Source organism: Leptidea sinapis, chromosome 12, assembly GCF_905404315.1.
Source record: "Leptidea sinapis chromosome 12, ilLepSina1.1, whole genome shotgun sequence".
Lineage (NCBI taxonomy): Eukaryota > Metazoa > Arthropoda > Insecta > Lepidoptera > Pieridae > Leptidea > Leptidea sinapis.
This window is the reverse complement of record NC_066276.1, coordinates 14,827,394-14,971,572: the sequence shown is the minus strand read 5'-3', so window position 1 is coordinate 14,971,572 and position 144,179 is coordinate 14,827,394. Positions and strand designations below refer to the sequence as shown.

At 35.1% G+C, this 144,179-nt stretch overlaps 1 protein-coding gene across 1 annotated transcript; it reads left to right on the top strand.

Moving 5' to 3' along the window:
* The first annotated feature begins 28,005 nt into the window (after positions 1–28,005).
* LOC126967279 (transcription factor Sox-21-like) lies at positions 28,006–103,771 on the top strand. Its single transcript, XM_050811755.1, has 5 exons — positions 28,006–28,197; positions 43,210–43,451; positions 57,835–58,029; positions 81,699–81,841; positions 99,969–103,771. Exons 1-5 carry the CDS (start codon positions 28,193–28,195, stop codon positions 100,389–100,391), a joined length of 1,008 nt encoding a protein of 335 aa, XP_050667712.1. The 5' UTR covers positions 28,006–28,192; the 3' UTR covers positions 100,392–103,771.
* The last annotated feature ends 40,408 nt before the right edge of the window (positions 103,772–144,179 follow it).

Below are 144,179 nucleotides of genomic sequence, written 5' to 3'. Positions count from 1 at the left end.
AAAAAAACTTACAGGCTTAAGTCTTTTATGTTGTCTAGATTTAATTGTATTTGTATTAAGTAGTATTTAATCATTTGTACACGTGCCGTATTTACAATTTAAGTAATAAGTATAACATTAAGGTGTTGATGAGAAGTATTTAAAATTATAATTGGATATTGCTTATTGTAGTTTTTACTCTTAGTAGTTTTATAATTATTTGTAAATGTTCTTTCTCCAATTTTTTTTTTATGGAATAGGAGGACAAACGAGCGTACGGGTCACCTGTTGTTAAGTGATCACCGCCGCCCACAATCTCTTGCAACACCAGAGGAATCACAGGAGCGTTGCCGGCCTTTAAGGAAGGTGTACGCGCTTTTTTTGAAGGTACCCATGTCGTATCGTCCCTGAAACACCGCACAAGGAAGCTCGTTCCACAGCTTTGTAGTACGTGGAAGAAAGCTCCTTGAAAACCGCACTGTGGAGGACCGCCACACATCCAGATGGTGAGGATGATATCCTAACTTGTGGCGAGTCGTGCGAAGGTGGAATTCGGCGGCAGGAATCAGGTTAAACAGCTCTTCGGAACACTCCCCGTGATAAATGCGGTAGAAGACACACAATGAAGCGACGTCTCTACGCAACGCCAAGTGATCCAGCCGTTCACAGACCACTGGGTCCCCGACAATTCGAGCTGCTCTGCGTTGCACGCGGTCAAATGGATCGAGCTGATACTGGGGTGCGCTAGACCAGAGATGACAGCAATACTCCATGTGTGGCCGGACCTGCGCTTTGTAGAGCGCTAGTATGTGGGCCGGCTTGAAGTATTGCCGTGCTCTATTAATGACGCCCAGTTTCTTTGAAGCCAATTTGGCTTTGCCTTCCAGATGACCACGAAATTGGGAATCGCTCGAGATTTCGAGACCCAGTATTCCGATACTTGGCGAGGCTTTGAGGGAAGTGTTGTCGAACAGCGATGATACGACAAATGGGGTTTTTTTAGTGGTAAACGCGCAAACTTGAGTCTTCTGGGGGTTAAATTGGACAAGGTTCAAATTTCCCCATTCCGCGACCTTCTCAAGAGAGGACTCGATAGAAGACACAAGTTTCTCCCGGCACTGGTCGACGATTTCCCGAGAGAGACCTGCATGGCCCGTGTATATGGCATCACCAGTGCTGTCGTCTGCATAGCAATGAATGTTGGAGGTGTCCAACATATCATTGATATGCAGAAGAAACAGCGTGGGAGACAGCACACAGCCTTGGGGCACTCCAGAATTCACGGGCTTCTGGTTCGAGCAATATCCGTCGACAACGACCTGTATGCTACGCCCAGTGAGGAAGCTGGAGGTCCACCTGCACAAGCTCTCGGGAAGCCCAATATGTGCTAAATAAATATATATGCATTCATTTAGACGGTCAGGAGGTGAATAAGTTCTTTAAGACTTTATTTTTATCACTGTTATTTACGTTTAATTTTATTTATTTAAAAATTTCTATTTACATCACTAATTACAGACAATTCATACTGGAATGTACTCGTAGTATTTAAATCCTATTAGAATCATCAAAGGAGTTCTATTGCGATTTGTAATCTCAAGCGAGAAGTAATCAACAACTTTTACAGTTCTTTCTGTGTTGGGAGTCCCAGCACTTGGGAGGTTTATGATTATATCGCAACTGTAACGGAAAACTTCTGAAGAGCCTTTCAACTTCATCATAATTCAATACTTCATGATTACACTTTGCTACCCCGACTTCTACTTTATGATTATCTTTTGTTACTACAATTACTTCTTGATTTATCCCCATACACTTTGTGATCTTGTCTTCTTCGATGCGGTCTGAAAATATAGTAACTAAAAATATTTTATAAAAAAACTAGCTGACCCGACAGACGTTGTTCTGTACATAGTAAATAAAATACTGATTTTTTATGAATTTGTCAATAATATTTCACCACTTCAAGAATTATTACTTCGTAAAAAATGCTTCCAGAATTTATAATGAAATTGTTTCACAGCAGAACTGTCAAACCGTGCGTCAATAAATTCTCTTATAGAAAATATGTCCATACAAAACAAATATTGGAAATATAAATAATTAGGGGTGGAATTTCTTAAAATCCGTTTTTAGCTGACCTCTACTCGGTGAAAAGAATATTCCTACCAAATTTCAAGTCTTTAGCTCTAATGGTTCCAAAGATATCGTGATGAGTGACTATATACGTGGAAATCTCATATATATATATATATATATATATATATAAATATATATATGTAGAAAAATATACAATCAGACATAAAATATTGAAGCAAGATCTTATTAATATTAAATTGTTGTCATTACTAAATGGAGCATATGTTTAGTGTCAGGTGAGGTCATGTTGACAGGGGGACAGTTTGATTACATTTCACTCAATACATTTATAGCTGGTAAGATAATGAATGATTATTTATTAATATAATAGCAATATCGCATCAGGAAAGAGGAGATTCCCGGTAGAAATGACATCTAAAAGAATTCTAATGGAATCAATTTTAAGAATTGACATAGTATGGATTGGAATTGGAAGGATTGCGAAACTTAATTAGCATTGGAGACCGCACATTGCTCGCGGAACGGGGTCCTTCACCAATGGGGACGGAAGGTACTGGAATGGGAACCGTTGGGAACTCACAGAAAGTGAAGAAGAATTATCGGAAATTTTCTTTGGACACGCTTTATTATGTGGGTAAGATTAAGATTGAACTACCGCGCTCGGTTTGATATGACGTTCGGATAAAATCGGGTCGAGTCGAAAACGGGTTTGCAATCCATTACATGGTTCGACATGCTCGCTAAAATGGCATCCTATTGGGTGGCCACAAAGGCCAAACTAGTCCAAGGTTGTTTCCTCCTCTTAAATACTCTGACATGCGACAGGACCGATGCCTAGTCCTTCCTTCAACTTGTGAATGAGTGCTGCTTGGCTGCCTGATCTATCTGTTATTAATAAAATAGTGTTGATAACGCTTTAAACGTTAAATATGAACCGTATATTAGATGCGGCACTTTACATACCTAAATGACAGGTAGGTAGTGCGTTCATAAGTACACACACTTTTTTTTAATTTTATATGCATTGATACCGTAGGATGTTAACAGTTACAGTAAAATCATTTCAAGAAACATCTAGATATTTCTCTATAATATACGAATTGTATATAGTGAGCATAGTCAAGAAAAAAATATACAAATTGGCTTTCAGGTAAGTGGAACTCGATTGTTAAACATACTAACAGATAATAGAATTCTACTAACCTTGTTTCAATTCATACATTCCTATCAAGTTATCTTTTCTAAAACCGAATAGCTAACACAACAAAAAATAGAGTGGATACCTTAAATACGGCAACTGGTGCCTAGCAGTCTACTCACACCAGACACCTTGGCACCTACCTGATCAAAATCCCTCATCCATCCCTTTCTATCATATAGATTTTCTATAAGAGAGAAGAGTCGAGCACATTCTCATTCCTTTCTATTTGAATGAAACAGTAAAAAAGATGGCGTGCGTACAATTCTGTTTGTTCTAGCCGCCCGCGCTGACCCACGTCATTATGAAGTGTTATCTCGAATGAGGGTTATATTTCTGAAGTTTTTTACTTTTTATACGTGTGAGGAATGATATTTCTTGAAGAATATGTCGTGTATTAAACTTGTAGTATATGGTGGTGAACAGATAAATCATTATTATTTTAAAATTAATTAGATTTAGATAAACCTGTATATTAAAAATTTTAGTCTCATTTAACTGTTGTGGCTTATTAGAAATAGGTATACGGTACGCTATTTTTTTTAAGTTGTACTAAGAATTTTGAAAATCTTTATAATAAATAATAATTTGGGTTAAGTAGTTTAGCGTCGCTTTTTTCGACTCAGTTCACAAAATAAGAAACTAATTGTCAATATTTAATGCTAGCTAGGAGATATAGCCTATTGCTAGATAGCCTACACTTTTCTTCATGAATCTGAAAAAAACAAATAGACAGACATACAAACGAAAGATAATTAAACATCAACAAGCTCAACAAGCTTTTCTTCTGCCATTAGAGATCAAAAAGTTTAAATCAAAAATAACACTATCTACCTAAGTTCTCTTCTATGCTAAAAAATTCCTAGCTTTAATTTTCTTTTATATTATTAAAAAAATAGCCGCAAAAAATAATTTAATTGTAAATATATTTAATATTTGCTATGAATCCATAGGCATGTAATATCTATATATATGTACGTAAAAACTTCAATGAGGTAAATCTTACCGATCAAACAAAAATTTAACACAAATTGACGTTATCTTTTTGTAGCTGACACTGCAGATGAACAATGTAACAGTCCAACTTATACTACATTTGCGGAGTGATCGGGCTTCTATATTGAGGGGTTTATTAATGCGGAGTATCGGACACATCGGAGGTGTTTTTGTACCGCTCCCGAACACGTGGGAACACCGTGACGTAACAGCTTTGTATCCTACTCGCATACCTGTTCTAAGCCACTCCGCTTTATTTATCCTACTGTTATTTTTAGCTTTTTCATTTGAATCTTGTGGATGAATCAGCAGCGGTGATCACCTAACATCTTGTGACTCATAGGTTAAATGATGTGAATATATATTTATAACAAAATAATGCTTATAACTAAACTAATATTTACAATATTTATATGATTACATGAAATTAAAACAATCAATACGAGAAAGGGCACCTATAATACTGGCAGAATTCTGTCGCTCTAATTGTACTGGTTCCTTGACCATGCTCAGAACGATTAACTCAGAGTTGATTGCAATTCTAACACTTTAATTCCAGCACTTATACCCTAAAGGCATAGTCCCGAATTCATATAATAACGAGTCAGCAATCGTTCATCCGATCCCTGAAAAACAAATCAGAATCGGGAACTATACAGCTTAATACCGTAGCCATAAAAAACAACGTGCAACACGCAAAAACTGTCGGTGGCGGTGATGACCTGTTTTCTTAACCTATAAAAAAACGCTCTGCTCCCGAAACTCATGAAGAAAATGTGAATATGTGACCGACACCGCAGCTTTGACTTTATTAACAAATTATTATTTGTACCAAATTTTATGAAGAGGGATAAATATTGAACTGAAATTTCTGTAAATAATCCCGGTAGTGAGGAAAATCTCGTAAAAATAACATATTGTTTAGTCTTTCACTGGTTAATCTGGTAATCTGGTGATAATATGTTTTAGGTACTATAACTGATTGATTGATTGCAAATGGGAAGTCAGTCCAGTTTAATTACTGTATATAGCAAAGCTTTTCATAGGGTATGGTACAAGGCATTCCTCATGAAACTTTAATTACATGTCTTCCTAAAAGTTTTTGCATGTGCATCACATGTCTAAACACCGGGCAAAGGTTAAAAGGTTTATGGCGATGGTTTTAGCTCAAACCTGAAGCTTGTGAATGCTGGTGTTCCTCAAGGCTGTGTTCTATCTCCTATACTATTTCTTGTGTATTTTAATGATATTATGTTAGGTTACCTCCAACATGCAGTGTAGTGTGACGACGTCATGTTGATATGCCATGTGTTGCTCTTATCTCTGGTCTGGTGCACCTAAGAATAAGCTTTAACCATTTGACCTCGTACAACGCACAGTCACTCGAATCTTCTACCTCATTTATAACGAGAACTGTTCTGAAGAACTGTTTAGCCTAATCACGCCGCAATTTTAATTATTAGGCTAACCATCTGGATATCTGCTATAAATCCTCCGTGTGATTTTGTTTTAAGTGTATTAAGTTATGGGTTAGGGGTCTTCAACCTTCCAAAAAATATGAGAAAGTTGCCCTTTACAATAACGCACACAAAGATAAATGCTTTTTAGTCTAAAAGAATTCTTTAGCCAAAAATCATTATATTTGAGAGTGGTACCTACAAACTAATGTATATTTTATATTATATTATTTGATTATAGCTTGTAATGTCACTAATAGTGACGGAACGTATAAATATTATAATTTTAATATTGACAATCAACTATCTGTATGCCGATATATTGGCGAATTGTGCTGTCCATCATCACCAATTGTTGAGAACTATTTTACCAAAATTCGTACAGATAAATAAATTTCATTTCATTTAATTTCATTGCATAAATAAAGCCTATGTCCACTGTTTATAAGGTGCCATTCGATTTAATAGTATGGATATTTTCGAATATATTGTTTTATGACAATAAGGGACAAGACGTTTACGAAGTCCTAAGCTGAAAGTTCAGCTGATAGTAATTGAAACGCCCTGCCATTACAATGGGGATACTCGCTCGGGATTCTTGAAAAATCCAAAAATTCTGAGTGGGACTTTTATTGCTCTCGTCTCCTTGGGACATAAGATGTTTAGTCTCATTTGCCCACTGATAAAATATACCTATAGTGTCAAAGATTATGATTTCATCGATTTTTTTTAATAGGAGTGTAGTTAAACATACCCAAAACCCAGAAGGTCATACACCATGACTTGCAAAAACGTTTCAAGTGGACGTGTAAAACCCGCCGCCCGACGTCCAGCACCTGCTAAGCCACATTACCGCAGTTCCCATAAAAGAAGATTTAAAAACACGCACCATAAATAAACTTTATTATTTATTGTCACATTGTATGAAACGATTTAATTAGGCACGGTCTCCTCGCGAAGGGGCGAGCGCCTTGTGACCAACTAGCCTGCTTTTGACATATTTTATATTCATTCCACAATGCTGAATGTCCATATATTATTTGACTTGAATTGTAATTCTCGTGTCTTTGGATTAAATATAACGAAACTGATTTAGACTAAAGGGATACATTAGCTCATTATTTTCAACGCTATTGAGAATCAAATTAAATCTAGGTTGTTTTTTTTATTCTTTTTGTAGAATGGAATGCCTTCAAGCCTGGCTGGATGTTACAATATTGAACTGCTATATTTGATATGAAAAAGGAGGACAATCGAGCGTACCTACGGGTCACCTGGTGTTAAGTGATCACCGCCGTCCACATTCTCTTGCAATAGCAGAGGAATCACAAGAGCGTTGCCGGCCTTAAAGGAAGGTGTACGCGCTTTATTTGAAGGTACGTAAGGTGTTAAATTTGATTGATAATGAGTTAGCATTAAAAATACATACAACTTAAAATTTTCACCCGTCTATGATCAACAGTTACTTTTGTATCGGGATTTTAATATCGGCAATACAACGTTTGCTGGGTCAGCTAATTATGATATACAATCGTATTTGTGTTTTGTTAAATACAAAATAAAACATTGCACCAGTTAAAAAATGACTATATAACTAACAATATTTAAAAATAATAATAAAAATATAACTTTTACGCATAATGTAATGTAAAAACAAAGTTACAACTGCACGCGTTTTAATCCTTTAAGAAGTGTATTAAAATGGTCCTGTTAATAAAAGATACTATCAAGAATATTGTTGATACATAAATAAAATTTGAAAAACAAAATTTTATGAACGAAGCGGGGAATAGAACCCACAGCCTCCGGCGTTCCGTGCCGGTGCTCTAACCAACTGAGCTAACCGTTCGAGTACCGTCTCGTTACAAAATTCTGTTTGCTGTATTAATCCTAGAAGTGGGGGTTATCACTTTAAAACATAACATATTGTTAATATTGTTGATTTTATAGACGTCAAAAATGCTATAAAAATACGAGTTACACTCCTGGAGTGCCGGCGGAAGTAAAAACTTGAACAAAGAAATACAAATATAACTATCGCCTTAGAGAGAGTCTTTGCTAATGAAAAAGCGAAATCACATTGATTCATCCACTCACTGGTCCAAGGACCTTATGATCATTAAGTTGAAATAGCCGAACTATAATTAGTTACAAGTATAAATCTGTCATCCATAATTTTAACGACTGTCTTACGAATTTTCAATCAGGCCACGTGTCCTGACGCGACTTTAACATTTTATACCCATCCCAGAAAAGTGCTCAACGCCGCTAAAGAAGATTTCACTTCAAAAACACCAATGCAATAAGGCCGACATGCAGTCATGTAATCCATTAACTTAAGAACAGCTTATCCGGAAGTGATTTGTATAATTTTGCAATAAACATCTCAATAAACTAGAGAAGCTTTTTATATCTTTCCTTATCCTTCTTCTGTATGATAATAGACAGAGACATAAGATACAAAGGGTGAACTAATGGTTACGAGATTTGTTGCAATGTTAGGGGAAAGTGGGCGTAAGCGAACGTCAAATCTAACAAATTGTATGGAAGATATAGAGAGACAAAATATAACATCCTTTATTTTCAATTATTGCTGGCAGAATGAAGTTTATGTCTTGAGGGGTTAGAATTATGTGTGAAAAATGTTGGGTTTATACCAACGTTCACAAAAGTAGCATAGAACTCGTATGTTACACAATTACTTTTATTTCGAAAAAAAGCCCTGTTTTTTAAGGGACGAGACGAGCAGTACGTTCAGTTGATGGTATTTGATACGCCCTACCCATTACAGTGCAGTGCCGCTGAGGATTCTTGAAAAACACAAAAATTCTGAGTGGCACTACAACTGCGCTAGTCACCTTGAGACATAAGATATTAAGTCTCATTTGCCTTGCAAATAAAGATTTATTATTATTACATTACTGCTTCACGGCAGAAATAGGCGCCGTTGTGGTTGTTCAAAGATTATGAAGTTTTATTGTGGGGTCATCATTTGCATACAAAATTGAAGCTCAAACTCCTTTGCTCAGGAGCCTCCCACTGGTTGTTCAAAGATAATGAAGTATTATTGCGGGGTCATCATTTGCATACAAAATTTAAGCTCAAACCTATTTATTAGAAAAATTAAAAAATGTAACTAACTACCATTAACTACATTCAAATCTTGCAAAAAGTCTCACACATGAAAAAATATAACTTGGAAATTTATTACAAATGGCGTCTATTACTCTCGTAAAGATGTTGGCAAAGAAACTATTTCGTCAATATATTAAAAGTCAAACGTATCTTATGTTTCCAAATTAGTGTATTTAAATTTAATCGTTAAGTCAAACAGGAAAATATTCAAATTCATACGAATGTTAATAAAACTTTAAAACCAGAAGCGTACGATTAGATAAATTAATATTCAAAGTGTCAGTAAGTGGACTTATACATCGATTTATGATCATTGCTATGTATTTTCAAATGCAATATTCAGTTATATTAATCAAGAACTATTTATAATTTAATTTGAAATAAACTTATATTGAGTATATTTATCTTGGTGTTTCAATTTATCAGTGTTGGTAGGCAAGGTGAACCGACGATCTGGTCAAGATTGCCGGAATACGTTGGATGAGGGCAGCGCAGAACCGATCGTCGTGGAAATCTTTAGGGAAGGCCTTTGTCCAGCAGTGGACGTCTCCCAGCTGATGATGATGATAAAGATCTATTCACATAGTAAGAGTTAAAAGCCGACCCGACAGACGCTTTTCTGCCAATAGAAATTGATGAGGATTTATATCGTATTTGTGCAAACGGCTTTTACATTACCGCTTTATAATTGACAATTTTGAAAATATTAAAATGGATGTAGGATGTTATCTTTAAGAGATACATATGCCATGGTGGACTATTCTGTAGACCTATATAAGACACAATTCCACCATACAATATTTTGTTATATCTCATAGGGCAGACAGCGTTTTCGTTAAAGGCTCCCAGGGGGCTTATTTTTTCCGACATCTCCAATAAATATCGTTAATATTTACAAATATATATATAAATATGTATACTAACACATAACTAATTATATACTTAAGCCTTCCTCGGGTACTACGTTATCTATTGATGAGAAATGGGTTTATAATTGCTAAATATGTTATCAATACAGCTTTTGGAGGTGCCGGTTACTCTAGTAGGCTCTAATAAAATATTGGTAAAATCATATGATATAAAATACTTACATAAATATATTTTGTGAAGAAGAATATTCTAAGTAAGCAAAAAGTCATTAAAAACATTTATTGAAATGAGACTTAGCGCATGAGGGTAGTTTTTTTACGAATGAAACGCAATAGAGCGTCACGAAAATTTGAGACGATTTTGTTCAAGAAGAGGAGGAGGTATTTGTTCAAGGGAGAGAGCGATTGACACCGATTGAGGAAAAGTATTTTGGTGTGAAGAGTATTATATATATACTAGATGACCCGGCAAACGTTGTTTTGCCATATAAAGTATAATTCACGCGATAGTTTTAAAAGTAATAAAATATTGCCTATATTATAGCCTGTACATCATTTTGTTCTATTGTCAATAGTTTTTGCAGCGCACGCAAAAATAGGTTTTCGATTTTACACCTTGTGTTACAAAATAGCAATTTTATTACGGATCCCTAATTTTGAAAAAAAAACATAGCCTTCATTCAAATCGGACCAGTAGTACCAGAGATTAGCGCGGTTTATTATCAAACAAACAAACAAACAAACACTGCGGCTTTATAATATTAGTATAGATAGTTAGTGCAAGTTAAGCGCTTGGCCGCTAGTAAGTAGAACATCTTCCCTACTAGAGTTATATGGTACAAGTTCAGCGCACGGCCGCAAAAACGTAGAACATCTTTCCCTCTAGCCTTGTATCATGCAGTATTAGCGCGCGGATGCGAAAATGTTGAACATCTTCCCTCCTAGTGTTGTATCGTGCAGGTTTAGCACGCGGCCGCGAGTAAGTAGAACATCTAATAATTTCTAATATTGATATAAACGAGATTTTAAAATTAGTTTTCCAAAGAAGTTTCACTTCTGACATGTGTTTACCTTGTACGCACGCCATTTTTTTTCTCAAATATGATTCCATGAGAATTCTTTTTGACGTCATTTCTAACTACCATCGCTTCGGAACCAAATGGCACCCTGAGAGAGAAGAAGCGGTGCAAGAAACTCTACCTACCGATATACGTAAATATGTATGAACTGATATTAAAAGAACGGCGATCTAATTATTACATCATATTATGTTCTCATGTAAGTGACGTTATGTTTTTAATGAATAAATATCTATAAGCTTAAGTGAATGACTTCCTGTAAATTTTAGGCTGTCTCCAATTTTAGGTGCTATTAATAATTTTTCTTAAGGCTGGGGACCGAGCCAATGGCCTTGAGGAATCGAGCGGAGCCTACCTCTCTCGTACAAGATCGCCATAGTTTTAATTAAGAATAAGAAGCATTTGTAATTTATTACACACATAATGCAATTTTATTTACAAAACTAACAAAACTATGTCATGTTAAATAGTATTGGTGTGCAATTAATAAATTTTTGTACAATTTTTATCCAGATTGAATGATTTGCATGACTCCAACTGTAAAAGTTCAGTATAGTTTGGTGATTTCTTTTGCACGGTCCATAAAAAAAGAAATGTAAAGAAAAAATGAATTTTCGTCTCATATTGTGTAGATATACAATTATTATTTGTAAAAAATATAATCTTTATAAAAACCGTCTAGAAATAGTTTCAATTATGCGCTATTTTGGCGATTTCTGGGAAAAGCAGCCTTCTATAAAGTGGTTCCATTAAAAACATTTTTAATTTCTTAACTAATTTAATTAATTTTTAACGAAGGCAAAAATGATTCTAAAATAGAATAGAAAACACTTTATTAGCAATGCTACAGTTTTAATTGCTTGAATGACAGATTTTTTTCTGAGATTAAGAATTGTGAATTACTGAGAAAATATTGGGGACGAGATGGCGTCTTGGACGACAATTTTAATTAACTATTTTTATAAAACATTCACCAAAATAGATTCACGCTTCACAAACTATCTAAAGGATTATGACAATACAATACAAGAATTTTTTTTTGATCGCGAAATTAGCAACAGAAAGTAGCGTCAACAAAAACCGATCCGTCACCGAACGTCTCGAGACAGTCGGCAAAAAAGTGCAGAAAATACATTTCAATTGTCGTCTCTTGTCTATTGGACCCCAATGGAACCTATATTAAATTTAAAACCCTTTTAAATACAATTGTATGGTATTTATTGCGTTTTTTTTATTGATCGATTCATAGCGTGTAATTCACAAACGTATTGACAATTGTACAAAAACTATTCTACTTTAGGGTAGAACTTGAGGTCATACGGAATCACACCCCTGTACTTCCTCGTCGAAGATGTTAAGGGTTGTCACTTTCGAGTTCTAGGAATTGCTTTAATTGCCACTTTATTGATAAGATCTTCGTATCTAAGATATAGGTTCAAATATGTATGTTTCTTCTGTTTTAATTTATTATACTTACATTTGCATACATTAAACATAGATCTAATCTATCATTAATGATGTTCGATAATAGGGATTTCTCTTTTCTCTACTACAAAAGTAGGAATTCGTTTCTGTTTATACCTGAGGGTAGTTATTACTAAGACTACTTCACAGATTTTTTATTGATCTGATTAGCATTTCAACTTTCTTCGCTTAATTTTTTTTTGGATGGTATATTTTTGTTATATTCAGTTATCGTAACATAAATTACAACGAAAGAAGATTTTAATCAAAAGAAAATCAACATTAAAAAAGTATTTATTTATCATCAAACTTATTCTGTGTTTAAATCTCTGCTGATTGCTTCTGGAATTTGTAGTCTATTAGCCTTTTGGGTTTTGTGAAAGTGTCAGCCCTAGCAAATGCGCAAGTAAGCTCAGGGCCTCGGCGTGACGTGACAGGTCACGGAGCTCGTAAGTTCCGTGAGAACGTCTAGTGGACAGCTGACGTGAAACTTGATGACGATCCGAGACACAGGCGAAATGAACTTAATAATAATACGTTCATTACTTGTATCTCTCAATAAAGTGCTGTTCTAATCGAGAACTTATCTATTCAAATAATCTTTTCTATAAAAACCTTTATACAAAAATACCTAGTTCAAATACATATAGGTATTTGAAACGAGTGCATCAAAGAGTACAAAATATTAATGCAGACATTTTGCAATTTATAATATACCTAATATATTTATACAAAATAAGTATTTTGTTTGTAAAATAAGTATTAATTACTTTTTTCTATCCTGACTTTGTGCGATACAGGCTTGATAATATATTATAGTATCAAAACTAATTTATGTAAAAATCTTAAAATTACTTTGAAGAATCTATAGCTTTAAAGAGATAGTTAATTAATATTCAAAGTACTACCGACAAGCAAAAATCACCCTAATATTTATTTTTATTATGATATCCATATTTTTAAAGTCTGTTCAAAGCCATAGCCAAAAAAAGCCAAAGCAATTAATTGTCTTTGAGGGCAATGAAATCCCCACATGAAAAAATACTTTTGTAGTGCAATGACACGTGGAATATTATATCAATAGGTTATTGGTTACGGCCTAGGTTTAATTTATTTATTACTAGCTGATACCCCGCGACGTCGTTTGCGTGCATATTTTTACATCTTGGGTTACATTATTGGACTATTAGTAGGGATCCCTAATTTTTTTGCCGGGAATAATGTAGCTTCCCAACAGTGAAAAAATTATTCAAATCGGTTCAGTAGTTGCGGAGCCTATTCAATACAGACAAACAAACAATCAAATCTTTCCTCTTTAAAATATTAGTATAGATGAAGATATCGCCATACTTTATCAATTTACATAAAAATAATTTGATAGATAGTCAACAACTGTAAGTAATCCACCAACTATAGTTACCTAAAATTAAGTTTATTTTTTACCTCCTGAGAACGTTAGAAAGATATAAAAATTCTAATTAGTTATTCATTTCAAATTATTATTTTTATTTGATTTCTGAACGACGGGGGCCACATCAAAGGAAAACCAAAACCAATGTTTTTATTTAATTCCGAGCATTTTCATATTTATTCACCTTTTAAACCTTCCCTGGACTTCCACAATTAATTTAAGACCAAAATAGACCAACGAACAGCAATTCATTTTTATATATATAGATTTCCGCCTTCAAACAGATCAACTCGATGGTAACTTTTAACAAGAATACTTTAATAATTTGGAAAATATATATAGAGTCCTCTTTTACTTATATGAAAAAAATAATATATATATAATATAATATAATATAATATAATATATAATATTATATAATAGGTAAGAATTTTTGGCATTTATCGCTTTTGACGATACACTTTTTTTAACGTTCATTGGCTGCAAGGTTAGGTTCCTGATAGGATCCGGGATTAGACATTAAAAAGTAAGTACTCTCTACTACGTAGCCAGGCTTACCTTCGCTTAGTCTAAGTCAAAGTCAAGTAGACTTTATTCAACTACGCTTAAAATAAGCGCCTTTGAATAGTCACTATAAATATTTTTTTTAAATTGCTTAATATACCATATGTTTGAAAAATGCTGAGCTCGTTAGAAGAACCTACAAGAAACTCAACGGCCACTCTTTTCAATAAAATAGAGTATTTTACAATTGCTGAAATATACATAATATTATATAGTCCGAGCGCTCTTCCACTGGGCCATCCGTTCCAGTGACGTATCGTTGCATATCGTTGATAAATCTTGTATGTCTAGTCTCTACTTTACAATTGCATAGCAGCACCCTTTCACGAGTTGGCATGTGGGCTAGCCATCGTTCCCTTTGTACATATTTGAGGGAAGGAGACGACCCGGCACACGACGCTGCCGCAAGCAATGCCATTCAGTGAACATGACGAACCATGTTATAGCATACCTATATACCCAGGCAGAAGTAGTGAGATTTGGTCCATCCGAGCCAAGGTATCAACCATTTTCCTAAGTTTCCCCAAATGGAAGAGAAATATATTTTGCTCTTGAAGTTTTCTTTTAGCTTTCCACAGAAATAATACTTTTGTGATATCTATTCGGTAATGTTATGGTTAGTTATGAAATCCTTCGTTCAGTCCTTGTGTTAAGGTGTATTCATGCTGTGGGAGTCTCTTTTGCACAGGATGCCGGCTAGATTATGGGTACCACAACGGTGTCTTTTTCTGCCGTGAAGCAGTAATGTGTAAATATTATTAGCTAGTGAAATTACTGTGCAAATGAGACTTAACATCTTATGTCTCAAGGTGACGAGCGCAGAATTTTTGGGTCTTTCAAGAATCCTGAGTGGAACTGCATTGTAATGGGAATTGCGTATCATCAGCTGAATGTCCTGCTCGTCTCATCGTCTGGTCATAAAAAATGATTGAATGTTTGAATTGTTGTTTTGTTAGACTGTTATATTATGATTTTAAAGTAAGATACCTACAAAAAGATCCATAAAATTATTTACCCATTTAAAATATCTAATATGATATGATGTGAACTCTAAGTACCAGTGGTAGGCTCCTTTGCAGATGCCGGCTAGATTATTGTTACCACAACGGCGCCTATTTCTTTCGTGAAGCTGTAATGTGTAAGAATTACTGTGTTTCGGTCTGAAGGGCGCCGTAGCTAGTGAAATTACTGGGCAAATGAGACTTGACAACTTATGTCTCAAGGTGACGAGCGCAGTTGTAGTGCCGCTCAGAATTTTTGGGTCTTCCAAGAAACCTGAGCGGCACTGTATTGTAATGGACAAGGGGTATCAATCACCATCAGCTGATCGTGCTGCTCGTCTCGTCCCTTATTTTCATAAGAAAATTAAAGTTGTTGGTATTCCAATAAATAAATAAATAATAATCTTTTGTTTGGTTAATCCTTTTAAGAGATAAATAAATAGACACATAAGAATTTTAAATATAATGATATATTAGACCTTTTATAGGTGTGCCATTGGCTACTGGATTCAAAGCCATCAATTTAAAAAAGTAAAAGTTTGTATGTGAACACAATGATTTGAATCTCGAACCGATTGTTATCGCCGCCATCTCCGTTAATACGTCTGTCTAGTTTTTCAATATCCGGCTTTACGAATTACCTTTCTATATCATTGTAGTAAGGGTTGAATTTGAACAATTCGCTTTCAAGTAAACGATACAATGTTTATTGTGTCGCGTCAAAACCACTTAAACGGAACTTAAGATTGTCCGATTTTTTTTTAATGAAGTGTGTACTTGGTCGGCATTGTGGCTTCACTTCGTGGGATTTAATTGCATAAAATCTCTGTTAATTTGTGTAGGATTGATGGCAGATGTGTTCATATCCTTAAGTTGTAATTCTATAAGTCTGTGGATAACGGTAGTCTTGCTTCTGTTGACAACTACAGGTTTAATGATGCTTGTCTGTGTATCGATAGTTTTGTCCAAAAAATTGTATGTGAAAGCCTTAGATCAAGGACTTGATTCTTCTGCGCTTCAACTAGATACCGCACTACCTACGAACAATAGCTTTATTATTACGGCAACTATTAGATGCTTGTGTGCGTGGCATCTTGACACTTAATGGCATCTTTCAAATTTGCTAACATACGCTTCGTGTTATTTTTCATTGAAATTAATAAAATACAAAATACTTACAAATGATTTGTGATTCCAGTGCTTTCTTAATTTTTGTAGTATTATATTACAATGTTTTACTATGCAACCCGGCATTTTAGTTTAAATTATTAGCACAGTTAGAAAATGTGTTACCTCAACATCACACATTGTTCTAAACTGGCTGAAGTCCGTCCACTTGGGCGTTGGTATTAATTGCCGCACTTTGCGATTACGCCTGCGGTATCCAGTTGGAGCGCAGCGGAGATCAATCCTTAGGATAAGGTGAATGCATATGAATGAAGATTTTTGATATGAAACAAGTAGGCCGACTGCCAAATATTCAATGAAGCTTAAAAAAGAAGAAGTTAACAGTAATAAAGATCGTGTGTATTCATTTTCATATAATTTTATTTTAAATAGGATTTTTTTAAATCACATCACAATAAAATTGAATATCAAAAAGTACCACCCATTTAAAATTAAATGCTTTCAGACCAAAGAAGAACAACAACGAATTAGTCGAAAAATGTTAATTTCAGTTCATCAAACAATAAAATTATTTTCATAATAGAATACAATGTTTTAGCACCAGGCGATCATAGTTGGAGAAAAGAATGTCTTATGTATGACATGAGTCTACCTTTAAATATTCTGACGTCATGCGCGCGACGTATTACTCTACATAGCCACCAGGAAAACATAAAAATGGTAGTGGTGATAGTAATGCCTTTCATAGCGGTTGACATCATTTTGTGTCATTATAGCAACATACCAAGACTTTTAAATAAAAACACTTTTAAAGGACTAAAACGCGTCTAATTGTAATTTTTAATCCTTTAAGAGTGTTTTATTTAAATGTGTAACACTCGCATTAGTCAAAGAAAATACCATGTACTAGTACTTCATATGCAGTTTAGAGGTTTAATGTAAATTTTGCATCAGATTTCGTTGATCGATTTTTTGGACGCGGAATTAGAAAATGTGCAGCAGTCGCGCTGTATCAATGACAAGCTCAAAAAATCCAAAGGTATATTGAAATAATTCTTAATACCTAGATTTATTTCATACGTACTTTAGTTAGCATTAGCCTATCATTTATCGGGAAAGTGAGCTCTGAGTCTAAATAAAACTATAACTATATACGAATAAAATGTCAAATAATTATCAAACATTACATCACTATAATTAGCATTATCATTATCTTGAAGACAAAATTTTTACATCTACCACGTGTGAATTGCACACATTTTTTTATTATTTTAAGATCTATAACGGTAGCTACTACAATTTCTCGACAGATTATTTTCACACAAGTCCTAATACTTCGCTTATCTTTCCCAATCTCGGCACTTTTGTAATCTCCACAACAAAAAACAAAATCCCATCACAACAAATGAGGTTCACAATTAACCATGCGGCGATAGTATTTAATTGTGCAGTTTTCTGGTTTCCACACAGGAGCTCTTAATGGGAGATTGAATTTGTACAACAGTCCGATTATTTGATATCATTGCACCTAAGTAAATAAGCAGTTGCTGAAATAAAAATCAACTATATAAGTGTCATATAAGGTTTGGATTCGGGTGGCGTGTAGAAAAAAACTTTAAGTCTTCATTATTTTGTACTTCATAGTAGATTTTTATGTGGTCTGATTGAAATGCTTAAGCGGTTTTATTAAGTTCGCTTTTCGATCTATTCAACACAAGTGTGGCAACGGCGAGACGGCTGAACAGGGATTTTTCTGATTAGGTAGTATTGGATAATGTTATACAAGTTAGTTGATAATTTATTGTAATATTATAGGAGTTGTAATTGATATGCATATTATGTTCACATATATTGTGCTAATTGTATTATAGTGTATCTAGTTTATATATAATATTGGCTGTAGGTATGTTGGATTATAGGCTGGTGTATCGCACACATATGTAACTATCCAATTATATACACGTGGGATTCTGTAAATTGCTAGCTATGACAATTAATATTTTTTTGTAATGTTATGAAAGCTGTTGAATCTCCTAATATATAATAAATAAAAAAAAATGTTACCCGAATAGTATCAGTCTTCTAATGAAACAATGGGCTTATGTGTTTGACACGAGCTCAAAAAGAACTGGCACGTTTTTCTCTTTTATTATAAGAGCCATTGACGGCTGATTGTAATATTTAATTTTAAATAAGTTCCACTGCAGCAACTAATCACTTCTCAATTGTTTCGAGAATAATTAATTGAAATACATTTCCATAACCCGGAGATAATAATATATACTTATACAGGAGCAGTTTCTACATCTTTCTTTAATTAGCGTTATAAACTTATTCACCACTATGGATTTATCAGTAAAATACATACATACATACATAAAATAACGCCTCTTTCCCGTAGGGCAGAGACCACTTCTTTCCACTTGCTACTAAGGCCTGTGTGAATGAAAGGGTTGGAAGGGGTAGACTTAGGTGGACGTTTCAAGATCAAATCAGGGACTTCTTGAAAAAAGGCCAGGTCAAGAGTAGCCTAAACCGGAGAGCATGTATGAAAGGAATAATGAAAGTGGACGAAGCGAAACAAGTATGTAGGATTGCAGCAAGTGGAAATCAGTAAAATATAACAGTAATAAGCCATTTATATGTTATAAGTGCTGTGTACTGCGCCGTAATTAATACACGTAGGTACCAGAAGAATACAAAAATCTGTAAACCTTCCAATTTGAAAGTGACAGTGCCAAATAAGTAAATAAAGCCAATTACGAGCTACATATTATGTAAATCATAACACTACACAAAAAATATTTTTTATAAATGTATAAAAATAATCACAAAATTTAATTTAAGATTCAGTTGAAAATGAAAACACATGTAAAAAAAAGGCATGCTCTTCAAGCTTGGAATGAAAGAATCCAAAATCGCTATCAGGCTATGGCCTGTACCAAGTTGCCAAACCAGTGAAATGATCACAAGTGAGATTAAGAGACGGTTGTTCCGCTCCATCGACAATCAAAAGCCATTTAACGAGGGCTATTAGCTGACAAACATATGAATATTTGTCAATTGTGGCATTTACCTTGCTATTTTTGCAGTTCTATAGCTCAATGGCGCAATCTGGTTATATGTATAGTGATGTGACCGGTGTCACGCCATTTGTCGATAGGCGTGTGTTATTGAATATAATCTGAAGTTTGTTACTTCATACACCTAATGATTTAGTAATATATTTTTTGGAGCGATGATTTTTTAATTAAGACCGTGCCACTCGTCTTCAAAATGCTTTTTGGAGAGAGGCACCTTGCATGAGCACCGTGAGGCGATGTTTTGCTGAATATGAGAGAGGTCGGGCTTCTTAACATGACGAATTTCGTGAAGGGCGGCCTTCATCTACCGTCAACGAAAATAATGTGGCTACTGTTAAGCGGCTAATTGAAGAAAACCCGCGGATTACCTATGAGCCAATTCGAGAACTATTGGGGATTGGTATGAGCCAAATTCAGAAAATTATACTCGAAGAATTAAAAGTTCGCAAACTTTGTTGTGGTTGGATCCCTCATGAACTGACAGCGGAGCAGAAGCGGGCTCGCGTGGACCACGGACATTCTAATGTTCTGTTTATGACATTGTCACAGGACACAAAACGTGGATTTATTGTTTTGAACCCGAAAAAAAACAGCAATCTTGTGAATGAGTGTTTGAAAATGAGAACAGCCCAACAAAAGTGACGCAGGCGAGAAACGTTGGTAAAAAAAATTGTCGTATTTTTTTTCTCAGAATTCCACTTGAAGATCAAGAGTGTTAATGCGGAGTGGTATGCTACCATTTGTTTACCCAGGGTGTTATAAAAAGTTCGCAAAAGACGACAACAAACCCGCGTTCTCCTACATCATGACAAGGCTTCTTCGCACACGGCCAACAAAACAAAGTCATTTTAGCTTCCTAAAAAGTACAACTCGCACCCATCCTGCACATAGCCCCGATCTAGCACTCTGTGATTTCTGTATTTTCCCCTGTGGTTTCCCCACTCATCAAATCTTTGATTCCGAAAAGGCAGTGATAGCGTTCAATCAACACGTCGAAAACATGCCTTCAGATCTGTGCTCCTCCTGTTTTAAAAAAATGGTTCGATCGCATGTAAAAATGTTTAAAATTTAAAGTATTTTGAACAAAAAATAAACATTATATTTTGGTTATAACATGTTGTTAACCAAGCACTCATTTTTCGATACTTATACGAAAAAGAAAACAATAAAAAATATTTTGTGAGTTTATTACAATGTACCTTAATAAATAATAGGTAGGTGTGTTGAGAAATCACTAGTGTTTCTTATTTGATTAAGTCAATCGCAGATCCACTTCATGTCATCGACATAACTGAGCATCGATCGTTGACATCGATAGATATCGTCGCTTCACTCGCACAACATTCAACTTACAATACCTACCTACAAAATGCTACGTTCCAAAGATTTTTTTTTATTTATTTGTAGGTACTGACTCTAACTTAGACTCGCTAAAATTTAATTCAACGAAAGTAATCTTGATTTTAGAGATAATTTAATTAAAAAAAAAAATTAACGATTCGACTGTTATGTCGATAGTGACACTCGCAATCACTCATATCAATTAGTGTTGTTACCTATACCTAATTACCAAAATCGGCTCACGTGTTTGTTCCATAGAGCGCTACACAGGAACAAAATACCTATAAGTATCTTTTGCAGACAAGCAGATTGCATGCATGCAACTATGCATCTCAAGGTCAGGTTAAAAAGACAGTGGGTCACTTGAAGGAACATTTTTCCTGGTGAATTGAAGGCCAAATATTTTAATAAAGCCATAAGTGCACTGGACCCTGAACTTGATTTTAAAAAGAGGAAATGTTGTAATATGGTAGGTAATTGAAAATAATACTTTTTTAATGACATAAGAGACGAGACAAGCAGGACGTTCAGCTGATAATTGCGCTCGTCTCCGACAAAAGATGTTAAGTCTCGTTTGCCCAGTTATTTGACTAGCTACGGCGCCCTTCAAACCGAAACACAATATTGCTAACACATTACTGCTTCACGGCAGATAGGGCGCCATTGTGGTACCCATAATCTAGCCGGCATCCTGTGCAAAGGAGCCTCTCACTGGGAAATTACAGTTCTTAATCCTGACTGCCAATTGGTAAAAGATACAAATAAAGTAATACAGAGAAAACTCCCGTGACATAATATACACGTATAGTATGTAGGAGACTATTTTAATTTCCTGACTTACAGGATCCCTGTGAGGCTCAGCTGGTTCTGGGATGCAACAGATGACTTATGTGGTGCAGAGAATACAGTATAGTTGAGCCCGTAGCTTAGCGGCCATTTCCGGCAAGCCTTTGAATAAAAATATTATTATAAAGACTTCGCGGAATTAACACTTAAGATATTTATTCACAATATTTAAAAAATTGTGGATTTACGCAAAATAGTTTTTATAATTAACATCAGTGTTGAGGCTTCTGCAGCGATTGGCAAAGATACCAAACGCCAAAAATATGTTGGTCTCAGTTACAACTTTGTCCCGTTTGGTTTAGAGACCGTTGGTCCGTAGGGCCCAGAGGCGCGGTAAATGTAAAGTAACCTAAGTATTGGCTAATACTGCTACTGAAATCCCAAGCGCTGGCTTCCAGCTATTTCGGAGAACGTATAACCTTAGCTATTGAAGGTGGAAACTGGAAATACTGCCAGTTTTCTCGACACAGTTCCACCAAGTGATACTTTTTAATTACACTGTAGATATAGGTATATTATAGGCATTGTAAAAACAAATTTGTAGTAGGTAGCTACTTTATATCAAAATTTGAATACTTAGATGTGAATATAATAATATCTTGGGAAAGTTATTTATTTATTATTTATAAAATATGTTCTAGGTTAGTTTTAGATATAATTTTTCTTTGTTATTCTTATTTTTGTAGCAATGTAATGTTTCATGTGTGGGTCAAATAAAAGATATTATTTTTATAATTATAATATCCAACCTCTTACAGAAAAGCATATACTTACGTAATAGTACATGGCTATAATAACAAGTAAGTGCCTTAGGTATAACGATCATCCATTACATTACATTAAATATTCATAGCAAAAACAACGACTTAAGTTCAATACATACAAACAAAATTTTCGTAATCGGTCATATCGTGTATCGATTTATTTTCGTATACAGAATTTCGTTAAAACGTAACAAACTTCATTAAGATTCAAATAATTTCATTTCTATTCAAATTCTCGTCTGCACATTTGTAGGTCACGCCTTTTGCAGGAATGTGTTTATGCAATAAATAGTCAAGCAGAATATTGATTTGTAATTTATAATTTATAAAGGTGCATTCAAAGGGGTCGGCGGGGGGATGTAATACACGACATAATGCGATACAAATTGTATAATCGATTTGGCTGTTACATTTACATATTGCACACCAGTTGTTATATCGACGTAATCATAATAAAATGTATAGTAAATGGTTCATTCCGATATAATATATTAAAAGTAATAGGTACTTTTTAAAACATTCTGTAAAATATTGGTGATAAGCATTTCTTTTATGTGAGCTTATTAATTTATTACATTAGTGTTGTCATTATGTAGTTTAATGTAAAACGGAATAATGCTTGATAGGTTGATATCTCATGTGGTCTATCGTATCTTTATCTATTTCTTTGAATACAAAAAAAACGCCCAGTTAGTAGTTCTTAGAACTTCCCGCTAAAAATATTGAAAATTTGGGATGTTATTGGTTTTAAGGTCCTAGGAAGCTTCCTTAACTATTCCCGGGATGGTGTCCGTACGTCTGTATGTATTTTTTCTTTTCATATCTGTTTTTTTTTGGAATAACTTTTAAAGTGCTTTACCGATCGATTCCAACAAAACAAATCAGCTCTGAACATCAAAAAACCACGTCGGTCGCCACCAAGCAGGTCAAAATCAGTTGATTACTAACGAATCAACGTGTTATCGTTGACGAAAGAAAACCGAAAAAACTGTTTTTTCGGAATCACTTTGAAATTCCGAGTTTGATCAATTGAAACTCAAAGATTCTTTATGAGGCTCAAAAATATTGCGTCGAATGCTGTCAACCACATGTAATGCCGTTTGAATATTCAAAAAATAATATTTTATTAAACTTTTACGAGGCTTCTGAGCTCTAAAACATAGAACAACTAACTTATCAGCTCGATGAGCTCGATGAGCTCAAATCGTTATACCTAAGTACAATTTGAAGCGTTTAGGTATGGAATTTGGCGGGAAGTTGCAGGGATTGTCTTTAGAGTCAACCGTTTTTCAATTTTTTTTTACATGAATTGCAGACAACCGAATGCCGTGCACGGACGTCAACGAAGCTCTTTTACTTTGGCTAATATAGTACCAATAATTAAAAGACAAATAAAATAAAATGGAACAACAGCTTTTTGTAATTTTATGACAAGGTCATTCCCACTTATCAGTAAAGCTGTCAGGAAGTCTGATCAGTAGTTACAAATTTAATATTTTAATGCGATGAAACATAAATAATCACAAGATATTATTTCAATTACATGAGTGATCCATATAGATTATAAAATACATAATTATTTGTTCTGTGTGTTTCTGTCGAAATTAAGAATACATTCAATTCAGTTTAAACCAAAATTCAAGTTATAATAACGAATGAACTCGTATTAACATAAAATCAAAAGATACGGTTCATTTACGATAGAAGAGCAATAATTTATTTATTACATTCCTATATTGCAAGCACTTAAAATTTTCATGCTAATTTATTTATTGATACATATCATATCATATTATCAATAAACGTATCTGTAACGGTCTACAGATTTCCGTTGTTAAATTAACAACTGAATTTACATTACACCGAAGCTTAACTACCTGCATTGACATATGTTGCCAAATTTACATGTGTATACTTTTATTGGGATGTCATATGCAAAAATCATTTAGCGTTATTTAAATTTCTTTTATATCTAACACGAACTTTGTGTGACAAATCGATGAATAGATTTTTTATTATTGGCAGTAAAAATTGTATGGCGTGCAGTTAATTTGCGTATGCTGCATTGTAGACCGCATTGTAATATTGTTGGCAACACCTCTGGGCGCAGGGGCGCGACCCACTGCCCCTGTGTCGCCAGTTCACATAACCTTACAATTCAATTATCGACTTCGCGATTGTGTCATTCATAAACATTTTTTAAACGTTTTACGGTAGCAATGTTATTCTGATTTAAATTTGAATAAGGAATTCGATTTATTACAATTCGAGATCGTTTACAAATTTGCATGGAATACTATAGTGAGGTTATTGGATCATATCAGGATGATAGACATATGATAATTTTTCTTAAGATTTTTATTGTATCGATAACCGTTACCAATTGAGATGTATTGAATTCCATACTTATGGAAATATCGATCATACGATTGTTATTCTTTCATCTGGCTACCGCTACCGTTATGATGTTATTGGCATTCATGTGAACATATCTCCGACGTTCCTCCATAAAAGGACATCTTCTGACTATTGATTGCGAATCATTTTGTGAATTATTTTCAATTTAAATTTAACAATGATATCGTTGATTCTCATGCAAAATATACAAAATGTATCTTGTGAAGGTTTTAATGTCAAGTGTTAACCGTTAGATCAAGAGACCATTTTTTGGTGTTATTTAGTGTTATTACTACTAACATACTTACATAATGCAAAATAAACAAAGCAAGCAGAATAACATAATAGTAAAATAAGTTTTGGTTATCTCGTAAGGCACCTTGGTAGGGTTTGAAATGTCTAGTTTATTTTTTATGTTAGTTACCTCAGAACTTCTTCGTTTATTAATAGTAATATTTGGTTTGGTGTCATTAAATATATCATAAATTAAAAAAAATAGAAATAATAATGAAACAAATGAGGAATTGAGAGAACTAAAAGATGACATAGTTTAATAGCAAAATCAAGCATTTGCATATAATAGGGCATAAAAGGCATTTATTTTCTCAAAATTGATTCCTTTAGAATTCTTTTTGATGTCATTTCTAATAACTACTAGATACTACTACTATAAAATAAATAAAACTGATGTACGAGATCACACATGGGTTCTGCAAGTACAGAAAAGTAATTATTTCACAGGTAGACACGACAAGGTAGTTAAGCATGTTTGAACAACAATAATTTGGTAGAGAGACATAGAATTATTGAAGAGGTAAGTAAGATGTTTATCTAATGGTTTGGTTTCACTGTTAAGTCTACCCATTTTCTTATTGAATTTCGTATCAACAACGATCAATCTAATATATAAAATTCTCATGTCGCGGTGTTTGTATTTAAACTCCATCGAAACGGCTTGACCGATTCTCATGAAATTTTGAGTGCATATTGGGTAGGTCTGAGAATCGGGCAACATCTATTTTTCATCCTCCTAAATGTTAAGGGTGGTCCACGGCAATTTTTTTTTTTAATTTTTTAGACATTTTTTTAAAAATTTGTTTGATTATAAGTCAGCATTATAAAATACATACAACTTCAAGTTTCACCCGTCTATGATCAACAGTTACTTTTGTATCGCGATTTTAATATCGGCAATACAACGTTTGCTGGGTCAGCTAGTAATAAATATTTATTTATTTGTTGGTTTATTGGCCAATACAGAACAAATACCTACATATCAATTTTATGAAATAAGTACCACGAAATTCTCACGGGTTTATCTGAGTACAGAGATCCATTCATTTTATTTTCAAATTTCCATTTCTTTTTCAAAACCTATTCTTTTTTCAGGAAGTATCTTTTAAAGCGATTTTTGATTTTCTTTGTATTTATGTAGGTACATTTCTTGCATGCATCTTTATAAAACACAGTATTTCAACGTATTGAATGTCGGAGAACTTTGGGTGAGGCTTTGTCCAGCAGTGGATGCCTTCGGGCTGAAATGATGAAGAGGATGATGATGAATGTCGTATTATAAAATTTCAACTTAGCACCACATAGTTACCCTGTACTAAAGTTTCTGTATGAGGTCGGTATGTTATCGGTGTATCGGTGCAAAACGAGAAGGTAAGGTAGGACTAATCCTATATTATAACTAATTATAAGTAGGTACTTATGTTATAATATCAATGACTATGTAGTAGATACATATCAAATATACCTCCATCTCTGAATTTGTAGGTTGTTATTATAAATATTGAAATCAGCCTAATACGAGTAGATATCTAATTTTGCATTTAGAATGTTAACGTTTAATCATTTTATACTGTTTAACTGTTATGTTTTATTTCATCTGGTAGTCTATATGTAATATCCATAAAATTTAAATATAATTTATCAATTATGATATGAATTATGTGTCTAGGTACTGTCTATTGTTAATATACTTATAAGTATCTAAGTATTGTTTTATTGTAAATGAATATATTATTATTTTAATATTTTATGACAAATAATAAAATTTGACGACAAAATTTATAGACGATGCAGGACTGTAACCCGCGCGACCTCTGTTTTCAAATTTAATTTGTGTAATTAATTCTAGAAGTGAGGGTTATCACTTTAAAAATAATAAATTATTTGTTTATGGTATGTACGTAGGTAGGTCTATCTTTTATCTATGTATCTATTAATAATGTAAAATGGTTTTATAAAAATGTAATGAAAAAAAATAGGAACATTTTTTTTATTTTGATGGTATGGAATTAGACTTGACTTAGTTGTGAGGAAAATATGCCTATTATTGCAACTGAATTGGTTCGAAATTAAAAATACCTATTAAGTTAAATTTTAAGTAGGTAACTGAACAGTTACATAGCTTCTATGAACAAGAAGATAATACCTAGGTATATAGAGTCTACTTTTGTGTGAAAAATTGATAAAATGCCAATTTTAACCATGATCTACTACTTACTGCTACCTCTCTAGGTACATTTAGATATTATATAAGGAGGTAATGTGGGTATAGAAAAGATAACTGAAACTTATTGCCTTTTGCGAATTTTAGGTAGGACCTCTGTTATTATTGCCTCTAAATTGTTAAATCAAGTTTTTAGATAAATTACCATCGTGAATACTATAGGTAGGTACATCTAAGAAAGGTCTATATTTTTTTTATTTACTAGGTATTTATTACAGTTCCAAAGACAAATGCGTTGTTTTGTACTAATTAACCAGCTTAAGTACCTAATCCTAATCGAGTGTTATTCATTTGAACACACAAAATATATTTTAATTTATGTGTCATGAACCAGGCTCTTTATAAATCATTACCAAAATTATTTTTAGAAACAATCCCACAAATAAAACAAAAAGGAAAGCATGCATACCACACAACGTGCAACCAATTTGCATTGTGACTCGGCACTCGGCTGGTAAACGCTTACATTCTTATTTCGAATTCGAACAGTCGCTCTCCTTCTGCATAATAATATCCGTAAGGTAATGGCAGTTGCTTGGCCAATGAGAACGCGCGATTCGTTTTCGTGGGCGTCGTAGCCGTTCGCGATTGGTCGGCGTCGCGCTCGTTTTATCACAAGATTTGTCGGCGGCACTCGGAACCGCAGTCGCGCCGCATGATTGTCAATTGACGCCATTGTGACTAGGTACGGACGCGCGCCGGTCGTTGTCGGACAGAATCGTATGACTTGAATGACAATAATCGATCGAATTTGAATATTTAGTTTGCTGTGATTGATTTGTGACGTGTGGGATAGTTTGAGAGGAGTGCGAAAGGCGCCAAAGTGGATCTGGAGTTACACCACCGTGCCAGCGGTCACCTGATGAGGTAAAACTATTGTAAACAATAATAATTATTCTATCTTAACTCTAAACAGGCTAATAAGAATGTGCTACCGTATATTTTGCAAACATAAACCTAATATATTATTAATGTTGTAAAATTACTCAAAATATGTACTCAGTAAGTACCTATTACGGAAAAATTTGTAGTAAAAGATATATATTTAATAATTAGAATTGCAATAGTAATTTGTCTTTTGTTTGCAAGTTAAGCACCTACGAAGGTAAGTGTAGTAAACTGAAGTTAATGAAACTTAAGTTGGTAATTAGGTAGGTACCTACTTTGATGCCAAATATTATGTAAATACTACTAGAAATTTGTGTTTTATATGCTGTGCTACCCGCCTTTATACTTGTAGTAACTTCCAGCTGACTGCCTTGGCAGCTGGAAACTTCCTTGAGAATGTTTTTTTTTATTTATCTCTATTGTAGGTATATTTTATTGGTTCATTCATGCATAATGCTATTCTATTAAATTATTATATTGCTATACTTATGGCACTTTCCTCTCAAACATCATGAATTCATCACAATTGAGCCAAATTTCTTCTGCAGAATAATTCCAGGTCAAGCAACGTAAGAACTTTCAAATCTGGGTTTCTTTGATGGTAGGTGTGCATCGTTGCCCATCGCATCAATACTACTCCAATCCGTGGCCCCGCCGGAATATTATAACCAAGCATTCCATCCACCTGGAACCTCTAGTGACGGTGATACTATTTGGTGACAGCATCCTCGCAGGATCTTCGTCTTAAAATACTACTTCTACTCCTCGGAGACCAGCGATATTTTGTAACTCCTACGCTGTGATATTATAAAGTCAAAATCAAATTCAATTAGGTTTTTAAATCGTCACTATAAATATTTCTTTTAAATTACTGAATTTACCTACCATATGTACGGAAAAAGTTGAGCTCGTGAGACGAACATACAAGAAATTCAACGGCCACTCTTTTCAATCAAATAGAGTATTTTACAATGGCTGTATAATATACAGAACAATTAGTTTGTAAGGTGCTGTATCCAATATATGAGTCATGTTTAAATAATATAAACTATTTCATAAAAAGTAGTAAATAATTAACTGTATAAATATTCATTATCGTATATTGGATGCGTCAACCTTCGTCGTTCATCGTATCGAGGATACTTTGTGAACATGATGGTCGTGATTACTGTCACAATTTATAATCGCATCCAACAAATACAATGATTTATTAACTGTAACAGTTCGACCTGGCACGCGTGGACCAGAAATCGTTATTTACATATTTGAATGAAGGAGACGACCCGGCACACGACGCCGCCGCAAGCAATTCCATTTCATTTATTAACACAGCGGTTCACTTATTTAGTTTGTTTTGAGGTCGTTAGGCATTATGTGAAATATGTGATATAATGAAAATTACCAGTGGGAGGCTCCTTTGCACAGGATGCCGGTTAGATTATGGAACCACAACGGCGGCTCTTTCTACCATGAACCAGTAATGTGTAAGCATTACTGTATTTCGGTCTGAAGGGCGCCGTAGCTAGTGAAATTGGGCAAATGAGACTTAATATCTTCAAGGTGACGTGTGCCGCTGATAATTTTCGGGTTTTTAAATGAACCTCAGCGGCACTGCATTGTAATGAGCAGGGCGTATCAATTACTGAACGTCCTGCTCGTCTCGTCCCTTATTGTTATATTAAAAATACCAGCCCATTACTTTTCATTCACCACTTCCAACAAATTTAATACTTATACGCTATTGCTTGACGGCAGAAAATGGCATCCACCTACCTGTACCCACCTCTCCGGCATTCTGTGGAAAGAAAAGGAAACAATTCAATACATACTGATTAGTTAATTAACTGCTCTAACAAATTAATGTCTACAAATTTTGTAGGGAGCAATTCCAAACTAACCAATCATCCCCACCATCTGGATGTGTGGCGGTCCTCCACAGTGCGGTTTTCAAGGAGCTTTCTTCCACGTACTGTAGTAGTTGAAAAAGTACAAGGCTGTGGAATGAACTTCTTTGTGCGGTGTTTCCGGGACGATACGACATGGGTACCTTCAAAAAAGCGCGTACACCTTCCTTAAAGGCCGGCAACGCTTCTGTGATTCCTCTGGTGTTGCAAGAGATTGTGGGCGGCGGTGATCACTTAACAACAGGTGACCCGAACGCTCGTTTGTCCTCCTATTCCATAAAAAAAAAACCAAAACTGATAGAAGGAAAAACAACACCGATCATAGGTTCTTAAATTCTTGGGTTCTGTATCAAAATGATGTGGTAAAAAATATTGTAGTTGATAGAGCTTTAGTCAGAGATTATAATTATACCACTCTTATTACAAGGTAGTGCACCGTTTTCAAGAAAATAACGAAAAAAAAAATCTGACCTAAAACGGGATTGTTTGTTTTGAATTCTTAGACACAATATTAATATAAAATGGGTAGGTATTAATATATTATTGCAGAGCGAATATATTCTTTCCCCCTTATTCATAATGGTCCGCTAACTTAAAATAGCCGCTAAGGAGTGTTTTTTCTCATTCTGACTTAGGTCAATAGAAGAAGACAGAGTTAGAATTAGCAATGCTTTAAGTTAGCAGACTATTATGTATAGGGGGTTTATGTTTATAATGTATAAACCTTTAAAGATTTTGATAAATTGAATAAAATGCGATTTTAAAAAAAAATTGTCGTTTTAAGAAGTTCTTTTATTTTCAAAAATGTTTGACTTATTACAATAATGGAATCGCGTAAGTTATGAAAATAATACCTTTATTGATGATAAGTACTTATAAGATAGAAAAAATTAAAGATAGGATCAATGTGTCATATATATGTTAAGCATATATTAAAATATAGGTATATTATAAATTCAACACGGGTAAAGTTAATTAAAAATTATAATTAAGGTAAAACGCAATCAAATAATTACACTCAATTAATTGCTTAATGTAAGTAATATTTTTCACGTCTAAGAAGCAATTAAAGGTAAGCATAGTACTTTAGATAAAGGATTGGTCTCCGCTGCGCTCACACTAGTTACCGCACTACCTATGAATAATAGCTTTTTTATTACGGCAACTATTAGATGCTTGTGTGCGTGGCATATTGACATTCAATGGTATCTTTCAAATTTTGTAACAAACGCTTCGTTTTATTTTACATTGAAATTAATAAAATACCTACTGATGATATGTGATCCCAGTGTCTTTCTTATTTTTTGAAGTTTTGTAGTAGGTAAGTTTTACTACGGAATCCGGTACTTTAGTTTCAATTATTAACAAAGAATAACAGAACATATGGCACGTCAACGTCACACATTGTTCGAGACTGGCTCGAATACGCCCACTTGGACGTAGTATTAGTTGCCGCACCTTGCGACTACGCCTGCGGTTTCTAGTTGGACCAATCCTTAATCTAAGCATTGCACCTATTATTGGAACATAGGTATATAAGATATCTATATTGGTCAATGTCCCTTTCTAAATTACTGAAGCCTCTAAACGGTTAGTCATTCATATTTAAAAGGCATTAAAGTGCTTGCATACATGTATACTTACTTATTGCAAAATAAAAAACGGAACGACCGCTAAGTAAGTTACAAGGTTACTTATATCTTCAAGTCGTAGATACGGAACCCTGTTAGCGAAGTATTTCTTGTAATCATGAAAGGCAGCACGACGCGTTACTACATACAGCCTCTGATAATACAGATTTAAAAAAAATAGGGACAATAAGTCGTATGGAAAAGGAGGACATAGAGGACGAGCGAGATGTCACCTGGTGTTAAGTGATCACCGCGGCCCATTTCTCATGGAACACCAGGGGAATCACAGGGGCGTTGCCGGCCTTTAAGGAGGGTATGCGCTTATTTTGAAGGTACCCATGGCGTATCGTCCCGGAAACACTGCACAAGGAAGTGCATTCCACAGATTTGTAGTACGTGAAAGACAGCTCCTTGAAAACCGCACAAATGGTGGAGGATCGCCACACATCTAGATGGTGAGGATGATATCATAATTTGTGGCTAAACAATAAATTCCCATCTGATAGGCAAACATTGAACACAGTTTTAAAAGGCAGGAAAAGTTTCGATAGGTAGGCCGTTACATTTTTCATTTACTTCGTTATCTGATCGTTACATCGTATTTGCCTTATTTTTCTACGTTTGCACGTAATACATATCAATTCTCATTTTAATATGAGGTTGTCTAAATCGTTTCAGCTATTTTGAGGATAGGCAACAACATACAGAAAGGCAAATTTTTTTTTGAAATTGTTACTCTAATTGGAAATAATACCAAATTTTGATTTTACAAAGACGAGACATTTATTGATGTTCTTCTAATCCTTTTCTGTCTTTTATATAACCCCGTTCAGGAATATAAGTACATACATTGTTCACGGACTAGTAAAAAAATAAGGACTCCGTGTCACCATGTCATAACAGTGTAGCACTAAACAAGTCGATTAACGTGTAAATACATAGCCGCACGCACACACTTACACTACTACAGGCCGATAGGCGGCCATTATGAGAATTGTCATCGTCTGTGACAGATCAGTTTGCGTCTCAATAAGATATTTTAAAAATTCCGTCGTGCGTTGTGAAAACGATACTATATAAGTATCTGTGGCCATATATGATTATTTAAAATTGTGTAACTAGTATCCCCCGTAACCGCACACACACTAGTATAACGGTGCTTCACTTGCTAATATCATGGCGCGGCGTCCTTCTTTTTTTACTCGTCCGTGACACTGTTAAGTCTTTCGAAAAGTCTATACTCTATGGTCTTAAGAAGCATTGTTTACAGTACTATAATGCCGCCAAAAAGCACAGTTGTGTTGGTACCACAGACAACTAAATCTATGTTGGTATTGTAGGTTTATAGAAATATTGGATATATAGGTAACAACAACCTGTATAGCCAAGTGGTTACCGATCCTACCTACTAAGCTAGAGGTCCCTGGTTCGAATTCCGGTAGGTGCAAGCATTTATATGATGAATATAGATGTTTGTTTCCGAGTCATGGATGTTTAAATGTATTTATGTATGTTAATATGAATATATGTATGTTTAAGTAAGTATACTGTATTAAATATATCATTGTCTTGTAACCCATAACACAGGCTATATATGCTTAACTTGGGGCAAGATAGTTTGTGTAAAAAGTGTGTCAATATTAGTATTATTATTATTATATAGGTATATTTACGTAGTATATACTATATAACATACATAATATTTTCATGTTAAATCATTAGGCTAAACTTATTAATGACAACTTAAAAAAACAATTTGTCAATGTAATTTGCCAAGATGCTGTCTGGTATATTTTGTGATTTTATATTTTCGCGCGTTGGCTGTATGGGTGTACCTTTGCCATTGGAAGGAAAAATGAAACCACTCACCAGGGATAAGTACCTATGTATACAACACATTTCCCGCCCATTTAAGCGGCAATTTCTTGTGGTATTTGTTTGTTTATTAGTAAATTAAATTACCTAGTATAAAAAATATTGCATGCGATACGTTGTATACCTAACTAGGTCATAAAACGCTCGTGGCGTCCTTCATTACGATGCAACGCCACTCGCGTTTTTTGATCTTCTTTATACGACTAGACCAGTGGGAGGCTCCTTTGCACAGGATGCCGGCTAGATTATGGGTACCACAACGGCGCCTATTTCTGCCGTCAAGCAGTAATGTGTAAGCATTACTGTGTTTCGGTCTAAAGGGCGCCGTAGCTAGTAAAATTACTGGGCAAATGAGACTTAACATCTTATGTCTCAAGGTCACAAGCGCAGTTGTAGTGCCGTCAAAATTTTTCCAAAAAAATAATCCTGAATGGGACTGCATTGTAATGGGCAGGGCGTATCAATTACCATCAGCTGAGCGTCCTGCTCGTCTCGTCCCTTGTTTTCATTAAAAAAAACAACTGTTGCATAAAATAATATAGTGTGTCTCAGTATCAACTGAGCCATAAAATACAATTCTTTTTTCCATTCCATTCGTTTCATTACAACTGGATTGAGATGCTTTTAAAATTGGTTTGGGTCAAAAGTGCTCGTCGCAGGAGAACCGTATCTTGTGCGCTAGGCCTCTGTAGAGTGACAGAGAGAAAAACAAACGCGCATCAAATCGATCTGTCACCAGTTCAACGACTGCTTTGTCTGTTTGTCTCCTCAAGGACGTGTTGTTCTCAGCTTTACTATTTATGTGTTTTTTATAGTGGAGACTTATCGACGTCTTATAAAGCTCTGTCGTTTTATTAAAATTCTTGGTTGTTTATTCTAAAAATACGAGATTATTAATTATTGTTGATCAAAAGAAATGTTGTATTTTATTTGATTTACGCGAGTGTTACAAATTTAAATAAAACACTTTTAAAGGATTAAAACTAGGGCTTCCAATCACGCGCCATATTCTAATCCCGCGAGATGCGGGATTCCAGCCGCGGGATCCGCGGGAATTGCGGGACTGAAAAAAAGCGTGCATGCGATGCAAAATAGGATAATAGTTATTAACTAAGTTTAATGATACATCCTTTTAAGGGTTTGTAACACAAGTGTGGAAGCAGAAAGGGTATTTTCTGCTGCAGGCTATATCGCATCTAAAATACGCAGTAGTTTGGCAGACGACGTTTGTACATGTGTTTCCTTCGCAAACATTTTCAGTTAAGATTAAAAGCTGACAAACTTAATAATTTATCAGTTTAAAATGTGTTTTTTTTGGTTGATTTTTTAATTTTGCTTTGTGTATTTTTTGAAAACGATTTGTTTTGTTTTGATTTGCTTTTTATTCCGAATTTGTTATTGTTTTTTTTGTGAAAAAAATAGTATAATTTGATTGATCTCATTTTAATAGTAATATGTACGTAAATAAATGTGGAGTTGATAAATTCATTGTTTTAAAATGTGCATATTTTCAATATGCGGGATCCCACAAATACCGAGATCCCGCGGGATTGAAAATTCGTAGTCCCGCAAATGCCGAGATTGAATACAGGCCGCGGGATTGGAAGCCCTTATTAAAACGCGTGTAATTAATTGTAACTGTGTTTTAAGAAGACGAAAGTCCCCCTGAAAACGACGAAGATTATAACGACAGATTAACTAAAATAATAATAAAAATGTAAGTTTTACGCAAAACATATCTAAAAACACAGTTACAATCGTTTAATCGCGTTTTAATCCTTTAAAAGTGTATGTAGAAAAGAAGTGTATTTTGTTTAAATGAGCAATTTAACTTGGGACTTTTGAAAGCGTATAGTTTATAGATTGTTTAAATTGTCAATGTATAATTACTATTCCGTACAGAAGCGCAACGAATGTACTTGCTTTTAATACTGTTAAATCGTTTCTGTTGCTGGCCTAAAATGAATTAGCTATACCAACATCATACAGTCGTGGAAACATTGAAGATGGAAGTTGGTTCTACACTCTGGTCGTACAGGAAAGAAAGACAACAAGTTTTTTTATATCAAAGGGGGTAAGAGGTTCACGGGATGGAGAGTCGTGAGGCAACCGCCCATGGATATCCGCAACAACAGGTGTCAAGAGATTTTAAGGTGAAGTGAACTTCTTTTCTTGAAGTTCTCTAAGTCGTAATCAACCGGTAATTGATTCAACAAAGTAACTGTGCGAGGCAAAAAAATTCTGTAATCTTCTACTTAACTTCTTCTTTTTTTTTAATGTTAATATCTTACCACTCGCAATAAAGACTATTTATATCATGAACCCTATTTGAATCTAAGTGGGTCAACAACAAATATTCATCTAATTATTTTAGCTTCTTCTTCCTTAAGTGCCGGCAACGCTCCTGTGACTCCTCTGGTATTGCAAATTATATATATATATATATAAGTAATGTGTGTTTTGGAGGTATCCAGGAAATTGTGAAAAGCTGCCTTTTCGCAAGAATGTCTTTCGCCCTTTTATATTAGTCGTTGCTTCCAATAAGATTTTGGCGCCAATTGGATCCACTACATCTTAGGTATAAGCCGGTTACAAAGGATAGGTATGACTTAATGACGGAAGTGATCACCTCTCGTATATTAATTCACAACTATATATTTATATACCTTAGATGTAGTTGATTCATATTTTGAAAGTTAGGATATCATCCCCACCATCTGGATGTGTGGCAGTCTTCCACAGTGCGGTTTTCAAGGAGCTTTCTTCCACGTACCTACTACAAAGCTGTGGAATGAACTTCCTTGTGCGGTGTTTCCGGGACGATACGACATGGATACCTTCAAAAAAAGCGCGTACAACTTCCTTTAAGGCCGGTAACGCTCCTGTGATTCCTCTGGTGTGGTAAGAGAATGTGGGATGCGGTGATCACTTCACACCAGGTGACCCATACGGTCGTTTGTCCTCCTTTTCCATAAAAAAAAGAAATAATCCAAACTTATTACGTATTACTTTACGAATAAGCAAATAAAATTTGAAAAACAAAATTTTATTAACGATGCGGGATTCGAACCCACGACATCCGGCGTTCCGTGCCGGTGCTCTATCCAACTGAGCTAACCGTTCGAGTACCGCCTCGTTATAAAATTCTGTTTGCTTTGTTCACCTCTCAGGTTGTGGCATCATTCATCAGTGGCACGGAACGCCGGAGGTCGTTGGTTCGAATCCCGCATCGTTCATAAAATTTTGATTTTCAAATTTTATTTGTGTATTAATCCTAGAAGTGAGGGTTATCACTTTAAAATCATAACATATTGTTTATGAATAAGAGTTGTTGAAGCACTGAATCTCGAACAGCGAAATATAATTGTAAACCCTGGCCTCGACGAGATCTACTTGCTATCATATATATTTTTAGTACTTTATTCTTCATTTCTCAAAGAAATCCATGTCTCAATTGGCAAAGACTCAATTAGGCACATTGAAGCCTCAATCAAGCCTCAATCTGTAACTTTACAGCACCCACAATAAACTTTTTATTATTTCTACGCGTTTACAATGGCGGCGGGCCTTTGATCGCACCCATGTTTTATATTATTATTAATTACTCGAACCCTTCATCAGAAACTGGTAATTTTATCCGTCACTTTGATTTCACACTTACACCTAATCCAACATGCGAAATTTTTAACACTTCCTCTTAATAAGCACATAAAAAATGAACCAGTAGGTATTCACGTTTATTTATTCGCACAATTTCTGATTGAAAGAAGCACAACTGAAAAGTCATAAAACGATAAAAAGCGTAAAGTACGACCCCTATCACACCACTCTGCGCCTGTCATCTTGAGGCACCGGCTCCCACGCTTCAATCCAGAGCACAGCAGCATATGTGTAATAAACATTTACCAGTGGGTGGCTCCTTTGCACAGGAAGCCGGCTAGATTATGGGTACCACAACGGCGCCTATTTCTGCCGTCAAGCAGCAATGTGTAAACATTACTGTGTTTCGGTCCGAAGGGCGCCGTTGCTAGTGAAATTACTGGGCAAATGAGACTTAACATTTTATGTCTCAAGGTGACGAGCGCAATTGTAGTGCCGCTCAGAATTTTGGGTTTTTCAAGAATTCTGAACGGCACTGCATTGTAATAGGTAGGGCGTATAAATTAGCATGAGGTGAATACCCTGCTCGTCTCGTCCCTCATTTTCATTAAAAAATCTGATGAAAATAAGACGAAAATCTGCTCGTTATGGGAGACTTAAATGCTAAGATTGGACAAGTTCTTACCACTACAAAAATTTATTTTTTATTATTCCCGTAAGGACTCTTGCGCGTATCTTATGTTAAGTCTCATTTGCCCAGTAATTTCACTAGCTACGGCATCCTTCTGACCGAAGCAGTAGCAGTAATGCTTACACATTACTGCTTCACGGCAGAAATAGGCGCCATTGCGGTACCCATAATCTAGCCGGCTTCCTGTGCAAAGGAGCCTCCCACTGGTAGAAAGTATAAAATTGATTAAGATTACGCAATCCGAATGAATTTCTTGAGCAATATTTATAGTTGGGGTTACCATGTGATAATAAATGAATTAGCAAATCTCTAACACAAATGACGTGATCACCAACCTCGTAACATTAGAAACGTACAAACCAACAGACAAAATAAACAATGATATTTGGTGTAAGTATCATCTTCAGAGACTGCCGCACATTTACTCAGTTGCTTAACACTTATGGTTTAACTTAGAGATACCTACTCACCTTGTACTTGTATTGATACATCACTCAACAGTTAGCGAACACCTTTCAGTGTAGGTACTTAAACTTGTAGTAAATTATTCTATGTACAATAAGTATTCTAAGATATATTTATTGAAACAAAACAAATTTATAATTTTAAGGCATTACCGCTCGGGATTTTTAATTTTGTTATTCATGATTTCAAGTATGGGCTGGGTGTTTCTTATCAATTCTTCTCTCCATGTCAAAGCCCCTTTTCGAACTGATGTAACTTCTAAATAAATATACAGGTAGTTAAAGATATTAAGCAAGAGCTTATAAGGCAATTACCTGATTCCTGCCGCCGAATTCCACCTTCGCACGCCACGCCACAAGTTAGGATATCATCCTCACCATCTGGATGTGTGGCGGTTTTCAAGGAGCTTTCTTCCACGTACTACAAAGCTGTGGAATGAACTTCCTTGCGCGGTGTTTCCGGTACGATACGACATGGGTGCCTTCAAAAAAAGCGCGTACACCTTCCTTAAAGGCCGGCAACGCTCCTGTGATTCCTCTGGTGTTGCAAGAGATGTGGGCGGCGGTGATCACATAACAACAGGTGACCCGTACGCTCGTTTGTCCTCCTATTCCATATAAACAAAAAAAACAGTAGCGGTTTCCGTATAACGAGTTTTTACGACCTAGTGATTCGTATTAATAATAATAATTAACGTGATTAATTCGTAACAAGTAATTCCAATTGTTTGCCTAGTTTTACTATTTTATTATGGTTTTGAAAACACTAATAGAATATTACAATTTTGTAATAGCACAATTGGCACACGTGCAGAGGTAGGTACGCGAAGGTAATTATGAACTGTATAAATCATTATAAGTTTAACAGTATAGAAATATGTATGTGGGAAATCTTCGCGTAATACGGGGTAGAAGATGTTTAATTTAATATAAAAACGCGTTATAAGGAGCCGGCGTTATAGAGACTATTGGTATATTTATATTCTATTCTAATATTTGGCTTTAGCGTATGTGGTATAACCAATTCTCTTGGCACTGAATGCGCCTTTATTCCTGATTTATATAGGCTATGTATTAACTATGCAACTGTAGTACGCTTAACTTAAAACTTAATTAACTTTCACACCACCATTAGTGTCCTACCATAAAAATGACCTAAAACACAATTGTTATAATCCCCAATTGAGGACTTAATTTTCAAAATTGCCATAACTCAACAAATTCCTGAATAAATATGAAAAGATCTGTCTTGGAATATTTACCTCGCTTTGATTTATTTAACCAGTTTTTTCTGGTTACAGTATGATCTTTGCCCGCAACATTCCATCAGAAACCTTTGTCCCTCGGCCCGCCCGACGTGGTAATACCCAAAGCAAATATCTACTAATAATTTTGACGAATACGTCCGACTGTGCAAGGCTTCGACGCTAATAGCTTAGACAAAACACCGGCTCGTCTGTGTACCGCCTTAAGTAGGTTTACAGTAGTTGTGATAATCTTTGTTTGCTGGTCGTTTGTGCAAGTCTTACAGGCTTACTCGAGGACACAATGTGTTGTCATATGTCACTAGCTGCTGCCCGCGATGTCGTCTGCTTGGACGCTGTAAAGTAGCAAAAATACTTTGCCTGCACCGTTTTCTTTGGTTAATGGTTTATCCGCAATCAGCCTCATAAGTGAATAGGGGTTTCGTGGACTTAGTTTCGCACCAACGTCTCTATTCTCCAAGAACTTGGCATAAAACCAGTGGGAGGCTCCTTTGCACAGGATGCCGGCTAGATTATGGGTACCACAACGCCGCATGTGTCTGCCGTGAAGCAGTAACGTGTAAGCGTTACTGTGTTTCGGTCTGAAGGGCGCCGTAGGTAGTGAAATTACTGGGCAAATGAGACTTAACATCTTATGTCTCAAGGTGACGAGCGCATTTGTAGTGCCGATGCCGCTCAGAATTTTTGGGGTTTTTCAAGAATCCTGAGCGGCACTGCATTGTAATTGGACAGCTAAACGTTCAGCTCGTCTCGGTTCTCCCTTATTTTCATAAAAAAAAACAACGCCTTTCGATGTTAGTGTAGAGTCGCATTCTTAAGTTCTTCGGACACGTCTCCCAACGAGAGAGTGAGTCCATTGAGCGCCTTGTCGTGCAGGGCAAAGTGGATGGCCCCAGAGGTCGAGGAAGGTCGCACGTTGCGATGGACGACCAAATTAAGTCTACTGTAGGCGGTCCATTGAACGAGTGTACCAAACTGTCGGCCAGCAGGGAAAAGTGGCGAATGCTCGTGGGTCGAACCAAATCTGCTCCAAAAGATGTCTCTTCGTGATGACCACGACCGCTCTGCCTCTTGGCACGAAAAGGAAGAAAAAGAATATTGTTATCAAACGAACTCTCCCACGTAAAAGAAGAAAAAGAATATCTTTATCAAACACACCCTCCCACGAAAAGAAAGAAAAGTATATAGTTATCAAACAAATGCTCCCACGAAAAGGAAGAAAAAGAATATCTTTATCAAACAAACTCTCCCAGGAAAAGGAAGAAAAAGAATATCTTTATCAATCAAACTCTCCCACGAAACGGAAGAAAAAGATTATCGTTACCAACGAACTCTCATTATTTTATATTGTTTTTTGAACTATAATAATTATTTATATTTGCGCCGTACTGAGATAGATGCACCCTTATACGTGAGTCAACTGTCTTCTTTTATCACGTGATAGTGTGTATTTAGCTATCACGTTCACTCCAAGTCTTCTTTCACTGCTATAATGTACTCTTAAATTAAGGATTGGTCTCCGCTGCGCTCCAGCTAGATACCGCAGGCGTAGTCGCAAAGTGCGGCAACTAATACTATGCCCAACTTGAATAACGTGTGACGTTGATGTGCCACATGTTCTGTTAAACTTTGCTAATAATTGAAACCACAACCGGGTTGCGTAGTAAAACTTGGTAAATGTAATACTACAAGAAATAAGAAAGACATTGGGATCACATATCATCAGAAAGTATTTTGTATTTTAATAATTTCAATGTAAAATAACACGAAGCTTATGTTACAAAATTTTAATGATGACATTGAGTGTCAAGATGCCACGCACACAAGCATCTAATAGTTGCCTTAATCAAAAAGTTATTGTTTTAAGGTATGGTATCTAGTTGGAGCACAGCTTAAATCTAAGATTGTACTTTATAATCTTGCAATAAAATATTATTTATACGAAGAGTTGAGTCACGAATTTTCCAAGATCAAAATAAATATAGGAAAGGATTTGCAGAAGGGACAGCTTACTGTCAGTGCAGTTGAGTTGTAGAAAGTATTTGCTGAGTCAGAGAATACCTTCTTAATATATTGTATAATGTAGGATGTTGTTCAACTGAAGTGATCTCTATGTTGAGACCTAGTCCACACACAGTCCGTCAAAGTAGGTACACTTCATATAAGTTTTAAGTGGCTTTACTCTCATTTTTTTAAATAACGGACGAGAGGAGCAGGACGTACGCTGATGGTAATTGATACGTCCTACCCATTGCAATGCAGTGCCGCTCAGGATTATTGAAAAACCCAAAAAATCTGAGCGACACTACAATAATTGTACTCGTCACCTTGAGACATAACATTTTAAGTCTCATTTGACCAGTAATTTCACTATCTACGGCGCCCTTCAGACCGAAACACGGTAATTTTTACACATTACTGCTTCACGGCAGAAACGGTTGTGGTACCCATAATCTAGCCGGCATTCTGTGCAAAGGAGCCTCCGACTGAAAATAGTGACTATATCAATACACACTGTCAAAATTGCGTAACTATTCTGATTTATGACATACAAACAGCTCGCTGTCAGACAACGGGACGGACAGTGGAGTCTTTGTAACAGGATTTCAAACACCACGTGTCACTCAAATCTTAAAATCTGAAAAACACTTTAATTACGTCATTAAAAGGGGAGATCGAGCCAATCAGAAACATGCTGCGTGTTATAAGCAGCCAATTTGCGTGGCTCGTCTTCCACTCATATCTTCCGCTCCTGTGCGCCCAGTAATTGTCGCGATATTAAAAGTTGCTTTTGTAAACACGTGATACACCTGTGTGGGGGGTGGGGGGGTGGTGGCAGCGGAGGACAAAACAGGATTCGTTTTCGAAGGGGTTGCTTTAAAGGTCCTCGGATATTTTATGATTGTCTCGTCAACTAATGGATTGCAAGAACCATTCATAGTTAATAGATTTTATTTATGATTTTTTTATGTAAATAAGGGACGAGACGAGTAGGACATTCAGCTGATGGTAATTAATACCTTACCCATTACAATAAAGTGCCGCTCAAGATTCTAGAAGAACCCAAAAATTCTGAGCGGCACTACAATTTCGCTCGTCACCTTGAGACATAAGATGTTAAGTCTCATTTGCCCAGTAATTTCACTAGCTACGGCGCCCTTCACACCGAAACACAGTAATGTTTACACAATACTGCTTCACGGTAGAAATAGGTGCCGTTTTGGTACCAATAATTTAGCCGGCTCCTGGTACTGGTAAAACAGATGTCATTGACCACATAATTTCTATACTTATGTGGTCAATAAGTATTGAAATCTGCCGAAAGTCGACCTATCCCATCAGCCCCACCTATATTCGCTTGAATGATGTTTAAGTATCTATTTTTATCTCAAGTCTTTGATAATTTATACGTCAATATAGTCTCTTGTGTGCGTGTATTCCTCAAAATACAGGTTTGTTCTAAACATAATTATTAGGGATTTCTGCCAAATAACGTCTAATTCAATAAATTTTCTGAACTATTTTCAGGCTTGTATTAAAACTGTGATTGTGTATTTCCAGTGCCGCTGGTGCGATGTGCGATCGCGGCAGCTACGGCAGCACCATGGGGCACTTCTCAATGGGCCCCATGAGCATGAGTCTCGGCATGGACGCCATCAGCGCCATGAACCAGCAGAAGAAGAGCCCCGAGGAACATATCAAGCGGCCAATGAACGCGTTCATGGTCTGGTCCAGACTACAGAGGCGGAAAATCGCGCAGGATAATCCCAAAATGCATAATTCAGAGATATCTAAAAGATTAGGTGAGTAATATATTAACATACTAGCTTGAAGGGCAAATGTATATTGTACCAGTGGGAGGCTCCTTTGCACATGATGCCGGCTAGATTATGAGTACCACAACGGCGCCTATTTCTGCCGTAAAGCAATAATGTAAAAATTATTGTGTTTCGGTCTGAAGGAGCGCCGTAGCTAGTGAAATTACCTACTGGGCAAATGAGACTTAACCTCTTATGTCTCAAGGTGACGAGCGCTATTGTATATATTGTTATACCTACCTACATCTCTTTGTAAACCTTTAAAATATTTTCCTTTGTAACTTGATTAGATTTAAGATGAATAGCCGACTGTAAATGGATTCTATAATCAAACGGAGCTTCATTCAAACATTATTTCTTACAAAACCTAATTTATCTCGGCATACTTTTTATAGATTAACACTAAGCCGATACTGAGTCATTACAACACAAATATTTAAATGTTAACAGAACGAAAATGCGCTAACAAAAAGGTAAAACGACACAAAAACGCATAAAATCGCGAAGTTAAAAATGAGACCGCAATCAACTGGCAGGAGCTTCACAGCGGGTGGCTGGTGTTGCCCGCCACCGAATTAATCACGATATCGCGCCCGCCAAGCTGGTGTCGGCACCGATCTCAAACACAAAATATGTATGTTCTTTACTCAAACAGTATTTTGTAACGACGCTCCAGCTAGTCTAGTTTGTTAGCATACGGACACCACGGTTGCGCAACCAATCGCCGCTACCTACAAAATTTATAGAGGTCTATAGAGAGATACTCATCTGGTGTCCGTTTGGTTGCGCAAGTAATTTGGTGACGTGACCATCTCGGACGCCTCATGACTCTGGTGTCTGTATGGTGTCTTGTTTTGTATGTTACGGACACCACGGTTGCGCAACCAGTCGCCGCTACCAACAACAAATATATATAGCCCTATAGAGAGTTACTTATCTGGTGTCCGTTTGGTTGCGCAACAGATTGATGGCGCTACCAAATCGGACGCGTCATGACTCTGGTGTATGTATGGTGTCTAGTTTGGTAGCTTACGGATACCTTGGTGTCCCGGTGAAATATAGCACTTACTCTTCCAATCATTGCACTCATTTCTAAAACATTTTCTTTCTTGTTTAAAATGAGCAAAATATTAGACTTTCGATCTGCATAAACAGTTTCTTTTAAATAAAACACATTTAAAGGATTAAAACGCGTGTAATTGTAACTGTGTTTTCATATTTGATTTTTGCGTGAAAGTTATATTTTTTTTAGAGTTTTTTTTACGGTTTTACTGTAGAGATTATTGGATCCCAGGTTTTAGAGAATTTTAAACCTCTTCTCTATTGAAATTTTAAAGATATGATATGATAAAGACGTTTAATAAACCAAACATAATGCAATATGTTGTCAGCTTTTCTCTTTCTCTTTCTATTATATTCTATTTTTTTTTTAACTAAATCTGCTGTGATATTTTTATCTGATGCACAGGGATTTTCAGTGATAAATAAAAATAAAGTAAAATAAATTTAATCAGCGTTTTGGATTTATTTATTCTTAGCAAAAACTACATAGGGATGAAGTATAATATTGAATATAAGAAAGTGCTCCAAAAACCCTAGTGCTCTGTGAACGGCTGGATCACTTGCCGTTGCGTAGAGACGTCCGCGTCGCTTCATTGTGTGTCTTCTACCGCATTTATCACGGAAATTGTTCCATAGAGCTGTTTTACCTGATTACTGCCGCTGAATTCCACCTTCTCAGGACACGCCAAAAATTAGGATATCATCCCCACCATTTGGATGTGTGGCGGTCCTACACAGTGCGGCTTTCTTCCACGTACTAGACAGCTGTGGAATGAGCTTCCTTATGCGATGATTCCGGGACGATACGACATGGGTAACTTGTAAATAAAAGCGCGCACACCTTTAAAGGTCGGCAACGCTCCTGTGAATGTGGGCGGCGGTGATCACTTAACACCCGTACGTTCGTTTGTCCTCTTTTTCTATTAAAAAAATAGTGACTATCACTCCATTCTTGTTAATTCCGCTCTACAGTAAGCAAGCCCACAGTATTGTACAGCACACGCGTAGGCGAGCAACTCCAGGCGGCATTGTAGTATTGTCCCCAACAAACATTGCATGTATTATTCATACTGTGTCTACTGAATACGTTTTGTATCCTGAAATTACGCAGCGACCCTTTTGGACGAGCTTTAAGTGAATGAAATGTTTTTTTAAATTGTTGGATTTTCAAGTGCTCTCGGGCCGGGCGCAAATGAGATGAGAGCGCGTTTCAAACTTTTAAAATTTAAGTGATTAAGGTGCCAGAATTATAATGATTATTCATTTTACGATGTTTTAATTTTAACTGAACTAAATGAATATCCTTGTGTGTTTTTTTGCAGTATTAAAACTCTCAATATTATGTTCTTTAGGAAATCGATCAATATTCCGATATAAGTTAAAAGATACCTAAATTTATTTATTCAAACAAACCAAATCTTATAACTTTATTTTCTAATACTATGATTATATTAAAATAAAACTATCATTGCGGGAAGCGTACCAAGAATACTGGCAGCATTTCCGCATTGGAGAACTAGCCTGATCCGTTGACCGAAATAGCTGCCAGCGCTTGAGTTTCCAGTAGCCCTAATGAGGCCCGAAGATTGTCTCGACAACAAACGGCACAAAGATGTAAGACTCACTGAGACCGACACATTTGCGACGTTTGCTGTCTTCGGCAGTCGAAGCAGCCCCAGCATCAACTGACGTAACTTGGACATAAGAAGGAGCCAGAGTGTCGACGCAAGTCGCGTCCCACACAAGCGCCCTTCGCCGTGCCCAAGCAATCAGGGTCATAAAAAATATGTCTAAAATTTAAAAATCGCGCCAGTGAACCACTAGTGGTCTCCCCGTCTATCGCACTAGTGTTGTACCGCTCGAGATGAGTTAGTTTAATTGTTACATTGAGAACTTGGGAAGATGAATATTTGTAATACAGAATCATTGAGAGCAAAATTTAAAGAAATAAACATCTTGACTGTTGCCTCTCAATATATTCTTGATAATGTTGTATATTCACTTATGTGCCTACGAGTATGTTTGTAAATACTCGTGTACACATAAGTGAATTTGCTATAAACTGTCATAACCATAATGTAAAGTCTAGGAACAGACATAAACTTATAATGCCTACTGCTGGGTTAGCCCAGACTTAGGTCGAAATAGTAAGTCTTTTGTGGGGCGATGTTTTTACTACAATATCCCAGAAAATGCGAACGTCCTCAGTCTATTAAATAATAAGTTTAATTGTACGATATTACTTTGTTACCATATTTTTATGAAAAAAAAAGAAGCCCGCTGAGTTTGTTGCGCCCGTTCTTCTCAGGGCTGAGGCTTATTTTTTGGAATAGGTGGTAGTTTTTTTACTTTCAATAAGTGATTTCAGATCCTATTTTTAATAAAAAAATATTTGAATTTAAATTTATCTTTGCAGCTTTTATATTTTGTGAACGGTCCCCTCCCCAGTCAGAATGTTTCAAAAACATTACTCAATCTACACATAACAGTAACTACAATAAGATGTAATGTTACTTAAGTGATGACTCCAACTTGTGTTACTCCTCACTCCCTCGGGAGTACATGCTGCATTCCCGTTTGATCCATTGTACGCTCGTCGTTTTTCCAAAACACTGACATTTGCCGCTTTGTCGATGAAACAAAGCAAGGAACCTGCATTGTGCTGTACCTGTCGATAATCAACCGTGCCCTTTGTGTGCTGCCATTAATAAATCGACGTACAAAATGCGTTTTGTTTACTCGAGCCGTGCTAATGTCGCCCGACAAATGCGTATGCTTTTTACCGCGGAACACACTGCCGGCTAAAATTACGAGCGAGCGTCAAATTGGTTATTTTTGAAAACACGTTACAGAGAAATTCGACGTGAATCATGTATAATATTAAATATTTATTAAATTTTATAGAAAAAACTACGGATTAAACTCTCCCATTCAACTCATATGTGTAAACTATAATAAAATAATTATATTAGATAAAATTGATATCTTTTCAAATATTAACTTTTATAAAAAACAGGTGTCACTTGATTAGTAACTATGTAATTAGTAGTAAATTCATTATTGTTATTTTTCTAATTAGTTTTTAGCATTAGTTTTTTAGTTTAGTAACGATGTGCATACGTTTAATTTAGATATGTAAATAGTAACACTTATTAATGTTTATCTTATTCGTATATATAAAATTATGTATCTAGTTGGTAAGCATTAATAAATAAATAAGTAAAGTAAAACATAAAGTAGTATTTATAAACATGGCTAAAAAATAGACCATAAACAAAAATTAACTATTTTCGAGAAATGTGACTTTTAATAAAATAATGCCACTAGTACGAATTGTACAAAATTTAATTTCTTCAGTTAGTTCGCTTGTTGCTTTTTTATACAGTTTTGTATATTGGATAAGCTATAAATATATATACATAGTAGAATATAACTAGCATCAGTAGAAAACAGGGTCGCAATTAAAGGCTAAACTCACGACAGAAATTAAACGTCATCAAGGCGAGGTAATTAATACAAATAACAAGTTTCCTCACCTAGCCAACTTGAGTGAAATCAAGCAGCACATTCTCATTCAATAATGCCTACAAAATAATAAATGCTCAGTGTGCTAGAGGATTTCACTTCAAAAATAATTGAAAAAATAGTTAAATAATAATTGTTTTGTGGCATTGAAATTGTATTAACTTTGTGCCTTTTCAACTATCTTTCTATCTTTAAATGCTCCCTCCCGGTCTACCAGAACTTATCGATATTTTCAAAATGACACTTGCTCCAAGGTTTGACATGTTTAATTATTGTAGGTTATATAATAACGGCACAAAACAATGAGGATGACCAAAAAAAATCCTAAACAGTGAGACTAGTATAAAAGAGCACGCAAAGGCTCGTCGTTGAGCTCGCCACGCGCCACGGCCGTGTGTTCGTGTTTATTTTCATCGCTGTCTGATGCATTTACAAGGCAGTAGTCGGTATTCAGTAGTCAGTAGTCACCCCGCGACCTGCTCCATCCACCAACTGTTGGGGGCGTCGCCGGCGCACTAGTTAATATTAATTAAGACGGGGCGTGCTATTGTGCTCGCTGTAATTGCTTTCCATTTATCGACACCGACGTTATAACTATGCGTAAGACGTTTGCTTAGTTTACTTAGTTTGGCTTAACTTCTCCAACTAATTATTAATTTATATGTAAGATACGTGTAGATTTGAGCCTTGTTTAAACTTATTGATTCGGTCGAGTTTTGTTTAAACAGAAGATGGTATAGTGTAATTGTATGTGATATTTAGTTCTAAGTCTGTTTTCTCTTGTCTCTTGTCTCTTTTTATCATTATCATTGTCTTTGCATCAAGTATTCGACTCGGATCATGATGTGACATTAAGTTATGGGACTAATATTTCACTTAACACCAGGTTGACTGTTAGCTTGCTTCGACAGTTATCCTGACAATATCTCTAATCTAAATGGTGAAGTCTATTGCATTTTTAGGGTGCCATAGCCAAATGGCAAAAATCGTAACCCTTATGGATTCGTCATGTCTGACTGTCTGTCCGTATGACAGACAGCCACTTTTTTCCGAAACTACAAGTAAAATACTCTACTGTTGAAATTTGGTAGGTAGATGTATTCTGTAAACCACATTAAGATTTTCACACAAAAAATACTTTAGTTTTAGTTTTTTTATTAAAAATACACTATTATTAAAACATCGATCAAAGTTACAACGAACTTCAAGAACTTTTATATTATGTTACTTGCTGCTACGGAACCCTTCATGGGCGAGTCCGACTCACTTTTGGCCGCCTTTTAATATTAAAACTAAATACTAAATACATACCTTTTTGTTCAGTAACAGCCTATATATATGCACCATTAAAGTGTACATACTTACGTAGATATAAATAACCACCCCGTCATCGTGTAACTCAAGCATTTCGATTCCCGCATGACAAAAACTTAACCCCACTTAATTAAACGAAAATCGATCCACATAACATATGCTCCGACATTAATTTACACCGATTTTCCTCGCCTTTCTTGTGAACTTTTTATTTCGTTTTTTCTTTATGTTTTTGTATTGAATGCAGTAATTAAGATCGAAGCGACAATACCATTGGCCCAATCCGTGTCCGCTCTCATTGGACAATAGGATCTTATAAGTTTTTTGTCAGGAATATCAGGAATATCTAACCATTGTGGAATAGGTAACCATTAATCTATGTTTTTGATAGATTGGGTTCAGGACCCTCCATGCTACTTGTATATTTATTAGATTTTTTACGTCTCAAATTAGTTGGGGACTTCTGTTTTTTTTTGTTTCTTATTTAAAGCCCTTTGGCTTGGCTTGGCTAAAGAGATGGTTTGAAACAAAACCAGAGTATTATGGTTTTAGGGTGAAGAGAAGGTTTCCCGGCTTAGCAAAGAGGAGGTTGGTTGGTTTATCAACTAACAGCCTTTTTCAATTTTCAGTCTTTCTCTTACTTGAGATAAAAAGCGTAACTATCGTTGACTTTTCTGCCTCAATAAACTTATCGATGGTAACTAACTTCATCCGCACACGCTGTCTGTCAATGGGACGTCGTATAGCTTACCAGCGATAGAAGTTTGTATGGAAATTGCAATTCACGCGTCCTAATAATAGGCGATAAGAATGACTTATCGGGTATATTGGGACAGCTTCAGATTATTGCCAGCTAATTACTGACAGTAGAAGGTTGTAATTTACCTCTATCTGTAGATAGTATATTGGGAACGGCCGTAAGGAATGCCTTACCTTAGCAGAATCTTTTGTTTGTTTGTTAACAAATAACGGTATAAATTGAATAAGAGCTGCTAAATTAATTCTGTAAGTTTGTTGGAGATCAAGGGCGTAATGATAATAATAATATTATAACTTGTGAGGAGTGGGTTTACTGTTGAGTTTACCAGCGGGAGGCTCCGTTGCACCGTATGACGGCTAGATTATGGGTACCACAACGGCGCCTATTTCTGCCGTGAAGCAGTAATGTGTAAGCATTGCTGTGTTTCGGTCTGAAAGTCGCTATAGCTAGTGAAATTACTGGGCAAATGAGACTTAACATCTTATGTCTCAAGGTGACGAGCCGCAAAGTGCCGCTCAGAATTTTTGGATTTTGTATAATCCTAAGCGGCACGGCATTGTAATTGTAATTGGTAAGGGCGTATCAATTACCATCTGAACGTCCTGCTCGTCTCGTCCTTTATTTTCATAAAAAAAAAATTACAGTGATTATATAATATATAAGTCGACTTTCTGAAAAGGATACCTTCACCATAATCTACCAACATTGAAATCTAATAAAAAAGTCCAACAATCCTGACAAAATGATCTTGTGAAACCTGTAGGTATGAAATTACAATTATTTTGGTATAAGTTATTTAAAACTTGTAGTAATATCAGACCTTTCTACGGATTTGAAACCTTATGGATCTAATTTAAACCACAACCTATTATATTCTTATACCATAAATAAATAATGTTTCTTGGCACGTCTCGTCCCTTATTTTCATGAAAAAAAATGCTATTCCTGATGTAAGTGATACGTCCTGTCGACTACAATACAGTATTACAGACCGCTGAAAGACAAAAATTGGTGGTGGTAGGTGCATCATATCCCAGTAAATAAGTCTACGAAGAATTGCATTGATTGTCATTAGTGATAAACAGCGTTATGGAATATTCCAGCACAATGCTATGTGACGCAATATATGTAGCAATAGCACATATAGGGTTCGCTTATCGTCGCCACCAAGTGTCAGTCAGAGGCACGCCACACGCCACACGACAGCAACAACAACAACAAAACACTGTTGTTTTGTTGTTTTTGTTGTTCCCATTCTGCAGCTCCGTTGTCGGCCCTCGGCGAAGGGACTTGTTTAATTACTAAACCCTCTTGTGTCTCCGCCCACTCCAGTTACATTGTAAAAGTTTTTTCATATTTTCCGGTTCAACGGCGTTTTGTTTCGTCAAGATTAGATAATTTTAATTAAAATGTCGCGATAGACTGTATGTACTTCATTTACGTACTGGCTTTTGTTTCGTTCTATTAATTGAGTGAACTTTTACGACTATTGTTTATTTACAAGTAACATTAAAGTATTCACTAGTGGGAGGCTCCTTTGCACAGGATGCTGGCTAGAATAATCTAGCCATAAGGGTACCACAACGGCGCCATATCTGCCGTGAAGCAGTAATATGTTTCGGTCTAAAGGGCGCCATAGTAAGTGAAATTACTGGGCAAATGAGTGCAATATAAATGGGCAAATTATATCTCAAAGTGACGAGCGCAGATTTTGTGTATTTTTCAAGAATCCTGAGCGGCACGGAATTGTAATTGGCAGGATGTATCAATTACCATCTGAACGTCCTGCTCGTCTCGTCCTTTATTTTCATAAAAAAAATAAGTGATTAGATATAGTATAAAGTCGATTTTCTGAAAAGGAAACTAACCTTCTTTGTAATTTCCATCATATTCTTATAAATCTTTACCATCATCTACCAATATTAAAATCTCATTAAAAAGACCAACAATACTGAATAAATCATCTTGTGAAACCTGTAGACGTGAAGTTAGAATTCTTTTAGTATAAGGTTTTTAAAATTTGTAGCAATTGCAGATCTTTCAACGGGTTTGAAACCTTAAGTATTCTTATATGATTTAGAAATAATGTTTCTTCAAATAGTATCGTTGGGCTATTCACCAGTGGGAAAGCTCCTTTGCACAGGATGCCGGCTAGTTTATAGGTACCACACCTGCGCCTATTTCTGCCGTTAAGCGCTGTGTTTCGGTCTGAAGGGCGCCGTAGCGAGTGAAATTACTGGGCAAATGAGACTTAACATCTTATGTCTCATGGTGACGAACGCAAATGTAATGCCACTCAGAATTATTGGGTTTTTCAATAATCGGCACTGCATTGTAATGTGCAGGGCGTTTTACTCTCAGCAGAACGCCTTGCTCGTCTCGTCCCTTATTAAAAAAATGGTTGGTATACTCATTGCTACCATAGATCAACTACGAATAGTTCGAATAAGTTTGTAAGATTTAAAAGCAAAACTTTACCAATCAATAATACCCTGCAAACCGAAAAAACCTATTAAGATTTAATAAAATCATGACCCAAATAACGTCTTACCATTTCAATTTTCCGGCCGAAAGGGTGTTCCCCCTTGCACCTTCCTGCCACCCTGGCCCACCATTGTCACTAGGCTTTCAGCGTAATGAAGAGCATTTTCGTCCGATTTCCAGCACAATGCTCGTTTTAATACAAGGCAGAGGAAGCTTCTTTGTCGTGCGATCTATTGTCAGCAGCTCGTGTTACATGTGTGCTCTTGTGCGTTTTGTTTCGTGTTTTTGTCTTGCAGATTGTGCCACAAAGCTATGTAGAGCGACATATTGTTCCTCCACTATTTCCTTAATTGTGCTGGATTCTATGTAGTACACTGTGACTGCAGCCTCCTTGTGTATCTACAATGTTTATAACATATAGAAAGCTCTTTGAAATATTTAGTTCTTTTTGGAATAGTAATTCTGCCTCTATCTATTTCAAGGCTGAAATTTTGTTTAACCTGTTTGAAGGCTGGTTTTTTTATGGAAAAGGAGGACAAATGAGCGTTAGGGTCACCTGGTGTTAAGTGATCACCGCCGCCCACACGCTCTTGCAATACCAGAGAAATCACAGGAGTGCTGCCGACCTTTAAGGTAGGTGTGTGCACTTTTTTTGATGGTACCCATGTCGTATCGTCCCGGAAACATCGCACTAGGAAGCTCATTCCACAGCTTTGTAGTACGTGGAAGAAAGCTCCTTGAAAACCGCTCTATGGATGACCCGCACAGTGGAGGATCGTCACACATGCAAATGGTGGGGATGATATCCTAATTTGTGGCGTGTCGTTCGAAAGTGGAATTACCTTCTTCTGAAGCTTTATAGAATAATTTAAGCAAAGCGATGCGGGATAAAGTCTCTTTCTAAGGGATCCCGATGGTAAGGTATCCGAGACTCCATGCTCCGTCAGTCCATCAGACTTTCAACGGGTTCTGTCTCATAAACCACCTTGGAAGCTATTCAGCAGTCTTCTTCTTCAGCAGCTAAATTTTCATACGCTCGCTTGATTTTCTGCATGATTTTGCAACCGTTTCTTCTTATGAGTTCGTGAGTCGTCTAGAGAGGATTTTATTCACCGTGATTTGCTAGTTTGGGCATTTAGTGCCATTTCAGTATTAGCATTCAGATTTTCTGCATCTGATGAGATTTTTGTATATAGGCTTACTGTCTTTATAGTTATACCTCAATCGCATTGTTCGCCTGTATTCATTGCGCGTTCAGAATGCGCCAAAAAGAGCACTTGGCTGAATGGTCACTGGTAGGGGCATGTAGTTTGTTAACAGGTAATTATGATAATATTGATTTTGTACTCCAATTATATGCACTTGAAAGATCCCCCCTCCATCCCCTCCATCCCCCCTCTAGAGACGCGATTCTTACATCATCTTGTAGTTATTCGGCGAGGTTAGTGTGCGTGATGTTTATCTATTGTGGTTTACTATCTGTGGTCTCAGCAGGATGCTCCTTTTGATACCTGCCATTTGCATACATACTTAAAATATTAGATATCTCTTGCTTTGCCAGGGTGATATCAATAATTGAGAATAATTATTTGAGGAGCAGAAGCTCGACGTGGATTCTGACCCTATGTTTATAATATCAAAGTCAGTAGAAAATAGGTATTCAATTAACTGCCTAGGTACTCTCACCTTTCGTTAGGTGACTGCTTGCCCCAGAGTGAATGATGCTGCACGTTGCAGTCTGTAGCCACTACCAACTCGCTCTTTGCTGTTTGGTAGTGGCTCACCAGCCTTACGAGCTTGGTCGCCTCTCGAGTGTATGCCAGACAGGGAATACATAATATTTCTACTATTTTTGTCTTACATTTTTAACTCGGTAGCATAACGACAAAATAATGTCATACTACAAAAAATAGATTTTTAAATAATCATATACAGATACTAATTAATTTGTTTTGTAGTTTGTAAATATACATCAGCTATTATATAAATCTGCAAAGCAAAATAAAAGCATATTTAATAGTTAATTAAAAAGGTACACGTGTTACGTTCAGTATTGCCACTCAGCAGTAATTATTTCCTACTCATTGTTGAATAATGCTCGAAGCGGGCAACATCGGATCATCATTGTTTCCCACTGCGAATAATAGTAATTATAACACGACGCCGCGCGGCGGAACTACTCGTGTTTGATGGTAAGTGTTTGTAATTGAAGATTCGCTTACAGGCTTGATAATAGTTATATTTTAGGAAAATTAATTGAATTCATTTTACATAAACCTTATACGAAAAAAATACAGACTGCAAATCTTATATATAAAATTCTCGTGTCACAATGTTAGTTACGTTACTCCTCCGAAACGGCTTTACTGATTTTTACAAAATTTTATTGTCTGAGAATCGTCTACTATCTATTTGTTATCCCCCTAAATGTTAAGGGTAGTCCACTACAATTTTTTTTATTTTTATTTTATTATGATATATAATTGTATTTTTCAATGCTGAAGCATTTATACATACAAATATAAATTTTCGCCGTTGTACTTTATAATAATGTGGTAACAGTGAGCTGTATGGCAAATAATAACCAATATAGTGAATATTAAAATTTACAAAATTTATGGCGCGGACTATATTTTATAGTTGTGGCGCCATCTATTATTAATAAAGGTTCTCAAGAATTTGCCACGAAACCGTTTTCTTTTTCACCTTCATCGTAAGTATTTCTTTGTGATCCTCGTCGAAGAGTAATCTATTTGATTTTAGGACAATAAAGTATTTTCGAATTAACTTCAGTTACGATACTTCGCTCACGTGTCGAATATTAAGAGTCATTCAGAAATAAATTCGCAAGAAATAATATACAAATCATTATAACTCCTAATAATTCAATAACAACAACTTGGCTCATAAATATAATGCAATGACCTCTTTATAAAAAAAAACAATAGCTTGTAGAAATGTGAAGTTATCTGCTAATGCAGCAGCCATAATAATATTGTAGCGATGACTAAGAAACTCCTCCGAGTCTTTTGTCCCGCGAACAAAGCTTTTAATTGAAATGCAAATAATAGTACTGTCATTAATGCCCGTATTAGCATTCGATTTGAAAATGAATTGTATGTTTTCTAATTGCATGGAATATTCTATATCCATGACACCTGTAAATTTGTCACGGTTCTTGTTTCTCTGCTGTGTCAAAAGATGATGGCTGTGAGCCATAGCGTGTTTATCTTTTCCCATGTTAAGTGTTTTTCTTTTGTTTCTTTCATTTGTTTGTTTTCTGTCATTGAAGGTTAGCGGTAAAATTATTACAACTGTTATATCTTATGGGTGCACATACAAAGTTTTATCGTTATTTTTATCCGATCGTTTTGCCTCGTATGAACAATTAATTTTAAAAAATTTGGATGAACCGATACTTTCGAAAGCTTTCAATTATGTTACCGCAGCATTAGTAGTAGTATCTAGTATAGTAGAAATAAGAATTCTAAAGGAATCAGTTTTGAGAAAATAAATGCATTTTATGCCTTCATTTTCAGCTTAGAACATTTATACGTCTAGATAGACTATGACAGCTGTGTAAAACGTCGAAAAAAATTGTCTTTAGAACGAACCTCTGTTTAGAGCAATTCACGCACACTAACACATAGTGTCATACAAATCGCAAGTTGTAAGACGTAGCTTCTCACGCACACTACACTTATATTCCTGGCCTGTTTTTATCAGTTGTCTAACAGCAAGAGACTCTATCTAGCCGTATTAATTATCTAAGATTTGCAGATTGCAAACAGAAAAGTGTTTTTTACTAAAAAAAATCTTCATAATCTTCAGAGGCAACTTATATATAATATCTCTTCAGCAATTTTTATATTATTTTGATTTTAATGTACGAGAAGGTATAAAAACATATTGTGACGTGTGATATAAAGGAAATAACTACCTGATGAAATTATCAATACATTTCTTATTCTACAAAGACGCCTACACAAAACGATTCTTAACATATTTATAGTAAAAAAGATAAAATTCCCTCCTCGCAGTATCGACAATAATGAGAAACCGGGAAAACTTCTGTAGCGGAATGAAAAGCGCAAATTCGTCATTAGGCGTCGCTTTCCGCCATTGTTGGCGCCGTCTCTTTCGCTACAATGCGTGGGTTGTGCAACCAGAACGAGATGGGAGATGGTCCTTCGAGCGGATTGTTCCTTTCTATGTTGGCGACATTGTTTTCGCTTTTATACCCGCCTGAATCGGGATTGTCTTGTCTGTTTGAATGGCCGGCAGCGCCCCTCCACGGTATCGATGAATACAGCTTTCTATAAATGGGGGGAGACAAAGGGTTGGTCTCTTGAATCGAGCTGGGAGACAGGTCGTTCGTGCTTTCTATTATATTGTATCGATTCAGGCTATTGTTTGCGCAATGGGGACTGGTTACAGCAAATTACTTTTCTCATTTATCTCTTGTATTAGTTTCCAATAAAGACATAACGCCTGAAAGAGATTCCCGTTTTAATTTAGATAGATGTATTACTAAAAGCCTTAAAAATAATAATATTAGTTACTTACTTAAATTAAAGATTAATTGCACAACAAAATCACAAACTAATTTAAAATTATTTCTTAAAACATTTGATTTCTAAAATTAATCTCTTAAAAATTTAAACTTAAATTTAAATTTAACATAAATTCCCTTTTTCATTAATTAATTCAGAAATTATCCTATTTGTATCAACAATTTAAATAGATTATTTATGATTTAATTATTTATTGATGTCCGCGGTCTTTGTTGAACGAATAAATATGATCCTACATGCATTATATGTTTGCATGCCTTATGGGTTAGGGTAAGAGCACCTGTTAATTATAAACCAACAACATCCAATTATTACCTTATCTTAATAAAGATGATTTGATTTGATTTGATTTGATTAATTTTGAAGGGTCAAGCGAAGCGCACCGGTCACCACCTAGTTAAGATAACTTATGCCTAAACAATATTTATTTCAATATACAAATAAATCATAATTTTAGTAATAAATCATAATTAAATAAGATGTTAAGTCTCATTTGCTCAGTATTTTTATTATGTACGGCGCCCTTCAGACCGAAACCCAATAATGCAACAAAATAATACAATATCTCAACACACAAGTTTGATATTTCACACTAGCCAGGTGTCTCGTGGTAACTCAATGTTTGATCTTTCTTGTATTCATCCCCCAGGTGCAGAGTGGAAGTTACTCACAGAGGATGAGAAGAGGCCCTTCATCGACGAGGCCAAGCGGCTCCGCGCGATGCACATGAAGGAGCATCCCGACTACAAGTACAGGCCGCGGCGGAAACCCAAGACTCTCAGGAAGGAGGGCTACCCTTACTCCATACCCTACCCCAGCGTACCCATGGATGCCCTCCGAGCTGGTAAGTTTTTAACATTATTTAAAGTATTATTGGTATTAGCAAGATCTAGGATAATACCGCCCGTGGCTTTGAAGACAGGCAGACTGTCTGGATCCATGAAGTGGCTAACATCGTGGGTTAGGCATGTTCTTAGCTCATTATCACATGGGACGGTGAAAACATAATTCTTCCCCACCATTCCGATATCTGGCATACTTCTACAGTTCGGTTACCTACTACCAGCCTGTGAATTGTTCTTCCTTGTGCTGTGTTCCCAAGACGATATATGGATACCTTCAAAATAAGCGCGTATACCAAATCAAATCAGAATCACGTAAGTCACGGAAATGACACTTATGAATGTACAAAAAACCGCCACTTCATAAAGAATTGAGATGATGAGAAGAAGTTGCAAGAAACTTATTGCTACCCTTTTAAATCAACATTTACATTTTTATCGTAGTATTAACAATTATGCTAATTGATACAACAAAACACTCAAACGTCAGATAGTCAATGACTTACACGAGTAAGTCAGAGTAACTTTCTAAGTGGCCGGCAACGCTCCTGTTATTCCTCTGGTGTTGCAAATGAATTTGGGTGACGGTGATCACTTAACATCATCCGTACTCCCGTTTCCCCTCCTTTTCCATAAAAAAAGCTCAGCAACGAAATGGAGCCGTTATGTTAATGAGCGTAGTCCAACCCTGGTATGTCATGTCATACTCACCAGACAAGGTCTACATCTGATGGTAAATATGAAACTAGAGTTCAGAATTATTACGGAGATAGAACATGAAAAAAAGAGCATCCCTTATATATTAAATATTTTACCAGCTATAAAGCACGAACCTCATAAAATAAAGTTTAAAAACATTAAAAAAAAGATATTATATTGACAATCTAGAGTCTAGACACAATATAAATTAACATGTCAATATTAATAGTCCTTAGTAATGTTAAATAATATTATGTAATAATTTTCACCGCCACGTTTATAAAAACCTTTTTTCACATTATAAACGTTAAACTAAAAAATTTTGGAATAATATTCCATTAAGGGTATAATAATCGCTTTGTCAATCTTAATTTTATACTTGGACTTTTACTCATTCCAAATGAGTAATAGTCTATACACTACACAGTCAGCTGCTGCGAACTATAGGCGCCGCCCGACAGTCACGCGACATGCAACACATAGACGAAAAAGTTTAAGACGATGTAATAAAAGTTACCCTTTAAAAAGCTCCATAACTTTAACTACATCTATTTACATTAACATATTAAGTTACTAAATGTTATTATTAAAATTGCCCTGATCACACAAAGCATCAAGATGGTTTTGTGGGACCATTTTTTTTTAGTTATTGTAATGTTAAAGCTGTAATAAATAATAATAATAAAAAAAAATCATACAAACTTGTCCCGAAATGACATTAATAACGGCGGCCATCTTTGTTTATCTACGTCACACACGCCGCGGCCCAACGGCCAATCGTCCGGAAAGCTGTCATTATGTGTTGTAAAACAAACTGTAACCGAGCGCCCTGATATTAGTCGCAAATTATACAGCATTACATACATCGGCTCTACAATGTTTTACCTTTTAATGTTGGCAAGGTTTGTATTTAAATGTCTCCATTAATATTATAACTGTTTGATTACGGCGTCTAATTTTGTGTTGTTACCGAGCTTTTTAGTTTATTTTACCATAAATTTGCTATAAGAGACAAAATTAATTCCTTTCGAATTATTTATTATTATTTTATGTGATTGTATGTTGATTATGTGTAGGTAGTGTTATCAGAAAAAACAACAACTAGGTAATTGTTTTGATTCTTAAGAAATAGCATGTTAATTTATTAATATCTATAACAAACCTTATTAACATTAACTACTCGAAGAGCTTTTAATTTCCAATGGGAACCGGAACCGAGCTCGTTCGCTGATTATTAATTTAATTCTGATTGGAATATAATTTTAATGTATTACTTACTAGAAAAGGTATGTTAAATTGTTCAAGATGATTTTTAGACCACTTCTCTCTCTTCTTTTCTTTTTAAATAAGGGACGAGACGAGCAGGACGTTCAGCTGATGGTAATTGATACGCCCTACCCATTACAAAGCATTGCCGCTCAGGATTCTTGAAAAACTCAAAAATTTTGAGCGGCACTACAATTGCGCTCGTCACCTTGAGACATAAGATGTTAAGTCTCATTTGCCCAGTAATTTTACTAGCTACGGCGCCATTCAGACCGAAACACAGTTATGTTTACACATTACTGCTTCACGGCAGAAATAAGCGACGTTGTGGTACCCATAATCTAGCCGGCATCCTGTGCAAAGAAAGCTCCCACTGGTAAAAAGTGATTGATGAGTGGTCCCTCAGTGACGTCAAAAATAATATCATAAATATAATGAGAATAAACTTGCGGTCGCTAATACGCGATGGTGAGTTAGATTTAATATATAAATAATAGTAATGCCACTTTACCATCCGACATAACATAATACCCAATGACCCCAGATCTCCAAAAATGTAATCACGTACCGCGATAAAAACAATATGAAAGTTATTCACACAATCGAATCTGGCAATTGTAAAAGAGCATTCAGACGAGCGCTATTCAATGTCATCGATTTTTGTCCAGCCATAGTACGAGTGTTATATAATGCGCGCACGCGGTGCTCTCCTTGCATTGTTAAGTGAAACGTGCCAGTAGTCACTTCAGTGCAATCCAAATATTATGTAATACTAGCTGACCCAGTAAACGTTGTATTGCCGATATTAAAATCGCGATACAAAAGTAACTGTTGATCGTAGATGGGTGAAAAATTGAAGTAGTATGTATTTTTTAATGCTGCCTCATAATTAAACTAATTTAAAAAAAATGTCAAAAAATTTAAAAAAAAAATCGTGTGGACCACCCTTAACATTTAGGGGGATGATAAATCGATGTTGTCCGATTCTCAGACCTACCCAATATGCACTCAAAATGCACACTCAATGTGTGTTTGTATATATGTGTGAATGTATGTAAGTGTGTGACTATTTGTGTGTAGTGTTATTGTAGGTGTGTGATGTGAGTGTGAGTGGTGTTAAACGATTACAGGACGAGGACTATCTCGTCGGGCTTCTAACAAGTAGAACACGATACTTACTTGTAAGTTATCACCGCTGCCTCCTCTTTGATCCTTTCCAGTAACATCGTAATAGCGTTGTAAGCATTTAAAGTTGGAGAGCTTTCTGATAGATACGCACATTTAAATAAATTACAATAAACATAAATTAACTTTGAAAATAAAATTTATGAACGACGCGTGACTCGAACACGTGACCTCTCGCGTACCGTGCGAGCGCTCTTCCATTGAGCCTAATGTTCGAGTGACGTAAGGTAGACCCTGTAGATGAAGCCACAACCTGAGATTTGAACAATACATATCAATATTTATGAATCCGCGAGTCGAGTCCCGCATCGTTCATAAATTTTGATTTCAAATTTAATTTGTGTAATTAATCCCAGAAATCACTTTTACAATAATACATTAAAATATAAAACGTACATTTAACATTAAAATCTGCTATGTTAATTCTGTCAGATGTAGTATATTAAGATTAAGTAATTTATATAAATAAAAACGTAATAATTCGTCCCGAAACGACTAGTTTTTTTTTAAATTTTTAAAATTAGTTCTGTGGTGATATAAAATCTAATTAATTTTGTTATCTTGTAGTAAATTTATCTAAAAGCAAATCGGATGTCTCACGTTGACCGATTTAATTGTGGTGGAGAAAATGTCGAAAAAATAGTAATATAGATTGATATACATAACGTAAATATTAACCGCTAAATATCATGTATTGCTCATTTTTACACAGTATTTGCAATATAGTGTACAGCTTTCATGAGAAATTGATGTTTTACTTCGGGTCAATTATGTTGGGTTAAAAATAATTAATACATAACAAATATAAGTGTTGCAGGGAAATGATAATAACAGAGATTTGGTCAATTCCATAAGTGATTTGATCAAATCACGGAGTATTCTTAAAGAACAACACGATTTTATCATTTCTCTAAACAATTCTAGTTATTTCGTCAAAATTTGGTCAAATCACTAGATTTGTTTCGAGAAATGATAAAACCGTGTTGTTATTTTAACATCCTCCGAGATTTGACCAAATCACTGTTTTTATCATATCCCTGCGACATATGCATAAATTTGTCTATAGTAATAAAATACAAGATTAATTTTTACGTTTTTATGATAACAATCAATTTCTACTATCTACATTTATAAAACTAGTTTCAAGTAACTGGCACAGACGAACGAGGCTCGGACCGGTCACTCGCCTCGCCACACTCGCCGATAGTCACGATTTTTTTTCGTGATCATTAAATTTTTGTGAGTTTATATAAATGGTATTATTTGAAGAGAATCATCATTTACTGTATTGCTTTGTGATGTTTATTCGTTGATACAAGATCGTAATCTATATTTGTGTTTTTGTAAAGATATATCTCGGACGTGGCCTGGCGTGGACAAATTTTGATAGCTTTTGTTTAGTGCGATAGAGAACTTATTGAACTGAGATGTATATAGAGACATTGGATGCAGCACCTTACAATCTAATTTGTTATGTATATTACAACCATTGTAAAATACTCTATTTGATTCAAAACAGTGACCGTAGATTTTTTGTATGTTCTTCTTACAAGTTCAACTTTTTACGAACTTAAGGTAAATAAATAAGTAGTTGTAATAAAGCAGTAATTGAAAAGAAATATTTATAGTGACGATACAGAAGCGCTTAGTTTAAGCCTTTTTGAATAAAGTTTATTTGACTTTGACTTTGACTAAAGTTACATAATACACGAACCACAGTGACGTAAAAGTAAAATCTGTAGAAGGTTTTTAGAGGATGGATAAAAGTTGTTGGACTTCACAAATTTATTGATAAAATTTGAATGAGTGTGTTGTAGTAATTAATATAATTCGAAAGGTGGAAGAACTGAAGAGGGGTCAATAGTACAAAGATAGGAGATCTTGTACGAAAGTCTGATGTGAATGAAAGAAGTTATTGAAATGTCAGGTTAAAGATTGTATGACTAATCCAGCGAATAGCCTTTTTTTATGATAATAAGGGACGAGACGAGCAGGACGTTCAGCTGATGGTAAATTGATACGCCCTGCCCATTACAATGCAGTCCCGCCTCTTATTACGTAGTATTTACATCCTCTTTGGTGAATGGCTCGATCACTTGGCGTTGCCTAGAGAAATTAGAATTTTTGAGTTTTTCAAGAATCCTGAGCGGCACTGCATTGTAATGGGCAGGGCGTATCAATTACCATCAGCTGAACGTCCTGCTCGTCTCGTCCCTTATTATCATAAAAAAAATTAGGAAATGGTTATTTGTTGTAATCAAATCTGTCACTTAAAAGAAAGATTAGAAAGACTGAATTTATTGTTAGGCTACCGGTGGGAGGCTCCTTTGCACAGGATGCCGGCTAGATTATGGGTGCCACAACGGCGCCTATTTCTGCCGTGGAGCAGTAATGTGTAAGCATTACTGTGTTTCGGTCTGAAGGGCGCCGTAGCTAGTGAAATTACTGGGCAAATGAGACTTAACATCTTGTCTCAAGGTGACGAGCGAAGTTGTAGTGCCGCTCAGAATTTTTGGGGGTTTCAAGAATCATGACCGGCACTGCATTGTAATGGGCAGGGCGTATCAATTACCATCAGCTGAACGTCCTGCTCGTCTTGTCCCTTATTTTCATTAAAAAAAACTTATGGTGCCACGGAAATATTAAAAACTATTATATTTGCGACGTAATATAATGTTCTCCAAAGCCACAGAGCCGCGTATTAACATAATAAGAAAGCCCTCTCAACAGCAAAAATTCAATAACAGTTCCATTTAAAAGGGACCTCCAATATCCACAAGCGCATGTCAACTTGACGCACCCCTATTCTAAGCCTATTGTCACCTACGTTTTGACACTAAAAACTGTCAACTGTCAAACGCAAAGGAGGTTAAACTATGCGCTCCTCAAATTTACATTCGCGAGCTATTGTTAGAGCTACTAGTCTTGGGGAGATCTGTAAGTAGGCTTAAGATGTTATATTATTTATTTACGATACATTTGTATTGATAGTAAATCTTGTGTGTATCTGTTGTTATTATTTGATTAAAGGTAACTTCGAGTATTACCTTATTCTACTAGTATTATTAGACAGAGGTAATTCTAAAATTTAGATTCAAAATGGATGGAGAGACACAATCATAATGTTATCACGAGGAACAAACATAAACTTGTTATGCCTACTACTCGGCTAAGTCGAGTTAGTAAGTCTTTTGTGGGGCGATGTATGTTTCTAAAACAAGACCCCAGGAAATGACAAAACAAAAGTGTTACGATATTCAAAAGAATTGTTAAAAACTGTTTGTGTGGTAAAGGTAACTATAACATAAATGCCTTTCTTCATGATTCCACAGTTTGGAAATGGAGCGACCGCCCTCAGGCTATAAATAATAAGTTTAATTGTACAATATTACTTTATAAACATATTTTTTGATGGAAGAAAAGCCCGCCGAGTTTGTTGCGCTCATTCTTTTTGACTTTCAATAAGTGATGTCACATCCTGTTACGAATGAAATTATTTGAATTTGAATTTGAGAGAGACATTCAGGTGGACAATCGATTTTATCCCCTCTGCCGTAAAAAAGGGATTCCTCTGGTGTTATAAGTTACGCATTCTTGTAACACCAAGCACAAGCATTTCTGATATTATATAGGATCGAATAAAGGTACATATGAATTCCGAAACACATGGTTACGTGACGGGCGAAGATCGACCCGAGAGCTCCGTGGTGTAAGTTAACGGCCTTACTTTTGCGCTACTGACGCATTTTTAACTAACTTTGTTTTTGTGAAAATAAGGTAGAGGACGAGCTGGACGTTCAGCTGATGGTAATTGACGCCCTGCCCATTACAATGCAATGCTGCTCCGGATTCTTGAAAAACCCAAAATTTTTTAGCGGCACTACAATTGCGCTCGTCACCTTGAGACATAAGATGTTAAGTCTCATTTGCCCAGTAATTCCACTAGCTACGGCGCCCTTCAGACCGGAACACGATAATGTTTACACATTAATGCTTCACGGTAGAAATATGCGCCGTTGTGGTACCCACAATCTAGCCGGCATCCTGTGCAAAGGAGCCTCCCACTGGTGAATGTTTACAATTATCCGCTCAGTGCTAATCTGACTGAAACTCTTAAAATTGACCCTCGATGAGTTGGTGTCGGAGATTTATTTTTATTTTTTATTTTTAGTAGGATGATACGATTGACATATTTAACTAACTTTTAGGTTAAGAACTAAGATATTCTAATTAAAAACACATTCGGAGATTTTCATATAAAGGTTAAGCTGAGGTTTATCTGTTAGGCAGTATGGTGAGCCATTTTAGTATTTATTAGTATTATTTTAGTTACGAGAGTATGAAACATTTTAATAAATTTCCATGCATGCTGCGACGTACTGCATATGATGAATAAATACAAAACTGCATCTTATATCATTCAAATTCAAATATTTTTATTCAAAATAGGATGTGACATTATTGAAAGTCGAATAATCATTCCAAAATGAATGCCTCAGACCTGAAAAGAACGGGCGCAACAAACTCAGTGGGCTTTTTTTTTCATCGAAAAAATATGTTTACAAAGTAATATTGTACAATTAAACTTATTATTTAATAGCCTGAGGGCGGTCACTCCATTCCCAATCTGTGGTATATTAAGAAAGTCATTTATGTTATAGTAACCTTTACCATACAAACGTTTTTTAACAATTCTTTTAAATAACGTAATACTTTTGTTTTGTACATTTTATGGGATCTTGTTGTAAAAGCATATACATCGCCCCACAAAAGACTTACTAACTCGACTTAGCCGAGTAGTAGGCATTATAAGATTATGTCTATTCCTGGTGTTAACATTAAGTTAACATTAGTTTCATAAACTGGTAAAAGTCATTAATTTGTTTTATATCAATTCCTTGAGAATTATTTTACACCTCAATGAACAGTACAAACTCACTGAAGTTTTGAACAATCAAAAATCGGTCGATCATTATTGAACTCGTAAACCATTTTGTTCAAGGCAGACAATCCCACCAAAAGGCTTGTCATAACCGACTTTAAAATTAATAAGTTTTGATTTACGCCTGCGATTAGTTTTACCACAACGATGTAAGCGTAGGCGTGGCTGCCACGTGTGTGTCGCCCTTAACGAAGGGTCGTGACACACAAGTAGCTTTTAAGTTAATTGCCGCGTGATGCAACTGGGGTGTAAATAAAATTCAGATTATGTAAAACATTCCGTTGTGTATGTATCAATATATCTAATACAACCTGCCCATTACAATGCAGTGCCGCTCAGGATTATTGAAAAACCCGAAAATTCTGAGCAGTACTACAACTGCGTTCGTCACCTTGATACATAAGATGTTAATTCTCATTTGCCCAGTAATTACACTAGCTACGGCGCCCTTCTGACCAAAACACAGTAATGCTTACATATTACTGCTTCACGGCAGAAAGCCAAACTGTCTTCGAAGAAACTGGGCGTCATAAATAGAGCACGGCAAAACATCAAACCGGCCCACATTCTAGCGCTCTACAAAGCGCAGGTCCGGCCTCACATGAAGTATTGCTGTCATCTCTGGTCTGGCGCACCCCAGTATCAGCTCGTTCCATTTGACCGCGTGCAACGCAGAGCAGGATTATTGAAAAACCCGAAAATTCTGAGCAGTACTACAACTGCGTTCGTCACCTTGATACATAAGATGTTAATTCTCATTTGCCCAGTAATTACACTAGCTACGGCGCCCTTCTGACCAAAACACAGTAATGCTTACATATTACTGCTTCACGGCAGAAAGCCAAACTGTCTTCGAAGAAACTGGGCGTCATAAATAGAGCACGGCAAAACATCAAACCGGCCCACATTCTAGCGCTCTACAAAGCGCAGGTCCGGCCTCACATGAAGTATTGCTGTCATCTCTGGTCTGGCGCACCCCAGTATCAGCTCGATCCATTTGACCGCGTGCAACGCAGAGCAGCTCGAATTGTCGGGGACCTAGCGCTCTGTGAACGGCTGGATCACTTGGCGTTGCGTAGAGACGTCGCATCATTGTGTGTCTTCTACCGCATTTATCACGGGGAGTGTTCAGAAGAGCTGTTCAACCTGATTCCTGCCGCCGAATTTCACCTTCGCACGACACGCCACAAGTTACGATATCATCCCCACCTAGCCGGCAACCTGTGCAAAGGAGCCTACTGCGATAAAGACTCCCATCGCAATGTGATCGATAATAACAAAACAAAGAAGACATTTGCCGAGGTCTTATTACAAATCTTCGCCATATCTGAAGTTATAATTAAATTTGGTAGTTGGTAATCATCATGTCCTGCGGTGGCCTCATCCAACCTTTTCCAGCGATCTTTACCAGATCGTCGGTCCATCTTTTGGGGGGCCTACCAACACTGCGTCTTCCGGTACGTGGTCACCCTTCGAGGACTTTACTGCCGCAACGGCCATCTGTTCGTCGAACTATGTGCCCTATTTCGTCTCACTAATATAATTTCATAATACCTTCATTCTTATATTTTAAAAACCGTTCGCAACGTGACCTGGTCTATATGAGAAGATTTTGATCAAGCTCTTTAGGACCATAATTAAAGTTTTATAACACGTAGTCCTAATTTATCGTATTCTAAGATGTATAAACTTCCATCATGAAGGGGAATCCGTTTTGTTGTTTAATCTCAGACGAAGACATTTTGATCAGTTGCAATCAATAATGATAAATAATTGTTAAATTTAATTCGCCTTAGAGTCCCACTCCGCACGTCTAGGAAACCGCCTCTGCTTCATATCCCTTACCACCAAAAGCAGAATATTATAATAATAGTGACAATATTGAAATTGATTTATTTGCTACTAACATTAAAAGTACAAGATGTGCACTTAGTAAGTAATAAGTATTATATATTGGCGCTATATTAAATTCTATTTATAAACTTTATTGTAAAACTCTTTAAAATTTCGTTAGATATAATTTTATATAGTTTGAAATATATTTTTATTTCCATATGTGCTAGCTCTTAATTCGCCTTATGTTTATTCACATGTTTTAACTGTATTGTGTTAGTGGCTGTAAGCATCCCTAGTGAAATAAAATAAAATTCAACAGTCAAGTGATGTTACATAAATAATAATATTGATATAGACACACTCTTACACAAATTATCTTGCCCCACGCTAGGCATAGCCTGTACTATGGGTACAACAATATATTTAATACTATATACTTATACAAATGATTTAAGTTTTCTTTAGTGTTAATTCTGCCAATATTTGTTTTTAAAACAATTCGACACGTGTTTTGCCTCTACACGAGGCATCCTCAGGACGTGTTTTCTCGCCAAAATTTGGCACGAGACTCGAGACAGACGAGAGATTATGGATTTCTGCAAAGTAACGCCTAATTCAATAAATTTTACTATATACTTACTTAAACATATATAAATACATATTAACATCCATTAGGAACTCGGAAACAAACACCCATATTCATCATATAAATGTACAGAATAGGTAATTAATTTGTTAATATCCTCGAACTAATATGATATATATATATTTATATGTTACTGACTAATAATAGCACTGAAGTATAATTTCTCCCAGAAACTATATTTAATAATATATTGACACAATATAATATAATAATATATTGACACACTTTTTACACAAATTATCTTGCCTCAAGTTAAACATATAATATAGCCTGTGTTATGGGTTACAAGACAATGATATATTTAATACAATACGAGTATACTTACTTAAACATACATAAATACATTTAAACATCCATGACTCGGAATCAAACATCCATATTCATCATATAAATGCTTGCACCTACCGGGATTCGAACCCGGGACCTCTAGCTTAGTAGGTAGGATCGCTTACCACTCGGCTATACAGGTATATTTAAGTCTGTGTAATTCTCAGTTGTAGAAAACCTGATGAGTTTTGCGTAGGTCAGGTAATGCGTCATTTACAGAGCGTACTTCTGTGTTTGTCGGCATACTAATAATCAATAAAGTATGAAATAGGCATGTAAATAACTTAAAAGCTTTATTAAGGGCCACGACACACGCGGCGTGCACGTGCGGGACCGCCAAGGGTTGCGACACACTTGGCAGGACCGCCTTCAACCTCTTAAGGGTGATTTGACCGAAATTAATATGTTTTCGACATTAATTTGTTTAATGACGTATTTTGCTTGGGTGAATTTAACATAAAGTTATTCCATGTGATATTTTAGAGCTTGGCTTTATCAATGTGTTTTATTGGATTACTATTCAATAACTATATATTGTGTTTTATATACTTATTAATATCTATTGAAGCATTCCGCGTAGTTACGAAAAAGTAAAATATTTTTTTAAATTTGTATAAAAAAATATATTGAATATTGAGCGCCTCAAAGACGCAAGCAACATTATCTTTTCAGTAGCAAAAAATAACATTATCTTTGTAAGGTTAAAAATTATCATCGGCTCCATACCCTCTTTTATTTAGTATATTATTCTTATATTTAGTAGTAAAGAAAGGCTAGCTCTGAAAATTAAACTCTTTATTTCATTCCTTCTCATCTGCATGCGTTATAACTCTATGCGTTATTGCATCAAATAACTGAACGAAATTTTGAGGTTATTTCTTTATGATAATAAGGGACGAGACGAACAGGATGTTCAGCTGATGGTGACCGATACGCCCTGTCCATAACAATGCAGTGCCGCCCAGTATTCTTGAAAAACCCAAAAATTCTGAGCGGCACTACAAGTGCGCTCGTCACCTTGACACAAGATGTTAAGTCTCATTTGTCCAGTAATTTCACTAGCTACGGCGCCCTTCTGACCAAAAGACAATATTACTGATTCGTACCCATATGTTAGCCGGCATCCTGTGCAAGGAGACTGAAACAGGTGCTAACTGCATTAATTAAATCAATTTCTTCTTCACCAAATAATAACGCAAATGCTAGGCCGCGACCTTAGACATAAAATCACTAGATGGTGTAAGGCTAATTGTTTTGTGTGACTTTTGTCACGGTCGTGACAAGATATCGATGACCTTAGGCCAATAAAAAAACTCTATTATTTCTCACTATAATTTTGAAACACCTACAATATCAAGTCGATACTATCGTAGCCTGGAATTATTTTAGGAAAACATTTGTAATGACAAAATCTTAGATTAAGGATTGGTCGCCGTTGCGCTCTAGTTAGATACCGCACTACCCTAAGAACAGTAGCTATTTTATTAGGGCAACTATGAAAAATTAATAAAATATGAAGTACAGTGTCTTTCTCATTTCTTGTAGCATTCTTTATTCTAAAGTCTTACTACGCAACACGGCATTTTAGTTTCAATTATTAGCAAAGTTCAACAGAACATTTGGCACGTTAACGTCACACATTGTTCGAGACTAGCTCGAGAACACCTACTCGGTCGTAGTATTAGTTGCCGCACTTTGAGACTGCGGCTGCGGTATCTAGTTGAAGCGCAACGAAGACCAATCCTTAATGTTTAACAACAACAACACCAACAAGTAGTTGACAAAAGCGAGCATGACGACTTCTGTAACGAGAACTCAATCAAATAAAGAAACAAATGATCATCTACATATTATGCAATACTCAAGAATTACCACTACCAAAGAATGTATAATAGTACACGTACGGAAAATGAATTGAAGAAATAGGGACTCTTTCGGTCATACAATTAGGTGTAATTCAGATCGCACAGCGTTACTAACCTATATTTTAATTCACATAGAAGTTGTCTCTCTCATAATACAATACTGTGTCATGACCTGAACGACTCTTCGCCAAGAAAGAGAGTTGTTATCGGTCGCCGATAGACATTTTTTTAAATCAAATTAACGAGACGAGCAGGTCTTTCAGCTGATGGTATTTGATGGTATTTAATGGAGAGTCCCATTACAATGCAGTGCCGCTCCGGATTCTTGAAAAACCGAATAATCCTGATCGGTACTACAATTGCGCTCGTCACCTTGAGACATAAGATATTAAGTCTCATTTGCCCAGTAATTTCACAAGCTACGGCGCCCTTCAGACCGTAACACAATAATTCTTACACATTACTGCTTCACGGCAGAAATAATCTAGCCGGCAACCTGTGCAAAGGAGCCAACCACTGGTAAGACAATTCGAATTCACCATATTTGTAGTCACTATCTCATCACATTAGGTATATCTGAAACTGACGTCGATGACGTCACATCGTCGCTTTGTTACGATGTGCATACATGAAACAACAAAAACTACAGAACTATTTACAACAAAATACGTCAAAACGTAACACTGAAAACTTCAAAATCTACGCAATGATAGCACGAAAATATCACGACATGTACCTAACGAGCGTATGTAAAGGACGAGCGACGGGGTAAAAAGGGAACGAGAGGGGGGCTTCACTTTTAGCAAGGTCCAGAGATATTATGGCCGAGTAGTAGTTATAACATAGAAACTAAATATCAAATAAAACATAAGTGGGTATTATAATCCAAGTGACGTATTGTCTCGCAGTGTGTTTAATTACCATTACAAATATTTGTTATTCGAATTCTACAATGCTTTGTAATCCATTGTTTTGTAATGTACAATAGAAGCATATTTACTCTTTCATTATTCGATGTAACATCACGACTAAAATTCTTATTTAATACATTTGCAGCGGAAGAGTTTATACAGATGTAAATATTACACAATGAAATAATTACTCACACTATTACATGACACCTGAGTTCGCCTAAGTATAAGCGCGTGGGCGTTCGAAGGAAAATATTTTTTTTATGAAAATCAGGGACGAGACGAACAGGACGTTCAGCTGATGCTAATTGATATGCCCTTCTCATTACAATGCAGTGCCGCTCAGGATTATTGAATAACCCAAAAATTCTGAGAGGCACTACAACTGCGATCGTCACCTTGAGACATAAGATATAAAGTCTCACTTGCCCAGTAATTTCACTAGCTACGGCACCCTTCAGACCGAAAAACGGTAATGCTTACACATTACTGCTTCACGGCAGAAATAGGCGCCGTTGTGGTACCCATAATCTAGCCGGCATCCGCTGTAAAAGTAGCCTCCCACTGGTATATGATATTAAAAAAAAAAGTTATGGCGAAACAATAGACAGACATACCTGAGGTTCCGAGGAAGAGATGGTCTGCTGGGGGCCCCCACTAATCCTCTAGGAACTCTCTTGAAGTGCTAAAGTATGTGTCCGCTCGGCGTTTGGTGAATGAATGCCTTACGGCCGTTCCCTACTATAAATATACTATCTACAGATAGAGATAAATTACTACCTTCTACTGTCAGTAATTAGCTGTCAATAATATAAAGCTGTCCCAATATACCCGATAAGTCATTCTTATCGCCTTATATTGGTACGCGTGAATTGCAATTTCGATACAAACTTCTATCGCTGGTAAGCTATACGTCGTCCCATTGACAGGCAGCGCGAAAAAAAAAATCGTTACTTCTTTTTTATTATTATTTACGGTTGAACTACCCATGAATGAACCAGAAATTTTTAATGGTTACGTAATAATAAATTAGTCACTACAAATGGCGCGTTGAAGTGTTTTACTTATAGGAACTACAATGATAATGTACGAAAAATGGAATATTCAGTATAATAAATGGCTATATCACGATTACCATAATAGTTGCCTTAGTTTGTTAGTAAACGGAAGTGACCAATCTCGTGCTCCACCGGAAGCTCCACCCCGCGCCGGCAAACTGCTGCCGGTCACGTGACGTCATTTACATGACAGTTGTCAGATCATAACTAGACGCCGCCGAATGTGGACGTACGGAACGTTGTGTCACTAACTGTTTTAGGAAATGAATTAGCATTTTCAGCATAATTCTGTAAAAAAAATGTAACGACATTCTTCCCTCTCGATTTACTTCTCTTTGTTGAACTGTTCAGGAAATGAATATGCCAATTTATAGGAAAATTAATAGTTTTGCAGTATAAAGCTTAGATTAAGTATTTGTCTCCGCTGCGCTTCACCTAGATACCGCAATACCTAAGAACAATAGCTTTTTTACTACGGCAACTATTAGATGCTTGTGTGCGTGGCATCTTGACACACAATGGCATCTGTCAAATTTTGTAATAAGCTTCGTGCTATTTTACATTTAAATTAATAAAATATAAAATTCTTTCTGATGATATGTGATCCCAGTGTCTTTCTTATATCTTGTAGTATTATAAGCAAAATTTAACAAAACATGGGACACGTCAACACCACACATTGTTCGAGACTGGCCCGAGTACTCCCATTCGGGTATAGTATCCTTCGGTATCGTATCCTTAATCTAAGGTATAAAGCATAATCTTTAAGAGAGTAAAAAAAAGTATTTTAACATTTAAATCGAGATACTAAACATCCTATAAGTTTTAATTAAATTCACGATATTCGGGAACTATTACAACGAAAAAGCACAGTTTCTCCGAAATGTGTTTTTGTTAAATTATAATGAAAATACAAGACAGGCTAAAACAAGCATCCATAAAGCATGATTCGCAGAACCATAACTAATCTATCAATTTAAGCACGGTTTGTTAGATACGACAGTCGATCAGGGTGCAGCCTGTATGAAATAGCGAAAATTTCACCTCGTCATCCGTTGAGATGTTCTTAAGCGTGGATAATCGCACAGGTTGGGGCCCGCGATCGCTCCAATCGCAGATTACGTTATTTGAGTGCTCTTGTCATCATTTAATGAATTTATATTAATGTGTGTTTGATAAATGAGCGAATTTCGTTAATATTTTTAATTTTTTCTACCAGTGGGAGACTCCTTTGCACCGGATGCCGGCTAGATTATGGATACCACAACGGTGCCTATTTCTACCGTGAAGCAGTAATGTTAGCATTACTGTGTTTCGGTCTGAAGGGCGCCGTAGCTAGTGAAATTACTGGGCATATGAAACCTAACATCTTATGTCTCAAGGCGACGAGCGCCGTTGTAGTGCTGCTCAGTATTTTTGGGTTTTTCAACAATCCTGAGCGGCACTGCATTGTAATGGGCGGGGCGTATCAAATTCCATCTGCTGAACGTCCTGCTCGCCTCGTCCCCTCGTCTTATTTTGTTAAAAAAAATTAAAAAATCATTTTGGCACAACGGTTTTTCTTTGATTTATTTGTTAACATGAATTAAGTTAATATTATTACTTTTGTTAATATTGAATAATTTAACAAAACTTTCGCTAACGCTGTTTTACTAGCCGTAAGCTATTTTACTTACACTGTATGATTTTTGTTTCATCAGTGGGAGGCTCCTTTACACCGGATGCCGGCTAGATGATGGGTACCGCAACGGCGCCTATTTCTGCCGTGAAGCAGTAATGTATAAGCATTACTGTGTTTCGGTCTAAAGGGTGCCGTAGCTAGTGAAATTACTGGGCAAACGAGACGTAACATCTTATGTCTCAAGGTGACGAGCGCAATTGTAGTACCACTCGGAATATTTGGATTATTCATGAATCCTGAACGGCACAGCATTGTAATGGGCAAGGTGTATGAATTACCATCAGCTGAACGTCCTGTTCATCTTGTCCCTTATTTTCATATAAAATTAATTAAAATTATAGATATTTTCATTAAACATATTAGTTTAAATATCAAATATTCATGTGACGTAGTTATTGATCCCACGAACACATATCCACATCACCTATAACAGTTGAAGCATTAAAAGTTATTGCAGTCTATGTTTGAAACTTACATCAATCAGGCTTATAATGCTTAGCTTGATAGAGCATTTTGAATTGAAAGGTCTTTATTTATAAGCAAACGTCCATTATTGTAGAATTAGTACAGTTGAAGCCGTATTTGCTGTTACCCGATCTTTTGTCAAATGAAATCAAAGAGTTAGAAGTGAGAATTTGAGAGCGATGCCGTACAAATATATTGGACTTTTTGAGTTGGAATTATTTGCAAACAGTGAAAGGGTTTTAAGATCTGCAGGGGTTAAACCGGAAGCAATAGTAAATTTTACCATTAGATAAATCTGTAGATGGTGTTTACATCGACGCCATAAAGTTTGTAACATATTTTGCGTAACAATTTATTAATTTCTCGATATACTTTTATGTCAAATACAATATTGAATGCATATTCAAGCTCATAATAATAATGTTTTTGAAGTCCAGTTATTATATGAATTACGAGCGGATCCGACAGAAGCTGGCAATAGAAAAAAAATATGTAGGTATTCGGGAATAGGTAATATAATCTAAAGCCTTTTCTGTAGACCTATATAAGATACACAATTCCACGATATACATTATTTTGTAACGTCTCTGAGCGTTTTCGTTAAAAGTTCCCAGGCACCTTATTTTTTTCCGACATGTTCAAAAAATATCCTTAATGTATACAAATATGTAAATAAAAGCTTAACAAATTATATACAAAAACATTCCTCGAGAACCACGCTATCGGTGGGTGGAATCAGCATGAAAATCGGTGCAGTAATGTGTAAGCATTACTGTGTTTTGGTCTGAAGGGCGCCGTAGCTAGTGAAATTACTGGGCAAATGAGACTAACTTAACATCTTAGATCTCAAGGTAACGAGCGCATTTGTAGTGCCATTCAGAATTTTTGGGGTTTTTCAAGAATCCTGAGCGGCACTGCATTGTAATAGGCAGGGCGTATCAATTGCCATCAGCTGAACGTCCTGCTCGTCCTGTCCCGTATTTTCATAAAAAAAAATATTTCAGTCAGCAAAAACATTCGATTCAAATCCACTTATATTTCTATTAAGATTAATGCAACCGACTGAGAGCACAAAGGCTCATATCAGAATCCACAAATCACCTTACAGCATAAATAACACCCGCCAACACAGAAAATGACCATTTTTCCGTAAAATTGAACACGTAACAAAACGGACGAGGGAGGAAGGAGGAATGGAAATCCTTTTCGACCTTTTTCAAATCGATCTCGCATGCACAATACCTGGACTATATTTAGATATTAACATAGGAGGAAGCCAGTCATTATGCTACCTGAATGGTGGCCGGCGAAAATGGACGCATTGTGACCGAACCTAGGGGACCCAAATTACAGTTTATATTTCGTACCGCTCCTTTTTTAGGGGCTGCTTGTGCCCCGGGAATGGTAATATTGTATAGGTAAGGTTTTCCGGAAGTAAATTAGATATTTTCTTGCTTTTGTTATTGAATCCCTACTAATAATATTATAAATTTGAATGTAAGTTTATTTGTAACGCTTTTACGCTGGAGCTACTGAATTGATTTTGATGAAATTTGGTACAGCGATAGACTAGAGCTTGGGAAACGACATAGGCTACATTTTATCCCGGAAAAATTCACGGTTCCCGCGGGATTTGTGAAAAACTGAAATTGACGTCGATGAGCTATAACTCTACCATAGTAGGTGTAGTTTGCCATAGCAATCTTCCTCGAAATAAGATTCATATAATATGTTGGGTACGTGAGCGAAAGCAGGAACCGAAACTGGAATAGGACATGAGATAATCTTCAATTCCAAACTTGCTTATTATTTAAAAAAAAACCCTTTATCTAGGCGGATGTAGTCGCTGGCATCAGCTAGTAGAAAATAAATGATTGAAATTTAAATAAAAAGCTGAGTTTTAATTGTTTTACAATGTAAACTGTGCGTGATATTCATTCAAGTTCTGATAGTATAAATATTATAAATAACCTGTTTTTCTAATAGTTATAAATAAATATATAGAGATTTCATATTCGACAAGATTTACATATAAATTGAATAAGATGGAGCCTTTTAAAACTGATCTTAAATATTATCTTGTCATAAAATGCTTAATTCGCATTTTCGATCAGAAAATTTCTATAATATTTTTCAATTAATAAAACTCTTGACAAAGTTTGATTTGAAAAATCCATCGTTATTCACGCCAATACCAGACCGAGGAGCCATCAGAATACAGAGATGACATCGAATTTAATTATAAAATATAATAAAAATCTTCATCGTCCCTTTTCTAGTGCGCGACAAAATGAATCCATTCGCTTTTGCTCCGTGAATACAGCTTTTATCGCATTAAAATAGAACTCATGTCTGTGCCAATAACCGCAAAATAAATTTGTACGGTTTATAATAATATATTGTAGATTTGACGTCACCACAAAGAGGGTGTCGCATATTATATTTTATGATCTCAATTTCGATTTTGAAGACGTGGAGTGTACGATTATGTCCGTTCGCGTGGAGTGCCCGTATTGATGTGTCAAAGATAATGTCCCGGCTTCACATTTGGGGGGTACAAGTGATTTCTATTTTTTATGAGATAAAGTGACGAAGAGACATTCACTTTTGTTTGTAAGCATTACGCCCTGCCTATTACAATGCAGTGCCGCTCAGGATTCTTGATTGTACGAAAAATTATTTGCGGCATCACAATTCCTCCTATCACTTTGAGACATAAGAATTAAATTCAAAGTCAAATAAACTTTACTCAATTAGGCTTAAGCTAAGCGCTTTTGAATCGTCACTATAAATATATTTTTTTAATTAATCCACCATATGTTCAGAAATTGTAGAGCTCGTGAGAAGAACATATAAGAAACTCAACGACCACTCTTTTCAATCAAATAGAGTATTTTACTATGGCTGTAATATACATAACATACATATTTGTCTGTAAGGAGTTGCATCCGATATATGAATCGTGTTAAAATAATATCAAATATTTCATAAAAAGTAATAACATTAACATTTATTTTGAATTTCGTAACACTTTTGTTTTATAAATTTTCTGAGATCATATTGTAAAAGCATTATATAAATACATCGCCCGATAAATCGACTTATGGCCGTATTCAATAACCTATCTCTCCTTAGTTTAACTTACTAGAGGTAGACAAATCTATCCTTTAACGCTTACTTACATTTCAATAACCTATCGACATAAAGCATTGGACTATAACTATATTGAACATAACTATGGATAAATAAGATCTTGTCATTAAACGGTGACAGCAATGTATCTGTAACTAGAGATACGTTACTGAAAACGGCCGTTGACCGAGTAGTCTCCTTAACAAGTTTATGTTTATTCCTCGTGTTAACATTATGGTTGACGCAGTTCCTAGCAAATTAGTTAATTTGCTTATAAAGAAAATTATCAAGAATATATTGAGTTATAACTGTTAAAATATTTATTTCTTTAAAATCTAATAAAATAAGGAACTCTAAAAATCAATTGAATATTTGATTCTAGATCGAGATCCAAATATTAAACGTTCGCCACTCGTCATTCAAAAATGCGTGAAATAATTACATGTTAATAACATATAACATAAAAACTCCTTCACTTGGTCGTTAAAGAAACGGTCACTCGTTTAATAATAGATATATTAAGAATATCTAGGTTGAAACAAATACTCTGCACTCAATAACTTTTAATATATACACTGTACTCAATAACTTTTGTATTAATTTACATTTACATTTTTGACTTACTCGTGTAAGACATTGACAATTTAACGTTTGAGTGTGTTTGTTGCATCATTTTGCATAATATTATATTGTAATTGAAATGATCTGTAAATCTTGATATAAAAGAGTGGCAATCAGTTTCTTGCTACTTCTTCTCATTAGCTCAACCCTTTACGAAGTAGCGGTAGATTCAATAAGAAAAATATTTTATTTATTTTTTGACATTCATAAGTGTTATTTCCGTGACCAACGTGAATAAACTGATTTTGATTTGATTTGATTGAATAATATACCGTTATCCACTATAGGAATGTTCGAGAAGTTTTAAAATACCTTCATAAGATACATAATAGCTTTAAGGGTAAATGTATACACTTCTACAATAAAGTCCCAGCCGCTGTTCAGGCATTATCTATAAATAAATTTAAATGTTTTATAAAAAAATGGCTCTGTCGTAAATCCTATTACTCCACTGCTGAATATCTAAATGATCAGACAGCCTGGGACTAGATTGTGATTATTTTATAGCGATAGAAATGACTGTACAATATTGTATATTTTTATTGAAAAGAGCGCAAAAAAAAAGAATGCTGGGAGAGTTTCTTGCGCCGCTTCTTCTCTCTCAGAGCGCCATTTGTTTCCGAAGCGGTAGTAGTATCTAGTAGTATAAGAAATTACATCAAAAAGAATTCTAATGGAATCAATTTTGAGAAAATAAATGCCTTTTATGCCTTTTTATACAATCTGCGTTAATTGCAGATTAGTCATTCAGAAAACTGATTGAGAATTGTTAAACAAGGATTTGATCCGTAATTCGTATATGAAACCTACAAAACTTAAATGTTACTTTCAATTCTATAATCTTGTACAGTGTTATATGTGAGGTTAATAGTCGGGTCGAAATCCTTAAACTATAGAGAGGTTTATGAAGTCCGAGGCACACAATAGGCGAGAGCTCAACTCTGAGGACCAATTAATTATTTCATTGTGCTGCAGTGTTCAGGCCCTCTAGAGTACTATTAACTGACCGTCTGCGTGTCGGCATCTATTAGTTCCTTCTAGGTGTTTATTAAATGCTATTCACTTCGGAGTGTATTTGAATTGGGTTCATTCTATGATAATTATTGTTTTCTTTTTACATTGCGTTTGTTATCTCAATATAAACTCATTTAAAAAGAGTTGCAATCAGTGTCTTGCTACTTCTTCTCATTAGCTCAACCGTTTACGAAGTAGCGGTAGATTCAATAAGAAAAAATATTTTTTATAAGTGTCATTTCCGTGACCTACATGAAATAAAGTGATTTTGATTTTTTGATTTCAATGCTTAATTATGGTTATTACGTATGGGCTGATTCAACTGCAGTTTGTTTTTCTCCTCTACAGAGTAGGCCACTCACTCACTAGCGAGCAGTGACGCAAGCGCGAGTTTAAGCTATCTGAACACGCTGAAACAAGCTAATTTAAAATGATTATTATTGTAATGAAATTACCATTCGAAATAAATAGCTACCTATTTATTTCCGATATACTTAGTAGGTTTGTCTATTCTCGTGGTCTTCCAACGCATACATTACTATCTGCAATTAATGTAGGTTTGACAATTAGGAAAGAAAATTGATTTAAAATTACGATTACATATCTATTTATAGTATAAAAAAACTGAGGTATTTTTATAAGATGTCTTTATACTATTTAGGTACAGTTTAAGGTAAAGAAGTCAACCCTAATGTCATTAGAAGAGGTAAGAGTCATGTGATATAGAAAGAGAGGCAATTTCTAGGTGAACAAAAATGTAGGTTAATAGCGCTGTGCGATCTGAATTACACCTTATTTATTATATGACCGTAAAAGTCCGTATTTCTTTAATTGATAATGCGGAGTGAGACTTCCGTACTTGTACTATTATAATATATTCTTTGGTTGAAGGCAGAAAAATTAAACCCTCTTCCACAATAAATCCCAACTTTACATGTTTAAAAATTACATGCATAATTATAGCGTTGTAACATCATTTTGAAAACCAACATCACTAATCGGATGAGGTACAATTGCCAGTTAATAATTTCACCAGTGAGAGGCTCCTTTGCAACGGGCTCCTTTCTTAGATTATGGGTATCACAACGGTGTCTATTTCTGCCTTGAAGCAGTAATGTGTAAGCATTATTGTGTTTCGGTCTGAAGGGCGCTGTAGCTAGTGAAATTATTGGGCAAATGAGACTTAATATCTTATGTCTTAAGGTGCCGAGCGCAGTTCTAGTGCCGCTCAGAATTTTTGATCTTTGAAGAATGCTGAGTGGTATTGTATTGTAATAGGCAGGGTGTATCAATTACCAACAGCTGAACGTCCTGCTCGTCTAGTCCCTTATTTTCATTAAAGAAAATAGTCGATTTGTTGTGTACACGCTATGTACAACAATAAAGTGGGTATTTTTATTTTAATATTGGCCCTATTGCGAGGAATAATTGAGTTACAATTCAATTCAATTCAAATATTTTTATTCAAAATAGGATGTGACATCACTTATTGAAAGTCAAAAAATTCATTCCAAAATGAATGCCTCAGACCTGAGAAGAATGGGCGCAACAAACTCAGCGGGCTTTTTTTTTCATCGAATAAATATGTTTACAAAATAATATTGTGCAATTTAACTTATTATTTAATAGCCTGAGGGCGGTCACTCCATTCCCAATCTGTGGTATCATTAAGAAAGTCATTTATGTTATAGTAACCTTTACCACACAAACGTTTTTTAACAATTCTTTTGAATAAAAACTTTTGTTTTGATCATTTTCTGGGATCTTGTTGTAAAAGCATATACATCGCCCCACAAACGACTTACTACCTTGACTTAGCCGAGTAGTAGGCGTCATAAGTTTATGTCTGTTCCTGGTGTTAACATTATGGTTATGACAGTTTCTGGCAAATTCACTTAAAAGTTTACTTACCTACAGCAGTGATAGGTGGCAGCGTAGCATATCCGATCTTCACAGATGTAATTAACTGGCACTTTATTAAACAATATACAATGCAAAGACCTAACAGAGAGTGTTGTTCCAGGTATGGCGGGTGGCGGGATGGGACAGGCCATGTCAGGTTACTACGGCGCGGCGTATGGCTCGCTGGGAGCCAGCATGGCTGCTGCGGCCGCTGCTGCAGCTCAGCAGAACGCCATATCAGCGGCGCTCACGCCCAACGCACAGGTATGAATCATAAGCTCCTTGTTGTCAGTTATCCACCTATACACAATCTCGCACATTACTGGTCACGCCAGACCATAAGCTGCGTAAATCGGAGAGATCAGTATACATAATGGGTCCATCTGTGTATAACAGGCTGCCGAACTCTATAAAGAAAGATGCAACTTCCACATCGGTGTTTAAGACACAACTTCGAAAATGGCATCTCGAACATACAACTATTTGACTAGGTAAAACTTATTTTACAATACGTAAAAAAATATTTATTTTCTTTATATACATAACAATATATAATTACATAATACTTTATTATTGTGAGGTAGGACTTCCCTATCTATTTAAAATGATAATTTGAATTTTAAATTGACCTATTTTTGTTTATTGACTTGTAACATGGTGTTATTAAAAAATGATTTGATTTGATTGTATCTATAGTGATAGGATGCCTTTAACAGGCAAGATTATTGTGTAAAAATTGTGTTGCAATATAAAGTAATACATAAGTTTTCCTGACCATAAATACCTGTGGAATCAACTTCCTTGCGCGGATTCCTTCCGACGTTAATCAGTCAAGAGTATCTTCAAAATAATAAGGCTGGGGTCACAAAGATCAGCAAAACTCGTAATTTCAATGGTGTTGTAACTTCTAAAGATTCCATCGTAAGTGGTATAAAAAACATCCGACTTCAATAAAAAAACTACCTACTCCAAAACAATAGATATAATTGTTATTAATTAATAAATAAAATAAAGAATATTGCGTATTTATATACAATCTAAATAAACTATTGTTATTTTTAAATGGGACCACATGGGAAGCACCAGCTTTCAAATAAAAAAAGTTTCACCCAGTCCACAGTTCTAAGGTAATAAACATAAAAAAATACCGACGAGTTAAGAACCTCCTACTTTTTTGAAATCGGTTAAAAATTGTGCTACAATTAGTTTTTTAAACTCAACAACACCATTTGGCCAAATTGCTACAAAAACTTGCAAAATTGCCTAACACTTAATAGCTTTGCACCTTCTAATTAAGTTTCGTTAATAAACCGTATAAAAGCCGTCAGACTGAAGACATATCGCATCGATGACGCAACAAATATTGAATAATTAACCAAAATGTGATCTAATGTGATCCCGTAATGATGGTAACACGCGTGTAATTAACCGGGAATGAGTTTACTCTTTACATTAGCGAGGCACTTCGCGTTAAATTATTATTGGATCGGTTCCTTCGCGCCCGCCCTAATGGATACATTTCGATTTTTTGCTTGGTAGAAAGTGACGCTATAAGTTTGACTAATTTAACGATCAATTTAGCATTTGGGAATTGGGGCCCATATTTTATGATCGCCAATAAATAACACGTATCTATAACAGCTGTTGCAAATTATTTATTCCTTGCGAACTTGCAGTCTTCGCAATTAATGCACAATATTTTTTTTTTATGAAAATAAGGAACGAAACGAGCAGGACGTTCAGCTGATGGCAATTGATATGTCCTGCCCATTACAATGCAGAGCCGCTCAGGATTCTTGAAAATCTAAAAATTCTGAGCGGCACTACGACTGCGCTCGTCTCCTTGAGACATAAGATGTTAAGTCTCATTTGTTCAGTAATTTTACTAGCTACGGCGCCCTTCAGACCGAAACACAGTAATGCTTACTCATTTCTGCTTCAAGGCAGAAATACGCGCCTTCGTGGTACCCATAATCTAGCCGACATCCTGTGCAAACGACCAAAGGACCTCCCACTGGTAAAATAATATGTAAATATGTACCTACTTAAAAAAAGACTGTTCAATTAATGATAACGCGTTGCCATTTTCCTTTGTTTTAAACTGCTCTCGAAACAAATTAGCTGGGAAGCGGTTCTAAATGGTTAAAACCGGTACTAACTAGGTACAAACCTATTACTGCGCTCGGAGTGTAAACGTAAAAGGAGAGTTTATTAACACTGATTAACTGGTTAATTCCGCGGGAGTCGAAATGACAGGCATTCTTACCACATGGTAGATCTTAGGATCGCATGGTTACCTCAAGATGCGTGAAGATAGATGGAAAGAATCGCTCTTAACTGGTTTATTAAATGAAATCTTTATAAAGTACTCAAATAAAAAAAAACATAAAGATAGTTAAGTTATAAGTTACTCTTACACTTATTAAACTGTTACACTTATAAAAATTCTTTCTGTACTTAAACGCTAACCGGTTCGATTTTTGTTTCGGTTTCCAAGCCTTGATTACAAGTTTGAAAGAGTCAGTCGAGTCTCCTAGAACTGAACTATTGATAGTCATAAATAAATTTTCACATTGATAATTTCGTAATATTATTGTAGTTTATAGAAAGCGTCTCCTTCATTTTCCATTCAGTGAGGTCAGGAAAAGAGTATTTTTTGTAAACATTTATGTATTTAAAGTTACATTTGCAATGAGCTAAATGGTCGACAATCGATTTAATTTCAAATTTAATTTGTGTAATTAGTCCTAGAAGTGAGGGTTATCACTTTAAAAAAAGTAACAATAAGTACCTATTCATTTTTTATGGATTACTTAAACACTTACGGCCTAACAAATAAACTTAGTATAAAGTTAGAACTAAACAAAGAATATGCAAAATGTTTACAATATCGTTGACAACACTGTCAATACAATGATAATTCTGAAGTTTTCCGAATGACAAGCTGCCTTGCAAATAAACGCGGGAAACGTTATACGTCCGACAAACCATTCATAAGCAAAATGTCTCTTTGTAAACATTTTATATATATTCTTGGTTTATGATTAGTTATAACTTTATGCCAATTTTATTTGTAAGGCGTAAACTTATTATGATAGCAATCTACTTTATAAGATTTATCAATTTTACAAAGATGAATCCTCCAGATTGAATCCTCGTGGACCTACCATCAAATTCTGGTGCTGGAGCTTCATAGAGATTTAAATATTTTCTAACATTTAATCCTATCAAATTCAAAAAATCAAATATTTTTGATTCAAGTTCGTGCAAGAATTTTCAAATGTTGTTTTTTGTTCTGTCATAATATTAGTTTCTTCTATAATTGACAAAAATGTATTACAATTTAACCTATTACAACTTTAATTACAATTTCATTAACAATAATAAACCCATCAGTGTAATAAGAACATCAATCAATTTCAACATTTAATATGCATAACTATTAAAATTTAATATTTTAGATTTTCAAACTACTTAAGTAAATATTTAAATTTTAATTAAAAACTATATATTTAAATGAAGTTCGTATTTTAATTAAGACTCAATCTGAAGTTAAATAATGTAAACTTTGCCCTTTTATTTAGATTATGGTATTTTTATCGTACTTAAGTTGTGAAAGAATCCCCTTGCTTCTGCATCTTTGCGAATGGAAAATTTTAGTTGGAAGTACATTTTAAGTAAAATATATGAGGATAATTAGTGCAGTGCGGTGTGTCCGGAGTCCACATTACACACATTATCACACGCCACAAGTTAAGATATCATCCCCACCATCTGGATTTGTGGCGGTCCTCCACAGTGCGGTGTTAAAGGAGCTTTCCTCCACACAAAGCTGTGGAATGAGCTTCCTTGTACGGTGTTCCCAGGACGATACGACTGGGGTAGGTACCATCAAAAAAGCGCGTACACCTTCCTTAATTTCTATGATTCCTCTGGTGATTTAAGAGAACCTTTTTCATGACCTCCTTTTCCATAAAAAATCCGGTATACAACAGAAATTCTTACTTACTCTTAGTTACAAACCCATAAAAGCTCAGATTGTCAATTTATATTATTTTAAAAGCAGTTCGCGTTTTAAAATCTCATAGCTGCATTTAAATAAAATATAGACGTTCATAATAAATACATAAATTATTAATTGCAATTTTTACTCATTTTATCCTCAGATCATTTATACGTCTAGATAGACTATGACAGCGGTGAAAACGTCGAAAAAAAATTGTGATTAGAACTCACCTCTATTTTGAGCAATTCACGCACATTAACACAAAGTGTCATGCAAATCGCAGTGTAAGCAGCAGCTTGTCACGCACATAAACTAATATTCCTGGCCTAACACCAAGAGACTCTATCTAGACGTATAAATTACCTAAGATTTTATCTTTGACTTTAACAATACGTACTTATTGTTTATTGTGTATTTTGATTTCAATCGTGTAGGTAAAGCTTATTTATAAAATAAAATCAAAGATGAAATGTAAAATAAATCACCATCCCTTTGTTTACATGTAAGTATTAACTATGAACAGATATGCAAAATTACATCGTCAAACAATCTGTATGGCCAACCCTTTATCGTTTTATATTCATAGGGTAACCACGCAGTATCCTTAAATAGTGTAAATAAAGGTCGCTTTCCGTTTTGTCTCTTTATAACCACTTACACCTAACACTACATATTTTCATGCGGTCTTCACCATCAGAGATAAATTAAATAAATTAAATTTAAAAAAAATAAATAAATTCCGTGTAATATCAACTCCGAGCTCAACCCTAAAATGATAAATATATTCCCTCGGTTTACTGTAAAGCTAATTGGAGGCTACAGCGAAAATAATCTATTTATTGTGTTGGTGTATGTACTTTTGATTGTTGTGACTTGCCACCTACTCTCCATCTGACATAAAACGTTTAAATTGACACTTGAAAGATATAGCTTTGGAAATAGAAAATAATAATCTGTGAGTGCTAGTAATCATGTACAAATGCGATACATCCAAAAATATGTTTATTTATTTTGAAATGAAAAAAAATTTATTCAAATGATAAAAAATATCAGCGAAGGATATTTTTACAATAAAACAAAAAAATCATCGAATCCATACTAAAATAAACATAAAAGATGAGATTTTTAGATGTTAGTAATAATGATATTCAAATGTTGTTTCTTTCGTGAAAACGCAGGTGTTCAAAATTTTTTAACCATCAATAACGCTAGATTGGAAGGCCTTAATCTAAAAAACTTTCAATTATAAAGTTTAAAAAAAAAAGATTAAAAGCCCACTTACGGGCAAGTCTTTTGTTGACAGTCTTAAATTCGATTAATTAGTAGTACTTATTCAGGCCAAATCTAACAATCGTCAATTAGTGCAGTACCTAATTTCAAATGAATCCGAAAGTTTTCACTTCACTAGTGATCAGATAGTTAAAGATATAAATAATATCCGGCATAATACAAACGCATGGTTACCATAGGCTAAGGCAATCTTCTATCCCTCTTTAGTATTGTTTACCGGCCGCCCGGTGCGGCACGGCAGACGAAATAATTAGCGCAGGATCCACCCTCGCTCCTGAATCCATCTGCCGTGGAAATCTTGTCTAACACGATTATTTGACAACTATGTTTACGCATCAATTACTTTTAACACAATTGATATTGATCGGAGACTGAGTAGAGTCGTTACTGAATCAGAGGGTTAAGTCTTCGTTTACCAGGTGGTTAGTACATTTATGAAACTTTAATATGCGTTCACGAAAATCGTCACCTTTTTGCTTTTAATAGTGATTTTCATTATTAGAACACTAGAAATAAGGGATTGCTTATAACTAATTCTAGTAGACTTCATAGGATACATAATAGCGTTAAAGTTCCAGCCACTGTTCAGGCATTATCTATAAATAAATTTAAATGTTTTATTAAAAACGGCTCTGTCGTAAATTCTACTACTCGATTATTTTAAAGCAATAACAATGACAGTAAAATATTGTGTATTTTATAAAAAAGAGCGCAAAAAAAGTATGCTGGGAGAGTTTCTTGCGCCGCTTCTTCTCTCTCAGAGCGCCATTTACTTCCGAAACGGTAGTAGTATTAGAAATTATTACAATACAGTGCCGCTTGAAAAACCGAAATATTCTGAGCGGCACCACAATTGCGATCGTCACCTTGAGAGATAAGATGTTAAGTCTCATTTACCCAGTAATTTCTCTAGCTACGGCGCCCTTTAGACCGAAACACAATAATACTTACACATTACTGCTTCACGGCAGAGATAAGCGGCGTTGTGGTACCAATAATGTAGCCGGCATCCTGTGCAAAGGAGCCTCCCACTGGTAAACGTAACCTACTACAGTTCTATATTCTGAGTTGCGATTAAAATATATTTTGTTGTGTTCATCGCTATTATGCTATCCAATACTACTCACATATAAAATTATTTATTATTCTGGAAACTTCTGTATTAAGGTCACTCATGATTAATTATTAGTGGTTAGTAAAGTCTTATACAGCCAAGCCACCCCGAAAGACCTACGTTATCAACATTGCCGCATATGTAAATCCCAATTTATGAGCCAACTCCGAAACAGGTTTGCGAAATTTTACACGCGAGGTATTAAATTTGACAGCGTGTGTTTATTTTAACACCTCGCGTAATTGGGCTCGATACAAATACGATCTTTACGTGTTTTCTTATGTTGTATGTTTTATTATATCAAGGTTAACTTAATAAGCGGTCTAGTATGTTTGTCATTGTTGTTGTTAGTTAAAAAACTCGTTTATAATTTAAATATACATTTTTTTTTCATTTAATTCGTAAGGATTTTCAAAAAAAGTAAAAAAAATCTATTAAGTCTTTATACAATATAATGGCAGTATACTGTATAAGTCTTAAAAGGAAGGAATAATGATATGCCTGTTGAAACGGTATCATCTATCCATCATCATCATCGCTATATGTGGAACCAGTGGGAGGCTCCTTTGCACAGGATGCCGGCTAGATTTTGGGTACCACAATGGCGCCTATTTCTGCCGTGAAGCAGCAATGTGTAAACATTGTTGTGTTTTGGTATAAAGATCGCCGTAGCTAGTGAAATTACTTCTGTGATTCCACTGGTGCTTCAAGATAATGTGGGCGGCAGTGATCACTTTACACCAGTTGTGTAAAGTCATGAGTGTTATTGAATTGAGTTTAATATAACACTCTTTTTAGGGTGCCGTACTCAAAGTATAAAAACGAAACCCAATTTCTAAGACTCCGCTGTCTGTCCGCGTGTCTGTCCTCCTTTTGCATAAAAAAAGAGCCTGAACGAGTGACTTGTTTTAACAATAAATCAAATATAAACACAAATATAATTAAAGATGCATTCAAATTCATTACAAGTGTAAATTCACCCCTCGTGGCAGCGGCGCACTCGGGGCTCACCCCCGGGCCGAGATTAAATGTCAATTTGAGGGAGCAATCGTTTTTATATCCGCGCCCTTGTGTTGCCTCGGATAAGTGAAGATTAACTTATAAGATCTGTCTGTTTCACTTACATTATAATAATAATCTAAGTTCTATTACCGCGACATAATATTATGGCAAATAATATAACTTAAATATTGCTTCATGCACTATGCCTTATATTACGTCTTATAAGGATTTTATTTAAAGTGAAACTTTTATTACATCGTCTCAAACTCTTCGTCTGTGTGTTGCATGTAGAGTGACGGTCGGGCGGCGCCTATAGTTCGCAGCAGCTGAGCGTGTAGTATATGGACTATTACTCATTTGTGTCAGTGCTCCACGCTATTTTGTTTGTTTTTGTCAGTGTTCAATGTAAATATTATTCCAAAAAATTTTAGTTAAATGTCTATAATATGAAAAAAAGTTTCACTTTAAATGTGATTTCAACCACACAATCCTTTTTTTCTAATAATAACGATTAAAAATAATTAGATATCTGTAGCTTAAAATAATGATGTTTTAATATGACCAAATGATATATCAGAAAATGCAAAAGGTGTAACCTTTTCATGCGTGCAACCATTTTTCAATAATCTTGAGTGGCACTGCATTTTAATGGGAAGGGCGTATGAATTACCATCAGCTGAACGTCCTGCTCGTCTCGTCCTTAAAGAAAAAAACATTGTCCATTGCAGTCATATCCGTACGTAAACAGAATGATTTCTGTTTTGATCTGAAATTTTACAAATTATATTGAACTTATACAGAAGAAAAACCGAACTTTATCGAAGGAATCCTTGTGTTCACGCTCAACTGATCGCCAATGTTTTATACGTTAAATGCTAGTTCCAATTTTTGGCTTCACGCTTACAATTAATCTAATCAGCATAAGTATGCTTTTACATTGACATTTTTAAGTTTACCTCCTCTGACATGGTGGATAATTTTTAAGAAATTTCTTAAGAGAGCTGGAAGACAAAACGTCTTTGCGCCTTGAGACGGGGATATGGAAAACTAAATGTCTTGCATGCCGGGGATGTCTAAAGCGGGAAAGATTTGGATGAATAAAAATAAATATTAATTTGATCTCCTAATGTTTAATTCTTTATTGTTTATTTTACATTCGGCCAACCTACTGCTCTATAGTATTGATTAATCAAAGAGTAGGGAAGTACTGTTTGTTTCGACGGCATATGGAATTACACCAGGGTTGTCAACGACTCGTTTGTTAAATAAATACTTTTGGATGGAAATTTAATTTATATCAACTTTCATATAGGACTAAGAGCTGGTACTGACTTCAGTGATTTAAAAACTAAAAACAAAGTTCTAAAGATCGTAATACGATCTTGCTTTAATTTTTTAGATCTTTAAAAGAGGGACGATATCTGAAGTTTAATGATTCTTCCATGTATTAAACTTGGGCAATTCTACTCGTATTTATAGTAAGACTAGCTGACCCAGCAAACGTTATATTGCACCATATAAAGTAATAAACATCATTCAATAATTAATATTTTGGGGTATAAATAAAAGATGACGATTGACGACCGACTCTCAGACCTACCAAATATATCGGACATAAAATTTATCGTAATACAATAGTTATTTTATTCTATTGCCATCTTGCAACTCTACTGCATATCTGTGGATGGAATAGAATAATATTAAAATTGCGTTACAAAAATTGGTGTTGACGTGTGAAAATTTAAAGATATAAGTATTTTTTAATACTGAATTATAACAAAATAAAAATAAAAAAATTTACAAAAAATTAAAAAAATATATTTAGGGGTGACCCTTATCATTAAGGGGTATGAAAAATAGATGTTCGCCGATTCTCAGACCTACCCGATATACATACAAATTTTCAAACAAATTGGTTTAGCTGTTTCGGAAGAGTTTGATAACAAACACCGGGACACGAGAATTTTATATATATATAAGATAAAATTATTATTTTATTGCCGATGTTAACAGTATGGGAGATAAATTACCAGGGAGCAAGTCGTCGTGATCATAGTACCTAATACCTTACATAAAATACTCCTTCTATTAAAAAAAAATAGATAATAAAAGTCTGAAAATATTATTTAATCTTTTCTCTAAATATAAGAATAATAGTAGGTATGCTGTAAAGTAGTAAGGAAATTTTTTCCTGATTATTATAGAGCACATAAAATATTAATCATAAAAAATAAAAATGCAGTTCTAGCTTTGTGACAGCCCTAATATCAATCTCCCCTCCATTGTGCCTCCTTAATAGACTCAACTATCGAATGAATCGAATATTTTTCGATTAACGTATCGAATCGCACCCCAAACTTCCAAAACAATATAATCAGCTACCATTCACGGTTAACTGATATTAAAAATAGTGATCGTGCATTTTGCGGACAGGTACGTGTACCCGAATTTAACGAACCATTGTGATTTTCACTATTCGATTATGTTGATCGATGGATCGGTATCGATGTTTACTACTCTTTCACGCCTGATTAGCGGCTCGATAAAAGATAGGACTCGCAGCACTAGTTGTGATGGTTCCGTAACATCTATTAGTACTTCGAACCGTTGACTTTCCCAAAGCCCCCCCTTTGGTCCTCAGCGTCACGTAAAATGTTCCTTGTTTGAGCTATTTTCTTATTTGGTAAGTCAAAAATAATTTGTGTTTATTTTGTACTTAAGCTGTTAATGTATGGAAGTGAGAGTTGGGTATGGCAGAAGAAGCATAAAAGCAGAATTAACGTAGTTGAGATGCGATCACTGCGTAGTATGTGTGGGGTAAGACTGACTGATAGAATTCCGAATGCGGTAATACGAGCGCGCTTTGGTTTGTAAGAGGATGTTGTGACAAGGACTGAAAAAGGAATGCTGAAATGGTTTGGACACGTGGAGCGAATGAGTGAAGAAAGAATGACGCATCAAATATATAAGGCAAGTGTGTGTGGGCAAGTCGGTCGCGGGAGACCTCGTAGAACTTTCGTCGACCAAATTGGGGACGTTTTGAGAAAAGGAGAGGTCCGAAGCACCCGCAACCGGCGAGCATGTATGAAAAGAGTAATGAATGTAGAGGAAGCGCGTGAGGTTTGTAAGGATAGAAGCAAATGGCATTCTACTGTCTCTGCCTACCCCGACGGGAACAAGGCGTGAGTGTGTATGTATCATGTATGTATGTTGTACTTAAGTACTATGTGTTACTATAACGCGTAAGTGTAAGGGACTACGCGCACTTATTCAGCTTTTTTCAGCTTTTGTCCATAGAAAACAACAATTTTGTATGGAGACGTGTACGCGTCGATTAAGCTTTCCGCGTCCATTCTGCTTTCGCGGCAAACCAGCATAAAATGAGGATAAATGTGTTTTTATTATGCGAATGCTATAGAGAGCTTTCGGCGCTGTTCCGCCGCGTACAGCGCTGTTCGCCGTCGAATGCAGCGGAACAGGTCTTTACAGGGATGGTTCGCGACTCCTTGTCGACAAGTTGCGGCCTGTATTGTTCCTGCATTGATTTGACGTAATCATTATGCACGCAAAGATTAAAGAGTGCAGACGTGATTTAAAGCTATTATTCTCATTCTTACGACGCCGTACGCGGCTGATAGAAGCAGAGCTGTATAAGTGTGACCAAAATCGTTCAGCGAAACGCGAATGGAGCTAAATAAGTGCGCGTAGTTCGTAATAGTACACTAACAATGATTAGCGGCTCGATAAGAGATACGACTCGCAGCATTAGTCGTAGGATGCTTGTGATGGTTCCGTATCTTATTTCATCTTTTAGGCTAAAAACCGTTGACTTTCACTAAGCCCCTCCCTTTGGTCCTCACCGCCACGTAAAATGTTCTTCAGTAAATAGTACAAAACTATTAGGTTAAACAAAAATAAATTCTGTTTATTTTGTACGTAATAATAAGTAGTGTGTACATAAGATACATAATAGCTTTAAGGGTAAATTTATACACTTTTATAATATCAAATATAAGTCCCAGTCACTGTTCAGGCATTATCTATAAATAAGTTCAATGTTCTATCAAAAAAATGGCTCTGTCGTAAATCCTACTACTCTACAGCTGAATATCTAAGTGATCGGACAGCCTGGGACTAGATTATGATTATTTTATAGCAATAACAATGACAGTATAATATTGTTTATTTCACTCTCGTTTAGAATCCTTTGGTGAAAATATTCACTAGTAAAGTTTAATAAATTAGAATTTATCTTGCGGAATATCATAATTTATTATTATTTCGTTATTTATATTATATTACTAGCTGACCCAGCAAACGTTGTATTGCCGATATTGAAATCGCGATACAAAAGTAACTGTTGATCGTAGATGGTTGAAAATTTGAAGAAAAATACATACTATTTGTTAATGCTGACTCATAATCAAACAAATTTATAAAAAAAAAATTGTCGTGGACCACGTGTAGGGGGATAAAAAATAGATGTTGTCCGATTCTCAGACCTACCCAATATGCACTCAAAATTTCATGAGAATCGGTCAAGCCGTTTCGAAGGAAATTAACTACAAACACCGAGACATGAGAATATTATATATTAGATAGATTATTAATTCGTTTTAAGAATCGCTTAACTTTGGTGAAAATATGTACTTACTAGTAAAATTTATTAAATCTCGCAGAAATCCATAATTATTTTTTTCCGTAACTAGCTGCTGCCTTCGACGAGCGTGACAATATATATAATATAACATGATATTAACAAGACGTAACAATTGTTAATATTCGTGCAAAATTATAATTAAATCTATTTACTAGTTTTTGCGTTTTGCCCGGACATACATACGCAACTATATAGTTTTTTTATTTATATTCGGTATTGTTTGTAAAACACACACCATTCGTTGTTTTACAGTGTCGCCTACACAGAAAACATGTACGTATTACAAGAAAATTTCCATATGTTGAACTGTTCCGTTGTATCGGATTCCACGACAAATACTGGCAAACGTACGAACCCCAGTTTTTTGAACTATCGATGTCATTAACCTGGAAACATCAATATAAGTCGTGGATGTTTATATATATGTTTAAGTAAGTATATTGTATTAAATATATCGTTGTCCTAGTACAGGCTATGCCTAGTTTGGGGCAAGATAATTTGTGTAAGAGAGTGTATCAATAGTATTATATTATTACAAGTTCAATCCATACTTGGAAAATTGCCATCCTTTCAGGTCTTTGACTTACATGAGGCTGTATGGCTACATGATGCCAAGTAGACCTTTTCTGTGTCTTGGAATAAACACTGCTTAAGGAAGAAACATCAAATAAAACCAAGCAAGCCTATAAAAAGGCATAAAAGGCATTTATTTTCTCAAAATTGATTCCTTTAGAATTATATTTGATGTCATTTCTAATACTACTACCGCTATCTATACACTCGGAAACAAATGGCGCTCTGAGAGAGAAGCAGCATAAGAAACTTTCCCAGGATCCTTTTTTTGTGCTCTTTTTAATAAAATTTACAGTATTGTAGTGACATTTGTTATTGCTATAAAATTATCATCGGACAGCCGGGGACTAGCCTGGCTGTCCGATCACTTAAATATTCAGCTGATTCATTCAGATAGCGGCAGGATATACTATTAGTGGACTAAATCATTAAATAGATCATACAGTCGAAAGTCTAACGTCATTTAAAGGATTTCGTAATTTAAGACATTCGTAACGGCTAATGTAAAGTTTAAGTTTAATGTAAAATATTTTGTTCAAAATTAATTCATATGATTTGATTTCAATATAAGGCCACGCCAAGGCAGCGCTCGTAATTGTGCAAAAATTTGTTCCTTCATTCCCTTTCTCTGTAATTATTACCAAAGCCCCAGTTATACATAAATAACGCTTCATAAATCTATGTACTAGCGATCATTTTCTTTGTATGACAAAGTCACCTCACCTTACTCATAAGGTAAGTAATTAAATATATTGATTACTAGCTGATCCGACAGACGTTGTTCTGTATATAATAAATAAAATAATGTTTTTATATGAATTTGTAAAATATGCTCCCTGCTGTCGGAATGAAATTGTTTCACAGTAGAACTGTCAAACCGTGCGTCAATAAATTCTCTCATAGAAATTATGTATGGACACATAAAGGAAAAACAAATTTGTTGTTATTATTTAATTTAGCAGCATTTTCCTATTTATTCACCTTTTAAACCCTCTCTGGATTTCCACAAATAATTCAAGACCAAAATTAGCCAAATCGGTCCAGCCTTTCTCGAGTTTTAGCGAGACTAACGAACAGCAATTCATTTATATATATATAGACTAGTGGACCCAACAGACGTTGTCCTGTCGGAAATTTCGGACACACGTCTTAAATTTGAAAAATCGGTCCATCCGTTGGGAGGAGTCCGCTTAAATACACATGAGCAGGATGATTATATTATATCGACGGAATTGAGAATCTAAACCAATCTCAAATTCACTGCAACACACAAAAAAATCATCAAAATCGGTCCAGCCGTTTAGGAGGTAGTTTAATTGTGAATCAAAACCATTATCAAATCCACTTGAAGACACACACCAATCTCAAATTCACTGCAACACACAAAAAATCATCAAAATCGGTCCAGCCGTTTAGGAGGTAGTTCAATTGTGAATCTAAACAATTCTCGAATCCTTTTGAATACACACAGAAAGTTTCATTAGAATCGGTCCTGCCGTCTAGGAGGAGTTCAGTGACATACACACGCACACAAGAAATATATATATATAAAGATTGATTACAAATCTTGTATGCACTATGCGTTATAGATACGGGCTAGATATCACTGCCGTTACAATCTCATCAATAGTGGCAACAAGCGAGACAGGACATTTGCTGTCTCTATTAAATAAATATAACGACAATATCGCTCGTGTACAAGTGTACAATACGTCGTAGCAACCGAGGCGAGGCAAAGGCGGCAGTAAAACCCATGGTTGATGTCGCGGTGTCCGAGTTAAGCCTGATTTACCACCGCCTTGCCACCGCCGATCGTTTGTTATGCGCTAACTCGGGAGACACACTGCCACGCACGACCGACAGCCGAACAGAATCTTCGTGTCATCGCTATATCGCTTGGGCTTTATGGCCTTTTGTAATAAATGTAAAAAGAGTAACATTTTGAGTATAAATACGACTTTGTATAATAAGACAATACAAATGATTTAAGTTTTCTTTAGTGTTAATTCCGCCAATATTTGCTTTTAAAACAATTCGACACGTGTTTCGCCTCTACACGAGGCATCCTCAGGACGTGTTGTCTCGCCAAAATCTGGCACGAGACTGAAGACTGACTGAGGATGCCTCGTGTAGAGGCGAAACACGTGTCGGATTGTTTTAAAAGCAAATATTGGCGGAATTAACACTAAAGAAAACTTAAATCATTTGAATAATTATGGATTTCCGCAAAGTAACGCCCAATTCAATATTTTTTTTTAATAAGACAATGTTTATGAAAAATATCTTCGTAATAGTACTATCGCTTTAATTTATTTTGAATATGATTAAGATTTTTTATAATTGTATAAATTGGGGTGGTTTTAATACCACAGTACATGAATATCTGCAACAACAGAGGTATAGGAGATCAACCAATTTGATTTCTGTTCTATAATCTAAAACTATAAACTAGCATTGCAAATAAGTTTACCATTGCTATTAACAACGCAACTAGCGTTTTACATAAGGAATGCGAAAAAAAAATGTCGAAATCTATGCTGGGTCACATAGAAGTGAAACTTCAACGGACAATGTTTAAAAACAAATATTTCAAAGTTAACCGTCAATATTTTTAAATAAATATTCATAGAAAATATTTTTTTTAAATTAGAAAAATTTATGTTAAGTGTACTTCAAAAAATTTCATAATTTTAATGTTAATGAAATAATTATTAAAATACGCGAAAGAATGAATATAATACATTATCAATATTGTCAGCGTAACTCGTGAGCCGTGTGTCCCGTAACAGCCATTTTCCTCACAATATTGTGTGCGGCTCACTTCATTAAAAAATTTAAAACTCGAAGCATTATTCGAAGGCTTTGTTAAGTTTGATTTGTGTGTTAGGTCCGCACAATACGACCACACGACACTATATATCATGGGATTTTCATTCCAATCTCAATTGAATAGGGTTTCATTTACAATATTTGATAATCAATTTTTCAGTTGTGTCGTGGATAGATTACAAATTATAATCGGATTATAAAATTAATAGAGGTGCTGATTTGTCAATATTTTGACTAGAAATATACTTTAGTTGTGTGGAGAGATGAGATTATATTAATGTATATTAGAGTACGTAATATATACAAGTACAGTACTTGTATGTTAATCTATATTGAGTTTATTATACAAATTAATCAAGATTATATTATACTTAATGACTTAAGACTTTCTTCGAGTTATCGAAACATTTCAAATTGATTCACAGCTCGAATAATCAATACCGACTTTTTGGTTAATCCTTTTTTAAAAATTGTACGAATTCATGTTGCTTTCAAATAAAACCAAGAGCATTTAGAAAAAGAAACTTGAAATATATTTGTATAATATTTCATTCCATACATCTACGATGATTAACATAAACAAACTGGAATGAAATTTCACTCGCAGTAGCAGAAAAATTTGAAAACATTTACAACACGCGTGGATATCGTTAAAGGCTCTAAAATTTTCCGAGACCTCTTTGGTATTACAAGATTGGTTTTCTATTCCATAAGTAATGTGGAGTAAAAAGACAGAGAGGGAGATGGAGCGACGATTTAAAAGATGCCGCTGGTGTGACGTGGAGCAGATCATGTCATGACCGAGAACACTGGAACACTGAAACACCGTCATTGTTAGGTTACTGACGATGTTATAGTTAGGTCACTGTTTAATAAAACACGTGTCTAAGCCATGTTTAATTTTTTTTTGTAATAATCTATAATTTCATATCTTGTCCAGATAAATTTGAAATATTTATAAGGCATTTATATCTCGCATCATCCAATATAAAATACCTATTGTTGTTCGTCTAGTTCAATAAAAAAAAAGTTTATATTAATCCATAAAATGAATTTATAGAATGATTTAATTCAACTGTAATAAACTTTTTTTTATGTATGATCCGAAGGCTAGGACGGGCATGTATGACATTAAATAGGTCTACTTCTAAATCGTGTAGGCCTAATCCACATTTTATTCGATATTTTATTAAAACGTGTCGATATAACGACTACTTTATTTAGTTTTGGAACGTCAGAACGTAACCCATTCTTACTCTGTGGTTTTGTGTCTGATATCTTCTTTGCGAGCGTGGCTGAACGTAACAATATTATGTTAATCAAATGACAGTATTGTGACACTACTAACTATATTCATATTATAATAAGTATACGAAATAATCTAATACCCTTACATTAATAGTAATTTTAATAGCTCTTAATAGTGATTTTCATTATTATAACACTAGAAATAAGGGATTGCTTGTAACTAATTCTAGTAGGCTTCATAAGATACATAATAGCTTTAAGGGTAAATGTATACACTTCTATAATAAAGTCCCAGCCACTGTTTAGGCATCATCTATAAATAAATTTAAATGTTTTATAAAAAATGGCTCTGTCGTAAATCCTTTTACTCCACTGCTGAATGTCTAAATGATCGGACAGCCTGGGACTAGATTGTGATTATTTTATAGCGATAGAAATGACTGTACAATATTGTATATTTTTATTGAAAAGAGCGCAAAAAAGAATGCTGGGAGAGTTTCTTGCGCCGCTTCTTCTCTCTCAGAGCGCCATTTGTTTCCGAAGCGGTAATAGTATCTAGTAGTTATTAGAAATGACATCAAAAAGAATTCTAATGGAATCAATTTTGAGAAAATAAATGCCTTTTATGCGTTTTATTAAGCATTGGTCTCCGCTGCGCTCCAACTAAATAACGTACTACCTAAGAACAATCGATTTTTTATAACGGCAACTATTCGATGCTTGTGTGCGTGGCATCTTGACACTCAATTGCATCTTTCAAATTACGTAACATACGCTTCGCGTTATTTTACATTGAAATTAATAGAATACAAAATACTTACTTATGATATGTGATCCCAGTGTCTTTCCCAATGTGTCCAGCGGGAATCGAACCTGTAATCTATTGCGTGATGTAAATGAAAACTGGGAAAGACACAATACTCTGGAGGCTTTGAAACGGTTTTTGTTGTGGTGTTAAGTTCTTTCGTGACGCGTTTTAGGCGCCACTTTACTTTTCCACGAATTCTAGTTAAGTTACCACCTTGACGGCAGGTGCGTCGTGTCTTTAGTGTCAACTTAATTGTTGATCAACTTAAGTATTTGATTAACATAACTAAAAATATGAACTGCCGTCCAAAGTACTTGTCCCGAAGTGGTCTTTTATATTTTTAAACTTTATAATTGAAAGTTTTTGCGATTTAGGCCTTCCAAACTAGCTTTATTTGATGAGTAAAATAATTTTAAATACCTGCGTTTACACAAAACAATTTTTTGAAAATCACTATCACTATGGGTACTGCAACGGCGCCTATTTAAGCCGTGAAGCAGCAATGTGTAGACATTATTTTGTTTCAGTCTGAAGCTAGTGATTTACGGGGCAAATGAGACCTTAACATCTTATGTCTCAAGGTGACGAGCGCAATTGTAGTGGCGCTCAGAATTAATGAGTTTTTTAAGAACCCTGAGCGGCACTGCCTTAACTGAAAGTCCTGCTTTTCTCATCCCTTATTTTCATAAAAAAAACCTTACAAGAATTTCATTCATAGGTTTCCAGGGCGATGCAACAGTTACCTTCAAAAAAGCGCGTATACCTTTCTTAAAGGCCCGCAACGATCTGTGATTCCTCGGATATTGTAGGAGAGTGGCGTTTGCTTCAAAAAAAAACCAATATTTGTTCTTGTTGTTCCAGGTGGGAAGTTCAATGGACATGGCGAAGTATTCCATTGAGGAGAAATACAGGAGTTACGGTATGTACCCGGACCCTACCAGGAGCTACCTGGACTCAGCAACCCTCTCCAAAGCTTACATGTACATGGATCAGCAACAGCAGCGGTACCCCATGGACATCAGCAAGATGTACTCGGAAGCATCAGCCGCCGCAATAGCTGGTCTGAGCTCCAGTGTCAACCCTTCTATATCCCCGAGGTCCACAGATTCGCCGGACACTAAGAACGATCGACCCGAAGGCAGCTCCTCCACGGGGTCGAACCCTTCACCCTCCCTACCTTACTACCAGAACTCAAGTCTGCTGATGCCCCAGTATCCTGGCCAGTACCCACAAACTACACAAAATGGCGCGGAGTACAGACGCCCTTTGACTGTTATATTTTGACCAGATAATTAAACTGGTAATGCAGACTTTATGATTATTGTAAAATATAATGTGGTGAAGACCTTATTTCTCCATCGTTATACTTCGATACCTAATTTTTTGCTGATCCAATTACGCACACTGATTTTGACATGGATTAATTATGAATGGTTTCTAATAGATCCTATTTGGTTCAGCTTAGATCAGGCTATTGTGAGATCTTCTGAATAAGCACTGGAGCTATCGCTGATTTAGATACTGATAATCGATTCATTTTAAAATTCAGGAGTCGATTCGTAATTTCAACTAGTCTAACTGGATTTGGAAATTTTATACTGTTATCAGTAGAACTTAATTTTCCTTTATCTAATGTTAAACAGACTGACCTAAATGTAGTATGTGTTAGTTATGGCTATTTTGATTATATTCAAAGTCAAAATTTAGCAACTATTCTCATAATAAATAGATCATTTCAACCTCCTATTTGGAAAAAATAACCTTAAGGCCGCTATCCCAAGAAATCGCCAAAATAGCACATACTTGAAACATTTCGTAACGGTTTATATAAAGCTTTTATTTTTACAAAAAATAATTATATTTCTACAGAATATAAGAAGTAAATTCATATTTTCTTCACATCTCTATCTATAGTAGACATTGTGAAAAAAAACACCAAAGAACCCCTTACTTTTACAGTTTGAGGCATGCTAATTATTCAATCTAGATAAAAATAGTTCAAAAATTTATTACTTGTACACCAAAACTATTCAACATGCCATAGTTTTGTAAACAAAATTGTATTATGTTTGTAATAAATTAAAAATGCTACTAATTCTAAATTAAAACTATGGCGATCTTGTGCGAGGGAGGTAACCTAGCTCCGCTCGATTCCTCAATCCTCCTCAAGGCCATCGGCTCAATCCCCCGCCTTAAATCTTAATATATATAAATTACGTGACACTTTGTTTATCCGCTATGGACTCCTAAACTAATGAACGGATTTAAATGGGGATTACTTCATGGAGTGCAGTTTAGTCAAACTTGAGAGATAGAATAGTTTTGATTTTGATTTGGGACCCATAATTATTATTATTTTCAATATTTGTTTTGTATTATGGACATATTTTCTATGAGAGAATTTAGTGACCCACGGTTTGACAGTTCCACTGTGAAACAATTTCATTATAACAACAGGGAGCGATTTTTGCAAATAATTCTTGATGTTTTAAAATATTATTGGCAAATTACTATTAAACAGTATTTTTTTTTATTATCTACAGAACAACGTCTGTCGGGTCAGCTTGTAAACATATAAATATCATTTAAGCGTTCTACCACTACATATATTTTACAATTTTCATAATATGTCGCGTCTCTATACAAATAGCATATTATATAATTTTATTATCTAAAACATTTTTCCAAGTTCCTTATTTGCATTCCAATGAGCCATTGTAAATAGTCTCGACACATGTATATAGCTTACGAATTTTAAAACCTCTAGTTCTTACTCTGTAAATGTATATAATTAGTTTATTGTTAGTGTTTATACAAATCTTATTGCGATTTGTAACTGATGTAATGTTTGTAAATGTTCTAAGTTTTTTTAGGAAGCAAGTTCAATATGACGTCAACCTTATATTAAGCATTGGTATCCACTGCGCTCCAACTAGATACCGCACCACCTTAGAACAATAGCTTATTTATTAGGGCAACTATTAGATGCTTGTGTGCGAGGCATATTGACACTCAATGGCATCTTTCAAATATTGTAAGATACGCTTTGTGTTATTTTACGCAACTATTAAAATACAAAATACTTACTGATGATATGTAAAGTAACTTATTTCTTGTAGTGTTATTTTTACAAAGTTAAAACTACGAAACGTTTGAATTATTACCAAAGTTTAACAAAACATGTGGTACGTCGAGGTCACACATTGTTTGAGACTGGCTCGAGTACGCCTACTAGGGCGTAGTATTATTTGCCGCACTTTGCGACTACGCATGCGATATCTAGTTGGAGCGCAGCAGAGACCAATCCTTAATCTAAGTCGTCAACTAACAATGATTTCAACAACCGTGCTACGAGCGCTAGCTTTAATTTTAAATTATTATAAAACAGAATATCATCAAACGAATTATTTTCATCTTATTTATTACGTGATTTGGAAAAGTTTAATTATTGACTTAAATTACCTAAATTTAACCTACCGACATATACAAAATTCATCATTAAAATTCTTATAACCATTCCACTAGCTCATGGTAGCGACAAATTATTTTGTGCTGTAAATAATTTAAAAGATATCAATATTTTTTATTTTTAAACTCTTATAAATTTGCCTCGAATGTCATTTGAAAATGCACCAATTTATCTATTATAAATTGAGTGAATTTTGTCGAACAACGAAACTTATAATAGTCCTAGATATTTCGTTAATTTGTGAACACTAAAATACGTATTTTATTACAATTCTTATCACATACTTCTTGCTTGGGCAAATACATTATTTTTGTATCCAAAAATTTTTGTGAACAATATTATTATAATTACTTTAGAATTACTCTCAAAGCATTGAGCTGTCGTATCAACATATATAACTAGCTAAAATCATTTGTTTTGGTGTTAAAGTTAAAGTAAAATGACAGTTAAAATGTTTCTGCTGAGATGTAATACAATTGTATATTTCTTGAATATTGCATTTATTTCTTTACATATACCAATGCAGATTAGTCTTAAATTTTAGTAAAAATTAACGAGTATCGCCACCGTTTTAAATTCGTTCAAAATTAGAATGAATAGTCACACTATTATTTCTATTTAAAACAGAATTAATAGTTTAAATACTTAAAAAACAAAATTAAAGAAATAAAGATAGTAAAAAACCCAACATAGAATTTAAAGATGTTTTAAATTATAGCAAATATTGATAACGTACGGTCTATGCAATATGTTATTTTTTTAAGTGATAATTCTCACTTCTGGGATTAATAACACAACTTCAATATAAAAACAAAATTTATTAACGATACGTCACTCGAACGGTTGGCTCAGTGGAAGAGCGCTCGCACGGAACGCGAGAGGTCGCGGGTTCTAGTCCCGCATCGTTCATAAATTTATTTTTTAAATTTAATTTGTGTAACGTAGATACCTATCGGTACCTATCTATCTAATAGATGTGACTATGATCCCACGTACAAGAAAGTCAATGTGATTTCATAAAGCACATAATATTAGAAATTGTGTTATGTACTTTGAATTATTTATTTCGAGTAATTACATCTATCAATATTTACAGTTTTGAATATTTTGTGTTATAAATATTAAATATTGTATTTAATAATCATATTGTTGGACATATAGATAAATAATTAATTGACTTATAAATAGTAAAATACGGTAGAACACTTGTATAGTTACAAGGTATAGCATTATTCAAAAAAATATTAAATTAAATTGTTTAATTCCAATAGTGTTTTTATTTCAACCAAGTGTACCAAATCATGTTTTTTTTATGACAATAAGTGACGAGACGAGCAGGACGTTCAGCTGATGGTAAATGAAAGACCCTGTCCATTACAATGCAGTGCCACTTGGGGATTCTTGAAAGACCCAAAAATTCTGAGCGGCACTACAACTGCGTTCGTCACCTTGAAACTTAAGTAATGTCAGTACCTGCGGCAACCTTCGAACCGAAACACAGTAATGCTTACACATTCTTGCTTCACGGCAGAAACAGGCGCTGTTGTGGAACCCATAATCTGGTGATCCTGTGCAAGCGAGCCTCCCACTGGATCACAGTAGTACCGGGGTTAAGACTCAAAAAATAAGTCACTGTTATAGACAGATATGCCCCATTACATAAAATAGGTGTAAAACCCCCGTTTGAAGTACTACTGGGTCCCAAATTAACCAAGAGATTGAAAAATAATGATGAAATTATAGATCGAGACAATACATCAAAGCGCATTTCCAGCCAAATATAAGATTATTGCTCTCACCTCTGGTTTGGTGCAACAGACAAAATGCAACAGGTCGACCAACAATACAGTAGATGCATCAATCCACACATACCGTATATAAAATAAAAGCATTATGCGAGCATTTTATTAGCTATAATATATAATAACTTTTATTTAAAAAAAAACATGAAGCAGGCTTCCCAGGGACAAGATCATCCAGCAACTACAAGTAGCGCCCGTTCACGAGCACGACTCATGTACCAGCCTCGACCATTTATTCTCAAACATGCATGGAAATATTGTCATTATTATCGAAAAAAAAATACGCGAAGTATTGAATTTTCAGACAGAGAAAATCAAATCCATTGCAGGAGCTTTTTTTGAATTCGGAACATTACAACGCTCCTGCAATGTTGTATGAAACGGCGTGCTGGGGTTTCATAAATACTCTATGATCGGATCTCTTTTGTCATTCTTGGCATACCATAATCTCTTTGCGTTTGCTAGCTTAGATGATAAGAAAAAATTGGCGGCAATGCTGAAAATTCGTCTTGATTTGTTATTTACATAACTACTTAATAAATATAAATTTAAAAATAATTAAAATGAGTTCCAACGGTTCAGATAGTGAAATGGAGATCGATTGTACTGCCTGCTTCCAGCGAAGTCAAAAAAAAATACATAAAAGTATATGAAAATTTTATGAATTTGAAAAACAAGAAAAAAGTGAACATTTTCTCCGTATCAGTATTTTTGGCGTATTTTAATGAGATTGCTAAAACTAAAAAGTCATCTACAATATGGGCAATTTATTCCATGTTGAAATGTACAGTTCATGTTAAAAACGGCATTAACTTGAAAAATTATGGGAATTTAACTACTTTTCACAACAATCGACCGGATTTTTACTGGCGAAAACATGATATATATGTAGCGACAAAGGTAAATTTAATTTAATGTATAATATAAAAAGTGTGTTTTATTTCCTGTCTCGTATTTAGTGAAGTCCTCGCCTACGGCTCGGCTTTCAAACTCATACTCGACCTGCAATTGCATATTTCCCGACCTTTGCAATAATGTACTATTAAGGTGACGCATACACTAGATTTTCATATAGGAATTGGATGGTTAAGCACTGAGCTTAATGAGTACAAGACATTTCAATTATCTAAGTTCAGGACTACGTCGTTCAATTAGGAGTGCTGAAATATACTAGGATGCCGCAGTTGCTCGTCGTACTGCTTCGCTGCGGCGTATATTTGAGCGAAGCGAGGTAAACTAAGTATGTGTACAAAAACAAAACAAAATTAGCAGTGTTATAATTAAACCTTATTGTGATTTGATCAATTCAAATTTTAATTTAGAATTTTTTTTATGGAATAGGAGGACAAACGAGTTTACGGGTCACCTGTTGTTAAGTGATCACCGCCGCCCACAATCTCTTGCAACACCAGATGAATCACAGGAGCGTTGCCGGCCTTTAAGGAAGGTGTACGCGCTTTTTTTGAAGATACCCATTTTAATGTAGAAAAATTTGTAAAACATGTTTGTTTTTAATTGTAATAAATGAATCAATTCGAAATTCTCGACCATACCCTAGAAAATTTCGAAAACTTTCTATGAGTTCAATTTTTTTTTAAATCGGTCAATAAATGGCCGAGAAACAATTTAACACAGAAATTAATTGGTGTCACCCGGTGGGAGCTCCGCTCAGCTTCGCTCAACTAGAGGGATTTTCCGCCTTTCATGCCAACGTACCTGTCTAAGCACAGAAACTAGATATATTCTATCCCAGGGTGACGGTCGCACAGCGATTAAAATTATTCTTTACGCTACGTGTTACATTGTGTTACAGCTTGTCGCCGTTGCAGAAAGATAATAACACACATAAACTTCTGCACCGACTTTTATTCTGATTTCACCAATAGATAGCGTGGTTCTTGAGGAAGGTTTTGTTAAGATTTTGTATACATTTGCTAAAATGTAAATATATTTCTTGGAGGTGTCGGAAAAAATAAGCCGTTTAGGAGCTTTCAACGAAACCGTTGTCTAAACCCTTACGGCCGTTCCCAATATACTATCTACAGATAGAGATAAATTACTACCTTCTACTGCCAGTAATAAGTTGTCAATAATGTGAAGCTGTCCCAATATAGCCGATAAGTGTTGATGTAACAAAAAGCGCTGGTGCTGACGGTATACATCCTCTATTTATATCTAAACTTTCGAAAGAATTATCTACTTACACCTATATTTATAATTTTTAAAAAATCATTATCAGAAGGATGTTTTCCTTGAATTTGGAAAAAGGCTCTTATTACTCCCATCAATAAAGGAGGTGATAAGCACGATATACGAAAGTATAGGCCAATCTCCAAGTTATGTATATCAGGTAAAATATTGGAAAAAAATGTAACGAACGAGTTGTCGGCGTTGATCTCCCAACAAATATCACAAGAACAACATGGCTTCTACCGGGGAAGAAGTGGTGATACCAATCTTGTATTATATACAGATTATATGCTTAATGCTATGGATTCAGGATATCAAGTTGATGCGGTGTATACGGATTTCTCCAAAGCTTTCGATAAATTAAACCATACCACGCTAATTAATAAAATGTCGAAATTCGGTATACACGGTGACTTACTTCGTTGGTTGATTTCTTATATTTCCAATCGTAACCAAGCTGTTGCACTAAAGGGTTATACATCTAGGTACCTTTAAATCTCTTCGGGTATACTACAGGGCTCACATTTAGGGCCTTTTATGTTTATACTGTACGTTAATTTTATAGAGAAGTATTTAGAAACTCTCATCATTTGCTCTATGCAGATGATACAAAGATATATAAAAAAATCAAATCTCGAGAAGATTGCGTTCAGTTACAATCAGACTTACAAAGATTTGAATTATTTTGTGAAAATGACCAACTGTTTATAAATCCTGACAAATGTTATTCAATAACATTTGCCCGGAGACGTAATTTAATTGTTTTTGATTACTTTCTTTCTAGTAAGAAACTACAACGTTTCAATAGTATTAAGGACCTAGGTGTAACCCTTGATTCTCAATTAAACTTTAATCTTCATATCGACAACATTTCCTCTAAGGCTTATAAGCAATTAGGAATGGTATTACGTCTGTCAAAACCAGTTAGGCAACCTACACTCAAAATTCTTTACTACGCTTTCATCCGCAGTATCCTCGAGTTTGCTTGCGTTATTTGGAACCCTCAGTACGAGGTTCATATCGCTCGTATTGAAGGTATACAAAATAAGTTCTTAAAATCATTGGAATACCGGACTGGGCATATTTTTATCGTTTATGCCACTGCGTTACAAAGGCACAGAATGTCCCCACTAATTAACAGAAGAAATTATGTCGATAAAATTTTTCTATTTAAAATTATTAACAGTAAGCTTGACTCAGCTTCCTTGTTAAATCTAATTAAATTTATAACACCGCGAATCTCCTCTCGTTCTAAGATTACATTTTATGTATCACCTTATAAAAGCAATTATGCAGGAAATACATTTGTGAGGCGCTCTTGTAGTTTGTACAATAAACATCTTACTGAAATTGATATATTTTCATTAAATATACAAAAATATAAGAAAATAGTAGGTGATATTGTACTCAATTTAAAAAATTAATAACTCTAAATAATAAAATCATTGTTGTTATGTCCTGTTCTTAACTATACTCTTATATCTGTTTAAATTTTCGTTTTGTACATTGTAATTTTGTAGTTTTTACTTATGGTTCAAAATATCTATGTTGTTTGTTGCTTTTTGTTTTGCATTATTGTACATTGTAAACATAATTAGTATTTAATTTATGGAACTGTTTTGTCTTCTAGCTTATGTATATTTGTAACTCACTATTGTAAAAGACTGTTTTGTTCCTGAATAAATAAATATAAATATAATATAATATAAGGCATTCTTATCGCCTTATATTGATACGCGTGAATTGCAATTTCCATACAAACTTACCAGCGATATAAATCGCTGGTAAGCTATACGTCGTCCCATTGACAGACAGCGTGCACGGATAAGGTGAGTTACCGTCGATAAGTTTATTTGGACAGAAAAGTCAACGATAGTTACGATTTTTATCTCAAGTAAGAGATAGACTGAATATTGGGAACGGCCGTTAGAGATATAACAAAATAATATAAGTTTGGTGAAATTGTGTATCTTATATAGGTGTACAGAAAAGTCCGTAACGGCGTGTGTCTATATCATAAGGATAACATACTATATCCATTTTAATACTTAAAAAAATTGGCAGTTATAAAGCGGTAATGTAAAAGCTGTTAAATACGATATTAATCCTTATCTAAACACATATAATAAAATCATTCAGATACGGGTTTGTTTCATTTTTAACGCATTAAATTTGATTACACATTTCCAAGCGTTTTAGCCTAAATTATTCCCGAATACATACATAACTTTTTTTCTAATTAAGCATGCATTTGCGTTCGCAAAGTACCACTTTCCCACACGTTGACAAGAGCGTGCGGGAATGTGGTGAGCGTGCGGAAATGTTTGAAAATAATTATAGTGGTCAAACTTAACGCAATTTAATAGGAAAAATAGTATACGATACTCGTGCGCACGTAGGTCATCCTGCACGACCTAATTTGCGCACTTGTATCGTATTGACAGAACATCGTCTGTCGGGTCAGCCAGTATCGTAATACTTTAATATGAAAATACTTTGAACAATCCCATAATCTGAAGTGGGTTAAATTTCACAAACAAACTAAAAATCAACATTAACCCCTTTAAAATAACAATCAATTAAAAACGACTGCAAGGTTTTATTGGCGAGAGATAATTCACCCGTATTCGTGTGCAGTATAGAATAGACTACACAGAGTGGGTAGTTACCAACTGTTGATGGATATCAGTGGCAACTGGCAGCCCACTGATTTTGTAAGAAAACAACGTGGGGCACTACGCTGGAATAACATAAACAATTGCGCGAGCCCTCTTGTAGTTACTATATGAGACTATACAGGGTGACTTGACAATGTCACCTCGATTATTTTTATAATAATTACTAGCTGACCCCGACAGACGTTGTTCTGTACATAAAACGCCCCCGCAACCCCTCTTAGGGGTGGAATTTCGTAAAATCCGTTTTTAGCTGACCTCTACTCGGTGAAAAGAATATTCCTACCAAATTTCAAGTCTTTAGCTCGAATGGTTCCAGAAATGTCTTATATATATATATATATAGATATTAAATAACCGGTCATTATTTTATGAAAGTCTTAATGAAACGTTCGCAAAAACAATTAATAATATATTCTTAAATGGTTTTATATTTCCTTTTTTTATTATTATTTTAAAACGTAAGTCTAGATTCGGTGGACTTGAATAGGGAAATAAGTCAGTAAGTAAGAAGGACACTTTTATAGCCCTTGTACGTCTCTTAAATTAAGATAATAATTTAATTAATTAGTTTAAAATAACATCATTATGTATATTTATTACACTACTTGATCACTAGCTTTGATCTCATGGCTTTTTGTCATCCAAAGCAATGGAGCAGAATTGTGCAAGAATTATTGTGTTTCAGTTAGAAGGGCGCCGTAGCTAGTGAATTTACGGAGCTAATTAGACTAACATCTTAAGGAAGTTTCTCTTAAACAAGTAAATAAAATGCGTACACATAGTATAAGTAAATCAACAAATATATTTCCAAAAAAATTATTCAATAAAATTTTGTAAAAAAAACCATTCATGAAAAAAAAATATTGCACGTATATATTTAAAGAAATTTGATTCAAAAAATATTTTTAATGTTCATGTATTGATTTAATTAATTCAAGGAAATTTGTTTAAAAATATTCCAAAAAATATATTTTTCATAATACCTAATTACTAGATATTAATAATAATCTCACCACGCGATATTATACCTTCTACCATCACGTAAAGCTTTTTCGTCACAGAAAAATTCTTGGTATCCCACGTGTATAGCTTTACTTCAAAAATACGTCTTAAAATTTATGAGCGTAGTTACAAGATTTTTACAAGATTTCTGAACGGCACTGAATTGTAATAGTCAGGCTGTATTTATCTACTATCAGAAGGTCTTGTTCGCCATATCAATTTTTCTCACAGAATGAAAAAAAATCGCACATTCGGTACCAAATCAAAAATATCATCCTGTATAACAGCACAATCTAAGCGCTCACTCCCCATTAATACGCATTATTATGACAAAACGAAGCAAAATAAATAAAATGAACCGCGTCGGATACAGAATTGTTTACTGAGCAAATACAATCAACACCCTGTGTATAATCAAGCTCTAAAAAGTACAGAAATAATAACAAGGACGTGCGAACAAAGCATTGGAGATAATTTTGGATTATTTTTTTGAGAGTAAGAAACTCTTATACAACAGGAAAAATTGCAAATACATAATATTATAATATTTATACCTACTTATTTGCGTAAATGAGGCTTAAATGCTTTCAAACTGCTTAAATACTTTCTGTCACTTTAAACCTTGTGGGAAGCAAACCAGTTACCAAAAAGGCTGTAAATACTCGTAGTACGTAATAAGAGGCGGGACTGTGTAAGTAAAAATTTAAATTTAGTTTAGTATGAAAATTGCAGTGATTTGAAATAATTGGTACAATATTATGGTGACGGAGTGTAATCCGGCTAAGTTCAAAAGCGACCAGTTGCTTAAAATGTAGTGGATTTAGGCTGTCTCCATTTTATGGAAGGATTATAGCCGTCATCTGTCAATCTATCAATGACTGCACGTTTCATACAATCGCTTTTTGTACGCTTTATATTAGCTTCACTTGTATGTTTGTAACTGACTCCTTTAGACGCGATTTTGACCCACTACAAACGGCCGGATTCATTCAAACTTTGTAGATTTATCGAGGACCGATGATAATACCTCCAAAAAAAGCGCATACTCCTACCTTAAAGGCCGGCAACGCTCCTGTGATTCCTCTGGTGTTGCAAGAGAATGTAGGCGGCGGTGATCACTTAACACCAGGTGACCGGTACGCTCGTTTGTCCTCCTATTCCATAAACAAACATACTCTCTGGAGGTGACTCGATACTTGAGTCTCGTATCCCAAAAAAATATTCAATTTTCAGTTGGCCTAGATTTTCAATTGATATTTTTTTTTATGGAATAGGAGGACAAACGAGCGTACGGGTCACCTGTTGTTAAGTGATCACCGCCGCCCATACTCTCTTGCAACACCAGAGGAATCACAGGAGCGTTGCCGGCCTTTGAGGAAGGTGTACGCGCTTTTTTTGAAGGTACCCATGTCGTATCGTCCCGGAAACACCGTACAAGGAAGTTCATTCCACAGCTACGTGTACGCATAGTACGTGGAAGAAAGCTCCTTGTAAACCGCACTGTGGAGGACCGCCACACATCCAGATGGTGAGGATGATATCCTAACTTGTGGCGTGTCGTGCGAAGATGGAATTCGGCGGCAGGAATTAGGTAAAACAGCTCTTCGGAACACTCCCCGTGATAAATGCGGTAGAAGACACACAATGAAGCGACGTCTCTACGCAACGCTAAGTGATCCAGCCGTTCACAGAGTACTGGGTCCCCGACAATTCGCGCTGCTCTACGTTGCACGCGGTCAAATGGATCGAGCTGATACTGGGGTGCGCCAGACCAGAGATGACAGCAATACTCCATGTGTGGCCGGACCTGTGCTTTGTACAGCGCTAGAATGTGGGCCGGCTTGAAGTATTGCCGTGCTCTATTAATGACGCCCAGTTTCTTTGAAGCCAATTTGGCTTTGCCCTCCAGATGGCCACGGAATTAGCAATCGCTCGAGATTTCGAGACCCAGTATTCCGATACTAGGCGAGGCTTTTAGGGAAGTGTTGTCGAAGAGCGGTGATGCGACAAATGGGGTTTTTTAGTGGTAAACGCGCAAACTTGAGTCTTCTGGGGGTTAAATTGGACAAGGTTCAATTTACCCCATTCCGCGACCTTCTCAAGAGAGGATTCGATAGAAGACACAAGTTTCTCCCGGCACTGGTCGACGATTTCCCGAGAGAGACGTGCATGGCCCGTGTATACGGCATCACCAGTGCTGTCATCTGCATAGCAATGAATGTTGGAGGTGTCCAACATATCATTGATATGCAGAAGAAACAGCGTAGGAGATAGCACACAGCTTTGGGGCACTCCAGCATTCACGGGCTTCGGGTTCGAGCAATGTCCGTCGACAACGACCTGTATGCTGTGCCCAGTGAGGAAGCTGGAGGTCCACTTGCACAAGCTCTCGGGAAGCCCAAATGATGGAAGTTTAGAGAGGAGCGCCTTATGCCATACACGATCAAAGGCCTTCGCTATATCCAGGCTAACTGCCAGGCCTTCCCCCTTGCTTTCAATAGCCGCAGCTCATCTATGTGTTAGGTATACCAGAAGATCACCTGCCGACCGGCCATGGCGAAACCCGTATTGTCGGTCGTTGATCAACTGGTGACCCTCTAGGTATACTAAGAGCTGACGGCTAATTATGCTCTCCATGATTTTGGAGAGCAGGGAGGTAATAGCAATAGGCCTGTAGTTTGCCGGATCCGAACTGTCTCCTTTTTTTTGGATCGTATGGACAAGGGCTGACTTCCATGAGTCAGGGACTACGCCTTTGGAATAAGAGTGCCGGAATAAACGCGTTAGCACCGGCGTCAACTCAGGGGCACACGTTCTAAGCACGATTGGAGAAATGCCATCCGGCCCGCTCGACTTCCTGACGTCCAACAAAAACAGAGCTCGCCTAACAGTTTTCTGTCTGAACTGTACTTCAGGTATAGAGCTCTGACACCGCGGGATGGTCGGCGGTGTTTTTCCGTTGTCGTCAAGAGTCGAGTTGGAGGCGAAAAGAGCGCACAGGAGATCAGCTTTCTCTTTTGCCGTATGGGCCAGGGTGTCATTCCTCATGTGCAACGGCGGCATGGACGGCTGGCTGAAGTTACCAAGAGCAGCTTTCGACAACGACCAGAACTTGCGTGTTCCGGTCGGGTAACTGGAAAGCTGCTCGCCGATTTTGACGACGTGTTTTGACTTTGCACGGGCGATTTGCCGCTTAAAAAATCTGGAAGCACGGTTGTATTTCCTCTTTAGAACTATGCAGTTCGGATCCTTTGTGCCCAGCGCCGCAACCCAAGTTCGATACGCCTGTTTTTTGCAGTCAGATGCTGCTTTAACTGACGCATCGAACCAGGGCTGTGATCTGCCACCGATCGGTACTACAGAGCTTGGTATAAAAATATCCATGCCCTGTAGTATCACATCGGCTACTGCAACGGCGCAGGCACTAGGATCATCCGAAGGGAAACAAACCCTGCTCCAAGGGTAGGATGCAAAAAAGGAACGCATCCTATCCCAATCTGCTGACTTATAGTGCCAAACGCGGCGGGTCGCTGGTGGTCTGCGACGTGGGCGTCGTATAGGCACTACACTCCTGACCAGGCAATTGTCGGACGTTCCGAGAGGGGCGTCGACAATGACCTGGTAACCATCGGGATGTGTAGTCAGCAGAAGATCTAATAAGGACGGCATGTGGCTATCCACATCCGGGAGCCGCGTTGGCGACTCAACCAATTGGGACAGATCGTACGCCAATGCAAAATTATGCACAGATCGCCCTGCGTAGTCTGTGGTACGTGATCCAAGCCATTCAGCATTGTGCCCGTTGAAATCACCCAAGACTACGATTTCAGCTGAGGGGATCTGTGCAAGCACGTCTTCAATTGCCGCTTGAACGCAGCCCATGAGATGATCGGTTTCTGCGTTACCACTATGGGACCTGTAGACACACGCATAGATGCGGACGCGGTCCTCTAAATCTACGCGGAGCCAGAGAGTGGACAGGTCCCTACCCTCAAAATTGCCGAGACGGCGACAGCAGATATCCTCCCTAACGTACACACATATACACACAACGAGACAAGAAAAACTTATAGCACCTTAAGTATAAGCGTTTCTGAAATAATAATAATAATATAATACGTACCTATATAATTAAAGCAACCATTATGTCAATAAGAATCTTTAATGTGAAGCAAAAGTTAATTTATAGAACAAAGCGTTGACCACCGTCGTCGCCTTCTATTGATGTCAAATCTGACAGGTGACACGTTAGCTGTCAAGTGTCAAACGGTCACGTGCCGCCACGTGGTTTAAACATTATCGCGGTGTTTGGCAGACTCGTCAAAATCGTTGATTGTGGGAGATTACGGGCCTGCAACAATGTTTTTCGGTGAATTTATAATTGAAAGAGACATTTCCCAGAATAGAAGAACCATAGTACACGTATATTATCTTTTGTTAATACTATTTGTTCCTGATATGTAACTGATCATTTTCTCCAACCTTTTATAATGGAGATCGATCTTATCTTTGGAGATTGCTAGGACTCCCTTCTTTTCCAAAGGTGGATGTGACTTTGCACCAATATAAAATAATTTCGATTTACCTACTAACATGAGTTTTGTAAAACGTTAGGTACTAACAGAGATATGGATCTGATCCGAAATAAATTTTTTATTTTTATTAGTATGTACCCTGCAATAAAATAAGTCTATACCGTCAGTTAATTCGGCCAAGTTCAAGCAAGCATAATGCTGACAACATCGTCAAACATGAGGGACCGTCCCAGAGAGAGAGAGACACCAAATACCACAACCTAAGCTAGCGCCAAGTAACTTTGGACAGTTAAACTATCCACTAAAGTGTACCTTAGTCGCTCTTGATTACAAAGTAAACATCTGAAACTTTCTAATAAAGAAATAAGAAAATTAAGTCATAGACACAAAAATCGAAACAATTCTAATGTCATACATTATACAAATCAAAACGTGGAAGACATGACATCAACATTAAACTGCAAAATCCATATATCCCGTTCTTATAATATATAGATGCTTTTCAATGAAATATGAAATCCAAATAAAAAATAATAAACAACAGGAAAATTGAATAGCGACTGACAGCGGCAACAAAAGAAAAATGTCAATAATCAAACAATAAGTAATCAATATTGCGATTGAAGAGGGTATAATCTTGAAGACATAGGGAGGGCTTTAAAGTCCTCAGGGGCTGTTAACAAAAGGTGTTTTTCATACGACAACCCCACCTCGGCGCTGCCTTCAACATTGACAGGGTAAAATATGTGTTTTCACTAAACTCGGACCGACTTCGGTAACAAATTTTTGAAGTTTCCGACATTTAATAATTTATTAACGTTCAGCTTGTTGTTTTGGTAACTTTGATTTAGTTCTTTGTGGAGGGAATGCTTGATAGAATACAGGGTATTTACGTAAAACTTGGTACATTTATTTGCTACACACGAAAAATAGGGTATCTTGTATGTATTTGGTCTGTAACTAATATATTAATTGTTAATACTGGACTGCACGTAGGCGTTTTACGGCCGATCCCAATATTCAGTCTATCTCCGGTTGTGGCCTACTTGAGATAAAAATCGTAACTATCGTTGACTTTTCTGTCCCAATAAACTTATCGACGGTAAGTCACCTTATCGGTACACGCTGTCTGTCAATGGGACGACGTATAGCTTACCAGAGATAGAATTTTGTATGGAAATTGCAATTCACGCATCCCAATATAAGGCGATAAGAATGTCTTATCGGGTATATTGGGACAGCTTCAGATTATTGACAGCTAATTACTGACAGAAGAAGGTAGTAATTTATCTCAATCTGTAGATACTATATTGGGAACGGCCGTTAAAGTCGGTTTATGGACGATAATTCTATGTAAAAAAGTCATAACAAAACATCTAACACTCAGGAAACATCTTTTTATCATTATTCATTTTATATGATCATTTATATGAGTCAAAATAATATTATTACTGCACTCACCAACCAATGCTACCTTTTTAATGAAGTACGCTGAATTATTGTGTTTTTTATTTCGAAGTTTTACCCAATATTTTGTAAGTAGCTATTTTTTTCAAAAGTATATTTCCAAGACATTACAATAATTATACTAGTATAGTATATACTTTTTGTTCATATAAATTTGATTTCAAATAGCGTCCATTCAAATTTAATAAGAACTTTGAAGCGTCGTTTCCTCTGTCAGTTTTTGTTGAAATATTGAATGTTGAAATATTTTTACTTTACTTGAAAAACTATCGCAAAATATATGTCAGTAGTTATCTTGTCCAAATATAGCATAGTTACATTTTAAAACATACACAAGCAATCTACCACTTCAAGGTCGATCAAGATCAAGGGATTTTTCTTAGTCTTTCGCTACGAATATCTCAAATTATTACTATAAAGCATGTATATTTTAGTTTTTTACTATAAATAACATATAAAAATGATTATAAACCATAAACACTAAAAAATAAAACCTATTTTTTTAATTGAAAATACGTCTTATTTATTCTAAAATATAACGGTTTTTTAACTTTATTTTGTGTATGTATAATAAAATAAAACATGCATAGTCTTATAGCTTGTTTCGATAGGTTTCATATACATTCATTGATATTATCCTAATTATAAGCATTCTATTGCTATACGTTACATAATACGCATACGATACACGCGTAAAGTTCTCGCGCGAAAATCGCTCGGCAATCAACTTTAACTTGTCAGGTAACTGGAAAGCTGCTCGCCGATAATTTATTAATATTATATAGTTTTGGCGGAATTTTAACAATTCTACACATTTTAGGTATAATATAACGTTACTTAATGAAGCTAATGTATCTGCCTCGAATACCTTTAGTAAAATCCTGAAAAATAAATGTTTAATTTAATATAGTTCTTAGTAAAGTATATGTTAGTGATCATTATCAAAATCTATGTCAAAATATAATATTATTAAAGTAAAGTCAGTAAAAATATAAACGACCCTTACATACCTACGTATGTAAGGGTCGTTTATATCATAACATAACAACGTATAGAATTTAGTATTTTGTCATATTCAAACATTCAGGAATAGAATACCCATTCTCGTAAGTATCCACATTTGATATACATACAAACACATTACATATAAATACTGGAAGTGACAAGCAATATTGAAATAATAATCCGAAATAGTGTAAAAATATTCCGTTTTAAATAACAAACACAATAAGTTCAAAGTAGATATATTATTATTATATATCAATTATTTAAATAAGAAAAGTATAATACATTGATAGGTAACAAATACATACATAATACCTACATTATGATAATTACATTTACGTTTTACCAGTGGGAGGTCCTTGGCACGGGATGTTGCCTAGATTATGGGTATTACAATGGCGCCTATTTCTGCCGGGAAGCAGTAATGTGTAAACTTTACTGTGTTTCGGTCTGAAGGGCGCCGTAGCTAGTGAAATTACTGGGCAAATGAGACTTAACATCTTATGTCTCAAGGTGACGAGCGCAATTGTTGGGTTTTTAAGAATCCTTAGCGGCACTGAATTGTAATGGGCAGGGCGTATCAATGACCATCAGCTGAACGTCCTGCTCGTCTCGTCCCGTGTTTCCATTAAAAAAAATACCTGCTGGTAAGTGATCACCGCGACCCATACTTTTTTGCATCACAAGAGTATTACCGGTCTTATAAGTGGTGGTATACACTTTAATTTAATAAAAAGACCGATGTATCATCACAGACAGAACTATTGTAAAGGCATAAAAGGCATTTATTTTCTCAAAATTTGATTCCTTTAGAATTCTTTTTGATGTCATTTCTAATTTACTAGATACTGCTAACGCTTCGGAAACAAATGGCACTCTGAGAGAGAAGAAGTGGCGCAAGAAACTCTTCCAGCATTCTTTTTATGCGCTCTTTTTAATGAAATATACAATATTGTACTTTCTTTGCTATAAAATACTCTTCATCTAGTCCCAGGCTGTCCGATCACTTAGATATTCAGCTGTGCAGTAGTAGGATTTACGACAGAGTAATTTTTTAATAAGGCATTTTCATTTATTTGTAGATAATGCCTAGACAGTGGCTGGGACTTTATAATAAAGTGTATATATTTACCCTTAAAGCTATTATATATCCTATGAAGCGCACTAGAATTAATTGCAAGCTATCCCTTAGTGTTATAATAATGAAAATCAATATTAAGAACAAAAAGGTGACGATTTTTGTGAACGTATATTAAAATTTCATTTATTTTCCTTACAGCCAGTCATAATATTTATACATATCTGTAATTTTTTCTTTGAGAGACTGTATAACCAAGCTGATACGTAGCACGAATAGCTCTTTTGCAGATCAAGCACTATATCAATGTAGGCAGCATGGCCCGAATGGTTGCCAATAAGCCTGATATTGTGCTGGTGCGGAAATGTTGGATGAAGAGTCAATAATACTCATCCTGATAGTCTACTCCATAATTCCTCTAACACCAAACAGTTTCAACTAATAACTTAAGAATCTCTCGCTAAACATCGAGGGTCAGATTCCAGAGGTTTCTAGAGTTATTTTTGTAAAAGAAAGTTTCTCAGTATGTCACCAAATTTTATGTAATATATATTTTTCGAATTGATATGTAAAGTACAAAATTCAGATGAAATAATGAGTAACTATAATAATAATTTATGTTCTCATAATCAATTAAGTTTAGGATTTCATATAAATTTTTGCTCAATTTGCTGAATTCCAGTTTTCCATATTCCAAAAGCGCGAACTTCATGAATAGATGGCGTTTGTGTGTAACAATTTTAATTATATGTGTCCAGGTTACTTTAAAACGATAGTACCATAACCTACAAACTTCGTCATCAAACATACCTAAATTTGTAACCGTAAAATCGAAGTCCAGCATGAGAGAATGACCTGCCTTCATTTTTACAGTTTCGTTCTTCATTTGTTCATTTTCCAATAGCTGAAATAAGAATTGTAACAGTCCAACATAGATCAACGTATAATTCACTTAATGAATTAATGGTGAATTTATCAAGTGTCAAAATAAATAAAATATTGTATCACATCTAGTAAAGCTACATCTGCAACGTAATAGAGGCATGATGAAAAGCGTATGTGACAGCCACAAAACGGATCTGTAATGGAAGTATTGTATATTATATTCAATTGTCTGTCTGTTTGTTGAGCTACAATAACGCGCTCACTCTCATTCTATTAAGATTGTATAATTGTGTTTGTTGAATGAAGTAATTCTACTTTAGTTTGTGGGTGCGTCGCATTGCTGGCTTCAGATAAGTAGCAGGTTTAGTTCTCACAATAATGGATGCTTTTCTTCAGTATATTCAATTAAAACTATTACATCGCCCCAATTTTCATCCTATCCCAATCTGTTAACTTGTAATGCCAAACGCGGCGGGTCACTGGTAGTCTGCGACATAGGCGTTGGATAGGCACTACACTCCTGACTGCGTTGACAGAGACCTGGTAACTATCGGGATGTGTAGTCAGCAGAAGATGTAATAAGGACGGCATGTGGCTAGCCACATCCGGGAGCTGCGTAGGCGAGTCAACTAATTGGGACAGACCATACGCCAATGGAAAATTATGCATAGATCGCCCTGCGTAGTCTGTGGTGCGTGACCCGAGCCATTCGGGGCGTTGTGCCCGTTGAAATCACCCAAGACTACGGTTTCGGCAGATCTGTGCAAACACGTCGTCAATTTCCGTTTGACCACAGCCCATGAGATGATCCGTTTCTACCACTATGGGACCTGAAGACACAAGCATAGATGCGGACGCGGTCCTCAAAATCTACACAGAGCCAAAGAGTAGACAGATCCCTCAAAATTGCCGAGACAGCGACAGTCCTCAATAACGTACGAAAAAATTATGCTCAATTTTGTACCCGGGTTACGTTAAATATAACGTATCTGTAGGTCGAGATATCTGCGTCTCCGTAAGGAAACACAAGGCACACAAGTTTTAAGGTGGTGGTGGACGGTATTCAAATTGGAGTACATTCCCCTGATGTTGCAAAAGTTCACATTTAGAGTGGAGCGGGGTGCCGTGGTGTTGCTGCCTTGTTTGTACTTGGACATGCGCCGTTCCCTCCCCTCCCCAGAAGATGACGGGCGGCCCGAGCGAGAATGCTTGGGGAGGGATTCTCCGACTCTGGTAGAGCCGGAGAATACCAGGAGGGTACCGGCTCTACCAGATCTCCTTAAGGACTGCTATCATATTCTGCTGAAATGGGCTCCGGTCCTCAACACTAACCTATGCGAAACATACTTCTACTACATAGGCCGCTACTTCAACACCGCGCTAGGTTGAGGTTCCTACACTTCCATCCTCTTAAGATATTTATTTTAAGTGACACTCTTCGCACACATAGGCTTACCCCGAATGGGTCCCAGACCGATATATTTAACACAATAAACAAACTTAAACATACTTAAATACATAATATGTGTGTATATAAACATCTATGACTCGGAAAAAACCATTAATATTTAGCATATAAACGTTTGCGCCGGCCGGGATTCGGACCTGAGACCCCTAGGTCAATTGTCAGGGTCACCCACCACTAGTCTATATGAGTCTTCTAAGTTGTCTTGTGGTACAAACACTCTTACATGGAAAACAATTAACTATTCTCACATGTCCACGCTCAGGATATAATTCGTTTAAAAGAGTTTTTTTTTCTTTCTCTGAATTACTATGTCATACATAAACATAACGACTCGGATTTGCCTCACAAAGCGCCGTCTAACGCGTCGTCTCCGGGGGGTAGTGTGGGTGGCGTCGACCCCACTAGGGTCACCATACCTTCATGAAGGGTGGCTCACTAGGACTTATGTATCACTGACACAAATGTGGAACAGCTTATAAGACTAACATTTAAAAGCTTAAACATTGTGTAGAATGGGTTGGTAATTTAAACGCACATTAAACTGTTATATATTTATTTTAAAGTTTCCATATGGCATAGTGTCCCCTTACAATTCACAATAAGTAATGCATACTCGAATTTAGCGCTCTGGCTTATATAGGGCACGACCGTCTACCGTGATGATGCTACCAACTGTTAGTTGGCACTACTGTTGTGCTAACTAACTTACACGAATCAAGTTATCTAAAGATCTGAATATTATAAGCTATTATAGTTATTCCTAATCAATGATAATTATATAAAATAACATTACTAACACAGAAATGAGTTAGTTAAATAAATGTAATTATTAATAGGGATATTTGGGGATATCTTATGGCATTTCATGACTTTGGTAGCGCTTGTTAACACATCAAGCTGACAATTGTGGGCAGTAAAGTTAAGACTGATTGTATGTTTCTAGCAACGGCAGACAACTTCAAATGTTAGTCTTGACTAATATTCTTGAATCATTCATGAACATTTCTCACGAGTGAGATATAAAAATTAACTAACTTTATTTAACACTGATGTGTATCTCGCTCATTTTGAGACCAGAATAGCAGAAAACTGTTCATATTCTTAAGAACCTAAGGAAAGATACAAGGTCAAATTATGTATGGAATTTATAATAAAAACGAATACTTACGTGTACACATACGAAGTCAAGAAAAATTGATTAAAATTTTGACACAAGTCACCATCCTTTTAGATAATTCATCGGAAATCATACAGAAAAAAAAGCGGCATCCAGTTAACCTTTATTTTCAGCAAACGCATGGACGTCAAAACAAAAAGACTGACTATTGTAATTGAAATGATTTGTAATACAATTAAAATGTAAATCTTGACTTAAAAGAGTGGCAATCAGTTTCTTGCTACTTCTTCTCATTAGCTCAACCCTTTACGTATCGCGAGTGTCATCATATTAAATTATTAAACCTGACCTGATGTTATGCGTTGCCTTACAGCAAGAAGCTCTATTTAGACGTATTACATTATGTTAGTCACTATCTATTCTTTTGACGCCTTAATATTTTTGTCTTATGTTCACATTTTAACAGTAAATTAACAAACCAGGTGTGCACGATAAATTACATTTAAATTAATCGTTGTGAATTGTTATTACACTGTTTCAGAAAAAAAGTGTTAGCTTATACTGTACATAATATTTGCATTAGAAAAGTATTAATTTCCTAAGACGGGTATATTTTCCTTAACAGGAAACTCTATCCCCGGAAAGCTTTGATTTTGTATATTTTCTGAATATCTGAATTATTATTGAAGTGAAACTTTTTTAGAATCGTTGTGATTTGAAACTCGATGTAACGAAAAAGCGAGACGATAGCATGAGATAGAAATTATTTTAATTTCTTCCTTGTGCGGTGTTTCCGGGACGATACGACATGGGTTCCTTCAAAAAAAGCGCGTACACCTTCCTTAAAGGCCGGCAATGCTCCTGTGATTCCTCTGGTGTTGCAAGAGATTGTGGGCGGCGGTGATCACTTAACAACAGGTGACCCGTACGCTCGTTTGTCCTCCTATTCCATAAAAAAAATCCTCAGCAGTCAGGGAAACGACTGAAAATAAATGTTATACAACTTTTGTTACAAGGTAGTATACGGACATAGTAAACGGACTCCCAAAAAACTGCCGTAAACTGAAGTTGCTATAAAAGTAAGTGTTGTATTTTATGAGCGGTGGCGGTAGAATCAAGAGCTGAGCGTATTACGATGCTAATCTATATACGTTTAATTGTTACTTGCACGTTTTAATTTCATTTTATTGCGTTAATAACTCGTAAAGGGTCATATTTTAATGCTAAGCCTCCGTTGATTGATATATGATAACAAATTATGGGTTTATTATGCAGTTTAATTGAGAAATTTGAAATTAACTTAGATTCCCCTATAGTACCAACTTAGTTGATAATTTTTTATAATTTGAACATTTAATTCTGAATTCTTTAACATAACCTTAATTGAATAACGAATGTGTTAAAATTTTACTCGTCAAATTGTTAAAAATAAAATTGAAATGAAAATTTTGTTTGTACGCATATGAAATTGAATTTCATTTTGATGCCATCGGTACAAGAGACTACCAGGAGGCCTTGTTCTGAAAACAACCGGCAAGAAATTAGGCAAGTTTTTTCCCTTTATAGTTTTCACAGTATCTTTTCAGTTTCTTCTCAGATCTGGGGCATACTTTTTCGAATGGGTTTTTGACTTTGATAAGTAATATCATATCCTATTTTGAATAAAAATATTTCAATTTCAATAGTACCATTTCACCTTCTTTCTCTCAGACTTTGTTTATACCCTGGTTATGTAAGGTTTAGATCTACAGAGCTAACTTAGACTTTGCTCAGACTTAAGTAAAACATAGCTGAGTGTTAGTTTAGCATAATCTTTGATTTTGTTGTTAAAGTAATTTGACGGCCAAAATGATACTGAGCTCAGACAGCCTAATACATAATTAAAGTTCGCATTTTATAATACTCAGCTAAGTTATACGTAAGTAAAGTCTGAGCAAAGTATAAGTACTCATTCGATCTCAGTCTAAGTATACACGTCCTAACATTCCTACTAATATTATAAATGTGAATGTAAGTTTGTTTGTTACGCTTTCACGCGTAAGCCACTGAACATATTTTCATGAAATTTAATACAGAGATAGACAAAAGCTTGGGAAAGGACGTAGGCTACCTTTTATCGCGAATTAGACCATTCGAGCCATTTAGGCTTGGCGGGGTTGAAAAAGGGTGTAGAAATTTGTACGAAAGTTCGTTATTATCGAACATTTCTATTTAGGCACTTGATAAGAAATAAACAAATATTTATTCTAGCGTTTTTAAAATTTAGAGCTATGTGTGGTGAAAAGGGAGGATGAAAGTTCTATAGTTGGTAGCTTAGGTAGAGACGAGACGAGCAGGACGTACGTCTGATGGTAATTGATACACCCTGCCCATTACAATGCAATGCCACTCAGGATTCTTGAAAAGCCCAAAAATTCTGAGCGACACTACAATTGCGCTCGTCACCTTAAGACATAAGATGTTAAGTCGCATTTGCCCAGTAATTTCACTAGCTACGGCGCCCTTCAGACCGAAACACAATAATGAAATATTAATACTTCACGGCAGAAATAGGCGCCGTTGTGGTACCCATAATCTAGCCGGCATCCAGTACAAAGGAGCCTCCCACTGGTAAATATGATAATAATACGTCGTTATCATGGTGTCCCTACCGATAGGGTAGGGAGAAGCCGGGTGATACAATAGCACGGCGTAATATTTGCCAGGACGCCACTTGCTATTAATTAAATTTAAAATTTCCATCGCTGGCTGTGCAGCGGTTTGTGTTGTTCACTACCTTCTGTATAAACGATCATTATCTTACGGTCCTATGCCGTTTGTTAAATTGTTTCATTGTGGCGACTTATATTCATTCATTGCTTTAAAGCCATTTATTTCAAAAGAAATTATACCCGCAAGCAGACGGAGCCATCTTTATATACTATGTAGGTACCTACAGAAACTTGTACAAAAAATCAAATAGTATTTTCTTTGATTAACACGAGTGTTTTATATTTTAAAAAAGACAACTCTGAGGCAATAAATGGCGCTAATCTTCATAATGACAACTATGACAAATACCCATAATCGTCGGGTTTACTAAAATAACTAGGATGCCGCAGTCGCTCGTATCGGCGGCGTATATTTGAGCGAAGCGAGGTAAACTAAGTCTGTGTACAAAAACAAAACAAAATAAATCCAAACAAAGACAATAAAAAGATTACGATAATTTAGAATAATTTGTAAATAATGTTTGTTTTTAATTATAATAATTGAATCGAGTCGAAATTCAAAGTTCTGTCTCGACAATAACCTAGATAATTTCGAAAGCTTTCTATAAGTTCAATTTTTTTTTAAATCGGCCCAGAAATCAATTGGAGTCACCCATGGGAGCTCCGCTCAGCTTCGCTTCACTTCGCTTAATGTAACTTTTACGCAAAAATCTAGTGTAAAAACACAGTCACAATGATTGAATACATGCGTTTTAATCCTTTAAAACATGTTTAGAGAGATTTATTTAAATTAAATATAATTATATCATGCAAGAGGTCATGGAATATGTTATTTCGAAACTTTCTTGACTCCTGGACTCTTCAGAGTTCGTATGGAAGTCATAATTTCATTCATGGAATACAATGAAACATCTTATCCTGTTGAACTTTGAGGATACTGTATTGTTACGTGCAGTTGTCTTTTAGGACTTAAAATTCACTTTTTGTACGTCTAAATCTACCACCTGACGGAAACCATATGCCTCAAACCTGAGAAGAACAGGCTCAAGAAACACAGATACCTTACTTAGGTTATTCATACGTCTAGATAGACTATGACAGCTGTGAAAACGTCGAAAATAATTGAGTTTACGCACACTAAACTAATACTCCTGGCCAGTTTTTATCGCTTGACATAACCTACATTGTTCCTGAGGAATCACAGAGCGTTCCAGCCTTTTAGGAAGCTGTATGCGCTTTTTTGACGGTAGGTATGAAAACATATAAATTAAGTATAAATGTAGTGTTAGGATTTTTAATTAAAATAATTCATTTTGATGCTCACAACTTTATCAATGATACGTTTATAATAACGATGGAGTAGATGATGTGTAAAGGCCTCGCATTTTAATTCCAAATTCTAACATCAATATCAACGAAACCATTGAAAAAATTTAACGATGCCAGTTCTAAACTAGACTAAAAAGGTTAACGAAAAAAGTTTTTATAACTTCCTCTCCATTCATACTTTTTTGAGCGGTGTTGCAATAGTCATAAATGGACAGGTGCTACAATTGTGTTATCCAATGATTAGGCAAACGGGTTGTTTTGTCAATGGATGGACCGCCATATTTTTCTCGAGATACAATGATTTTTTTATGAGTTATGGGCGATGTGTATAGATATCATTAGAATGGATTTGCTAAGTCATATTACTATCGCAACAGCGTCCAAAGTGCATGTACCTCATGAGAATTTTAGTTTTTTGTCTACTGTACAATTATTGTATAAACATGTGGAATAAAGAAAATTTATTGAAGTAGGCGTTACTTTGTGGAAATCCATAACTATCCAAATAATTTGAGTTTTTGTTTAGTGTTAATTCTGCCAATATTTGTCTTTAAACAATTCGACACGTGTTTCGCCTCTTCACGAGGCATCCTCGGGACGTGTTGACTCGCCAAAATCTGGCACGATACCGCCAGCTATGAGTCTCGTGCCAGATTTTGGCGATAGATCTTAGGAAATATATTTCACGTTTTTTTTTTATAATCAACAAAAGCAGATTACGATACGAAAATATTCACGACTAGCAGCGACCAGCCATCGTTTCACTCGCCATAATTTAGATATGCCTGTGGACATATTAGAATTGTTAATATAATCGAGTTGCGGTGTGCACTCTTGCATAAACATACCTACCACCTTAAGATTAAGGATTTATCTCCGCTGCGCTACCACTAGATACCGCATCACCTAAGAACAATAGCTTTTATTATTACGGTATCTATAAGATGCTTGTGTTCATGGCGTCTCGACACTCAATGGCATCTTTCAATTTACAAACATACGCTTCGTGTTATTTTACATTGAAATTAATAAAATACAAAATACTGATGATATTATGTACAAAAAAAAATGCATAATCATTTATTTCGCACTTTTCAAGTACAAATTAACATTTTATACTGACCCCCACACTAGACTAGAATTAACAGAAAATAAAGATATACAAGCGGCTAGTGACAACAAGCTGATTACTAAAATTTATATGATTAATAAAGAAATAAAGTAAAAGTAATAACTATACAAGTATTAATAATTGTGTGTATATGTATGTGATAGTGTATGTGTTGTGTGTTATTTTTTAGGATTGTGCCTTAAGAAGATTTTCAGTTTCCATATAGGATAGTGTGATGTGATCCCAGTGTCTTTAGTAGTAGGGATTCGCCGGTTCTGGCTCACAGTAGTAGGGATTCGCCGGTTCTGGCTCCTTGATTCTGGCTCACTTGCTCGTGATGCCTACTAAAAAAAAAAAAAAAGAAGTTTGGTGTCAAACTGGTGGTTTTGATGTATTTCCGAGCGATTGCGCTGATCCGTTTTTCGATATCTCTTATAGTTTCAAAGTTAGCATTTTAAATTAAACAGATCCATAATCATTAATAATCACTGGTCATTTAGCTAATGATTGGTGAGCGACTCAATGTCTAAATTTCCATGAACATGATACAGGTAATTTACTAATTACCTCTATCACATTTGTTACTACGATTAAAAAGACTGTATTTATTATTTATTTTTAAAACATGATTTAAATAAAGTATATAATAAAACATCATTGCAGATTGTATCATTTTCAAAATATTTGATGAAATCATTCAAACTCTTCTTATTAAACTTAAAGTATAGATACATTATGCAGTACTCGCCACACACTGCGGTATATTCATTCTGTACTCTTGCAGTATTGTTGTTATACATTCTGCAATTCCTTTGTAAAAACATCAGCTGGAATCCCTGAGGTGGACGACCATATGAATCGAAGTATTGTCCAATACCCTGCTCATCAATGTGTATTGCAACCCAGTGAGTGCCTGGCTTATTATCACTATCTAAATTGCTGACAATATAACAGGGCGTTACAACATATATCGGCAATCGGTTTGCCGCGTAAACATTATTTTTAATACTGGGATCGATTTTGTTCAAATAATTCTGTATCTCGATTGTATTCATATTAGTTGAGAACAGGGTCTTGTCAGTTGCGAGGATTGAATAGTTATGTGGATCATAATAACATAAGCACTCAATAAATAAGGCTTTAATGTATCTTATTCATGTATTTAAAACTTATATGGTTACAATAAAACAAAATATCATTACAAGCGATTCAAATATAAATCTATGAACATTTGATGAAATTATATTTTCATCAATTTTATTATAATATAAAAGCTGATTGAAAACGAACTTTGTACCTACATACTTACGTAGTCATTAGTACAATCTGGAAATGTTGACTCCATTAAACTATCAATAATTGAACTTATCATTTAAGTGCCATTATGTTTCACCACAATATTTAAAAACCAGTACTAATCATAAACAAATTTACTTTTACGATATTTTAGTATAAAATGCTAGAACTGTTCAGAAAAATAATCATTGAAGTGGCGTATTCAGTCAAATTATTATATATTTTGTGTGTTCTGTAATTGTTGAGTGATTTGCTGCAATGGAGGTAAGTTTTATCTATTATTCACTTTGAAATTAAAAAGTAATATCATTTGTTATATTAAGATATGTATGTATAATACTATTCTAAAGCAGTCTTATTGTTGTTGTAGAATGCATTCAACCCAACAATGGAAGAAACTACATATAAAACATTTTACTATCCATTATCTGAAGATAGTCAGGATTCATTAAAAGTTCCTCAACTTAAATCCTTGAAGAGGGCCAGCTCAAATGAAAATATAGATGCATTATTCGAAGTGAAAAAAACAAAACAAAAGAAAATATCATCATCAATATCCAGAGCACATGAGAATGGAAGTATTTACATTACAACTAATGCAGATGACGGAAGAAATGCATCACATTTGGTTAAAATAGAAATCTATGATCTCAATAAAATAAAAAACACGCCTGCACAAGAACAATGGAAATACGCTGATTATAGATTAAAATATTATACAATCGACAATAATGAAAGTTATAAGGACATTAAAAAGATTTTATACAATGTTACGAAGAAAATTTTAGAAACAGAAAATTATAAGAAATATAATTTTAACAATAAGTAGGTAGCTATGAAGAAATACATAAATATTAGTTCAGTTTAGTTATTAGTTTATTTATTCTCTTATACAAATAATATTATTATATTTTCATCATTTGGAAAATTAAACATAACGATATGGAACTCTGCTTTGTATGTAATGAGGTTGAAAAAATGATCAAGTGAGTTATTTTCTTTGTAAATTATTTAGTATTATATTATTGATGAAATGTGGCTAATATCATTCACTTATGTTGTAGTCAACCTGTTCTACAAAGTGGAGGAGGTTTTAAGAGAAGAAGTGTAGTATTACAAGGCAGTGAAGACAATGATACAAGTACAAAGAGAGGAAGACAAGGGGAACCATCCACATCATCGGGGCTCACCAGTGTGAACGATGAAATGGTGAACTGTTCTTTATGTCAAATCTTAATACGGAAAAGATATTATGCAAATCATCTTAGAAGTAACCTCCATAAGAATAACGTAATGCAATTACATAGTACTTTAAAAAATGTCACAGTACACGAATCGGCTTTTGGTAATAGAATTATCTCATATAAAATAAAGAGTAAATCCAACCAATTACAAACATTCGAAACACCAGAAATGTTTTTGAATTCTATTAAAAATGAAATTATTTCACTATTTGAGGAATCTGTTCGATTGCTTACAATTTTTAAAGTTAATTTTATTCTGCACGCTAATTTTGTTCAAGAAACAAAAAATATTTCTAATGAATTTGAATTTCAAACATGTAGTTATACTATAATGCAGGGTGAGGATTTAAATTTTTTCTTTTCGTCCTTATGTGATATGTTGATGACTAAAATTAGCACATTTGAGAAAAAAGATAGTGGTTGGAGTCTTAAGAAAATAAATGCATTAGACATGAATATAAACAAATTCAATCCATTACGTGGAAAATCATATATTGAATTACCTAAAGAAATCAAATTAAAAAAAAGTGTTATAAATGTACAAAACTCGGATGATTTATGCTTTAAATGGGCTTTGCTTTCTGCATTATATCCAGTTACTAAGAACTCTCAGAGAGTTTCATCTTACAGTAAATATTCAAATAAATTAAATTTTGACGGAGTTACGTTTCCTGTTAAAATGACAGATATACAGAAAGTAGAAAGGTTAAATAATTTAAGTGTAAATGTTTTTGGTCTTGAATACAATTGTAAAAAGAAAGTACATGAATTAGTTGGTCCATTGTATTTAACAAAATCACGGAAAATTGTTCATATCAATTTATTATTTATTTCGCACGGAACAATTAATCATTTTTGCTACATTAAAAACCTATCGCGTTTAGTAAGTGGTCAAATTTCAAACCATGAACATGCAATCTACATCTGTGACGGTTGTCTTTTACACTTCTCAACAAATGATAAGTTATCAGCTCATCAATTGAATGATTGTTGTCATATTAAAGTGGAATTGCCTAATACAGAAAAAACTTTAAAAGATTGGTTTGAACAACCAATTTCAAACAATGTCTTAAAATTTGATAAATTTAATAAGATGTTACAAATACCCTTTGTTATATACGCGGATTTTGAAGCTTTCCTTAATCCAATTCAGACATGCTTTAACGATCCATCAAAACCTTATACAACTAATGTTCACAAACACGAAGTTTATAGTTTTGGGTACTATATTAAATGTTCATATGATGATAGTTTATCAAAATATGAAACATATAGTGGTCCTCATTGTACTCATGTCTTTATGAATCAGTTGTATAAAGATTTAGAAGTGATTTGCACAAAAAATTATTTTGTCATAAGTCCAAAACCTTTGACTTCCAATGATAATGAAATTATTTCACAATGTAAAGACTGCTTTATATGTCAATCTAATTTAAATGGTGAATGTGCATTATACTTTGACTCGCATACAGGAAATTTTAGAGGAGTTGCACACGAAGTATGTAAGACAAAGTTTAGAATCCCCTATCACATTCCAGTTTTTTTACACAATCTTAGTCAATATGACTCTCATTTTATTGTTCATGCATTAAATTCTATAGAAGGGGAAATTGATATTATTCCACAAACGAAAGAAAAGTACATTTCTTTCACAAAAACGATAAAATTAAATAATCATAAAATTCAATTGAGATTCGTTGATTAGTTTAAATTTTTACCTTGTAGTTTAGACAAACTTGTTCAAAATTTGAAGGAAGAACAATTTCAAACATTAAAATATAATTTTCCAAATAATAATGATTTTTTACGTCTTAGAAAAAAAGGAATTTATCCATATGAATTTATGTCATCACATGATTCCTTAAAACTTTCAGCACTCCCTAGTCGCGATAAATTTTACAATACGATGAAGATTATGAACATGCCAAGGATGTTTGGCAACACTTTCATTGTCAAAATATGTCAGATTATTCTGATTTATATCTTAAAACCGATGTTTTACTTTTAACAGATGTGTTTGAAAATTTCCGAGCCTTATGTTTGCAAACATATGGTCTAGATCCAGCTCATTATTATACAGCACCTGGGTTAAGTTGGGATGCTATGTTAAAATGCACAAAAATTAAATTAGAATTACTTCAAGACTTTGAACAAATAGCTTTTATTAGATCGGGCATTCGAGGAGGTGTATCTCAATGTAGCAATCGTTATGCCAAAGCTAATAACAAATATATGCGAGAATATGATAAAGACACACCAAACTCATTTTTAACTTATCTTGATGCTAATAACCTTTACGGATGGGCCATGTCTCAATTCCTTCCTACAGGAGGTTTTGAGTGGGTAGATGTCACAACTAATTTTGATGTCCCTGATGATTATGAATATGGTTTTATTTTGGAAGTAGATCTAGAATATCCTATTGAACTGCATGATTTACATTCTGACCTACCCTTATGTCCCGAGAATATATGTATTGGTAATACAAAAGACATAAAATTAGTTCCAAACCTTCGTAATAAAATTAAATATGTGATTCACTACAGAAATTTAAAGCAATGTCTGACAATGGGTTTAAAATTACAAAAAATTCATAGAATTTTAAAATTCAAACAATGCGCATGGTTACAATATTATATAGATTTAAATACAAGCATGCGTAAACTAGCCACATCTGATTTCGAAAAAGATTTTTATAAATTAATGAATAACTCAGTGTTTGGAAAAACAATGGAAAATATCGAAAAAAGAGTAAATGTAAAATTATTGAGTCATTGGGAAAATCAGGGTAAAATTCTAGGCGCACAAGATTTAATTGCTAAGCCAGAATTCCATAGTTTATCTATTTTTAATGAAAATTTGGTTGCAGTTCAATTACGAAAGACGAAATTGTTCCATAATAAACCTATTTATTTGGGATTTTGTATATTGGATATTTCTAAAACTCTAATGTACGACTTTCACTATAACTATATGTTTAAAAAGTTTCAAAACAAATTAAAATTATTGTACACAGATACTGATAGTTTAATATATCAAATTTTTACAGATGATTTTTACAGAGATATAAAACCTGATTTACATTTGCGTTTCGATACCTCTGACTATACAGAAAAAAATATATTTGGCTATCCAAAACTCAATAAAAAGAAGTTAGGCTACTTTAAAGATGAAAACAATGGTAACATATTTAATGAATTTGTAGGACTTAGATCTAAAATGTATGCATTAGATGTTGAGGGAAAATTCACAGCTAAAGCTAAGGGGGTTAATAAAAGTGTTACTAAGAATATGAAAATGGAAAATTATAAGACTTGCTTATTTGAAAATAAGAACGAATATTGTTCAATGCTTAGATTTAAGTCAATAAAGCATAATATTTTTACTCAAAGAATAAATAAATCTAGTCTGTCATTTAATGATACCAAACGGTACATTTTACCAAATAATATTGATACCTTAGCATGGGGTCATCATAAAATAGAATAAATATTATATTAAATTTTAAGAATAAATTATTATAGTTTTAAAAAACCAAATGAGAGATTATTGTATTTAGATGTATAAGTTGCGGAGTAAAACATGATGTACTGTATATTGTTTCAATTATAGATTTTTCTGTTTAAATAAATGGTGGTTTAATAACAGATTGTTTCATTACTATACTAAACCTTAACACACATAGACGTAGTAGATAATGCATCATTTCAATCATCCATTCACTGCAATAGTTGCTGGTCCAAGTGGATGTGGAAAATCAGTTTTCGTAAATAATTTTATAAAATTTTTGAATGATATCTGTGATGCAAATTTTACTCAAATCACCTGGTGCTTTGATGAAATGCAGCCTTTATATAATCTCAACCACATTAATTATCTTCAAGGTTTACCTGATTTATCTATGTTTGACGGAAAAAATCCTCAACTTGTAATAATTGATGACCTGATGAGGGAATCAGATGGTCGTATTGTTGATATATTCACGAAAGGAAGTCATCATAGAAACTTAAGTGTGTTTTATTTATCTCAAAATTTGTTTCATCAAGGTAAAGGACAAAGAGATATATCACTCAACTCAAGTTATATAATATATTTCAAAAATCCTCGAGATAAAACCCAAATTCGATACTTATCTCGTCAAGTATTCCCTGAAAATCCGAAATATTTGGAAGATTCTTACAGAGATGCTACCAATGAAGCTCATGGTTATTTAATGATTGATTTGAAACAAGAAACAAATGAATTGTGTCGCGTTAAGACAAAGATATTTCCATCCGATGGATATTGCACTGTTTATGTACCCACAAAAGGGTTTAAATATGGTAAGAATCAAGAAATTTCGATCATTTATAAATGATGCATAGACGTTTAAAGACGCATAAAGATTTGTTAATTGCTCTACATAAACTGAAGCCAAAATATCAAAAAGCTTTATTAAAATCATGTAACAAAACAGAAATAAATTACATTTGTGAATGTATTCATAACGTACTGCGGGGTAACGTTGAATTGGCCGAGAAAGAAAAATCTAAATTAAAGAAATATAAAAATATTCTTCGAAAATTGGTAAGAAAAGGTACGAATAAAATTAGAAAAAATATAATTGTACAAAAAGGAGGTTCATTTCTACCGATAATATTGGGTACTATTCTAAGTGGGTTGATTAATTCATTTATTTAAGAAAATGGACAATGCTAAAAAAATGTTACTTATTGAACCATCATTATTGGAGAAGTTAAAACAACACAAAGAAAATGATACGCCAAGATCTCGATTAGATACTGATATGCAAAATATCTTAAGCAGTGACATAGAAGATCGAAAGAAATGTATTTTATATTTGCAAACCCTTCAAAGATATCTAAACTTCGTCAAAGAGGATCGACAACCATACCACATACCACTTATAAATGATAATGATTCATATATTGGTTTTAATCAAGGTCATAATGAAATCGATACTGATTATATAAATCATGATGTGAATAAAATAAATGTAGTTCCTTCTCAAACATCAGTGGAGGTTAACAAAAATATTGGGGAAATATACACGAGCTCTGAAATACTGAAACTAATACCGAAAACATATGCTAAAAAAGGTGAACTTTTACTAAATTTGATTTCCTTGAATAAAAATAAAATAAGCTGGGATGAATCTGGTACCGTGATTATAGATAATGAAAAAATACCTGGGAGTAATATTGTGGACTTGGTGAGTGATACCTTGAGAGCTCTTCAGAAAAGTGAACCTATAGGTTGGGAAAAATTCGCAACAACTTTAAAGGAAATAAAAGTACCACTCACTTATATCGGGAACCCAAAGCGAGTGGATTTTATAAACCATTTGCAATTAAAAGAGGTTGAATCTAAATCAGTACCTGACGAAGAATTTTCTACACCAACAAGTAATAAGTACACAGGGAAACTAAAAAAAATATTGGACTGGGAAAAATGGACCCCATATTAGAAATAAATAAAATTTATTATGATGCATCACATCCTGCTGGCTACAGCACTATTGATAAATTGTCAAAAGCAATGAAGGGTAAAATGGACAGAAATAGTGTCTTAAAGTGGTTACAATCACAAGAAACATATACATTACATAAACCTGTTCAAAGAAAATTTTCTCGTAACAGATATATTTTGTCTAATATTAATGAGTTATGGCAGGCCGATTTAAGTGATATGAGATCTTATTCTGAATATAATGATGGTTTCAAATACATACTTTGTGTTATTGATGTCTTTAGTAAATATGCGTATGTTCGAGCAATGAAAAAGAAAAACTCTGAAACAGTAAAGGAATGCTTTGAAATTATTTTTGCTGAAGCTAATACTACACCTACACATATACAGTCTGACAAAGGAACTGAATTTGTTTCCAAATATGTACAAAAATATTTTAAATTAAAAAACATAAATTATTATACAACCAATAATCCAGATATTAAAGCAAGTATTGTCGAAAGATTTCAGAGAACTCTTAAAACGAAAATGTGGCGCTATTTTACACACAAAAATACTCATAAATACATTGATGTTTTACAAGATCTAGTGCATTCATATAATCATAGTTTTCATTCTAGTATAAAAATGTGTCCATGTGATGTTAATAATACAAATATAATGAGTGTATGGCAAAATTTATATGATAGAGAAAGTAAGATAAAAACATCAATTAGTATGGTGAATCCAAGAATTCACGTTGGAGATTATGTTAGAATAACAAAACATAAACATATTTTCCAAAAAGGATATGAATCAAATTGGAGTGACGAAATATTCATCGTATCTACCATAATACACCGATCTCCGTTTGTAGTATTTACTTTAAAGGATTTAGAAGGCGAAGAGATAGTTGGTACTTTTTATGAAAAAGAGTTACAAAAAATCATATTCGACCCCACTACTAAATACAAAATAGATAAAATAATACGCTCTCGATATACCGGTAACAGAAAAGAATTGTTGGTGAAGTGGAGAGGTTATCCAAATAAATTTAATAGCTGGATATTAGCTTCTACTTTGAAAAAAATATGAATAAAGATAGTTTTTATTTAACTTTACTAAGCAATAGTTCTATGGATTATTTTCCTGATAATACAACAACATTATTTTCTACGAAACTGCCAAAACCAACAATACTAGAAGGTGAATGGAGGGTTGGAGTAGTAGAATTTCAGTACCCATGCACTATGTTCACCGTTCAAGAACATGAAAACATTATTTATATAACAAAGTTGATGCAAGTACCCAATGAAAGTAAACCGTCATATGTTTATTACAAGACACATATTCCAGCCACAAATTACGATAACATAAATCATATTTTGATAGCACTGAATAACACTCGAGAAAAAATTAAATTTAAGTGCGATGAGGTTTCAAGGATTGTAGTTGCTACGATAACGGATGAATCCATAAAATCTGTAACTCTATCACCTAAATTATGTCTTCAACTAGGGTTCGAACCAAACAGGAATCTCGTTGAAAAAAATTTTGGAAAGTGTCCAGCTAATTTGCATTTGGGTTTACCCTCTCAATTATTTGTTTATTGTGACATAGTGGAGCCTCAAATCGTTGGAGATGTTATGACACCCCTTTTACGAATAATACCATTGGATCCCTCAAAATACATATATGGAGCGTACAAAATGCACGTTTTCTCTCCTCCCCATTACCTACCTGTGATGCGTAGAGAATTTGATACAATTGAAATAGATATAAGAACAAGCACCGGTCAAAAGATACCATTCCAATTTGGAACAGTGTGCATTAAACTCCACTTTCAAAAATTATAATGTACGACAAACGTGATAATATTTCATGTCCATATGAACACTATTATACTCACCAGGCCGGATCGGGTATCGGAGTTATTTATAAAGGAGCACCGTATCAAAGAGGTCATGGAATCGGAAGTTTTCTTGGGGGGCTGTTTAGATCTATTTTACCACTACTGTCTAGTGGTGTTCGAACTATTGGTAAAGAAGCATTAAGTACCGGTGTAGGTATATTATCAGATATGGTTAATGCACGCCCCATGGAAGATTCAATAAAAACTCGTCTAAAAGAAGTCAGCTCAAATTTGAAACGAAAAGCTGATGCTAAAATAGATAATATCAACATGTTTGGATCTGGGTATATAACAAAACGAAAACGTCGTTCTGCGATCATTCCATCATTGACTGCGAAAGCGAAAGCTATTAAGAAATTAAAATTGAATCAAAAACAAATCAAAGATATATTTACTGATTAAATATGTCATTTTTACATAGTCAGTCTTGTGAATGCATTAAGTCCGAATTGGATTTATTTGCATTACCATCAACTCAAACTAGCATTGAAAGTGGACTATGGATTCATTATAAGCCCATTTCATCACTTGCTGATGATGGGCCAATAGAATTTCAAGTACCTGGGGCAGGTGATGACTATGTGGATTTATCCCATACTTTACTCCATATAAAAGCTAAAGTTTTGAATCAAGATTATACAAAACTGACAGTACCGACAGTTGTGGCCCCAGTTAATAATTGGTTACATACACTTTTCAGTCAACTTGATGTATATTTAAATCAAAAACTTGTATCGCCACCGAATAATACATATGCATATCGAGCTTATATTGAAACTCTATTGAATTATGCACCTGCTGCAAAAGAATCTCATCTCACTTGTGGTCTATGGTATGAAGATACAGCTGGAAAAATGGATGCAACTGATGAACAAAATAAAGGATTTATTAAAAGACAAGAATTGGCTAGTGAAAGCAAAGAAATAGAAATGATAGGACATTTACATGGAGATTTATTCAACCAAGAAAAATTTTTGATTAATGGCGTTGACATGTGCGTAAAGTTAGTTCGTTCTAGAGAAAATTTCAATCTCATGGCTTCATCAACTGACCATAAATTTAAAGTGTCTATTACAGATGCAACTCTTATTATTCGAAGAGCACGAATCAACCCAACTGTGTTACTTGCACATCAAAAAGTTTTATCATCTACCACAGCAAAATATCCAATCACGCGAGCAGAAGTCAAAGTTTTAACTATACCATCAGGCATTCAGGGGAAAACCCTTGATAACATATTCCTTGGTCAAATACCCAAAAGGTGTATAGTCGGTTTTGTGAATAATGCATCCTTTAATGGTAGTCTCACAAAAAACCCATTCAATTTCGAAAATTATGATATTAATACATTTTGTTTATACATAGATGGACAACAGATACCTTCAAAAGCATTACAGCCATCGTTTGACAGTAATATTTTTACTACGGTCTATCATACGTTATTCTCAGGAACAGGTATACATTTCCTAAATGAAGGCAATGGAGTATCAAGAGAGCAATATGCCAAAGGGTTTTGCTTGCTAGCCTTCGACTTAACACCCGATTTATCAGCAAATTCTTCAAGTCATTGGAATCTTATAAAACATGGTAGTGTAAGATTAGAAGTTCGTTTTGAATCAGCTCTTACACAAACAATTAACTGTATTGTTTATGCGGAATTCGATAATGTTATTGAAATTGATAAAAATCGTAATATTTCTGTAGATTACAGCAGTTAGAATATAATAATTAATGTTTGAATCGTTTGTATCCTTGTGTATTTTTATGTTGATTAAATACTAGATTACCTTATAAATTTATATAATAAAAATATGTATATAAAATGATATTTTGTTTTATTATGGTGAAACATAATGGCACTTAAATGATAAGTTCAATTATTGATAGTTTAATGGAGTCAACATTTCCAGATTGTACTAATGACTACGTAAGTATGTAGGTACAAAGTTCGTTTTCAATCAGCTTTTATATTATAATAAAATTGATGAAAATATAATTTCATCAAATGTTCATAGATTTATATTTGAATCGCTTGTAATGATATTTTGTTTTATTGTAACCATATAAGTTTTAAATACATGAATAAGATACATTAAAGCCTTATTTATTGAGTGCTTATGTTATTATGATCCTCATAACTATTCAATCCTCGCAACTGACAAGACCCTGTTCTCAACTAATATGAATACAATCGAGATACAGAATTATTTGAACAAAATCGATCCCAGTATTAAAAATAATGTTTACGCGGCAAACCGATTGCCGATATATGTTGTAACGCCCTGTTATATTGTCAGCAATTTAGATAGTGATAATAAGCCAGGCACTCACTGGGTTGCAATACACATTGATGAGCAGGGTATTGGACAATACTTCGATTCATATGGTCGTCCACCTCAGGGATTCCAGCTGATGTTTTTACAAAGGAATTGCAGAATGTATAACAACAATACTGCAAGAGTACAGAATGAATATACCGCAGTGTGTGGCGAGTACTGCATAATGTATCTATACTTTAAGTTTAATAAGAAGAGTTTGAATGATTTCATCAAATATTTTGAAAATGATACAATCTGCAATGATGTTTTATTATATACTTTATTTAAATCATGTTTTAAAAATAAATAATAAATACAGTCTTTTTAATCGTAGTAACAAATGTGATAGAGGTAATTAGTAAATTACCTGTATCATGTTCATGGAAATTTAGACATTGAGTCGCTCACCAATCATTAGCTAAATGACCAGTGATTATTAATGATTATGGATCTGTTTAATTTAAAATGCTAACTTTGAAACTATAAGAGATATCGAAAAACGGATCAGCGCAATCGCTCGGAAATACATCAAAACCACCAGTTTGACACCAAACTTCTTTTTTTTTTTTTTTAGTAGGCATCACGAGCAAGTGAGCCAGAATCAAGGAGCCAGAACCGGCGAATCCCTACTACTGTGAGCCAGAACCGGCGAATCCCTACTACTGTCTTTCTTATTTCTTGCAGTATCATTTTTACTACGCAACCCGGCCGGCATTTTGGTTTCAATTATTAGCAAAGGTTAAGAAGAACATATGGCACATTAACCTCACACAATGTTCGAGACTAGCTCGAGTACGCCCACTTGGGCGTAGTATTCGTCGTTAATCTAAGCCTATCGCCTAAGTCGCAAAAAAATATATGTTTAGTTCTGCAATTGAAAACCAAAAACACGACCCTATTATACAAAAAAAACATAACATAAATTTCCCACATTTTTTCCACACACATGTGTTTCGAATAATACGCTCATATTAGCCAATTTAAAAAGAATAGTGATGTTACTAAATTTATTGTTAATGAATATTGTTATACTCATTTATACGCTATTGTAACTTTTGTATTTCATCCTGCCTTGCACTAAATAACTTACAAATATGTACAGAGATAAATTCAAATTCAAATATTTTTATTCAAAATAGGATTCAAAATCAGTTATTGAACGTCAAAAACTACCAACCATTCAAAATTGACTGCCTCAGTCAGACCTGAGAAGAATGGGCCGTTTAACAAAATATTCGCATCTACACATATAACTATACAGTCTGACAACTCTATAGTCAGACTATATACTCGTACAACTATACAGTCGAATTTTCCTATTTACATTTATGCCCAATGTACGTTGCTGGAGTTTATATTGTTATCATCCCAACCGGCCCTTCAAAAAGCTTTTCCAGCATTCCAATCATTTTCCTACGAAACAAACCTCGACAGTATGATACCAAAAAGTTTCGCTAGCCAGACTTCAAATAGAGCCAATTAAGTAGAAGTAGATCGCAATAATACAATGCTTCGAAGTTTTATTGTACGGAACCGCGTCATAGCCAGCTCTGTTACCCAATAATTAAACCAACCCGCTTGAGCGTTCCTCGATTTGCTTTTTAATTAATTGGTTTGTTCTAGTTTTCTTGTTGAGACTCAGCTCTCAATACTCCATGTTGATTTCTAAATAAATTGACTTTTGAGAATCTGATAAGTGCGCTTGTGTCTGACGCGAAGCTTTCTACATCCCCGTGGATTGTTCGAGTTGATATTACAATACTTCAGTATCCATTTCTACTCTGTGATATTACTAAGTCTATGTTTATATTATATAATTCAATATGAATTAATTCAATATGTACAAAAAAAAATACGAACATAATAATATGGTAAATTCAGTACATAATTTAAAAGAAATATTTGTAGTGACGATACGTCGATAAAAGCGCTTAGTTTAAGCCTATTTGAATAAAGTTTATTTGAGTTTGACTTTGATACTATTGGGAAAAGAATCACTTGGTTGATATAAAAAGTTTCATAAAGTTACTATATTTGTTTACTAAGTTTTTAAAATAACAATAAGTAAATAGTTTGATTTTTTACTTAAACTTTTAAATAAGAATTGACAAAATACTATTGGCGGAAAAATTATACAATGATTCGCATGCTTTCAAGTTGTTCCTTGCATGTTTACTAGGCGACTATTTGTACTAATACATAATATCAAATTTTTTTTATGGAAAAGGAGACCAAACGACCGTAAGATTCACCTGGTGTTAAGTGATAATCGCCGCCCACTATCTCTTGCAGCACCAGAGGAATCACACAAGAGTGTTGCCGGCCTTATAGGAAGGTGTACGCGCTTCTTTTGAAGGTACCTTTGTCGTATCGTCCCGGAAACACCGCACAACGAAGCTCATTCCTGAGCTTTGCAGTACGTGGAAAAAACCGCAAAGTAACAAAAACAAAGTGTTTCAATACTAAAAAAAAGTATTTTATTCAAACAAGATACTAAATCATTTGATTTGTCAAAAACAAATATATACCATAAAACCGAGTGTAGGGCTCAAGATGAAGAGTGATCGTAGAAAACCTAAAGTTTGATTTTGAATCTGGTTCCAGTGGAATCCTTTGCACAGGATGTCGGCTAGATTATGGGTACCACAACGGTGCCTATTTGTGCCGTGACACAGCAATGCTTACAGCTGTGTTTCGGTATGAAGGGCGCCGTAGCTGGTGAAATTACTGGGCAAATGAGACTTAACATCTTATGTCTCAAGGTGACGAGAGCAGTTGCAGTGCCGCTCAGAATTTCTGGGTATTACAAGAATACTAAGCCGCACTGCATTGTAATAGGCAGGGAGTATCAATTACCATCAGCTGAACGTCCAGCTCGTCTGGAACCTTATCAACCGGTAATGTAAATCTAGATATGAATAACCTACACCGAAAGATGTGCGAAAGAAATGAAATCAAGTAAGCGTTGTCAGATCCATACTTTCACGTATCAATGACCTAATCCTATTCCTCACACAGATAATATAATAAAATTTCCCGATCCGGTCGGAGCGCTTCGATCGATACCATTGTCTCGTCGAGTCCTCTACTCTACGCTCTGTACAATGCACACACATGCCTTTCACTGTGTGATAACTACTTCATCGTATCACCTACGTTTTACAATTTTATATAACATAACCTAGGTATATAAGTGTACTAGCTGATGCCCGCGACTTCGTCCGCGTAGATAAAGGGTTCTTAAAAATAATAAGCAAGTTTGGAATTGAAGATTATTTCATGTCCTATTCCAGTTCCGGTTCCCGTTTTCGCTCCCGTTCCCAACATATTATATGAATCTTATTTCGAGGAAGATTGCTATGACAAACTAAACCTGCGATTAGTACAGTTATAGCTCATCTATGTAAATTTCAGATATTCACAAATGCCACGGGAATCATTGATTTTTCTGGGATAAAATGTAGCCTATGTTATTTCCCAAGCTAAAGTCTATGGCTATACCTACCAAATTTCATCAAAATCAATTCAGTAGCTACGGCGTATAAGCGTAACCAACAAACTTACATTCACATTTATAATATGATATATTATATTTCTGTCACAAGACAGTGGTGCATTTTCACTGTTTGGTTTCGGTTTCAAAGGGTCGCGTAATGTAATTTAATGTTGGAAGTCCATCTTAAGTAAAATATATCAAAATAATTAGTTAATAATAATTAGTTAATTAGTGCAGTGCGGCGTGTCCGGAGTCCACATTACACACATTATGACACGCCACAAGTTAGGATATCATCCCCACCATCTGGATGTGTGGCGGTCCTCCACAGCGCGGTTTTCAAGTTGCTTTCTGCCACGTACTACAAAGCTGTGGAATGAGCTTATTTGTGCGGTGTTTCCGGAACGATGCGACATGGGTAGGTACCTTCAAAAAAGCGCGTAAAGTCGGCATCGCTCCTGTGATTCCTCTGGTGTTGCAAGAGAATGTGGCCGGCAGTGATTATTTAACACCAGGTGACAGCTGCACCCTCGTTTGTCCCCCTTTCCGATAAAAAAAAGTGACAGTCAACAGTTTTACCTATTGCACTACCCACGCCAGTCATAGGTAGGTAAGTAGGTAATAAACTTAAACGTGTCTCTCAAAGAAAAATTTAAAGAAATAAATATTATGACTGTTTATTGTTAGTACGTTTATGAAAATTTAATATACGTTCACAAAAATCGTCACCTTTTTGCTCTTAATAGTGATTTTCATTATTATAACACTAGAAATAAGGGAATGGTTGTAACTAATTGTAGTAGGCTTCATAAGATACATAATAGCTTTAAGGGTAAATATATACACCTTTTATAATAAAGTCCCAGCCACTGAACTGAGAGAGCGCAAAAAAAGAATGCTGGGAGAGTTTCTTGCGTCACTTCTTCTCTCTCAGAGCGCTATTTGTTTCCCAAGCGGTAGTAGTATCTAGTATATTAGAAATGACATCAATAAAGAATTCTAAGGGAATCAATTTTGAGAAAATAAATGCCTTTTAAAGTATCAGCGAATCTCGTGCTCTTGAAAGGAAGAGACAGGTTTTTGAAAAAAAATATTTGGTAGGTATATACTTATATTTCTAGCTTTGTACGAATACATATCTAGGAATTGAGGTGGCTGCTTGAGAAGACCATCCATACTGAATTAATTTGAATTTATGTTATTGCTAAGTAAATTTAAGTAAATTAATGAATTAAGATTAAAATTCAAAGGATATGTATATTTACATAGAATCATTAGGAGAAAAATAAAAAAAATATGCGTTTTAACTGTTGCTTCTCAATATAATATTATTCTTCATAATGCTAGGTATGTGTGTACGTAAGTGAATTTTCTAGAAACTGTCATACCTTAATGTTAACACCAGGAACAAACAAAAACTTATGATGCCTACTACTCAGCTAAGTCTAGTTAATAAGTCTTTTAACGGACGCGTCGTAAGTATTTAGGTATACCTGTGCTTTTACAACAAG

What these genes read in the sequence shown, in the direction of transcription:
- LOC126967279 (XM_050811755.1), top strand. An exon ending in CATGGATGCCCTCCGAGCTG is followed by an intron (nt 58,030 to 81,698) that starts GTAAGTTTTTAA and finishes GTGTTGTTCCAG; the next exon opens with GTATGGCGGGTGGCGGGATG. An exon ending in CGCTCACGCCCAACGCACAG is followed by an intron (nt 81,842 to 99,968) that starts GTATGAATCATA and finishes TTGTTGTTCCAG; the next exon opens with GTGGGAAGTTCAATGGACAT.